The sequence below is a fragment of the Pisolithus orientalis genome, assembly GCF_024613125.1.
Source record: "Pisolithus orientalis strain OTSU chromosome Unknown F5J12scaffold_63, whole genome shotgun sequence".
Classification (NCBI taxonomy): Eukaryota; Fungi; Basidiomycota; class Agaricomycetes; order Boletales; family Pisolithaceae; genus Pisolithus; species Pisolithus orientalis.
Genome location: NW_026260844.1, coordinates 48,758 through 171,336, shown reverse-complemented (window position 1 = coordinate 171,336; position 122,579 = coordinate 48,758). Strand labels below are relative to the sequence as shown.

The window sequence follows — 122,579 nt, the reverse complement described above, 5'->3', positions numbered from 1 at the left end:
ACATAAGTAGCATTTGGAAGCATAGTATCATGACACACGACGTGCGTGTGAGAAGCGCACGTACATTTCCACACCCCGTCACGCCCGAGCGGGGATTGAAGAGTTGTCAGTGGAGGTTACAGAGAAGTTACGATGCGATAAGTGATGTCCCGATAAGACGAGGTCGTCGCACCACTCGAGGGCGGGGATAATGTCTGTATCCCTACAGGGTTAAAAAATAATGAGGGTACTGACGCCAACTGCTGGAATGCGTGCGCCGTATAACACGGAGATTATTGAATGAAGTGCTTGTTCACGATGGTTATGACAATAAACGCCCATCTATTGTTGTTGTGTTATACAATCCACGTGGCGTGGAGCGACTTCATTTTCGGAGGGAAGGCTGGACCCTTGCAACACCTATCACGCTCGGTGCACGTGGGTATTATGCATCTCGTCGTCATCGTGCCAATATCACGGTCTTCGAAGAGGGTGGTCCTCACAGCAAACTGATGTGTGAGCATGCTCGGAAATGAGAGGATCAGACGCCGCATGAACCTGCACACGGACGAAGTTAACTGTCATAGTTTAATCTGACAGCGTACTGAGAGACGTGAGGCGTCGACGGTGCTTTTGCAAGTCCATAGGAAGCTGATTCACCGTTGTCGTTCCTGCATTAATCCGGCTGCGATGGTAGCAGAAAGAAGAGAATTGGTTCTCGGCTGTGTTTAACCGCGAATCCTGTTTCTTTGTTGAGTTTAGGGACGTGCGTCGATGCTAGGTTAGCCTTGATCGTAGCAACCGGTGGAGCCGGCGGATATACGGGCGGCGTGCGACGAGAACACGACGATGACGATGGCCGGGCCGGGGATGTCGAAGAATGCCGGCTTAGAAATCCGTCTGCGCGAGTACGACCTTCCTCTTTTGGTGACCCTACAACTCACGCTTCTCTCGCACACCGGTGAGCTTGGGAGGGACGGGATGTCGCTGTACAAGCCATACACGTCGCGGTCGGACGAGAAACGGACACAAGAGTTTACAGTGACAGAGTTTGATATATTGAAGGCGTCTCACAAGTAATCGTTTCTCTTCTGTCGACGGGTCATAACTCATGAAATCTTGCATGTTATAACACATATGTAGATTCCTCAGAGATGACGCCGGACAACCTGGCAGCAGCAGCACGAATGATGCGTCGTCTTCGTCGTCATGGAACGATCAGCTCGCGAAGAAATACTACGACACGCTCTTTCGCGAGTTTGCACTGTGCAATCTGAAACACTACAAGTCTGGCAACGTAGGTCGCCGTTTCACTTCGGGGACATGTGTATCTCGTTATTGACAACTAATATTCGCATCATTTCAGTTCGCTCTGCGGTGGCGTACAGAAAATGAAGTCCTAGATGGTACAGGCGAGACGACATGTGGAAACATGCGCTGTGAATATCACCGTCCTCATTCGACGTCGAGTCCTCTACCCCGATTGACCACGCTGGAGCTGCCGTTCGCATACGAAGAACACGGGGAATTAAAACAGGCATTGGTCAAGGTCGTACTATGTCCCGGGTGCGTGAAGAAGCTGATGTGGAAGAGGAGCCGCCGGGAGGACTCCGGTGAACGCAAGTCTCGCAGTTCTCGGAAGAGGCTTAGAGAACACGCTGGGGGGAATGACGTCTCGTAGCTTATCTTATCTTTTTCAAAGTCCGAGGGTAGCCAGATATTATTAGGCGCTGGGAAGGAAAGTTGAACTTCGTCGTCAGTCGCGACCGTGCGGCTAACGCGTAGACAGTCTACGCAGGGAGAGGGTAGAAAAGAGGTCCTCGTCTCTTCATCGACCCTCCCCAGATCATTGGTATAACGAACTTCACGAATAATGACGAACATGGCCAACAGCCCAGCCTTGGCTACCGCAAACCTAGCCCCGGCACCGGCAACGCCTGCCATTCACCCTGCTGACCGCAGTGACATACACAAATCCTGTCGCACGATAGAAGTGCTCGTTGCTACGCTCACGGACTATTGTGAGGCTGCGCGGACGTTTGCTACCGTACAAAAGAAGCTCGTGAAGGCTTTGAAAGATGCAGCTGGAATCAAGGCTGGTGTAGAGTATGCTGGTGCGTGGTCTTGTCTTTCTTCCTGTAGATTTCTTTTCTTGGTTCCTTCGTTTTTTTTTTTTTTTGTGGACCCAGGAAAATCCGGGTAAGCTGACCGCGAATTACCCGACAGCCAATGCCTTGAGCTCATCGGCGAGTATCTTTGAGGTCCTTGCAGACGTCGACGCCAAGTTTGCCAAAATCGCAGATAAGGAGTGTGGAAGCGTGAATGCGGAAGTGAAGAAGTGGTTCAAGAAGTTGGCGGTGAGTGTAGTCTGTTTCGTTTCCCTTTAGTTTGTGTCACAAGGGCCTCCCTCCCATGTTCGTCGACCGTTCACGCTAACATCTCACCCTTATGGAACTTGTTTTGCGGTACGTGCTATGCGATGACGACGATTGCGATACCTGCAGAAAGAGGAGAAAGCTCACGATGACCGAATGAATGAGTCTAACGCCAAGATCAAACAAGCTGGTAGGTAGCCCTCATACACCCTTCCATCGCTACGTGTGCTTAGACAAATTCTCTCTTTTTTTTTTTTTTCTTGCCTTGAAGGTCAATCCTACGAGAAGAAATCCAAGAAAGGCACTCGAGACGCAGGCGAAGAACATGCCCGATACATTAACTTACTCAGTGTTATTGGACCAGAGATGTCCCAGGAAAAACAGTGCGTGTCTCATACACCTCTTACCTCGCGTGCGGACTGGTGTTCATAACCTCCTTTTTAAATTTAGTAATCATTCCATGTACGTTGCCCAACAGCACGCGTCGACCATGTTCGGCGTCGCAGCTTGTCTCGCACGCATTGCAGACGCAGAATGGGCCAGAACGTGTGAGAGCATGCGTCGATTTGCACCCACTATCGGTCCACTCGGTGAATGGAGGACGCTCTGTGAAGGCGCTTGGAGTGGACCGTTGCCGGACGATTTACCTGATCCCTCCTCCTATAGATCCCATGCTCAGGTCCCAACTCCACACAACTTGTCGCCTACCCCGACCATGTCGACGACTACCGCAGGGTCCACCGTGTATGGCAACGTAGTATCGGAGTGGGGTTTAACGGCCACATCTGAACGCTCGTTGCCTGTCCCTCCAGGCGGTGGTGGGTTCAGTCTAGGTTCCCCACTCCCAATTGGGAATATACCATTGGAACCTCCCCGCCCTCCCTACGCTTCAAATACCTACAATAGTACCAATACCCGGTCTAGCGCTGACAGCGCGAACAGTCAAGGCTCGGTCAACTCGATCACGACACTTTCCGCGTTCCCATTGCCACCAACGCATATACCTGGTCCCGTCTCTGCGACGCCCATCAGCCAAGTAGCAGAGGCACAGAGGCAGAAACAACTCCAGGCACAACAGGTCGAACAGATGCAGATGCAGAACATTCATGCTGCGCTTTCGCATATGGAAATTCAGAACCATGTTCTGAGTCAAGTGCACTCTGGGTCGTTGGATTCACCTATACCGACTGAGAGTCCACTAGGCGCTGATACCGCCTCTGGAATGCTAGACGCACGTAGGTCTCCGCGTATCCCTCCTCCACTGACTTCGCAGACGCCTTCTGTCTCGCGTCAGAATTCTGGCGGTTCTCCGGAGGAGAGACCGAGCCGCCCGGGCTCGTCCATGGAGCATAAAACCCCATTCGGTTCGAATCCTTCCGTGCTGCTAACGGATGGAGGAGAATTGCCCAGGCCCCGTCGTCGATCCATCGTTGGGCGTCCACCTTTACCTTCACCAGCACCCAAGTCGCCGTTACCACCTATACCGGTGTTACCGTCGCCAACGCTAGCCTTCAGGCCAGACTCACCCTTCAAGAGGTCAGCAGAACAAGGAGAGAGAGAGTTTGGTGTTCAGAGGGATGGTGAAAGGGCCGGTAATGCGGTCAGTATTGACGGCACTAGCAGGGGAAGGAGTGCGTTCAAGAGTCAGAGTATGGATGCTGGCAGAAAGCCACTTCTGAGAAGCGAGAGCGCGGGCAGTAACGTTGCAGCCTTGAAGAATCGGTACAGTCGAATTGTATGTGCTGTCGTGTTTTTTTCTTTTCTGCCTGCACACGTTTATATGATGGCAATTGCAGGTAGAGGCACCTTCGCAAGGACCGAAGGACATACCCCGCTTACCGATGAGCGTGTCGGAGATGGCGTCGAGATACCAACCTGTTGACGAACCGATGTCTCCGCGACGCATGGCTGCCGCCTCTCCTACCACCGATCGGTTCCCGCCACTACAAATACCTTCAGATACGCCCTTAATGCATCAAACAGCACGTGACATGCGTATTGACGAGAACGAGATACGCAAACGGAAGCAGCGCATCGAAGAGTTGGCTGAGCTGGAGCTCAAAGAGAAGGAATATGAGCTTCGGCAACGAGAGCGCGAGCTGAATCAGCGCTCTCGGGAGCTGGAGAGGGATAAGTTCCAGTTCCTTCATTCCCGGCCTGATTTCAACCTTACCACCTCTGCGAACGTGGGTGACGGCCCGAAAGGTCCGAGAAATAACCGCTTTGTGCACAAGCGCGGTTCTCAGAGTGTTTCGCATATAGTCATGCCGCATCCTTCCTCATCCTCCTCATCCTTTATTACAAACAAGATCGCCTCGGCTTCGACGTCGCATCTGCCCCTGCCAATGCCAGTGCCAACGCCCATGCCCCTCCCAAGCCCAGCTAACACAACGTCTTCTCCGTCTCGTTCCCAATCTTCGACGCCGCTGCCTGCGAAGGATCACGCGCCGTTCTGTGGATGCGACACTTGCTCAGTGGCTAAATACCGTTTATCGAATACCTGTCCCTCCCCTCATGATCTCCGTCCACCGGAGCCACCTATCATGTTACGTCCTGAGAAACCCAAAGGATGGATGAGGCGGTTGAGTATGCCGTCCGTGAGCGGAGCGTTCTCGCTCGATGCGGCGAAGAAGAATGCAACTAGCTTGGCAAGTCTGAAACATGGATTGCCTATCCCCGTCGGCGAGAATGGAAGGTTAAGAAAACGAAGTTTCGAGCAGGGTATCGTGGGGAGTGGCGCTGTCGATGCTACTGGTCGAAGGTGATTCAGATGAGTGTCCTTGCCGAGATTTTCTAGGATAGTTTTCTTGGGACTTCGTGGTTCACATACCTTCAACGTTTTTTTTTGCACCTCTGTCTGAGGAATAGACCATCGAGCTTGTTTTTATTTTCACGACTTATGACCCTTACGTTTATGATACCTTCGCTAGCTTTGGTCTGCACATAATAACCCATCCGCTCAGTTTCTGGTTTTCAAGAAATACATCTAATTATCAATCAAGAAACTACATCGTGGGACCAAAGGTAAGTAAAACAAAAACGTAGGGTGCATACAAAAACGCGAGCATAGACGTCTACTAAACAACCACCCGCACGGACTCTGGGAAAGAGGGCAGTATGTTTACCTCTTCTTTTTCTTCTTACCACCGCTGGCCTTCTCGCCACCACCGCCACTACCGCTCCTCGTTGGCTCGATGGGAGTCGGCGGGACGCTGGTATCTTTACCACTTTTCTTTTTCTTCTTCTTGCCGGTCTGCTGTCCCCAATCTTCTTCTCCCTCTTCATTAGCTCCTGCCTGACCTTCTCCGGCACCCTCAGCACCGCCTTCGCCATCTTCAGCACCCTTCTCTTCCGCGTTTTCTTCTTGGGCTTCCCCAGCTTCCCCAGACTCGGTCTGGGCCTGAGGGTCCAACGACAGAGTGGGTTTTTCTTCCAATGTCACAGGTGCAGGTGCAGGTTCACCCGGCGCCTCGGAAGCGTGAGCCCAGCCATCCGCAGTTCCAGTGTCCAGCGAAGCAGTTTGCTCCGGTTCGGTTGTCACAGTAGCAGCCGCAGGAGGTTGTTCAGTGAGTCCGTCCTCTAGCTGAGAAGTGATACCGTCCAACGGAATGTCATCGAGACTGTCCACACGCGTCTCTGATGCCTTCGGTTCACTCTTCCCGTGGTCGCCTGTACCAAGGAAGCTACTAAAACCTCCGAGTGCCCCTGTGAGACCCGAGCCGAACGCTTTCGGAGACGAGAAAGGCCATTTATTGGAGCCGCCCACTCCCCAACTAAGTGATGGCAGCGATGAGGCTCCCGCAGCGGGTCCAGCCTTGTCAGCCTTGCCACCCGACGGCGAGACGAGGTCGGTCCAGCCGTCCCCTCCGCTCTGGCCTCCCGATGTCCAGTCACCGCCGGTGACGTTATTGTCCCAACTATCAAATGCACCAGACACGGCACTTTCCTGGGTTTGGTTCTCCATATTCGATTGGGTCGTGTGGATATCTCCTGCAGGTTCTTGAGAGACTCCACCGGTTGTAAACTGGTCCGGTGGTAGAGAGTCTGCCGGAGTATGTGCAACGCCTTCGGTACTTCCGACATACTGGTGCTGAGGAACCTCTACGGAAAGGTTCTTCGTGGCGTCATCGACGGTCTGTTCTACAATGAGAGATTGTCGAGCTTCACCGAGCGCCGGCGTAGCCGGGGTAGACAACTTGGCCTGCACATTCCGCGGTGTGGCCTTACGCGACTCGGTAGGCAATAGATTCCCTGTCTTGGGCGTAGTGGGCCCAACGGATCTCGGTGCAGGCCAGGGTGAAGCAGCAGGCGTAACCGCTTTGGACTGGGATCCCCAGACAGAGGTAAGTGTTTCACCAAGTCGCCCAGGACTCTTCCCAACAACTGAATCGGCAAGGTCGATGGGAGAATTCTGCTTGCTCGTTCCTCGTGGAGTCTTCGATTTGTCTCTTGCTTGCAGTCGTTCTTTCCGCTCCTTCTCCTCCTTCTCCCTTTGCTCTCGTTCCCGCTCTTGTCTTTCCCATACCTCCCTCCCCCTCTGTTCTCGTTCCCGCTCTTGTCTCTCCCACTCCTCCCTCTCCTTGAGTTCGCGTTCCTTCCTTTCTGCCTCTTCTCGTTCTCGTTGCGCTCTTTCATGTGCCTGCCTTTCCTTCTCCTCATTCTCTTTCCGTTCCCGCTCTCTTTCTCTCTCCAATCTTTCTCTCTCCTTCTCCCTTCTCTCGTGTTCCTGCTTCTCTTTCTCTCTGGCTTTCGCTTTTTCTCTCTCACTCTCCCTGCCACGCTTTTCGTCCACTACGGATGCAGTTGTAGACACTTTCGTTGTCGACGAAGATACCTTACGATCACGTTCGAAATGAGACACTGAGGAAGAGATTCGTGAAGAGGAAACCGTGTGTTCAAATTCGAGCTCTCTCGTGCGCTCCGAGTACACAGATGCAGCAGTTGCGGAGGCTTTAGCAGCCGTTGCAGATTGTGAGATGGAGGTAGTCCGGTGTCGGTTTGGCAGCTCTGCGAAAGTCTGCTCCTGTCTCGGACCCCCTTGTGGCGTCTTCGCACCTGATGTCATTGAGTCTCGCGAATGTGTCCGCGAAGGCGCGACTGAAGGGGCACGAGACACGACACGAGACGCAGGTCGGGATGGACCGAAATCATCTTCTGGGTGGGAGTCTAGCTCGTCCTCGTCTGCACGGTGACCGCCCTCGTTGTATACAATTGAAGCCGGGCCACTAGTACCTCCTGGTAAGTGAATCGTGTGAAAGGTATTCGCATGAACTTACTATTTCGTCCGTCCCTGGAAGCCGCAAATTCACACGTTAGTCAGATGTACAACGGAAATGACACAGAAAGACGAACATTATCATTCCACTTGATGCGGGCCCTGAATTCAGTAAGGCCGAAGTGGATCTCAATACTGAATACGATAGTCCAATATGTCTTGCCGTTCTTGCCCTGCTTGGGCTCGGCGCTGCCACTTAGGGGTGACAAATCCGCGCGAACAACACACAGTGTCGAAAAGTCCTCTGGAACGGTGACTCAGTCGAAAGCTAACTTATGGTCTAAGCTTGACACACCGGCATGCCTGTGTATCCAAAGCGGAACGATGTCACCACCACGGTAGCACCATATTTCGACTTCGAATACGGATAGGGTAGATAGGTTTGTCAGTTCTGTGCAGTACTTGCGCGTGAATACAGTGGACTCTTTGACTTTGACACCCTATGGGAAGCGGATGAGCCCTGGCAAAGATCATTGCTGACACCGCCACCAAGACACTCACCCGCGCAAGAATACAATCGAAAGCATCTGGGAGAAGGCGGGGACCCGAAGGTAATTCACAAAGGCGATCCTTGCGCGCAACGTGGTCGGAATCATTAGGATCATATTCCCGCAGGTACTCCACTCCATACATAAATTTGGAGACCCTGGCCGAGACATGATGGTCGCAGTAAAAGCCGAGGGCTCCATCGGCGACAGCTTTGGATCTGAGAAGAGGATCCCGTAAGTATGATACGTCGCGTCCACCGCACCGATCAAGGGTGACCAGACACGCACGTTTGGCTATCTGGACGACTGACACGGATCTTTAGGGACGCCAAGCGCTCTTGAAGTTGACTGAATAGCCAGGGACTGGCAGCGAATCCTCCCACCAGCCATACAGACTTGTGAGAAAATGAATTCAGGGTTTTCCCTTCTTCTACCAATCAAATTACACCACTTGCCTTGACCATATCCTGAGATGCTTCCACCTGGCTTTTGATTGACGCCACGGCTGCTTGAACCGACGGTTCGAACAACTCCGCCACCTCCGCACTGTTCCGTTTGGGGTTAAATGGAGAAATGCAACAAAACGTGTGCCTACCCGGTCAGCTTTAAAGAGCCACCTCGTATCCCGACAGACAGATCTTTGTCGAGGGGCGAACCGAAGGGGACCCATTGGATCTCGTTCTTATCACGGAAAAGTCGTTTCGTTGTTTCATCAAAACGTTTTGTGATGTGATCGATGGCGTCCGCAGTCCCATATTTCGAGTTCTTCAACTTCTCTGCAAGATCGCTGTTGGCCCTTTCTTTTTCATACTACAATCCTGCTTACCTGCCAGAAACTCTCTCGCCCTTCGGCTGACGAACACCGATCCAGCAAAAATACCTATGTAGGGCAGGTTAAACTCTTTTCGGATGGAAAGAGGGAAAGACACGCCACTCACAGTCTGGCGGCGCTATTTCTTCAATCACAAGGGGTTGCGTGCCCCTTACCGCGTAAGAACTAATGTCTAAGGTACCACCACCGGCATCAGCAACAAGGAAGCCGTGTCTCGAGGGATTCTGTAACAATTCCCATAAATATCGAATGCGATTAGCACGTAAGGGATAGTGTATGCAGAAACTACGTACCGAGAGAACATCTGCGGCAAGACCACTTTGAATACAAGCATGAAGACTGGCTTCACCCTCCGTTACGAAACGGATCCGTGCGCGACCTTCGTCAGTGTCAGGAACCAATCCCCCATATACCGCAGCTCGTCGCATCTTCGTCTGTTGCCCGCCTTCCCACCCATTTGGATGACTCAGCACGAACTCTATACCGTGCTCTACAGCACGCCAAAGTGCTTCGCCGTTGGCGTGAGTGTCAATTATGAAGTTCCGTGTGCAACGGAATAAGTAATTTAGAAAATCTCCAAACACATCAACAGCCATCTTGTTCCGGGGTAGTGAGCTGAGGCGCATCCCGTTCATGTTCAATTTCATAGCTTTCGGTCGCAAACGAAGCTTGAAACTGTGTGGCATAATCATGCCGTGGAGCCTCAAAGACAATGAAAACGTACAGTTCAGCCTTTATCCAGTATTCATCTTCTGCCTGTGAGATAATGGACGCGCCTTCCGCCTCGGCTCCTGCGGCCATGACTGTACCATTCTGGTCGTAATACAAGATGGATGGTATTTTGGAGTTGCCTGCGACATGTTCTTGCCCCGGAAAGCTGGGGCCACTCAGCAAAAGCAAGTGGAACAGCAGCAGCCAGACCATACCGCGTCACCCCATAAATCTTGGGGACTTCGCCGGGTTCTAAGATTGCGTATGATACGCCACTGAAAGTTGTCCCAACATCGAGTGCGATTACAAGTGAACGCGAGGGACCACCGTAGGGCTTCCGCACGTCAGAGGTTTGTTTCATGGTAGCACAAGCGCTCAGATGTGAGTGATACGACGAGCCAGGGAGTTAGTGAGGATGGGTATGATATATAGTGGAGGAATCATATATCCCCCAGGGGTGACGTAGGAACTGGAAGGATCACTGATCCACGCGGACACGTCGCGACAAGCCAGGCAGTGCTGACTGACTGGAAGTGACTATTTGCAGAGGAGCTGCGGATGTCCACTTCGCCCTTTGCAATTGGTCCGGGTCCGGGAGGAGGAGAAGAAAAAAACGACAGAAGCAGGCAAGTACAGCTTCCACGAGGTCGTATCTACATTCTTGTTTCATTTAGCTGCGTAGGTTTTCGGGAACCCATCTGCATCTGGCCATCCAAGGCCGAGTCCGCCACGTTCATCTCGGACACAAACACACGATTGCAACGAGGCAACAAAAACTTGACCTGGGTTGGCAAGTCTGCAACTGCCTCAAGGACAGCTGTGGGAGCGGACGCCCATACGAACACGCAAGCCCCCCCGTTTTCGGGTGGTGGATGGTCCCTCTGCTGCCCTTATATCCCCCCTTCCTCGCTAACAGTAGAGATCAAGCGATTATCGAGCTCCGTGTTCGGTCTTGTCCGTCTTTGTCGCTATGCTCCCTGTCGCTAATTTGCACCTCAAAGACTTGTACGAAACCACCGTTGAATTCTTTACCCTACGCAGTCCTGCCTTCTCCTACCGCTCTGTCCCCAACGACGACCCGGATTCTGAACCCCCCACTCCCTCGGACATATCCCCAGCTTCCGACCCCGTGGCAACACGCCAGAACGAGTCCGCAAATTTACGTGTGAAGCGTACGGCTGCCAAACGTGCTCGTGGCCCCACCGCATGCTCTTGTCGTTCCTTTACCTCAGCTGCCGCCTCAACACTCTATACCATGCGACGAGAACACGACCGCACGAAATCAGAGCTAGCTCGATCTCAGGCGGACTCAGCCAGTTTGGAGGAGAAATGTAAGTCACTCGAGAAGACGCTGAAGGAGACAAAAGATCTGTTGAGAGCGCGAGATCTCGAGATTGAAGCTCTCAAGCAGGACAAGGCAAAACTGATCGCTGACCGCCGCTCTCTCTCGAGGCCACCCTCTAGTCTCGATCGGAGGCGCAGCCACGATGTCATTCATCACAGATCAAACTCTTCGCAGTCTCTGTCGCAACGCATCCGGCTTGGTCCTGAGTTGGCTGAGCACCGTGATGGCGATGCAGCCTCTCAAGCAGGTAGCAGTCGTCACCGAGCTAGTAGCGATGCCGTACGTGACAATATATCGACCATCTCGGAGGAAGAACGCGCACATACGAGAAGTATGGAGGTTTTCCTCACAAAGACGGATCTTTGGTCTGGGGCGCAAGTCATCCAAGCGGTCCAGGATCTCAACTCCGAGATTTTGCAGTTTGCCGCATCCGCAGTGGAGGTCTGTACGTTCACCAAGCAGCGGACCTCTCACTCAAAGATTGGCCAAACTGTGAACGACGTCACAACGAGACTCGGGCCTTCCCTTTCTCGCATGTTATCTACCCATGACCATTCTCAAGATCCAATGCTTGTTCAGCTTGCTCTGCAGGGCTCCATCGCGTTTTGTATTTCACGGGCCCTGTCATCATTTTGCATCGGGTACCAATCCAAGGGGAACATCACACTCACACAAATATATACCCGCATGTTCCAGTCCGGTGAGTGATCTATCTATTACACTATTACAATCGTAGTAATCGGTGGCATTCCACTCTAGAGCCGCAGCCAATGTCTTCGCGCTGGAGAGCTCTCACACACAAACACATCCATGAACTCCATCCCGAGCTTAGCAACTATGCTGTGAACGAAATGACGGATACTATTTTGCGCTGGACCCTAGACGTTTTCCTAATTTGCGGCTGCACTAATCCCCAACCCAACCCAACCTCTCGGGAAGCATTCCGTACCCGCTTCCAATCACAAGTCAAAAGGATCTCGAAGAATGCTTGCGCTTTAGCCCAGATCTCACGCGAAGAGATCATGTCGGCGAACTTTGAGGTTGTTGGGGCGGAAAGTGGTAGAGCGTTTGATACGCAAGAGATGGTGGATGTCTTCGAGGACTACGGTGCTTCTAAGGGTGCAGTGTTATGTACCACTGAACTCGGATTAAGATGCTCGACACGTAAGGCTACAACGGAGACCGCTGCTATACCGGAGGAGAATATCGAACGACGTCTGCTCCTTCGGCCGAAGGTCGTCTTGGACTCGGCGATGGATGTGATAGACCAGCGATGATCAATTTCAATGACCTGTTACTGGACTATTCGTACTCTTCTAATTGCTACAGTATCTTTCTCTTCTTTCTTCTCTCGCAATTGTATTTCCTCACCCAAAGACGTCCAGTCTATCTGTACCACCTCATCTGTTTAGTAGTAGGCTTACATCGAGTACGGTCAAGAGGTCAAATTGCCTTTTTTGTACAGCTATGTACTTTTTATTATGATAGGTCAAAACATTCCTGCGGGAAATTATGAAGTATGAGTGCAGCCAATAATCAGAAACGTGGGTTGAATCTGCCCAAGGCGTTGCGGGATCACATTGAACGCGAGAAAGCGTCGTCTAGTGCGTACTTACCTCAGTCTGCACTTCCGTGGGGCATTCACAGAAATCATAGGTGCACAAGGCGGCCTATGGCGAAGCAAAGGCAAAAGTAACCCGCTTTCACGCAAGGACGTACGAAAGCAAGAAAGACAAGAGCGTAAGAAGCGCAAGGCAGACCACTTTTCGAACCGCACGAACTCTGTCAGGCTTGATACGGAAGAGGACCTCGCTCCGAAGTCCAAGCGACGCAAAACCATACATTTTGTGGAGCATGAACAAGTAAATTATTCAGGTCCAAAGGAGAGCGTGACATCTTCACATCGTACAAACCCACAAGCTGGCGAATCCTCGCAACCATCGAAGAAATCAGAGAAGAAAGCAAAATATGACAAGAGTTCCTCAAAAGTTACACAGCGGTCCCAAGAACAGAAAATCGTGCCTGTTTTACCCAAGTCTCAGGAAGAGGAGGAAGAGGATGCTTGTATTGCATACTACGAGGCGATGTTGGGTTACAAGGGAGGGAAACGCAAGAAGAGCGATGCACTCGACGGGCTTGATGGTACGTCTCCGGTTGTCTAAAACGAATTCGTAATAATGCGTCGATTCCTTCTAGATTTACTTGACTTTACTGATTCCCTTATGACCGGTGGGACGATGGTATGTTGTGCTAATGTCTGTCTCCGTGCTTTTCCTTCTTATGTTCACAGGCCGCAAATGACGCTGAAGGCGATCCAGAAAGTGTAGATGGATCTGATTCGCAGGGGGGATCTGCATCAGAATCAGGAGACGACTCACGGAGGGATTACAAAGATGAAGAAGATGACGAGTGGACAAGCTCTGGCTCGGACGTCATTGATGTCGACGATGATAGCCGTAGTACTCACGAACTTGACGAAGTATCGCCTGAAAAGGAGACAACAAACTCTGCAGGCAAGTACAGTGTCGAACGAAAGACGTCGCATTGTCCATATCATTTTCACAGGACGTTACGTCCCGCCGGCCCTCAGAGTGCAGACGGATAGTCACGAGGACCTTACCAAGCTCACCCGCCAACTGAAAGGCCTACTGAATCGGTATATGCCCCTTGACATGGTTGTTCTCAAGCCGGCGGCTCATTTGTGTCGTCAACAGGATGAGCGAGCAAAACATGGCAACAGTTCTCGATAGTGTCGAAGAACTATATCGCAAGCACCGTCGGAATGGTAAGCTTTCGAACTCGCCTGATTTTTAATAATGTGTCAATACCTCCAGACGTAACGTCTACTTTGACCACCCTGATTACCGATGGCATCTCGTCTCATGCCATGCACATTGAGTCGTTCGTGGTTCTGCATGCGGCATTCATATCCAGCATGCATAGGTTGATAGGCATGGAGTTTGGTGGGTTCATTCCCCTGTTTGTATGGTGGTAAGTAACCTTCCATGCGCGGATAGCTGCTTTTGTTGTCCAGCACGTCGTGACCTCCTATGAACGACACCTGTCTGTTGCGGAGGATGGGCCATCCCGTGATTCCGGTCCCTCTGAGGACGTAGGCAAAGAATGCTCCAACCTCATCGTGTTGTTGGCCGAGTTATACAACTTCCAAGTTATTGCATGTGTCCTTATGTACGACTTGATCCGGGAGCTGCTCAGCAGAGACTTGTCAGAACTCCGGGTTGAGCTACTCCTTAAAATCCTGCGAAGTAAGGATGACTCGTAATACGCGGATGGCCGTGACTGACATCCACCTTTAGGCTCTGGACAACAGCTACGACAAGATGACCCTTCGGCACTGAAGGACATCGTCACCTTGGCGCAGTCTTGCATTGCGAAGCAAGGAGATAACCTAAGGTACGCGAATGACCCTGGTTCTCATTTTTATTTGACCTCATTTCGACAGTTCGCGTACCCGCTTCATGATGGAGACTCTCACAAACCTCAAAAGTAACAAAGTAAAAAAGACCGCAGCCGCTCAGCACCAAGGAGGTGATGGGGTAGAACGCTTGAAGAAGTTTCTCTCGGGGCTCAGTAAAAAGCGTCACGGTTGGTACATGCTCTGTGGTACATTTCATTGAGAGACTAATTTTCCTTTCCAGTACAAGCACACGAACCACTTCGCGTCTCCTTGGAAGATCTCCGCACCGCGGAGACCAAGGGCAAGTGGTGGCTCGTAGGCGCCGCTTGGGCTGGCGATCCTCTCGCTGACCGTCAACAAGTTGCTTCGAAGAGAACTTCAGAAGTCACGGATAGCTCGGAGAACCATTCTCTGCTGAAGCTTGCGCGGAAGCAAGGCATGAACACGGACATTCGACGAAGTATTTTTGTCGTACTGATGAGTAGCGAAGTGAGAAATATGCGAGCCTTTGGATGCATGAACTCTGACTCCGTACACAGGATTACATGGATGCATGCGAGCGGCTATCCCAGCTCAATCTCACTGAAGTGCAACAACGAGAAATCGTTCGGGTGTGCCTGCATTGCTGCAGCAATGTAAATTCATTCTCTCCCTTTGTTTTCCACGCTTACGCACCCGTATTTGAAGGAAAAGTCCTACAATCCATACTATGCCCTCATCTGTCAGCACTTCTGCCAGTTGTCGCACTCCTACAAGGTTACACTGCAATACTGGTTCTGGGACTTCCTCCGTGACCTTGGTGAAACTAACGTCGGCGGCACTGAGGTGATAAAAAACCTCAAGGATGACGAAAGCCGCCTAGAAACTAAGAGTATATCTTCCTCTCGAATGAGGAATGTCGCCAAAGCGTACGGATGGTGGATAGCGAAAGACGCTTGCTCTCTTCTGATTCTGAAGGTGAGACAACCGACGGTCTTTGGCACACGCCACTGATTGGAACTGCCGCGCAGCCTGTCGACTTCACACTTTTGAAGCCTCAGACACAGAAATTCTTCAAGCAGCTCTTCGCACAGATATTTGTCGCAACGCAGGGATCGTCGCCGATGCTTTCAGACCGACTTGACGACATAGAATCACGAAATCGCGGAGTAATTGAAGACACCTTTATCAGAGCGACGAAGATCGAAAATCTTGGCCTTGGCTTGATATTCTTCCTTTCACACGCGTTCAGTGAGGAGAGTGGGTTCTTGCAGTGGGCGGGTTCGGTAGCAAAGGAAACCCTACAAAGCGGAATGGGTTACATTCCACGGATCTAATCCTCAAGTCGCCGCTGGCTTGACGAACGCAACACTAGAGCATATACTTCCGCTTCTGCCGCCAAATGTATATGTCTGATGTTGTATGCGAGAGCTTGACTCACGTCAGCCAGTGTAGCTGTCAGTATTGGTGCCACACTCACTGATAACGCAAGCCTGTGGCAGGCGTCGTGAATTTGTCTTGGAGCTCGGCTTCTGTAAAGTTGCAAGCTGTTAGGAAGCATGAGTTGAGGTATTGGTATGACATTCAGATTGCAATTGACATGTAATGAGGAAGTGTGCACCGGGCTTTAGCAACCTAGCTACCCGTAAAGGATAACCGTCAACGGGTGCCTTGCCATGGTTGTCCTTCTGCATCAAAGCAATCGCATCGAACGTTCCCTTGTCCAGTATGAGATCCCAGGCCGCCCCATCCACCGTACGTATGTTAGTAAGTAGCGGAGGTTCTTCATTAAGGAAGTCACAGCAGTGAAATTGTATCCCTTCACGGTTGCGTGATTTTGCAATGGAAGATGCGAGGGTGATGGCTCCTTCAGAGTAATCGATTCCTAGTAGCGTATCGGCGGTGTATCCGGCTTCCGCGAGAGCGAAGAGGAGAGTACCGTTTCCACTGCCTACTTCGAGAATGGACGGGTCGTTCTCTGGAGGGACATTCTGAACAGCCCAATTGACCATTTTATCCACTGAATCTTCTCCAAACCTTTCGAGGGTTCAATGTACGTAACTGAAGGATCCATGGAACGGCTGGACGCACCATATCTCACCCTCATCACCAAATTCCCCGAAATTCTGCAGCTCTTCGTCGTAGACGTTATCCCAACTAGATCCATCATGGGGCTCTGCACTGGCACAGTATATCAATACAACTCACTGTTCTTTGGTGCCTAATTTTGAAGGCTGTGGATCTGTTGCGCTCATTAGCCTGCAAGCAATCTCCACAGTACAGGAGATATCGCATCTTATCCTACTTTCAAATCACGGATATCAGGCTGCTTAGTCATCCAAACTTCCCATTCGGCCGTTAAATGAGCAGGGTGGTGCATGGACAAAAAGCGAAAGAATGAGTGGTACATGCTAAGATTATGACGTAGTAACATTGGTATGAGTTATACATGGCCGGTGTACATAGTCTGAAATGTCTTCAGCGTGGGACTTCATAGGGTTATGGCCAACGTACATTGAAAGTGCAAAAAAGCCCCAGGGGGTGCGAAAAGTATGAAGGTATTATCGTTTACCGTCGGTTTTTTCGAGTAAATCTTTGGCTTCGTTGATTTTACTGGCCAAATAGGGCGAGCCACCACGGTCGGGATGGTTCGCAAGCATAATTTGTCGGTGAGCGTCCTTGAATCTAGTGCGAAGACTCGGTCCATCCCTATTTTATGTGTTGAGGGGCACAATTGAATTCCAGAAAGCTCACAACAAGATAGAAAAAAACTGGAGACGCACTTGAGACCGAGAATGGCTATAGCCTCTCTGCGATCCATCTTGGCTTTGAAACCGCCTTTGACCCATTCATCTGCGGCTCTTTTCCCAATTACACCACTGCGAACCAAATGTCGTCCAACGAGAGCGGCGGTTATCGCACCCAGGCCAACGATGACTGGCGTCGCCATGCGTGGAAACTGTCTGAGAAGAGTCCTGTAACTATTATTTGGGAGATGAATTACTGGCGGAGGTGAGTTTGGGTTTATTTGGCCATATACTGTTTGAGCGAATACTGGTGACACTAAATGGCTTGTTAATAACTGTAAGTACATATGCAATGGGCCCGCATGCAGCATCATTTGCAGGAAAGGGTGTTTGTACAGAGGTATTACGGAACCGGATAATACAACTAGCTAAACGGGCTGTCGAATTTTCACTGGGCAAATCGAGCATTGTCTGCCCGCGTCGATGAGAATGCCATCCTTGTACCTACTAGTACTAGCAGTGCGCGCTGTCTCTTTCCAAACCAACAGAGAACCTCACGGAAATCAGTGGGTCTCACCCGCCTCCGATTAGAAGGGGAATTGTACAATTGCACAATCACAGGATAGGACGGTAAGCTGACGCAACTTCAAATGATACACACCTACATCAAATTCCGTGTTGAAACCTACAGGGAGATCGGCACAGACACATATTGAGGCCCATCATCCTTCGTTCCTGGAAAAATGACTACACCATTCTTCGTCAACTTCGACCTCAGGGACTGACACAGTACGAAATCTATTCCCCAACACATTGAAATCCTCCTGCATTCACGCAGCGTTATGGTGCTCCAGTGCTAACTCTTACTGTTCCAGAGCCGGAAGTCTCGCTCGCAAGCACAACCGATCTAGGGATTGAGATATTAATAGAACTGAGCGAGATAACCTAGCTGACTGCGGTAACCCGACGCAGGCCGAAGGAAGGAATAGGGCGAGGTGGTATGGGACGGTACTCGTTGCGCTGAATGGTGATTCGAATCGTTATCAAGCGACATGAAATCCAGTTTTCATCGGAAGTTGATGGAAAAGACGACCTTGGTCTGCGCAGGCCTGCCGAGAATCAGGTATTTGGAGTTGGCAACAGCTGTGTACCGACAAAGGCTCCCCGCGGTATACACTGTTTAGTCAAGGTACGAAGAGGTCCCGGAGTCCAGCCTACCGATAGATGATCAACATTCCTGGCTACTGTCACTTCCTCAATCTATACGCTCGTGAATCTCATGCATCGGCTTCGCTCTGCTCGAGTAACAAAGGCCCTGTCAAACCTGGATGTCGATTTGCTTTGCAGGAGAGAAGTGAGGCATAAAGATGCCTAGATGGGAAGAGGGGGAACACGAGGGGCGACACATTCTGAAGCCATAGCTGTTCTACAGCGATCGATATTTGTGGGTGATGAGTTCGAGTGCCAAGCAGTTTGTACTTCATGTCTTGCACGAGTCTACCATTTCAAGGCTCTGGACTTTGAACACGGCCGGCGTGCTGATGATATATATAACTGTGACAACTCCCATGACATCTTGTCCATCAAGTCCTGACCAACGAACCAGGAACGAGTCTTAGAAATTGTGGACATTTACCGGTGCCCACGTTCCCTGGTGACAGTTTACAGAGCGAGGGGAGGTTAGGAAGTCGATACAGAATCGAAGAGTAACCCACCTCAACTTAATGCTCGCCGCCCGTACGGGATCAGATAGCAAACACATCCATTACTCCACCGCAAGACAGCGACGGGCAATGGGAGAGCCTAATGGTCTACCAGGATAGCTGCGCTTCCCCAATTCAGCCTGATCACGACCCGCGATATCTTGGGAATTATAAAACGGTGAGCGTCCATTCGTCCTGTCACAGTCTCAATGGAATGAAAAAACTGCTGTGAAGGAACTTAGAAGGACCTGCATACACACAGCAATCCGGGACTGTTAGTTACCGTCCAGAGACGTCATCTCAAGCTTGACAGCGATTAAAACACGTCCGCAGCATGGAAGGGTCGTGAAAGCTACAACGTGAGATGGAGGCCAAAATTGATGGCAGGCCTACGTACCGTTTGGTTACAACACTAGAACTTGATTTGAACTCCAGTCAGCAATATTAACAACGCGCAGCGTCGAAGAATCGATTCTTTCCGGTTGTGAATAAGCAGGAGAGGTACCACAGCACCATCTATGTTCTCGGATCATTAGGTTCTCATCTAAGCCTATGACATCGAAAGCACCCACCGCGCGTGAATTTCTTTCTAGAACACGGGTGTTGTAACAGTTCGGCATTATAGATCACCCTGAACTCACCTCTCCCATTCATACAAACACGTCTCGTCATTCCAAACTCCTGGTTCCAGGCTAGTTCAATCCCAAATGTGGTGAGCTTCTTATGGAAGAACCATACAGAACAGCGCTGATGCACCTCATGAACAGCCATGATAAGGAGGAACTCACCATCCGTGCGCGCTACAGAATATTAGTTATCCAGTTAATCTTGGCCTCGCGAGCATGTGGTTGTCATCTGTGCTGATCCCCCAACCAGAAAGGCCTGCACGTATCGCAGATCTTCCCTTCCTCTCTAATTATGCAAATTGGCACACGTCTCCTCCTACCCTCAACGGTCGTCAGCAAGGAAACGTATCTCGCCAGTGTCGATGCCGGTCTAACCTGGGTAAATGCATGCGGACTGGCATGAGCCATTCTACATCGTTACACCTTATGACGCTCCATAAATGGCGGTGAAAAGGAGCCAAAGACTGCCAGCTTGCTCGGGTAAGTTCTTCGTTTCAAGGTTCCTCGTTTCTTTCTGACGGAAATGGTAGGTAACGAAGACGACCACGTTGTCGTGTCGGCAGTTAAGCATCGACTTCCTTCTACAAACATGATGCTTACCGTTTCAAACAAAGGTATGTGATCATCTGGGTCACCCCGGTTTTCATCTAGTCATTGGTTTCGGACACATTTCGTCGGTCGGCTTCTAACTTTACATAGACAGAGGGAAGAGATGCCTCGGTTGGTTGACACCAGATACAACACTTGCCTACCAGTGTTGGTTCACCTTTCCATCGATTTTAGCCGCTTGCATAGACAGGACTTAATACCTGCAACGAGGAAGCGCGAGTATTAGCGTGCTAATTTCCAAATATAGTCCATGAGCGGAGGTTGCCTCGTTTGTGGCTGGGCTGGGGTGGGCTGGTGCTCTGCCTTAGCCGCTCACCTTTGCGTTATCGTCTCATTGTTTCTATCAGCCTACTCACCATGAGATCCTCCAGTACTCGTGTTATTCATCAAAATCTGGTCGACTTAGATATGGACGGCCTGGATGTCAAGTTGATCAGCTTATCTGATGTCAACAAGGACCCTAAAGACTTGGATACCATCGTTGGTCGTAACGAAGGCCGTGCGCTTGGCCTTTCTGCCGCATACTCACCCTTCGGTGGTCTCCGCCTACTTGCTGTCGCTGACGCCACAACTGTGGTGATCATCGATTTCGAGTCGGATATCAGCAAGGACAACGGGCGCGTTAGTCCGCCTAGCGATCTCAGTGCGGCGCCGTCCAATTATCTGCGCGACCTCGTTCTCCAACGCTCCACTGGTCACGTATATGCCTTCGATATGGCTCCGTTGGCCCTGTCGCTCTGGCAAAGCCATGGTCTCCGTATCCAGCAGGCAGTCGACGTGCAGTGCGTCGGATCTCCCAATTCCCGCGCCCCCTTCAGTACCATCAAATTTGCTGTCGGTGACACGGCTCGCGTATTCAAAGATAATGTTGTACGAGCTTTCAATGACTACATATTCCATGTACCGGACGACCCGGCGAGCAGCCAAACGACAACACCACTCGCTCAACGGGCATGGGTGACGCACTTCATCTCGCAGCTCAGTTCAATGGAAGGTAGGCTCGCCGATGTGCCTCCGATTAACATGGCAAGGTTCTCAGATACAGTATGTAGTCAGAGCTTGGTTATTATTTAGCTCACTGTACCTGTCGTTCGTTACAGCTCCTTCGATTCCTGGCGAAGAGTACGATAGACGCCTTTCGGCTTGAAGAGCAAAGGCCACGTGAAACTACTCGTACCGTGATGGCAACCTCTTCCAGAGGCCGGGGAGAAGTGACCGCAAGAGTCGATCGATACCAAAATAGAATTCGTGTAGGTAATCAGCAGGTGAGGGTCTCCTCATACTCGCCCTCTTCCAATTTGTAATGGATTGTGTTCTTTTAGCAAATTCGTATTCATGTCCCTCCTACACACACTGTGGGGGGCTATGCAATCTCTGCAAGCATTGCTGCAGCTCGTGGTGAGGGTGCTAGGTTGAGGACTGAGGGGTCCCTTGGTGCTGGTAGGCAGACTGCTGCCATTACCCTTGTTGGCAGGGAGGACCCCACTGCTGCAGAGGTCAAGAGGGCTCAGATTATTCTCTTCATCCTGCAAGGGAAAATTTCTACAGAGGGTGAAAGTCTCAATCCTTGGGTTCATCAGATTTACCTTGACCCCAGTGATGACTTCACATGGCCAGCTGAATGGGCCAGTGCCTTGTCCCCTGTCAAGTTCAACCCAGCCAACACATCATACCCTCTCAATTCTTCCCAGGTAAAGGCAGTGAGGAGGATGCTTGATGAATCCAATGATTATAGGGCTACCATTATTCAGGGTCCTCCAGGCACTGGGAAAACCACAGTTATTGCTGCCTTTGTTCAGGCTGCTGTGAGGGCAGGGAGAAGGGGTATCTGGCTGATAGCCCAGTCCAACATTGCTGTGAAAAATATTGCTGAGAAGTTGGCTAAGTTTGGTCTGGGAAACTGGAAACTTCTAGTGTCAGCTGACTTTTTTGAATTTTGGTGTGTGTTTTGCATATGCTATGTCCACCACACTCATCCATTCTAGGCATGAACACCTTTATGCCAATATTCGTGCCAACATTATTGTCAGTGATGAATTTGCAGATAAGAGTGCTCTTTGTGGACAGTTAGCTGGTTGCCCAGTTGTGCTGTGCACACTGAGCATGCTCTCCAGTAATGCCCTTCACTACTCTGGAGTTTTTAGGGTGGTCCAACTCCAGACTGTTGTGGTTGATGAAGCATCTCAGATTGAGGTTGGCAGCTACATCCCCCTGTTTACAACTACCACCACCATCAGAAAGGTTATCTTCATTGGGGATGACAAACAATGTGAGTTTTTTCAGTGGAGTTCAATATCACACACTGAAGGTCTTTTAGTGCCACCCCATGGCCAGGAGCAAATTACTGCATTGCAGAGTATTTTTGAAGTGGAGCATTTGAAAAAACATAGGATTTTGCTTGATACACAGTGTATGTATTTTTATTCTTTTTCTGATCAGTTATATGACTACTGTACAGATCGCATGCCACCTCAAATTGGAGATTTTATTTCTGAGGCTGTTTATGAAGACCTTCTCAAGTCTAATGGAGTACACCCTCTGGCTGATACTGATCTTCCAACCTGCCATTTTGTAAATGTACCTGGGGAGCAACTGTCTCAAGGAACCAGTTGGAAGGTGAGGAGAAAATTTGGTCACAAGGGTGAATGCTAACATGATTATTAGAATCTCAAAGAATGCCAAGCAATTCTTAAGCTGGCTCAAATCTTTCAGAATCAGGGGAAGAGATTCAAGATCATTACACCTTATGATAGTCAAAGGACATTGATTGAGAATGAACTCAAAAGTGCTGAGATGCAATGGGAGGACAAGTGTTTTAATGTTGATTCCTTCCAAGGTCAGATCATTTTCATTCTCTGCTTGCCATGCTTCCCCCTGACATATCAACAGGAAATGAAGAAGACTATATCATCATTTCCCTTGTTCGTTCTTGGGGGCTAGGGTTCCTTGAAGATCTTCGAAGAACCAATGTAATGCTTACAAGATGCAAAAGAGGAATGGTGATTTTCACAGGCAAGGAGTTTATGAGAAAGTATGGGAAAGAGAGTTTGGTGGGCCAGTTACATGGTTATTATGAGGAAGCCTGGACTGAAATCCAGGAGATGGGGAACACTACCTTCATCTGATAGGTTGAAACAGGTGGGTAATTGGATTTCAAGAAATGTACTTGCTGTCCTTGCTTTGTTATGTTCTATGCTACCCTGCTGTTGACATGTTAGTTGTATGCTTTTCTGTTTGCTATGCTCTGTGCTATCTTGTTGGCTGTCTTCCATGTATCATACTATACTAGAAAAGAAAAAGAAAAAAGCAAAAGGGGTGATAAAGCATTCTTTTTGCAACAATGCAGCAGTGTGATCTTCAGATGTCACAGTTTTACAGCACAGAATATCTATAGCCTTGCATGGGGCCTGGTCTGTACATGTTCCATGGTAGCTTGTACACAATGACTACCAGTGGCAGCAACATTCTGTGATGGTTTTCTAACAGGTATACCGTCACCAGAACAGTCAGCATGATTACCCCTCTTATCCCCTTCTCCACATTTGCTCATACAGATACCCCACATATCTGTTAGAGCATCATGGAGGTGGCCCATAAACATGTGTGTAGAGGTGCTTGAACAGGAATGCTTAGAGTCAATGCAGAATTTGATAGAGGAGGGTCCAATGAGGTCTGTTACACCAGATGTCCACCATCATGAGAAACACAAGTTGCATTGGACAGAATGAAACACGTACAGTTGACACCATACCCATCTGGGAATGGAGCACCAAACCTAGTATACAGAGAAAAATGGACAGTAAGTGACACTGGAGTGGCACATTTCAAATATATGTCCCCCGGCTAGGGGAATCTCAATGCTGTATACAGGGAGAGATGACCCCACAGTATGCCAGCACCACTCCTCGATGCCATTGGCATCATCAAGCAAGAGCCAATACTTCGCAGAATATAGAAAGCACGAAATACACCTACCCAGTCCCACGGAAATACCAGCCCTCACTCAACCCACTGGTGCTTAGCCGCCATGTCTGACTTTCCCTGAAAACAGGATCTTCAAACAACGCAACAGGCTGTTCAGGTCCCCATATGGTTTTCTGGCTGTTGCACGCCCGTGATGTTTCACTGCTTCCGGAAAATGGCATATGTTCAGTTGTCTCTCTACGTCCGTCGAGCCAGTTCCATTCGGTTCCCAAGACGGTCCGTAAACCTAGAAGGTGCCGGTCGATGCCACGGCCTGCGATAGCTGCGCGGGTGAGTAAAGCATGTGCATGAAGCGCAGAGATTAAAAGAACACGGAGTGACGAGGGCCACGCCGGTGGCTGGGAGAGGAACATTGAATATCAGAGGTCGACCGCCGAATCCGAGTAAACAGCAGCGCAACTCACTACCTCGTCGATATCCCTTCTTTCTACACTCTTTTTTACTGGGTATCCTCTCCAAGTCTGATCCTTCCCGGGCCCACACGCTAACACAAATGCGAAGCTCTCACGTGTGAGGCTTCGAATGGTCTCTGTGCGGCCATGGTGAAAAGACCGCGTGAGGGCAGTCTCATACACGGGAGTTGTGCGTCCGTGAATCCGATAGTAAGCTAGTTGCATTGCAAGCTGGACGAAAGCATCCGGAGGGTAACCAGCTGCGTGAACATTAATCTAACATCATACAAAGCGCACCAGGACTCACACACTCGCTGGATCTCATCTCCACCAAACGTTGTAAAGTACAGCACGTCATGGTCTGAGTCTGCGACAAGCACTTCTGCACGACACGTCGCATCTGCAATTGCTGTCTCGATGTGTGAAGATGCAACAAAGTCAAGTCTTTCCCAAAATGCACAACTAGCAAAGTCAACCTCTTTGTGCCCGCGCACTCGCAACTCGGCCGTTTCCTTGCTAGCAAGCGGTGTGGCCGCCATGCCTCCGGACAGGGTCACACCACTAGCCTTCGCTACAGCCCACTCACAAACGACACTGGGGACCAATGCATCCACGGCTGCGTGTTCACCACAGGCACCAGCGCGTGTCGTACGCTCCACAATGAGCTGGAGAGGTTTGTCAAGAAAACGGTTTTGCAATGCAGGAGGGGCACGCGTGCGTTGTTGGTGTTGGCGGAGGTCGTACGGCACCGGATTGGGGGAGACAGGTCCATGCGGGATTGAGGGTACTACTCTGTCCGTCTGCGTGGCCTGGAAGGGAAGCTGGGTCGCTTGCACAGTCGAATTTCCTGTACCGGGACGCGGAACGGCCCTGTCAGTTGGAAAAGTTAACGGAAACGACTGTGAATCGTTCTCTTCAAGTGGCACAGATGGCGCCGACCAGTGATCGAGTGAGAGGACAAAGAGGGATTCCTGGATTGCATCTAAAGAGCGAACGTTGCGCGAAGACAGGGAGCGGAGATGAACGTAGTTCTGTCTAACATCAGCTGGATTTCTTCTCCCCGAGACTGAGTCTTACCTCGGCCCACGTATTCCTTTCGTCAGAGCTCAAGATTCCTACTCTGACTGCTGTCTCTCCCTGTTCTCTCCTCTTGAGTACGTCCTCCACTATTTTCCTGATCCCCCATTCAATGTCGTCTACCCCCAGAGGTGCACCAGTCTTCAGGTCGGCGACCTGCAATGCGTAGAAGAAGTCGTGTGCCATAATGACGATGGCAGATGCCCAGTGAGAAGAGGCAGTGACGCTAAGATAATCGCAGTTACGCTGAGGAACACGACAAATATTGAAGATGGCCGAGGTACAGTGTCGTAGCCAAATGCCTGACATTTGCGTGAATTGAATGCAGATGAGAATATCAGAACACATACCTACACGCGTGGTATCCGGGTATAATTCCTGCCTGTTTCCATTCAGCACGTACTCGATATTGCGATACCATGTCGCACGTACGATTCCATTCTATGTTTGAAATCGAGGATGCCTCGCACTAAGCAAGCCGCCCTCCTGATCTGCCATGGAGTGAATCCCTGCCCTTGGTCCCTTATGACCTCCTCTGGTACTTCAGCGTCGTTTACAAAAGTCAACCACCAATTAGAATTTATGAGAAGCGGCGCTCTCCACTCCAGATACGTTTTTTTTAACCAGAAGTTATCATCTAGCCAATTGTGGGGTGAGACATCGTCGAGAGCACGTAGGCGCGCCTGTGCAACCTTGCCTGGTCCACTGAGGAAGGACTGGACAAGTTTCTGGCGTTCTTCAAAGGCTGCAGCAAATGGCGCGCCCCCATCCAATTCGTCCTGGAGCAGCACTGGTTGGATGGAGTCAAGATATTTTGCCATGGTCTTGTGCAGGTGGGGCAGCGGAAGACGCGGCAATTTCTGTGCCGACATGGCTGACAATGACCTCCTCGACTGGGAGAGCGGTGCCCGACGCGTCGAAGCTTGAACCATCCGGTGTATCCCTGTCATTGCAATATTTTGATTGGCCCTCACCAACTCATTGGCCGGCCGTGGAGGAAAGCAGGGACATGGTCACGTGACCCATGTCCTGTAGTTGGCACTGTGCTCTCGGTTCTCATTGATACACTTGAAGACGGGGCAGAAGTTCAGAAATGCCCCGAGGATGTTATCCCACTGAGAAGCTCATGGCGTCCGTGGGATCTCGCTGATGCATTCGTAGCTTCTTCCGCCGTTGTTTCACCGTGAACGTTCCCGTTTTGGCCAGCCATGACTCACCCACATTGAAGACTGCCGTGATCTGTAACGCCCAGCTGCGCAATCAGGTACTTGAAATCCGTTCGCCACGTTTCTCGGTCGCTCCAGGAGTCACTTCTCACCCCATGTCTCACAGGTTATTTTTCGTCACACCTAACTTGTTCCCAGTCTGCCCTTCCCTCGTCTGTGGGACGACAACGGAAGGTGCTCTTGATGCAAGGCTCCTTCGGCGGTTCCTGGACACAGTGACGACCGAAGGTGCCATCGGCATCTCAGCCTCATATCGCGAGGATTCTCGACTCAGTGCCATTGCATTTTCCTCCCTATCGGCAGCTCTCGTGGTACACGTTACCCTCAGCAGTGATCTGCCTCGAAGGAGTAGCCGTGGAGAGCGAGCTAGAATTACGCAAGCGAGGAACCTCCTCCGAGAGCAAATTCTATGCAATGCGGACTACGGGAAGTACGCATTTAGAATGGATCGTATTGCAATCGCATTGTATTTGGACATGGGGTTGCGCATTGAGCACGCTGTAGATATGTTGTCAGCGTCGCACAGTGACAGGCAGTCCCTTCAGGCGCTTATCGATGTAATGGATGGCGGATCGACTTTGCACAGGTCGAACGTGAAGGCATTATTTTTCAGTGACAAGTTCGGCACTGTATCGGATTCAGACCTTGTCCAGCAAGCATGGGCAGCATGTCAGGCGTCCGCTTTTTCCGACATGGCTACACGCTTCCGCGAGCTGAGAAGAATCAGAACCAATGTGATACCAGAAGAAGTATGTTTCCTGGCCAAAATCAAAGTATTCACTCATGGTCTCTCTGGCACAGCATATGGCCGCTCTTGCCAAGATCTATCGTGATGGAGAGCGTTCAGATTTCTTAAAGCCACAGACTGTTAAGAACGACGTTATGCCAGGTATCACAGCGGCGATGGATAATCTTACGTTGACTTGTGGTCGCTACTCCACTCGTATCAGAAGCTCAACTCAGCAGGTATGTTAATAACGGATATATCGGAGTCGGGTGTGTATGAACACACTCTGCATAGTTCCTCCAGATAGAAACACGGAACGGAGTTCGAGTGTCGGGTCGTGCTATCCGCGTCGAAGGACGCCAGGCGCAAATTTCCCTTTCCGGTTCCCTTCGGGGCGATGAGATAAAGTCCGTCACGACAGTCGGCAAGGCCGACCTCACGTCTGCAGAAGCTTGTCGTGCAAGCGTTATCCTTGCTGTCTTGAAGGGAGAGACTACCCTGTTGTCACAGTCATTCTTCAAGGTCATATGGCTTCCCAAGCATCCACCTTCGTGGCCAGCTATCGATTTTACCAAGCCGCGAATACTGATTTGTTGCCCCAATCTCGATGTCAATACCTCTCAGGAAAGAGCCATCGAGAAAATTTTGTCTGCCTCAGATGAGGACCGAGTCGTTTTGATTCAGGGACCTCCAGGAACCGGCAAGACGACGGTCATTACTGCCGCAGTTACCAGCATCATTTCCTGCCCCGCTGCTCATAGTCGGACCATTTGGATAGCTGCACAATCGAACGTCGCTGTGAAGAACGTCGCCGAGAAGTTTCACAAGATAGGATTCCATGACTTTAAGCTTCTGGTGTCGTTGGAATTCCACTTTGACTGGTGCGTTCCTTCATGACTCAACGATTTTGCGTTAATCAGGTGTTACAGGCACGAACACCTCTATGAGAAGCTTGCACCATGCGTCATTCGCTCTGACTCGTTCAGGAATGGCAGAGTCGGCGCATCGAGGCAACTGTGCGGCGCTAGGGTTATTCTGTGTACACTAAGCATGTTGTCGAATGACCACATCGCGCCCTATGTCCAAGTGAATCCAGTGGATATTCTGATTTTCGATGAGGGCAGTCAGATAGAAGTCGGGAATTACGTTCCCGTTCTCTACCGCTTCGGAGGTACCCTGTCCAAGATTGCTTTCATTGGGGACTGTAAACAACGTAAGTTGGAACGATGCGCTTCGTTCACTTGTTGGACTCCATGCAGTGCCGCCTTACGGTCAAGAGGAGATCTCAACACTGCAAAGCATCTTCGAGGTCAAACATCTTAGCAAAAAAGCGCTCTTATTGGATACGCAATGTGCGCCAACATGCTCCAACTCAACCATGTCGACTGATGTCCTCAGACCGTATGCCAGGTGTCATCGGCGACTTCATATCGCAGAAAGTCTACAATGGGAAATTGAGGACTTGTCATGCAAACGCTGTTAAGTCACCTTGTCGTTTTATCGATGTTGAAAGAGGACAGGAAAAACAATCGGGAAAGAGTTGGATCGTTTGTGGCTTTCTTCATTCCAACGATATGGGCTAACATCAGGGCAGAATCCTTCCGAGGCACTCGTTGTAGCGCAGATTGCCCGTGTATACGAGGCTAAGGGGCTCGACTTTCGTATCATCACACCGTACGACGCCCAGCGCTCTCTCATTGAACGTGAGCTACAGGCGGCGAACATATGCTATGAGGACAAAGTATTTAATGTAGATTCATTTCAAGGTTTGCTGATTCATATGAAATCCACCCTTCGAAGCTCATAAAATGCCAGGCAATGAAGCAGAACATATAATTATCTCCGTCGTTAGGTCAAACAAGCTTGGATTTCTGGCTAACCAACGACGAACCAACGTCATGCTTACCCGTTGTAGCAAGACCATGGTCATATGCACGAGTCGAGCATTCATCCAGGGTAAAGGGGCATCAACGCTTATCGGACACCTTGCCGCCGCTGTCGGACCGCGAGCATGGATAACTGGAGAAGTGCTACTCATGTTCTTGGGACTGCGCCCCACGCCGTTCAATACTGTTGGCTCGTCCGAAGCCTCCGCATCTTAGACTGTCATACGTATGGACTATATAGTGGGGAATACCTACCTGAGGGCCGCATTGGCCCCCCATTTGAACTTCGAGACCGCACTAATATGCGTATTACAGAGCGGTGATAATCTCCAGGTATTGGAGTCAGCCCAAGGTGTCTCAGGGGCCATATCTCGAGATTGAAGAATCAGAATCGCAGTATGTGAAACTTCTACGTAAAAATGAAATATTTGCCCCGCTCCAAAGTGGGATCCATAAGAGGCGTCGCCGATGTGTATCGAAGTCGTCGACCATGATCGAAGCTTGCCTTGTTTTTGAGTCCAAAGGATATCTGCACCGTTGCTGGGATCTTCTGGCCTCCACGACGCTCCATGTGACAGCTAGAGGATAGTGAACTTGTTTTTTCTGATCTAAGTGCATTGAGGAAGTATCCTATGTAGCACTATACACAACTACTTGACCTAATCGGCGTCGGGCCCGCACCCTGCCTTCTCTCCGAGCGTATGGGTGCCCCACCGGCCCGGGCTGTAAGGCCCTCGGGCCAGTGATCCGCCTCGCGTTTCAGTCACCTTGTTCCGGTGCGCCTGATTGACGCTTACTGACAGATAGCGAACCTGCTTGCGGAGAGCGCCAACCCGATAATGGCAATGCGATTGCTCATCTCGTTGGAACACCCAATGCAGGAACGACGAATGTGTCCGATCTTACGGGGCTCGTTTCGTCGGTAGCGGCAAATAAACACACTACCACAACAGAACTGGTCCGTAAGCAGTGTGATACCGTACCGATCGAGTACCGTCCGCTCGTATAATGAGAACTCCTTGCAAGAAGCACTCATAGTTGAGTTGTACCTTTCGTTTGTGGGCATCATCAAACATCAGTACCTTCAATCGGGAGGAACAACCGTACAACAGCCACGTGGGAAGGGGTAATGTCCCAAGAGGTACGGGAAACCTTTGAACACGGACAATAATATCTGATGGTCTTGAGACCGCCGTACTTGCTGGCTGACATCATACAATCAAATTCAGAGTCAAACATACATGCAAGGTGTTCGACGGAGCGTTACATTCCATTCTATCATCCCTCCTTGAGGAAGCAACTACCTCATTCTACATCAACTTCAGCTTCAGGAACTGTCGCGGTGCTAAATTTATTCCCCAACACACTAAGTTCCTCCTCCACTTGCGTGATGTTAACAGGCCCCGGTCCTAGCTCTACCTTTCCAGAGCCAGAAGTTCCGTCCGCGGGTAAAACCGACCCAGGGAATGAGACGGTAAGAGTCCTGGGCTGGAGGATCTGGTTAACTGCGGTGACCCGCCGTGGATCGAAGTAAGGAATGGGGCGGGGCGGGTAGGGCACCGTCCCCTTCACGCTGCATGGTGATTAGGATTGTGATATGGTGACATAATATGCAGTCTGCATCGCAACGTACGTCAGGTTAATGGAAGAGACGACCTTATATCTCGCAGGTGCGCCGAGCACAAAGATACGTTTGGAGGTGCCCACAGTTGTGTAGAACATGCCGACGAAGCCTCCCTATGGTATATATTGTTTAGTCATGGTACTGAGAGGTCCAGGGTCCGACCTACCAATTGATCTTCAGAAGGGATTGGGTTGACTACCGTCTCTCCTTCAATCTGCACATCGGTAGTTCCCAAGGGTCCGGCCTCACTCAGCGCGAGTAACAGCTCTTTGTACTCGTTGCGAGTGAGATTTTTCCCGTTGAGGACGACTTCGAGGTTTTGGGCGAAAGTAGCGTCAAAAATCCTGTTGAACCTGTCTGCGGTCTTGCTTCGCAAGAGAGAGTTAAGGCGTGAAGATGCCCAGACAGGAAGAAGGGGGACTCGGGGGAGGACACGTTCTGAGGCCATTGCTGTTGTTTAGTGATCAGTGTTTGTCGGTGGTGAGTTTGAGTACCAGGTCATTCATGCTTTATATCTTGGACGAGCCTACGATTTCAACGCTCTGGACTTTGAAGATAACCGGTGTGCCGATAGCATGTGACCATGAACCCGCCAGTCCCAACTCCCATGAGTCCGGTCCATCACGCCCTGACCAGCGACCCAGGTATGAGTGTCAAAAAACTGTACCAGTGCCCGCGTTCTCCTGTGATGGTTCACAGAACTGGGGGAGATTAGAGGCTCGATATGGAACAAACGAGTAAACCGCTTCATACCAATGATCGCCGCCCATACAAGATCAGAAAGCATGTACTTCCATAACTCCATCAACATCCAGTGCAAGATGACTGTGAGCGATGCAGAAGCTTAATGAATTACATAAATGGCTTCACTTACCAGATCCAGCGCGATGCCTGGTCCACAGCTCACAATATTGAATCCCATAAACGTACATGATTATAATTAGGACTATTGCCGCATCCGCTGGGCTATGCATGCTTCAGTGCCTGAGAAGTGATAAAACGGTGAGCATACATTCGTCCTGTCAGATTTTGACGGAGTACATATCTTGGGTACAACCGCTGTAGATAAACTTAGATGGGGACGCGTACACATGGTAGCAACCGGGTGTGTCAGTTACCGTCCCGGCATGCACCTCTATCTCAAGCAAAGCGCATTCTGTCAATGAGTGCAAAATTCAAACACGTCTACAGAATGCAAGGGTCACAGAGACAGTAACGTGAGATGGGATCACCGTCCAATAACGTCCGGAAAGATGTACTCGGAGGAGGAAAAACCCCACTGCCGATAAGCGCTCATATCTAACTGAGGTTTCTTATTTCCTAATTTAGTGATACGTCATTGCGTATTACTGCGTACTTAGTTGCAGTTCTCATTAGTTACTCACCTTCTGACAGTAGTCGCCAGCCTCTCAATTTAGAGCCCCCTTTCATCGCTTTGGTGTCGAAAACACCCGTTGGACACGACGTTGATTCTAGAACACAGGTGCTGCGCATTCCGGGTTTATGGATTACCCTGAATCCACTTCCCACCAGTATCCGAAGTAAGGTGATCCTGTCAATCTGAAGCTAGCCAAGTCTCTGCCCACAGCAGCGGGTGAAGCTTTAGAAGATGAAGCAAAAGGTTGAACCGTCTTTCAGAATCAGCTGAAGGACCTGTGAAAATCCCGGCATGAATTGCTGCAATTCCATCCGAAGTTTCAACCTGAGTGTGGGATCTAATTGAACCGCCAGCAATGTCGGGGTTATCCATCACAATTTGTACATCTCCAAAACCTCCAAGCAAACGAGTAGTTCCAAATATAGCTACCTCAATCATCCACCTCAGGAGGGGCGTAGATCATTTGAACATGACGGACACAACGCATACTGTGAGAAGGTCGCACCTGAAAAAGGAGCGGAGCACGCCACGCACGGCCACAGAACTGTCGTTGAAATGCGACCACCAAAGACGCCAAAGTGTGCGAAGGCACGAAAAAGCGGCATTGAGACGTTCGGTTCGATCAAGGTGGGGAGCAAAGGAGGACAATGCTTGCACGATTGTGTGGAGGAACCCGTTGAAGTTGACCGGATGTAGGAGAAGCTGGGAAAAGCGGGGGCAAAACAACTAGTCCTCGAGCCATACTTGCGCGACCCATCAGTGATGTGTGGCTCGCGCACAGTGGACACAGTGCCGGCTCGAAACGCGTCACCGTCGAACGCGTCCGAGGCTTGCCGTCCAACTCGAAGTTCAGCGTCTGCCTCGCATGTCAAGTTTCTCCTCCGAGCGTTGTATCATTCTACCGAAAGTTACACGCTGTCCGCGAGGCTTTCAAGTGCGTTTGTGGTGCCTGCAACCGGCTAGCTATCGTTTACCTGCATTACAGTACACACCTCCATTTTCAATAATTACGAGCATCATATAATTCAAGACCCCTTCGCCACGCCGTAGGGTTTCTGTTTCTTGCTTCCTTCGAATCGAGTTCCACTCTTGTCTCTGTCAATGTTTCCCACATTACCAGCCGTCACACCCAAGTTATTTCCGAAACCGCCGTTTCCCAGTTGCCTTCGACGCTTTGTCAGAGGATTTCATAGATGCCAGGGACCTTTGGTCATTCCTCGATACAGTGACATCCAGGGGTGTCATTGGCGTTTCCGCCTCGTATAGAGACAACTGCCAACTCAGTGCCATCGCATTCTCTTCATTGTCTAGGGCTTTGGTGGTACACTTCACTAGCGGCGGTCTGCCCCAAGGCGGTAATCCCGGGAAACGAAGTAGAATTATGGAAGGAAGGGACCTCCTCGAGGAACACATTCTCTGCAACACGGAATACCAGAAGTATGCATTCAACATGGATCGTATTGCTATCGCCTTGTACTTGGACCTGATGCTGCGCATTGATCGTGCAGTAGATATGCTCTCGGTGTCCTTGGGTGACAGGCGATCCCTGGAGGCCCTTCTGGATGCAATGGGTGGCCAGCCGACTTTGCATCAGTTAAACGTGAATGAATTGTTTTTCACTAATGATTTCCGCTCCGTATCAGATTCAGACCTTGTCCAGCAAGCCTGGGAAGCTTGTCAGGCGGCGATCCTCCCTCACATGGCTGAGCGCTTTCACACGGTGGGAAGAATCAGAACGAATACAATACCAGATGAGGTTTGTGCCGGTGGATTGCGAATCTCAGAATCAGTTTGTTTGCCATTCGCTCACATCGCCTCTGACACAGCATATGACGGTGCTTGCCAAGATCTCCCGTGATGGAGACCTTCTGAATTCCTTGAAGCCGTTTATCATGAAGAACGATGTTATGCCAGGCATCACAATGAACACGGATAATCTCACGTTGACTTGTAGTCGTTATCTAACTCGTATCAGAAATTCAACGCGGCAGGTGTGTTTATAACGATGCACAGGAGTCAGGTGCACATGAACATGCGTTCTACATAGCTCCTCCAGATAGAAACACCGAAGGGTGCTCAACTGTTGGGTCGTGCTATCCGCGTCGAAGGACGGCATGCCCATATCGAAATTTCGGGACCCCTTGAGGGCAATGCGATAAGGTCTGTGATGACGTTCGGCAAGGCATACCTCACGTCTGCAGATGCTTGCCGCGAAAAGGTTATCCTCGCGATCTTGAAAGGGTCCACGCTTTTGTCACATCCGCTTGTTAAGGCCATATGGTTTCCCAACCAGCCAATCTGCTGGATGCCATCCAGCCACCTGAAGCCCAAAATACCGATTTCTTATGCAAACGTTAAAGTCAATCCCTCTCAGGGAAGAGCCATCGGGAAAATCTTGTCTGCCTCAGATATGGATCGAGTGGTCTTGATTCAGGGACCCCCAGGAACCGGCAAGACGACAGTCATTACTGCCGCAGTCACCAGCATTATTTCGTTCCCCGCTGCCAGTAGTCGGGCCATTTGGATAGCTGCACAATCGAATGTCGCTGTGAAGAACATTGCTGAGAAGTTTGCCAAAATAGGCTTCTATGACTTCGCATTGCTAGTGTCAAAGGGATTTCACTTTGACTGGTGCGTCTTCACACGTCTAGGAAATCTTCTGCTTAGTAAATGCCGTAGGCATGAACATCTTTACGAGAAGCTTGAATCGTGCCTTATTCGCTCTGGAACATTCAGTCGCGAAGGCGTTGGCGCGTCCAGGCAACTTCGCGGGGCCAGAGTCATCCTGTGCACAGTAGGGATATTATCAAATAACCATATCGAACCCTTCCGTCGTGTCAATCCAGTGGACATGCTAATCTTCGACGAAGGGAGTCAGATAGAAGTCGGAAATTACCTTGCAGTTTTCGACCGTTTTAAGTTCACCCTCTCGAAGATCGTCTTCATCGGAGACAACAAGCAGCGTAAGTCATAACCATGGCTCTTTGTTCGTTTTTTAAATCTTGGAAGTGCTACCTTATGGGCAAAGGGAGATCCCGACACTACATAGCATTTGCGAAGTCAACCACCTGCGCAAAAAAGCAATATTCTTGGATACGCAATGTGGGTCAACTCCTCCTGGCTTACATATGTTCGCTGACCTCTTCAGATCGCATACCTCGCGTGCTCGGCGACTTCATTTCACAGAGAGTCTATAACGGGAAATTGAAGACCTGTCATGCAAACTCGGTCAGTCTCCCATGCCGCTTCGTCGACGTTGAAAGAGGACATGAAGAACGATCAGGAAAGAGTTGGATCGTGCGTTACTTCTTTGACTCTAATGACTGTGCCTTGATATCGAGGCAGAATTCGTCAGAGGCGCAAGTTGTAGTGCAGATCGCCGCTGCATACCAAGCCAAGGCACTTGACTTTCGTATCATCACACCGTACGATGCCCAACGCTCTCTTATTGAACGTGAGCTGCAGGTGGCGAACGTACGTCATGAAGACAAAGTATTCAACATAGATTCATTTCAAGGTTTGCTCTCTCATCCTGGCTCTGCCCTTCCAAGCTCAACCTAACGACAGGCAACGAGGCGGAACACATCATTATCTCTCTGGTCAGGTCACACAGGCTTGGCTTCCTGGTTCATGAGGGACGAGCCAATGTCATGCTTACTCGTTGCAAAAAGACCATGATTATATGCACGAGCCGAGCATTCATTTGGGGTAGGGGCATCAACACTTGTCGGACAACTTGCAGAGGTTCTGGTCCCCAAGCGTGGGTAAATGGCGAGATTGTTGTCTAATATACTTGGCACCGCATGGTTCGCTCGTTCAGAATTTGTGTTCGCTAGGTTCTGGCGTGGGCTACATATTGCATTCTTGACGAGGAATCATTATTCGGAGGCCGCACTGGCCATCTTTTTATTGTCAAGATCACACTGGAATGCTTCGCGCATCGATAATCTCCAAGCATGCTGAGATCTCAAGGGCAAAGCCTCGACATTGTACAAAGGATTAGACAAAGGAACGCCTGTGTGTGAGGTCCGACCGCATCGCCACCGATATATATCGCTACCAAGGCTTTTCCAGACCTAAACTTGATAGTATCCAGCAACATACATATTGTATGCCTAACTAACACCGAGCGGGTGTCGAAGACAGAGAGAAATGAGCCAGTTAATGATATATTGTGACCAGGCAGTATCCGGCAGCGCCGGAGGCAAGAAGGTGGGATCCGAGGTAGGAGGGATGTTGGAATACACAGGGGGGCGGAGTGACGCTGTGGGGAAGAAACTCACGTGGAGATACGAACCCCTGGCCAGCCAAGCCGGAAATCCGCACAATCATATGAAGTGTGTTACTTAACGCCCCCGGGCACTGAGAAAAATAATATCTGACAGTGCTGAGCCGAGTACTCGTGTGGATGTAACTTCAGATGACACAGATACATACACAGGAAGGTCAGCATGTAGTCATGTATTCCATTCTACCATCTTCTGCATGACCATCTACATATTGGCAGGTGCAAATACTTCATTCCTCATCAATGTCAGCCTCAGGGACTGATGCAGTGCTGAATTTGTTCCCCAAAACACTGAGTTCCTCCAGACCCTTCAGTCAACCTTAGTCCTGAAACTGGGACACCTGAAGTGTACATTTTCCCTGAGAGTGGGACTAACCAACACTGGCCAGTGGGCAGTGAGGGGGGGGGGGGGGGGTAGGCTGACATGTGGGGGTGGAATTGGCTGAACATGCTGGTGGATGGACCCCCTGCCTGGAAGTGGGGCTGGCCTACCTCACTGGAGGATAAAGACAGCCCCTGAAAGTGGGATTGGCCAGCCTCACTAGTGGATGTTCCCACCCCCTGGAAGTGGGATTGGCTGACCTCTGGGGTAGATGTTCCCACCCCCTGGAAGTGGGATCAGCTGACCCCTGGGGTAGATGTTCCCAGCCCCTGGAAGTAGGATTGGCTGACCTCACTGCTGGAGGTTCCCACCCCCTGGAAGTGGGATAGGCCAACCTCACTACTGGAGGTTCCCACCCCCTGGAAGTGGGATAGGCCAACCTCACTACTGGAGGTTCCCACCCCCTGGAAGTGGGATAGGCCAACCTCACTACTGGAGGTTCCCACCCCCTGGAAGTGGGATAGGCCAACCTCACTGCTGGAGGTTCCCACCCCCTGGAAGTGGGATAGGCCAACCTCACTACTGGAGGTTCCCACCCCCTGGAAGTGGGATAGGCCAACCTCACTGCTGGAGGTTCCCACCCCCTGGAAGTGGGATAGGCCAACCTCACTACTGGAGGTTCCCACCCCCTGGAAGTGGGATAGGCCAACCTCACTACTGGAGGTTCCCACCCCCTGGAAGTGGGATAGGCCAACCTCACTACTGGAGGTTCCCACCCCCTGGAAGTGGGATAGGCCAACCTCACTACTGGAGGTTCCCACCCCCTGGAAGTGGGATAGGCCAACCTCACTACTGAAGGTTCCCACCCCCTGGAAGTGGGATAGGCCGACCTCACTACTGAAGGTTCCCACCCCCTGGAAGTGGGATAGGCTGACCTCACTACTGAAGGTTCCCACCCCCTGGAAGTGGGATAGGCTGACCTCACTACTGAAGGTTCCCACCCCCTGGAAGTGGGATAGGCTGACCTCACTACTGAAGGTTCCCACCCCCTGGAAGTGGGATAGGCTGACCTCACTACTGGAGGTTCCCACCCCCTGGAAGTGGGATAGGCTGACCTCACTACTGGAGGTTCCCACCCCCTGGAAGTGGGATTGGCTGACCTCTGGGGTAGATGTTCCCACCCTCTGGAAGTGGGATCAGCTGACCTCACTACTGGAGGTTCCCACCCCCTGGACATGAAATCGACCAACCTCCCCATTGGATGTGGGATTGGCCAGAAATTAGGTTGGCCAGAAGCAACCTTTGAGTTGATGGGGGTGTATGTCCATCAGCAGCAGAGATTAGGTTAGCTTTGATTTCCAGCAAACCCCCTGGAAGTTACAACATCTAAATTGTATCTACAAACCCTGTCCCAGAGCTCTCTTGGTTGGTTGCTGACATCTGCTTGGTCTCTTGCCCTCTTTCTCCTGAGCCCCATCTTCCCTTGAACCCCCCTTTGTCATCTTCTTCCTCTCAACATTCCCACTGCCTCCCCTTTTCCTTTTCCTTTTCTCCTGGGGTATATCCTCTAGTTCCTTTTCCTCACCACCCCTCCCACTGTCACCAGAGTGCTCTGCATCTCCACCAGTTTTTTTCCCAGAGCCTCCCTGTTCCTCTGAGTCACCAGAATTTTGCACCAACCTTGCAATTACCACCCCCACTGCAGCCATAACATCTTTTCCTCTGCTGATATCAAGCTTAGAGTCCAGCAAGAAACCCAGATTAGCAACTTCTGGGTCATCCTCTTCTACTTCCTGTGCCCTCTTACACTCCCTCCACAACATACCAAATCCAAGTACCACAGGAAGACCTTTCACCCTGGAAGTAAACCTCTGGGATTGCAATTGACCCAGTGCCTTCCAGAAGGAACCCCCATTGGCATGGATCTCTTGAGGCAGATACTGGGCACTCCAAGTCCATGATGCCCATTCAGGCAACCCTACCCTGGGTTCCATATCAGGTTCCTGTGTGATATGTTTGTTAGCCTAGTCTTTGATGCAAGATTGGCACTTACTGTCTCTGGTAAGGCATATACAAGATCAATGAGATCCTGGTACCTGGGCATGATGGAAAGGGTCTTTAAAAATTTCATCTGGTCCCCATTGGCATGCCAAGCAGGACTGGAGTCATGAGGGGTATTTTGAGATGAGGAGGCCCCAGAGTCAAGCCTATCTTCCTGGACAACCAGAGTTACCTTGGATGGCCTTTCCCCACCAGTTTCCAACTCTGCCTCTGAGTCTGATGCTCCAGCCACTCCACTGGGCTCCCCCCCGGCTTCATCATCATCATCAGGGCTCACCCACACTCTTTTTTTCCCACTGGTTTTCCAGTTAAAGGGCCTTCCCAAAGGCTTGTTGTCCTTTTTGCAATTGATAAATGAAATGATCACCTTGTCCTCATTCTCTAGGGAATGCCAATGATTCCAAAGCAACCTAAGGTCAGCCTTGGTCCATTTTGAAGGATCCTTCATCACAAATCCATCTGGGATGGATGTTGAATCCAACTGAAAATGCATGGGGGGATCAAGACCATACCATAGGCTGCTTGGAAGACAGCTCTAGCCAAACTCTGCTGGGCCTTCAGCTTCTGCCCAGTAAAAGCTGGCACCTGGGGGTTTCCTTCATCATCCAGGGCTATTTCCACTGCTTGCTTCTTGTCATTCAAATCTTCTTCACCTAAGAATGGGATCAAACTAGGTACATATCTTGATAGACAATGCTCCTTACCAGGTTCAGTCAGAAGATAATCTGTTAACATTTGCTCCCCTTTCAGCACCCAATCCTTGGTGGGCTCCAAAGACACAGAGAAGGCCTTCTTGCCATCTGGGGGTGCTGTCTCCAAAATACATCTCTTTGTGAGCATTGGATAGACCAGGGGAAGGGGGACTTACATAGCCATCTTGATCTGAGCATCTGGGGTCTCATGGGAAGCAAACATTACTACATGCACCCCCATGGTGCTCCAAAGTGTTTCTGTGAACTCTTTAGCCATGCTGTGGAAGTTTTGTCTCCAGTACCTGTGATTTTGAAAGGTTAGGGTAAGGCCTGCAAAGCAGGGGGGCACCTATGATTCATGAGTCCCTTTGGGAGCACCCAACATATTCCACTTCTCAGCAGCCCTCCCAGCTTCAGCTTTTTTATCATTGGAAACAGACTCCCACCACTGTTGGATGATTTTGGTCCTCTGGCCTATGGTATCAGGGTCCTTGGTATCCCTCCTCTCCCTATCATAGGCATCCATGTCCTCCTTGAAGAGCTGCTGACCTGCAGTAAATTCAGTAAAGGGTTTTCTGTAGTCACCTGCCTTCAAAGGTCTCATTCTCTCCTCTCTGGCATCCTCACCCCCACCAGTCTCTTCCTTCCTCTTTTCTGCTACAGCCAGGATGTGCTGGATGATGTTCTCCTCATCATCTTGGTCATTGGGGTCCAGTTCTGGAAGAAACTTCCTTCTGATGGCCTAGATAAGCTTGAGATATGTTAAACTTGATAAAACTATTATCATACCACTCTCAAATTCTGTGGCAATGCCACAGATCCCTCAGATGCATGCTGAAGGATCTTGGACTTCACCTGGGCCAGGATCTCAGCCCTGAGGTCAGAATTTCCTTGGGCATCTTTGAACTTGCCTACATAGGAAGACAGGAGATCAGAGTAGACTTCAGACCAGTCAGCCATTTTGTCAAATCACAGGGAGGTGAATAAGGCAGTAGAGGATTTGTGGAGTGCAGTGGCAAGATGAAAATTTTAGGCCCTTCCTAATTTAGGCAGGAGGTTAAAAATGTTGGCTGTTGCCAGCCATCACTCATTCAGGGAAACTACCATGTTGAGATGTTTGTTTTGACATATTTGCTTTTCACTCCGAACCAGATACCAAGTTCCAAGACAACAGTAGACCAAAATATACCCCTGTTCTAAATACAATCCATTTCTTTACCTTGGAACATCAACCTGGCCTTTTTGGCAAAGTCACCCCACAACCCCATCTGCATATTAGCATAAGCTTCCATCCCTGGCTCAGTGGATTGCCCTGCCCTTTCCTCCCATATGTTTCTCTGGAACTCAAACCATAAGGTGGTCCAAAGCATCTCATGCCTGACCAATGACAATTCTTCTTTCCATCTGTCCCTTCTTGCCCTGGCTTTGAGCCAATTGATCCTATAAACTGCCATGCAATTTATTAGTAATATGTCTCCATACAGTATTCACACTTACACTCTTCCATCAAGCCCCCACTGTCCACATTCCTCTGACCCTGTCACCTTCCATCATCCAAAACCATGCCATTTTACTGGTCCCTTGACCAAACCTGTTCTCCTCTGTCACCTCTTTACTCACTGCAAGGTCCTGAGGAAGAATTTCCTGGTATTTTTCTCTGATGCTAACATTAGGTTCCAGTTGAAGAATGGCCTGCCTAGACCTTTGATAACTTCTGACATGCTTGTTTATTCTGGACACCACATTTTGGATCTCCTTCTTGGTTCTGGTACCCTCCCTGGTGGAATTTGCATTCTGAAAATTCTGCCAATATAACATTGCCTTGTTGCCCAGGTCAGTGTGAAGCCCCTCTAAACAATCATTAGCTTGCCCAATCCTGAGTTCCATTTCTTCTTTGAGAAGGGCATGAATGCCAAGCTCTGTCAGTTTGGCTGCTCCAATGGATGAGGGCATCCATATACTCATGACTTCAGCAGCCAAGTCTCCTTCCTCTTCTGCAGCCTCCCAGTCCTCCTCTCCATCTTCCCAGAACTCCCCTTCATCTTCCACTTCTTCATGCCCAAGGAATGCTGGATCATCCTGGGAAATGAAAACATCATCTACCTCCAAACCTTCAAGAAAGGCTTGTCCCTTGCCATTGAATTTCTCAATTCTGGCAGAAAGTCTCTGTCTCTTCTCAGAGACTTTGACTTCTTGTCTTGTAGACATGAGACTGGGAAGCTGATGGAGCTCAGATCTTAGCTGGTCTCTGCAGGAGGTCTGGTTAGCAAGCTATCACCTCAGGGAACAACAGTCCTTACTGTGCATCCTCTATGCTGATTCCTTCTGCAAGCCAAGCCACAGAACCAAGGTTTCCTGAGGATGAAGGTGGATTTTTCATGAGCTTTAACTGCACTTCACCCATGGTAGGGGCTACAGATCATCAGACAGGCCCATGGTTGGGATAAACTGACTGACCTTTGTCCCCTTTCAACAAATAAATTTCTAGGGCCACCCCTCAATCTGCCTCTGCCTCTACAGCATCTGATTCCCATCCTGTAACCTTACTAGGGTCTAGGACAGCTGTCAACTGCTCATATGCCTGATTCATTTCCTCCAGACACTTGTTTGAAGTCTTGTATTTTTTTAGCAGTGAAGGGACTGAGAAGAACAGTGTAAACTCTCTTCTCTTTGAAGAGGAGATCTCTCACCTATGCCCACAATTTTTTTCCAGTTAGAATCTCTCATATGATCATCATACACCTCTTGTCTGTGGGCTTGAGTCATAGACCTTGCAGTTGGAGAGATCTTATTGAATGGAGCCCACAATGTCTCCAAAATTTTACCATCCAGGTGGCCAGCACCCTTGACAAAGTTGAGGCTATATCTTGGAAAGCGAGAGAGTTTGTGGGCAGCCAGATGAAACTTCCCCACAGCAGGAATGATTTGGAGACCAGGTGGAAGAGTGAGAGAGCAGCTGGACTTTACCTGACTCCAGAAGTTGATACTCCATTGGCACCCTACATCATAAATGACAAGGGCCTTTTGGATGCTTTGGGAATGGTAATCAAGAGCATTGCAGATGGAGTAGTCAGTGTTCATATACCTGGCCCAAAGTGAGCTCCAATGCATCCATTCTGCCTGACAAGCCAACTCACCTTTCCCCTTTTTGAAAATCCACCACAGAATGGGGAAAAAAGCAACCATGTCTTGCACAGGCTGTTGCACCAATGCCAGTGGACCAGAGATTGGACTTGTTGATATTGGCAGCATTGATTGCCCTGTGATTGCTGCAGGTGGATCTCTAACAGTATGGCAGGTCTTTTATATTCCAGGGCCTTCAAGCCTCCAATTACTTACCTCCTTGTTATCCAAAGACTGCTGGAGATGAGTCTGATAGGGTGCCTCAGAAACCATGTAGCCTTTTCCATCTGATAATGACACATCCAGCTCTGGCTTGTTCATTTTCATATGCTGTGCAGTGAAGTTGCCATCCATCACATATTGCCTCATCACAGTGTCACTGAAGGGGGTTAGAAATGGAATGCCTATGGATTAAAGGCCCCTTACCTGCTGTAGCAAGTTCTCCAATCTGGAGGTAAATTAATACCTGGTTGTGGGCAAGCAGGGCAAAAGAGTGCAAGTCCTCCCTGCCCAGGATCTTGCTCAGAATCATGACCAAACCCAAACCATTTCCTATGTTTCAAATCCCTCCACAGTTGGGACACCCACATCAGCTCTTGGTACCGGTCCTGAATGGAGAGGAAAGTATTAATGCAAGCCACTCAATGGGGAATAGCACTCAACTGGTACCCTGTCAGGAAAAGCATTATTGGTGAACCTCTTCAGCTTCTGATAGAAACTCATAGCTGAGGTCTTGCACTCCAAAGCATCAATAAGAAAGTGATTGAGGACATCAAAGGTGAAAGCAGTTCTAGGGCTTTGTTATGCTGGCTGGAAAGAGTCTTTCCCTGAGTAAATGAAGGTGCCAGTCTGTGGAATCAGATCCAGGGCAGCTGCACCAGCAAAACTCATGGGTGAAAATTCCTTCACTGTGCATGATGGTCATTTGTGACTGAGATGACCTCCTGGCACCAAATGTTATCAGAAGACTGCAGGAAATGAATGCCACTGACCTGTAATTGGGCAGCCCTTCCCCAGAAAGGTAGCCCAAATCCTCTGGATCTGTATTGGGCATGGGAATCACCTCATTGCAAGGGCATGGACCACCCCCATGGCCAATGTGCCAAAGGAATCCAAGTTCCATCAAGGAAGCAGTCTGGTAATGGGTACCATTCCACTTTTGTACCTTGTGGAAGGGGAGATTTTGGTGAGCTTCCACAGCACAGGGGCCACACCAGGCATGCATGCCTGAGCAGGACATGCACCAGATACTTCCTTCTGCCTGTCTGCACTGCTCACATATCCCTGCCTTAGCCAGCTGCTCTCCTTCCAGAATGACTTTGATATAATCTGTTCTCCAAGGCAGCCATTCTCTCATAAAGTCATTCTGACTCTGTTGAAATTTTATTTAGCCCATGTACCACTAAGTAAGACTACTTACCTTGGTGACCCTCCTGCTGGTCAGGGCATCATCCCCTTCATTCCAGTCTGAGCCAGGAATCTCAAGGGAGTCTGGGAAGTCAGAAAAATTGACAATTTGGGAGGCTATAGTCCTTGGGGCTTCTTGGAGTCAAAGGTCCACTCTGAGAGGGGAGGTACAGGTGCCTGGCATCAACTTCCTTGTATGTAAGCTTTCCTCTCCTGGTCCTGGTTGGTTCAAGGCACATATAATGAACTTTGGCCAGACCATTTTCCCAGCACCTTGTACTTTCTCCTATGCATGTGAAAAGCAGATGATGGTAGAAAACTAAGAGGAGTTGGGAACTGCTGAAAAACTACACATGGCCTAAAAAATTCATTGGGCAAATAGAACACAACAAGATGCAGAACCACAGGAGGGAGGTTTAGTTGTGGCTAAGAACAGAAGACATAATGTCCCTCTGGACAGCCCAGGTAGGCCTGGTGACCTGGAGTCTGTCATGCACCCTGTCCTTCATGTAGTGGACAATGGCAATCCTTTCACCCCTTCCCCACTTTGGAACTGAATGTGAGAGAATTTTTCCAGCCAAGAAAATCATGGTGCCTGGTAAATACAAAATCTTTGCCCCCAAGTCTGGCACCAAGAAATTAGCATCATGGGAGCCCAAGCTGACCAACAAATCCAAAAGGGTGGGGGCAGAGCCAGCATCTTCATGGAGAGGAGTTTCCTGGTTGACAATGACATTGATGTTGGTATAGACAGATGGCCAGTCCAAGGGATCCTCATTCAGCACACTGCCAGTCTTTGCAGAGACAACTTCTGAGCCAGCCCTGGCAAGGTCAGGCAAAGTGACCATTGTAATGTCACTCCAGAACTTTTCAACATGGGCAATCTGCTGGAGCCATTTTCTTGTAGCTTTCCTCTTGAGGGAAGCACTTTGGTGCAGATTGTCCACAAGCCTCCTCAGGGATCTCAGTGACAGTTTAACAGATGAGAGGGAGTAGCCAACATGGTGAGCCTGCATGAAGGTGGCTGGAGACATGGAGATCCTGCCATGGCCATAGATGGGAGAGTCCACAGGTTGATGTTGATGACCATAACATTTGTTAACCTTGGACAGGTCCTTGGGCTTGTGCTTGGACTTTGACCTGAGGGAGTCCTTGATGGAGAGGTGAAGTTCACTGAGAAGTTGCTGTATGAAAAGAGGTGAAAGAAAGGCCAATAGAGAGGGAAAACACACAATCCTTGCACCATGGATGATTCCTGGCAAATACCATACCAGGAGCCTGCCATGCCTATTGAGAACTGTGGCTGGAGCATCCAGAGAGCCAATGTTGGGGTGTTCAAAATAGATAAACATGTCCTTGGCAGTGGGCAAAGGATCCACAAACTGATCAACATCCCAATCAACCACATCTGCAAGGAGTGAGAGGTGAATTGTTTTGGATGGGAGAGTCACCCTACAGGGATTCAAGATTGCATGTGAAATGACAGCAGCAGCCAATCTGACTTCCAGGGAAGTGATAGCATCATCAAGAAGATCAGGTTGTTGGAGGGTTGCCTGGGCATTGGCCAAGAGGGAGAGGGCTTGGAGTCTATGAAGATGTCACCAGAAGGTTTGGAGATAGGAAGAGGCAGGGAGCTGACCTGGGCTTGGTGAGGTGGTCCCTTGTGAGAACAGTGCCAGATGAGAAGTTGGGGTTGGCCCCAAATGCAGTCTTAAGCATGGAAGCAACAGTAGCAGTCAAAGACATTTGGAGATCCATGAGGGGAACTGGGTTGGATTGAGGAAGGAAGGAAGGTGGAGAATGAAAAAATTGAAGGGTGGGAAAGACATAGAAAGTTCCAGAAAGATTTGAATGAGGGAAGGCATTGTCACTTGAGGCCCCAGGGTATTATCAGTGTCCATCAAATAGTATTTATTATCTGATCCAGAAGTTGCTCAGTCTCCAGGTGTAACCTTCCCTCATGAAGGCACTCCCTGGCACCTGGTTTGTGGTAGTGACCAGGCTCTGGTTCTGCCAATTATGAATAGTCCTGAGGGCTTGAACATAATTGTAGAATTGGATTGGGGTGCTGCAGATATGCAGTGAATGCAATATGAACATAAAACCCCAGTGCCACCAGTGAAATGAAGAATACAATTGTTTCCAGCAACTACACCTCTGTCAGAGAATAAGTAGGGCTTCCAAAAGAAAAAGGTAGATGAACAGACCTGGTAACTAAAATATCTCATTGATACCTGTGGGCCAGCCTCCTGCTTCCCTGAACAAAATGGCCACTGACCTCATTAGAGGACTCCAAATTGTGAAATAATTCACTAGACACATCTTCTGGAATCTGATCAACTCCAGGCAGGTACGCTCCTATGCATGGTGCTCTGCCATGTGTTTAGTAAAATGGTACCTTGAAGCCTTTGTCTCTAGGTCCATAGTACCAGCACCACACTACTGGTACTTGATACCCAATTTTTAATTTAGCAGGGAAAAGGTACTAATACATTACAGGGAGATGTTTACAGTAGACAGTGGGCAAAAAGACTTCACAACTTGGAAAAATGTATGTACTTAAAAGACTCAGAAGACTTGCAAAAAGATCAACAACATAAATTTGTATTAGGGTTAGGGGAAGAAGACTTGCAAAAAAGAAATCAATCCTATACCTCCAATTAGGCAATTTGCATTAGGGTTAGGGTTAGAGCAGTGATGGGTCAAAAAGATTTGACAGAGAACTGACATCCCCATATTTAACGAAAGACAATCAATTCTGATATTCTGCTACTTATGTATCTAAGTTACATTGCACAAAATACACATGCAGAAAAAGTTCCAAGTGGAACTGAGACTTCCCTGCATCCCAGAGGGGGCCCTCCCCTAGGAGTACAGTTACATCTCCAGAGAAAATGTCCTCAAATGCAACCAAAAACCCCCCAAAAGCGCAGTAGCCTTTAAACTAGAGTCAGTTCCTTCAATGACCAACAGTAGACACATACCTGGGGTAAAAGATGCCAAAAGCACAACAGTAGTAAAAAATCTAGTGAAGGTGATCAATTGCAAAGTAAAGGAAATGAAAATGAGCTTAACTTACCTTGTATCACAAACAAAGGCACAACTCATGGAAACTAATAGTAATCCCCCAGTACCCTAAGTAGAGAAGCTGGCCCACATGAGTGGGCACAGATGAAAATCCCCCAGATCCCAAGTTGCTAGCCCACATGAGTGGGCATAGATGAAAACCCCCAGAACCTCATAGATAAAAAAAATCCCCCAGAACCCACAAGGTTCCCCAGTCAGATGTCATGCTGGCCAGGCACAACAGATGACTGAGGGACTTCCCTCCCCTGTCCAGTGCCTGCAGTACACTTTCAAGGGGGAGGGAATCTGCAAAGACAAGGAGGATCAGAAAAAGAAGAAAAAAAGAAGAACCTTGGAAACAAAATTGTGACGAGGGACTTGTGGGTTGACAAGGAGGGTCGAGAGAGGTGGGAGGGAGCATCGAGAGGGAGGGAGCATCGAGGGGGGAGGGAAAGTGACAAAGGTGTGGTGTCAGCATGCATGCCAGGTTTATAAGGGAACATGTTGTTTGTGTTTATTTGCTGTGCCATTGAATGCTATTGGTAAATTCTGTCAGTTGTGAGTGAATTAGCCACCAGCTGTTGTGCCAGATATTCACTCCTGTGCAACAGGTACTGGATATTTGGTCCCATACTACAGGTATTTGGTCCTGTACCTGACATCTGGTACAGGTACTGGATATTTGGTCCTGTACCTGATATTTGGTCCTGCCAGGACTGAATATGTACCCAATATACCAAGATTGCTGACCAACCAATTGCAGGCAGGGCTCTCAGCTGCCCATTGTGATTGTGAAATCATGTGTCATGTGTCACCATTCAGTATTAAGCAGAATGGCTGCTGATCTAGCACAAATCTCCTAATCAACTTATCATTATTATTGACAAGTGATGCCCTAATACATAGCTATTGTATATTGTACTTGGTATGCAAAATTGGTGACTGCACAACCAAATGTCACTTGCCATCTGGATCACTGGAGTTACATACAATTTGTTTGATCACTTGCTGAGGGCCAGTGACATGTGTCACTGCAGAGCAGAATTACTGATGTTAATTTGGATCAATTAATATTGATTACCATATACTGGTTCTGCTACTAATCTGCAAAACTACCTGAGGGGCTGTACTGAAAGAGTGATGTGTCACATTGTGACACAGTCACTGCACAGGGTCCACATTGGGCATTCAGTTCCTTAGTCATGTCACTTATCCCCTGAACTATCCCCATGTGTGTCTGGGCTGCTGGAGTAAAGACTGCATGTAACAGGATCCCCTCAGACGAGATAATAACCATGTTTTGGTAATAATCTGCATAGTTACTATTGCCAGTAGGAATTACATATGAATGAATACAGTTTTTGTGAGCAAAGATTGGTGGATCTGCAATATGGGTACAGGCACAATTTGACTTCAATGAGCCTGAAATACCAGGGCTGCCACCAACATACTCATTTGATGTCAGCTCTACTGTGACATCGGCTATCCCATCAGGCCCAGCATCTGATGCATTCAGTTGCCCAGTGACTCAATCACTTGTCCCCCATGTTCACTGGAGCAAAGACTGCATGTAGCACTAGTAGGACCAGTTAATAACCATTTTTGGTAATAATGTACATAGTTTCTATTGCTAGTAGGAGTTACATATGGATGAACACAGTTTTTTGTGAATGAAGATGATTGGTGGATCAAAATTACTGGTACAGGCACAATGTGATTTGAATGAGCCAAAGTACCAGGCTGCCGCCAATCAGCATTTGACATCAGCCCCACCAGCTGTCCCATCAACCCAGCATCTGACCTTCAGTTCTGCAATCATGTTGCTTATCCCATGACCCCTGTTCACCTGTCATGTGACCTCACCAAACATGCCACAACAGTCTGAGCAGCTGCACCCAAGCTTCATAAATACTGTTTCCCTTTCGACTGTCCCCCTCCCTCTGCTTGCCACCTTTCCATGCCAAAAAAGCTGCATGCTCTCAGTGCTGTGTTCCCCCCCCCTCACCCTCTTCCCCTCCCCCTTCTCCAAACCAAAAAAAAGGTACATGATTTCCTTCTCCACATCCTTTCACTAATCTTTTTTGTTTTCATCTAGCTTCATAATTCTTGGGTGTTGGTGCCTTCCCCCCCCTCTCCTCAGCACTGTCCACCCAAAAACAAAAGTACATGTGATTTTTTAGTTCTTTTTCAGGTGCATCTCCCCCCCTACTCACCACTTTTCTTCCATCTAGCTTCATTGTCTCCCCCCTTCCTCCCACCCACTCTGTCCAAGCCAAAACAAGGTATGTAAGTTCTAAGCTGCCTCTCACATTTATCCTAGCTCACTGACAGGTCTTCTTAGCTGCTCCCTCCCTCTCCCACCACCCTCCATGTCATACACAAAATAAAGTAAGTCATCCTACCTACTTTGCCCCTGTCTTCCTTGTCTAGAAGTGTATGCACTTATGTATCTATATGTATGTAACCACATAATAATCGTTCAATCTAATATACATGTTTATATTGATGATTCTGTTCCTTGTTCCATTATATTCCCAGTCAGCTGGGGTTTACCCATGTTCTGTCGTTGTCTCCCTCCCCTGAGTAATCTGGTTGCGTGGTACTGACCTTGTGCTGCTAGACTACTGTGGCAAGGACAAAGCAAACTTCCAAGAGGAATGTTGGTGACAAGCCTGGCAGAGTCTCTCTGGTCAATTTACAAGCCAAGGAGCAACAAGCTGCCCAGGCTGCCAATGCCAATGCCATCAGGGCTCCACTTCAAGTCAAGAAGAGGAGGATAAGGAATTCTGTGAGTTTACTCTTTCCTCTGATCATGATATTCATATCTTCATTTCAGTTCCTGTCTCATGTGTAGGGATGGGGGCACTTTATGGGAGTGTGATGTCATGGGCTGCTGGAGGGCGGTCTGCAACAAGTGTCTGGTGGTTCCAGAGGATTCCCTTCAACAGATCACCCAGCCTGGTGTCTCCTTTAGGTATGTTCACCCACCACCCTATTTCATCACCTCAAGTCCTTTTGTTTCTCCTCAGGTGTGTCAGTTGTCATTGGAAGAGGACCAGACATGGAACTCCTCAGCCCTACTATGTAGGTCCATCCAAACTTCCCCCATCCAGCCTAACTCCAAATACAGGGCTTCTATCTGGGTGATGAGCAGTGTCCTCAGCAAGCCCCCTGCTGTCATGGGCACATTCCAGCATGCCACCACCTCTGAAGTGGCTACCCTTTCCACAGCCATCATCCACCTTCACCTGGATGGCTTGACCCTGGACCCTGACCCAGTCCATATCATCCAATCCATGATACAAGGGTAATTTCAAACAAGAGGGCACTTACAATTTTGCACAGTTGCCTTATGACTCAGGAACCTCAGGAGTCTAGGGCTGCCTATGAAACTGCAGCTGAAGTGCTCTCTTCCTTCCTGGCCCCTTATGGAAGGGTGGTTCTCTTCTTCACTACCCACAGTGAAGAACAAAGTGGGGATCTCTTTGCCTGGAAGTAGGGATGGGCAGGTATTTGTCTCAAGGGTCTTTGAGGTGAGTCACCATTTCTCAATCTTTACTCTCACCTCACCATCTCCAGGTTTTAGAGGCTCTCCTCACACCCCTCTCCAAGGTTGTTGAGGGAGGTGACCTCATCTTCCTGGTGTGTGGATATCTGGTCAAGCATCAGGAGAGTTTTGCAAGACCTCAAGTCAGCCATGAACCAGTAAGTGTCCTCTCCATCTGAGCACTTATTTATCACTCATCACCATTCCAGCTTCAAGCCAAGGTCAATGCTCCTCTTTGATGCAGACAGGTTACTCCCTGTCAACACCATTCCTTTCCTCATGAGTGTTTTGGACCTTACCATCATCCAAGGCTTTCAACAGATGGATAAGACAGTCAAGGCTGCCCTCAAGGACTGTGGGGTGCTGGGTAGACACTCAAACATCATCCTCATGTTTTGGGGGTCTCAAGGAGGGAGGGTATTGGTGGAAAGGTACATTTGGACTGACAAGTTCATCAAACCTTGGGGTCAGAACTTGCCTGCTCAATGCCCTCAGTGTGGGAGCATACAAGAATGGCTGGCTGCTAGTGCTGATTCAACTTATTCCTATCAGTGCCAGTATCCTGATTGTGGGAAGGACTTGGAGGGGACTGCATTGCCACCCAAAACTTATACCATTTCTATGCCTCAAGGAGCCAAAAAATTACTAGATGGAAAAAAGTCATCTGCATGGTTGGTAGAAATCTTGTAAAATACATATACCTCCACAGTACATAAAAGATGGACTGTTTATAAAGAATGAATCCAATGATATGGCCCATACTGCAAGAATGTCCCATCTTTCCTAAGAAAATATGTTGAAAATTATAGAAGAAACAGATCCTTGTTTATTCTGGAGGTTTCATAGCTGATATGCATATATAATTTTGTATGTCTGCTGCATGCTTTGCTGATGCCAGGTTAGGCTTAAGTGAGGTTAGGGAGCTCACCCATGAAATGGTGATGTTGGCCAACACCCCTTCTAGGGAGCTCCCTCATGCTGAGGCCAGGTCAGCCACTGCCACTTCCAGGGGGCTGGGCCATGCTTAGGTGATGTCAGCTGACACCACTTCTAGGGGGCTCCCCCATGCTGAGGCTGCATTGGCTGATACCACTTCCAGGGGGCTCCCTCATGCTGAGGCTAGGCTGGCCAGCACCCCTCTCAGGGGGCTCACCCATCCAGGGCTGACATTGGTTAGTCCCACTTTCAGGGTGAATGTACACTTCAGGTGTCCCAGTTTCAGGACTTTGGTTGACTGAATTATGTGGTTCCTCCTTCACTTGTGCAGAATTGATGGGTCCTGGTCCCAGCTCTACCTTTCCAGAGCTGGAAGTCTCAGGTACAACCAACCCAGGGAATGAGACAACAAGAGTCTTTGGCTGGAGAACCTGGTTGACTGCAGTGATCCTCCATGGGTTGAAGTAACCAAGGCGGATGACAGACACCACTGGCTTCATGCTGCAATAGTCATCAGCAAAACTACAAGTTGCTTAATCTGACTTGATTACTTGGAATTTTGTTACCAAGTCAAAATAAGGTGTCAAGTCACTTAAGTGAATTAAGTAATTATGACTTGGACTGCTTGGGAGCTTGTGTACATTGAACATTTGAATAAGTACTTAAGCAGATTCCAGTCACCAAGGATTTAAGCATGCAAAGTATTGTCAATTTATTAAAATGGTTCAGGGTACTACACTGGTAGCATATGTAGTAAAGGGGGGGGGGGGGAATAGGACAGCTAAGAATGAGATTATGGAGGCATAGGAAAAACAGTCAAAAATCAGTGAGTCAAGATAAAAAGAATTGATAGCATGAAGCTGGCCAATAAGATCCCAGTGCTTCATAGAGTCGATGCATGAACAATGAAGCCAATAGCAGAGATGCCATATGGGGACTGAGGGTATTGGAGGTAGGGTTCAAGGTTGAGGGAGTTGTAGGTGATGGAGTTTATCACCTTTACCTTAGTTGTGGTTCACTGAGCACAGCATTACATAATCCAAAAGCGGACACTTAGCAGTTTATTTTTCCTTACTGCACCTTAGCTTCAACCAACTTGAAGTCTGAGGTGAGACTCATTCCATTCATTATATTGGAACACTTACTTACCTACCTACAGTATATTCCTTTCTATAGGTAGTTAATTATTACAGCTTCAACCAACTTGAAGTCTGAGTATATTCCTTTCTATAGACTTGACAATCCTGCAGCTCATCATCCTCCAAAAGGTTATGAGCTCTGCCTGTGAGTTCTAATCCTAGGAAAATTGAACACATCAAGTCTGGTACAAAGTGTCTACTATGTCTGGACCATCAGCATCCACTTCCAGCCCCTCAAAGGTTCCAGTCTCCACCTCAACAATAACCTCTACTACACCTTTGGGTAAAGCTACTCAAGCCTCCAGTTGACTCTATGACATACTGTCCCTTGAAGACAATGGTTTGAACTTCCAGATGTGGAAGTACTGAATCATGATGATCCTAGATGTCTGTGGACTTTGGGAGCTTGTAGAAGGAAAGTTGAGGGCACCTGATGCAGCAGCTGATCCAGTTGCATGCACAGACTGGCACTACAAGGATAAAGAAGCAAGGGCTCAAATCATGCTTACTCTAAAGGATGACCCACTTAGTGGTGTTCTGCATGCCATGATGGTGGCAGAAGTCTGGAGAAAGCTATGCAAGTGCTATGAAGGCAAAGGGAAACAAATGATAGCCCACCTTATTGGTGAACCATTTCACAGTACCCTAGCAGATGACATCTCAATGGAGATGCAGCTTAATGCCATGTGGCAGAAGGCAACAATCCTAAAGTCTCTTGGATGGCCCCTTGAAGACTCTCTTGTTACCATAGCCATGGCCATCTCCCTTCCAACCTTGTACTCAACCCTTTGCACTATACTCATGCCATCTGATGAGAAACTAACTCCAGACTCTGTCATTTCCCAAGTCTTGATAGAAGAGAAGTCTCACCACACCTCTTTGGCACAAACTGCCCTCATAACAAAGACACCTAACAAAAATGGAAAGAGGAATGATAGGAAAAAGAAAAAGGCTTGTGGCTATTGCAAGATGACAAACCATGTCAAAGATGACTGCTACAAGAAGAAGGCTGATGAGGCAGCCAAGTCCCCATTGCAGGCTGAAAAGGATCAGCCTAAGGAGGACAAACTTGTTGCTAAAGTCACACACATCTCACCTGTTGAAGACAGCACTCTACATCTCTTCATGGCCACTGAAAATGGTGAGAATCTCCACACATGCTGGGTCATAGACTCTGGTGCCTCTGTGAATATGTGCTGTCAGTGGAAATGGTTCACTTCACTAAAGATGCTCTCACCCCTGCAGCCTGTAGTCATTGGCCATGGGAGCACAATTCCTGCTACTGCCATCAGATGGATTGAACTCCATATGGATCTTCCAAATGGGAAGACCAGTAGAATCCTACTACAGAAGGTCTATTTCATTCCAGATCTCAGTGCAAACCTCCTCTTGGTGGCATACCTTGCCACTAGAAATGTCCAGGTCACCTTCATGGGTGGAACATGCTCAATCACTGATGATACAGACACTGTAGGCATGGGTCATCATCAAGGCTCACTCTACATCCTTGCAGCAAGGACTCACTCTCCAAGTCATGGTGCACTTGTTGTACAAGGACTGTCTCCACTACTTGACCCTACCCTTATTTTCCTGGCACTTGCAGCTGCAGCATCAAAGTTTGTAGCTGCACTTGACTTGTGGCATTGATGTCTTGGGCATGTGAACATAAAATCTGTGCTTAAACTAGTCAAAGTGGGAATGGTTGAAGGCATGGAGCTTACTGGCACTGAGCACTCGAACTCTGTATGCCAACCTTGCCTTGAAGAGAAGCAACACTGTAAGGTGATACCCATCAAGTCAAACATTGAAAGCCCAACAGTACTCTACCAGACATACTCTGATGTATGTGGTCCCATGGAGACTACAGCCTGAACTGGACACTGCTACTTTGTAACCTTCATTGATGCTCACTTGCACCACCTTGTGGTTAAACTAATAAAATCTAAGGATGAAGTCTTCCCCTCAGTGAAAGACTACCTCACTCAAGCTGAAGTTGAAACTGGTGAAAAAGGGAATTATTTTCGAAGTGACAGAGGTGGGGAGTATGGCTCAGATGAGTTCAAGACCTACCTCAAGTTGAAAGGGGTCCACCATGAGAAGACAAATGCCTATACCCCACAGGAGAATGGTGTCGCAGAGCAGATGAACCACACACTTGTTGAAAGTGCATGGGCAATGCTAAAAGACACTGGACTGCCAAATAAATACACATAATGTACCTACATTGTACTGTATGACAGGGCCAGCAGAGGCTGACAATTGGCCATGTCCCACAGGCCAGTGGAGGTTGAACCCTACATTGAGTCATCCCCCTGCTGTATGGACCAGCACAGCTTCTATTATCAAATAACACATGAGTAGGCCACAATCAAATTGTCCCTGTAGTACCTGGAGTAGCCTAGTGTGAGATGTCACCTATCCAGTGGCATGCTGTGGCATGTGTAGATCAGCACTGGAAGTTGGCACAAGACCTCAGCATGCATCAGGATAGCTCAGCAGTGCAGTGTTGTATGTATGGCATATGTAGATTGGCACCATGTGGCAATCTGGGGCACATATGACAGAGCATACCATAGCATTTCAGAGCACTCCAGAGCATGCCATGGCCCTCCAGGGTGAGCTGCAGCATATGTTCTGAAGTGAACTGTGGCATGCCAGCCACTCCAAAGTAAATGCCAGAGCATGCCACAGCCCTCTGGGGTAAGCTTCAGCATATGTTCTGAAGCAAACTGTGGCATGCCAGCCACTCTGGAGCAAATTCCAGAGTAAACTGTGGCACATGTGCTGGAGCATGCCATGGCCCTCCAGGGTAAGCTGTGGCATATGTTCTGAAGCAAACTGCAGAAAGCCAGCCACTCCAGAGCAAATTCTGGAGTAAACTGTGGCACATGTGCTGGAGCATACCATAGCATTTCAGAGCACTCCAGAGCATACCATGGCCCTCTGGGGTGAGCTGTGGCATATGTTCCAAAGTGAACTGTGGCAAGCCAGCCACTCCAGAGCAAATGCTGGAGCATGCCATTGTCCTCCAGGGTAAGCTGTGGCATGCCAGCCACTCTGGAGCAAATTCCAGAGCACACTGCAGCACATGTGCCAGAGCATTCCATAGCATTTCAGAGCACTCCAGAGCAGGCCATGGCCCTCTGGGGTAAGCTTCAGCATATGTTCCAATGCAAACTGCAGCATGCCAGCCACTCCAGAGCAAATTTTGGAGTAAACTGTGGCACATGTGCTGGAGCATGCCATGGCCCTCTGGGATAAGCTGCAGCATGCCAGCCACTCTGGAGCAAATTCCAGAGTAAACTGCAGCACATGTGCCAGAGCATACCATAGCATTCCAGAGCACTCTGGAGCAGGCCATGGCCCTCCAGAATAAGCTGCAGCTTATGTTCTGAACCAAACTGTGTCATGGCAGACACCCTGGAGCAAATTCTGGAGCAAACTGTGGCACATATGCCAGAGCATACCCATAGCATTTTGGAGCACTCTGGAGTAAACTGTGACACCAACCTACATTGGCCACCCTTTGGCAGTGACCTCTATACATTCACCAGCCTTGGCACAGCCCCTATCTCATTGGCCTCCATCAGCCATCCTTCAGCAGTGACCCCTATATACATCAGCCAGGTCTTGACAGTGCCAAGCCATGTCACACCATGCCAAGCTCTAGTGTCAGCTCTGAGTGTCATTCACAGTGCTGCATAGTCATATAGTACTCTGAAATTCTACAGGTTGTCTGCAGAATGGCAGAACAGGATGGACACTTGGTAATAAAACTACAGGCACTGAATGATATAGGAAACAATGCTAGTGGCATGGTGCACTACCAAAATGTTGGTAATCAACTAGTAGACCCTGCTACACTTGTGCAGACACTACTACAGTTGTGGTAATGAAACATGTAGACACCACTAACAGCATACTGCAATACTAGTAAAATAGCAGACACTAATAAATTGTTGGTAATCAACTAGTGGACCCTGCTACACTTTTGGTAATAAAAAGGGTGCACACTGGTAATCAAACTGTGGACAGTGCAGCATGCTCTGACACATGTGCCACAGTTTACTCTGGAATTTGCTCTGGAGAGGCCAGAATGCTGCAGTTTGCTTTGGAACATATGCCAAAGCTTACCCTGGAGGGCCATGGCCTGCTCTGCATCAGTAAACCACTTTGTGAGCTGGTAGTCCTAAGGAATCTGTCCAGTGCTGGACAGCTCTGGACAGCTCTGGCCAGCAAAAGTGATTTACTGATGTGGAGTGCTCCAAAATGCTATGGTTTGCTCTGGCACATATGCCACAGTTTTTTCTGGCATTTGCTCCAGAATTTTCTCTGGAGTGGCTGGCATGCCACAGTTTGCTTTGGTACATATGCTGCAGCTAATTCCAGAGGGCCATGGCCTGCTCTGGAGTGCTCCAGAATGCTATGGTATACTCCAGCACATGTGTTGCAGTGTGCTCCAGAGGGCCATGGCATGCTCCAGCACATGTGCCACAGTTTACTCTGGAATTTGCTTCAGAGTGGCTGGCATGCCACAGCTTATCCCAGAGGGCCATGGCATGCTCCAGCACATGTGCTACAGTTTATTCTGGAATTTGCTCTGGAGTGGCTGGCATGTCCCACTTTGGTTTGGAACATATGCTGCAGCTTACCCTGGAGGGCCATGGCCTGCTCTGGAGTGCTCTCAAATGCCATGGCATGCTCTGGCACATGTGCCACAGTTTACTCCAGAATTTGCTCTGGAGTGGCTGGCATGCCACAGTTTGCTTCAGAACATATGCTGATGCTTACCCTGGAGGGTCATGGCATGCTCCAGCACATGTGCCACAGTTTGCTCTGGCATTTGCTCTGGAGTGGCTGGCATGCCACAGTTTGCTTCAGAACATATGCCACAGCTCACTCTGGAGGGCCATGGCATGCTCTGGAGTGCTCTGAAATGCTATGGTATGCTCTGGCATATGTGCTGCAGTTTGCTCTGGAATTTGCTCCAGAGTGTCTGCCACAGCTTACTCTGGAACTGGACATACTGTGTAGTCATGTTGGGCTGCACTATGTACAGGATGCCAATCTGACCTGGGCTATGCCATATATGTCCCTTGCACATGGTGATATTCTATTTGAAGCCTCTCCATGTGACACCTAAAAATATAATTGCAGCCAATTCATCCATCATGCATGACAATACAATTGTAGCTGATCCTGAATGACACATGACAACATAGTTACAGCTGATCCCTACATTATGCTGACAACTCATAGGTCAGCTTGACCTCTGCTGGCCATGTCACATGGCCTAACTAGGTACATGGGCTCATGAATATTGGGGGGATGCTATCCAGTATGCAGCCTACCTAATTAACTGATCACCAACCCATGCTATCTCTGAGGATATCACACCATATGAATCCTTTACAGGGATTAAGCCATTGCTGGCTCATATCTGAACCTTTGGCTGCACCACACATGTACATATACCTGAGGAAAAAAGGAAGAAGCTGGATGCAAAGTCTCTAGAATGCATTCATCTGGGCTTTGCAGAGAACAAGAAAGCATACCTATGCTTGCACCAGCCCACTGGTTGTGTCTTTGAATCCCAGGGTGTAGTGTTTGATGAGGGAAGCACAGTGGCAGGCTTAGATCACATCCAGTGTGAGTCAAAGTGTGGAAAGGTGGTGAAAACCAACCAAAACCAACACCAAAGACAAATATGAGCAAGTGGTGCTTTACCTCCATGGAACCTGGAGGGCAGAGAAACCTAAAGTGGGGGAAATTTCAATGGCAGGTGCTCCTAGTGCAAGTCAACAATGAGTTATGCAGGAGAAGATGAATGAATGCTGATTGAGAAGGGAATGCTGAACAGAGTGAAGGTGTTCAGCCAAAAGTACTTGGGAGTAATGGACTTTGATAGAATATGCTCCTGGCACAAGTCAATGATGAGTTATGCAGGAGTGGATGGATGACTAAGCAGACTTGCTGACTAAGTGTGGATGAAGCTTCAGATAATGATGGAGGTAGATAGACCCCTTTGTAGAGCCTCAACTACCAATGATATGAATGAAGACAGATAGACTCTTCCAAATGAGCCTCAACTGTTGACAATGAGTTATGCTGAGCTGAGCTGAACTGACTGCTGAGTGAATGGCTTCTGGTTCACTGGGGGTGTAGCTAAGTACATGGGGGTTTATATACTGTGGGGTGAGTGCAGCTTGTGACAAACAAGGCACAAACACTTGGTAAGTAATGAGTAAGGACTGAGTAATCATGATGAGTAAGCAAGAAATGAAAAGTAAGCAAGCAAAGAAGATTGGTAGGTATTGGCAATAAATGAGTCAAGGACAGTCAAAATATCACAGAATGAGTCAAATGGAGTCAGAAACTGAGTAAGTGCACTGATATCACATTAGGGGGTGGCAATGCAAGTCAGATCTTGGTGGAGACATCTCTAGACCCAAAGATGGCATGACAGATGGACAGTGTTTCCAGATAGGGAAGTATTAATTCCAGAATTGAAGGGCATGAGTCAGGCATCAAAGGGGCTAGGGCATTGGGGGTCTGTGGGGCAATGGGAGCATAAGTGATTGCATCTCCCACCCTTTCATCCTCTCAGTGAAGTTAACAAAAGCTTCATGAATGGGGCTCTGATGGAGGAGGAGGAGAAGGGGGGATGTCTTCTGCTGGATCTTGCAGTAAGAAGGCAAGATGCACATCATACTCATCATGAATGTGATCAGGGAGGCTGGAGAACAGTAGACTATGCTGCAGCTGTTGCAATGTGGGAAGAATGATGGACAAGATTGGAATAAAGATGGTGCAGGGAGCAGGGAGGAATGATCCATATGCTTCATCAAGAGGGGAGACCAAAACGACCACATAAGACCTTTCTAACTGAGTGACAGACCTGAGGCAACCAAAGAATGTCCTTCTGGAAGTCATACTGACAAGGAGAACATGCTGACCAAGCTGCATGGGATGAGATGGGGCTGACAATGACAGGATAAACCAGGGGGCTTCAGGACAGAAGTTGGTGGGAATGCCTGGCAGATATATGTAGCCACTGTCTCTGGTAAATGAGACAAGTGAGACAATTGACAAAGAGGCAGCCATGATTGATGGACTTAGCAAAATGAGCATCTGATGGATGGAGTGCTGTAGAAACATGCAGGGTGCAAGGATCCTCTCCAAATTTGGAAGGAAGAACTGCATGGATAAGCACTTTAAGTGAGTGTGAGAACAGAGTCAATATCTTTGGAAATGGTGGAGATACAATGAAAACTGGAATGCCATACACAGGCACTAAAAACCTTTAATGCACACTTAACTCACTTCCTCTTTTCTCTTTGGCACTGATGACTCATTCTTGTGTGAAGGATGACTGTTAACATCCAGCAGTCTTTCTACACATGAGGCCTTTAGTCTTCATCTGCATGGCATGGGCATTGCATGCAACTCATTGATTAGTTAGGCAGAGTCAGCTGTAACCATGTCCACAACACCTTTGGTGTGTGACACTGGATAGAAGAAGATCCTGCAAGCATGGTTAGTAAACCAGCAGACATAAGAGGGAATGCCCAAAAGGGCAATACATTGCACCTGGATACCATCAAGGCTTTGGGCATGGAAGACCATGCTCACATGGAGTCTGATGATGGGGATCTTGAGTCTAGTGAGGGAGAGAATGAAAACATTGTCCATGAGGTCAAAATCAAGTCAAACAATGCACCTGATCACTCAGGATCAATGGTAGATCATTCCCCACAGTGCTTGGAGGGTAACATGCCAGGAAATGGCCAAAGTTCTAAAAAAGCACTTGAAATGGCCTCAAAACCATCAGTAAAGTGAGCTAGGATGATGCCAACACCTACAATGCATAAAGCGACACCCCTGCAGCCCTATCCAACTCCAATTCCACCTTGAGAGACCTGCAGGTCCACCAGAACATAGAAAGCACCACCTAGAGATGATGATTATTGTTTTTTCATCAATTCCTATGACAGGGCAACCTTACCTAGTCAACAGGTTGAGGTGATGGAGGGTTCAGGTGCAGAGAGTGAGGTTGGAAGCCCCATTGATGAGGCCACTCAAGAGTGAGAGCATGCATGTGGCAACAGTGAGGTTGAGGTGGCTGAGGCAAATGAGGAAGTGGCTTACAAAGCAACCACAACACATGACAATGAACCTCACTCATTCAACAATGCAATGTGACACACTGATGCAGATCAGTGGTATGCTGCAATGATTGATGAATTACAGACCCTTAAGTCCATCAGACTGTAGGAGGAGGTCACTCTGACTCCTGGCCATAAGCTGATTGACTCAAAATGGGTCTACAAGATCAAGTGAGGGCCAACTGGTGCAATTGAGAGGTACAAGGCTTGTTTGGTAGCCAAAGGTTTTACACAGGTACATGGGATCAACTACACCAAGATGTTTGTGCCCATCACCAAGTTTGCAACCATCTGCATACTCTTGGTGCTTGCCACTAAGTATAATCTCAAAATTCATCAGACAGATGTTAAATCCACATTCCTAAATGGACTATTAGATGAAGAAATATACCTTTGTCCCCCTCTGGGCTTTCCTCCTGACAGTGACAAAGTCTGGCAGCTGCTATGAGTGCTCTATGGCCTTAAACAGGCCCCCAAGTCATGGTACTCTTATCTTCAAACTGTTTTCAAATCCCTGGCTTTCACTTGAAGCCAGGCCAACCATAGCCTCTTCTTTAAAGTCAAGAATGGCATACTAATTATTGTTGCCATCTATGTAGATGACAAGTTAATACTCTCAAAGTGCCACATGACTATTGAGCATGTCAAGGCTCAGCTCTCACAGGAGTATGAGATGAAAGATTTGGGAAAGGCACATTGGAACTTGGGAATGGAGATACTTTGCAACCATGATAAAGGTATCATACAGCTCTCACAGAAGAGATATGTTGAGAGTATTCTTGAGTGCTTTGGGATGAGTGAGGGTCAAACTGTCATGACCCCCATCAAGCCCAACATCAAGTCATACCAGGGTGCTCTTGGAGCCCTTATGTATGCGATGCTAGCAACAAGGCCTAACCTTGCCTTTACTGTAGGCATGTTGAGCCATCATGCTGCATACCCTGGGCATGAACACACTACTCATCAGTAAATCACTTTTGCTGGCCAGAGCTGTCCAGCACTGGACAGATTCCCTAGGACTTCCAGCTCACAAAGTGGTCTACTGATGCTGTGCTAAAGTGCATCTTTCACTATTTGCAACACACCCCTGATGTCCATCTTACCTATAAGTGAGATGCAAATGCACACACAATTGGGTATGTAGATGCAGATTGGGCAGTGGATATCAATGACTGCCACTCTGTTACTGGCTATACTTTCATCCTTTCAGGTGGAGCTGTTAGCTGGTCATTGAAAAAGCAATCATCTGTTGCTCTGTCAAGTACAGAAGCTGAGTACATGGCTGCATGCACTGCCACAAAGGAAGCTATCTAGATTTGTACCCTAGTCCTCAAACTTGAGACTGTGTCATCACACAAACCCACTCCCCCCCTCATCAACAATCAATCTGCTATCTCACTAGCTTGAAATGTGATGTTCCACAACTGCACAAAACATATTGCAATTCATCATCACTTCATACAAGAGAAGGTGGATTCTGGAGAAGTAGTCATTGACTATGTGTCTACCAATGACCAGGTGGCTGACATACTGACTAAGGGCTTATCTAGGGAGAAGCACATTCATTTCTCTGAAGCTATGGGTGTTATTTTCTTTTAATTCCTTCCTGACTATACTTGTTGAAGGGGCATGTTGGAGTTTATCACCTTTAGTTGTGGTTCACTGAGCACAGCATTACATAATCCAAAAGCGGACACTTAGCAGTTTATTTTTCCTTACTGCACCTCAGCTTCAACCAACTTGAAGTCTGAGTATATTCCTTTCTATAGACTTGACAATCCTGCAGCTCATCATCCTCCAAAATTCCTCTGTGTTATCTGTGCTGCTGATGAGATGGGTGGTGTGGGGAGTACTATTGTGGGGAATGTGGCAAAGAACTCTTTGCCCATGTTTTCTGGGGAGTTTTCTCTAGTCAGAGGAATTCCATGTATTGACATGTACTCATGAGGGGATGAGGACTGGTAGTCTGGCATTTGCTGTCCTGATGAGAATGAGTAGTTGCTTGTGTATGGGGTGCCTATTGGGGACTGCTGCTGTGATATCCAGTGTGCACATGGACATGAAATGGCCCTGTGCATTGCATGGTTGGCTTCTGCAAGGCAGGTTGGCAGTAGTATGGAGTGTGCTCCTGTGGTTTGCTACTTAGCTTCTGCTTTTTTATCCTCCTTTGCACATGTATGCCATGTGGTTGCCTTGTGTATGTCTTGTAGTGTCAGTATGGTGTCTGTGCAGGATTTCAGTACAGCAGTACTTTTTGAAGGATGCTGTAGGTATCCTCAGTAGTGCAACAAGCTACTGATGTATTAGACCAACCTGTAGGTATCTACAGGATATCAGTAAGTATAATACTGGTAGTGAAAGTGAGCTTACCCTCAGTAGTGCAACAAGCTACTGAGGGAACAGTGAATAAACTACTGTAAAATGTGCGCTCTAAGGTGATTATGTAAGCACCCAAACATCGCACCAAAGTGAGCAGAACACAGGGGAGAATATATCTCCAACACACCCCCATAAGCTCCACTGTGTGAACAAGTAGAATAGCAGAAAACAGAACTCAAAAGAATGTGTACCAAATACTCCAATAAAACGAGTTTAATTCGTGTATTGAGCTTCGAGTCCGTAGTGTGAAGTGCGCGTCGTTCCCGTTTTGGTAATACGCCACTCGTGCGCGCGTCGTGACTTTGCCACATCGCTGTGCGAGCGTTGTACGACGTTCGTGAGGGCCGTCGATGGCAAGCATCGATATAGGGCGCACCCCCTGCCGTAGGTAGGCGCTAGCAACGTCCAGAGGAGTCTTGAGAGGTCGCGAGGGCCTCCATAAGGTAACTCGAGTGGTTTCGAAGGTAATACCAGTTGTATGGTGTGCGTTTCCATTCGTGCGAGCTTCGCTGACGCTTCGTAGATCTACTTTGATCCTGCCGCATCGACGTCGAGCCCTGTATGGTATACGGATATGCGCGATTAGGTCCGGAGGGGGTTCGGGTGGTGCAGGTAAGTGGTTCGGCCGTTCTACCTCTCGTTTTCGAACGTTCTGACTTCGGATGTCAGCCAGCAGCTTCTTTGTTGCTCCGTTCGAGCAGACGGCATTGCTGCTTGTTGTGCCGTCCTTCCCGCTACTGTAGCGCTCGTCGTCGGCTTCCTGTGGCCGAAAAAACTACATTTGGTGAGCCATCTCGTATCTCGGCCGTTCGAACGCTGATCGCTCTTATCTTCAGCTTCGTCGACGCTCTCCCACCATCTCGACTATCCTCCCAGTGGGAGGTACCCCCGCCGTGCTCGCCTAGACCCCCGGTCTCATCAATTGAGACATTCCATGTGCACTGACCTTTGCAGGTCTCTTGTCGCACTGCAGGCGCGCGATCTCGTTCGGGGTGGGGTTGCTCGGCCTCTTGCAGATCTTTGAGGCATTTTGGCTCGTTAGTGAGCGCTGCCTGATCCGAAAGGGTCGTTTGGGCTTCGTGAGGATGCGGTATGGTAATTTCTCCATTGCTGACCGTTCGCGCTCGCGCTAACTTCCTTTCTGTGTTCGAAGTACCAAAGACTTCGTCAGATTGTCCAATGAATGGGTTTGGAGCTGCGACGTGAATGCATGGAGGGTCAGGTACGTCGGCGATCAGACCGCTGCACGTTTGGATGTGCTGATCGTGATTGACAGGCGTCTGCGAAGTAGTTTTGATGGCATGAGTGTTCTCGAGATTAGTAGAATTGATTGCGAGATCGAAAGTCTTGCTGCCGGGTTTGAGTAGATGTAAATCCCTTGTCACGTTGGCAACGACGAGTTGACAGCGCGTGCCTGTAGCGCTGGTCTCGTCTGTACGGCCACTTGACGTCTTAGGGCTTGCATCTCGTTCATCCATTGAGCCGCTGCCTGCTTCGCATGGCACTACCTCCAGCTCCAGCTCCGAGTGCCCATTTGGGGCGTGTTCGACCTCTGCTGTAGGTATGTCGATGCTTGACGCTTCGACTTGTCTGCACTGACTGGGCGTGACTTCTACAGTCTCTAGTGACAGCTCTGCGCTGTCCTTTTTGTTGTCATGAGTAGCCGACTGGCCGAGAAGGCTGCCGCTGGTTTGTTCAGCGTTTGTCCTTAGGTCAATGCCACTTTTGTCACCAAGATGAAGCAGTGCATCCAGTTCCTTGTAGTCCGTGTGTTACATTCAATGCTGTCTAGTTATGCTCTCTCGTCCATGTTCCCTTCGTGCTGACTCATCCTCCTGTGGCTGTACTCCTCGCCTCTCCCGTCTCCCCTACTACACCGGTTCTGCCTCTCCAGACTCGCCCTAGTTCCAGGCAACGAAGCGGAACACATCATCATTTATGTGGTTAGATCGGACAAACTGGGCTTCCTGGCTAACCAGCGACGAACCAATGTCATGCTCACCCCCTGCAAAAAAACCATGATTATATGCACGAGCCAAGCATTCATTTGGGGTCCAGCAGCATCTACTCTTATTGGAGAACTTGCAACCGCCCTTGGACCACAAGCGTGGGTACATGGAAACCTTCAACTTATCGTGCCTCCCCTGGATGTAGTACCGCATCGCCCCAACGCTCACTTAACTGCGCACCGCTTCCCTGCTTTCACAAGCATTACAGACATTGCAGATACATGACTGCGGGGCGGTCACCCACCCCCTAGCTCTCTGACATCACCTTCCTATCGACCGCACGGACGAGTATGTGGGGATGCTCCACTCATCGCACTGCCCCGGGACTCCAACACTTACTCGACTGCACACCACCTCCCCACGCTCACAGAAGTTGCAGACAAACGAACCCAGGGCAGTCATACACCGGCTAGTTCTCCGATATCACCTCACAATTGACCACAAGCGTGGGTAAATGTGGATGCTCAACTCATCACGCCGCTGGGACAGGAGATAGTACCGCATCGCTCCAACACTCGCTTAACTGCACACTGCCTTCCTGTGTTCACAACCGCTGCAGGTACACAAACCCAAGGCGGTCACATACCCGCTGGTTCTTCGACATCACCTTCACAATCACTCCTCACCATGTTGATCGCGCCAACGAAACACTTCTGGAGTCCATCCTACGTCAAACAAGGACCATGTATTAAACACGCGCGGCGGGAAATAGGGGACCATCGTGGTCCCTACGTCAGCTAGTCAAGTACCACGACAGCGCGGTTCAACATAATATTCAACGGAAAATTTTGCTGCTCCTGGACTTCAGTAGGCATGTCGGGTAGTAAGGTTGGCTCATTTGAGCTCGTTCTCGATGGGGTCTAGTTACTTGAAGCCCGTTATCCACTGACCTTCGAGATGCTCTGCACGATGTCGATAGAATTTCCAGGTGTGTTGCGATCTGACGTCGGCCAGAGTCGATGCGCACGGCAAACGGCAAACCCTTGTGGTTAAAACAATTCCTGTAATGAAATCCCTATGCCATCGACCACATTGTAGTTTACACTTTCACCTTGTGGTTCAGATGAGGGTTTCATTTGCGCAGCAGCAATTACAGCATATGCCGTTCCACAGAACTGCTTCGCGTTGTCGAAGGCAGAATGGCAGACTGCTCAGCAGAGTTAGATAGATGGCGTCTGTTCCGAAGCTTGCCCCGAACCTAGTGCAAGTGACAGTACCTTTTTCTCCCCGGTTGAGTACCATCCGGCGGGACCCATAAGTGAGAGCAATGGCGGAAAACATCACGTTGCCCCTACGAAGTGCCGGGGTGTACTCACACGCAGTAGATGGAAAAGCCATTGTCCTCACTCACGACTACCCACGTTCACGCCACTCGACGACGTGCTGTTACCCCTTCACCGCAGGACTTTCGCTGCGGTGACAGACACTAAGCTCGGGCATCACTTGGCTTCTGAGCTCACCGTTGCCATCTAAGAGAAGCGGGACATCAACAACTAACACCTTCAGTCCAGCAATACGGATGGGCAGTTGAAAGTCATCAGGGAAGATGCAGCCGCAGAATCTACCGCCCTCGCGTGCGAATATCTGCCAATGTGACACTCCACCGTCGGGCACGTCGGATTCAGGGGGGTTATCACGCCGTCCACCATTAACGTTCACTTCAATTCCCGCAACAGAGGCCTGCTACACCTAACCGCAGCACTTGACACGGCCGATACGTGTCCTCGGTATGAAATTGCTCATTCGAGAGGAAGGGAAGCCGCGAGATGCGTACAAGCCTGTCAGACCGTGGGATAGGCCAGATGACGACCGCATGGCTAGACGACTAGAGCATTCTATAGCGCGCACGACCGGCGAACTCACCCTCATCACAGCAATCCATCGTGACGTGCGATCAGCGATCATACGAATCCTCGCATATTTGGGATGATTAGATGGGATTGTGTGGAAGAGAGAGGTGAGTTCAGGGTAATCCGGATTCCACGATGAAGCCGGGCCCTGCAGTTCTATCGCGCCCAACGAGTGCTTCCGACTCCAGGTACGTCTTGAGGCTACCCTATTATATTATTGTCAATTTAGGAAACAACCTGTGTGTGTTCGATAAAAGTCAGGTCGATTTTTGGAGCTGTAAACAACCAGATGAGAGAACCAGAAGCCCTCCATAAGACTATAGCTGATCCTTACCAGTATGTCTTCGCATGAGTTCCTGAGCCATGATCTAATCTCTTTCTTGCTACTTTTGTGGCCCTTGCCGTGCTGCTGTAGACGTGTTGGGAAAAATGGATTGTCCGTGAGTTTGAAGTGAGGACGCCGGGACGGTAACTGACAGTACCGGGTTGCCGTTGCATGCGGGTCCTTCTAGGTTTGTCCACAGCGCTATCGACATCGAGGCTTTGACGGGATTAATGCACGCTTACCACGTTATGACTCCACAGGCACTGGGAGATGCATAGCCCAGCGGAACGACAATTGTTCTAAAATGATCATCTGAACGTGTATGTGATTCGATACCGTGAGTCGTGACCAAGACATCACATTGGATCTGGTAAGTGCAGCCCTCTATGTCCACCATTAGGCTTCTGCATCGCCCATAGTTGTCTTGCATTTGACGTTGATGGAGTTATGGAAGTATACGCGTTCTGATCTCACATGGGCGGCGATCATCGAGCTAAGGTCATTTACTGGTTCGTCCCATATCGAGCTCCTAATTTACCCCAGTTCTGTAAACCGGCATCGGGAAACGTGAGCACCGGTGCAGTTTTCAGTTTCTGAAACTCTTATCTGAGTCGCTGGTCAGGGCATGATGGACAGGATTCATGGAAGTTGGGGAAAAACAGTGTCATGGCCATACATGCCATTGGCACTCATCGGTTGTCTTCAAAGTCCAGAGCCTTGAAATGGCAATCTCGTTCAAGATATAAAGCACGAATGACCTGGCACTCAGACTCATAACCTACAAACACAGATCATCGAACAACAGCTATGGCATCAGAACGCGTCATCCCCCGAGGCCCCCCTCTTTCTGTCTGGGCATCGTCACGCCTTAATTCTCTCCTGCGAAGCGAGACGACGGACAGGTTCAACAGGATTTTTGACGTTACTTTCGCCCAAGACCTCGAAGTCGTCCTCAATGGGAAGACTCTCACTCGCGACGAGTACAAGAAGGTGTTACTCGGGCAGAGTGGGGCGGGATCCTCGGCAATCAAAGATGTGCAGATTGAGGGAGAGACGGTAGTCAACCCAATCCCTCCTGAAGATCGATTGGTAGGTCGGACCCTGGGACCTCTTCGTACCGCAACTAAACAACGTATACCATAGGGTGGCTTCGTTGGCATGTTCTACACAATTACGAGCACCTCCAAACGTTTCTTTGTGTTCGGCGTACCTGCGAGGCAGAAGGACGTCTCTAGTGTTAACCTGACGTATGTCCCAACGTGACCTGTGTTCGATGTTACTTAAAGATTCTGATCGTTGTTACAGCGTGAAGTCGACCGCGGACACCCGCCTTCGTTACCTCGACCCACGGAGGATCGCTGAAGTCAACCAGATTCTCCAGCCCAGGACCTTTATCGTCTCATTCCCTAGGTCGGTTGTGCCCGCGAACGAGACTTCTGGCTCTGGAAAGGTAGAGCTAGGACCTGTCAATATTATGCAGGTGGAGGAGGAACTCAGTGTTTTGGGGAATAAATTCAGCACTGCGTCAGTCCCTGAGGCCGACATTGACGAGGAATGAAGTCTTTGCTTCCGCCAATATGTAGACGGTCACGCAGAAAGTGATGGGACGGAATGCGTGACCACTGCATGCCGAGCTTCATGTATAATTGAATCCTGAATTTGATTTGTGTATCTGCTATGTCGCCTGAAGTTACATCTGCACGAGTACTCGGCCCAGCACCGTCAGATATTATTCTGCTCAGTGCAGGGCGCTAATAAGCACGACATGAAGGTTCGAGGATGGCTTTTTTCGTTCACATTCGGCGCACGATACAATTGGCCAAGTAAAAGGGACTTGGTTAGATGGACCAGACTAAGTCGATGGGGCTTTCGAGACTCAAAAGCCTCATCAACTGTGGAATTTAGCTTGGTTCATCCAACGGCACAAGTCACAACGCAGTCAGTCCCAAAACGGCATGAAAACTGTGGGCGATTCGGGTCGTTTTCGACGCGGTCGCCTTTGTCGCAAACTTTGGCCACAACTCAAGAATAGGGGAATTCACAGCGCGTTTTCGTGCGTCGTTTTCGATGCCGTTTTCGATTTGTCTTCGTTGACCAGGTAAGGCCGAAAACGGCGGTTTGCTTTGATATCCCCCGTTTTGGCTTCGTTTTGGCTGTTTCCGAGGTTTGAATATGTGTAGATAAGCATGTTGATTATCTTGAACGAGTCATCAGAAACCATATGCCTCACACTACTGACAGGCAGAAAGCTGCAGAAGTCCTTCTTGTGTCTATCTGGCTACTCTACTTGCTGAATCTCACTCATACCTTGATCCCACAACCTATTTTGACTCCAATTCCAGTGGTTCTGAGAGCACAAGCTCTGATTGATCTGATGAACACCTGCATAGTACCTCCTCAGCCAGTGATGCTGGGTTGACTGCGCCCTTCAGCTTAATACTACAAGGCATAGATACAGGAAAAGTCTACTAAAAGCACATGGATGTGTGTGGGGCACAAGAGGGAAATGACATCTCACGGGCTGAGTCAGCGCTTGCACCCGTGAAAACGTCCAAGTGCCGTTTCCACATCGTTTTCAGCGGGCCTGTCCAAAACGAAATTTAAAACTGCACGAAAACGATGCACGAAAACGTGCTGTGAATTCCCCTAATATCCGTTTTCCATCTGATACGATGTCACGGCAAAATGCGCTATGTAGTCAGTCGACATCAAGCCAAATGCAGTTAAGTGGTGTTGGGCGCCTGGTGGTATACATGTACCAGTGGCCACATGCTTTGCTCTTCGCTGGCGACCAACCACGTTGTGGGTGCTTTCACCCTGCGCGCAGCTCCACGGGTCCTTCGTTACACTAATAGACTGCTTCCACAACGCGACACACCTTCAACGCCGCTGGTACGACTTTCACTGTCGATGCCAGATACCAAGCCCTCTCAGGCTGCGGTCGGCATCACCTGGGTTCTGAGCTGACGGTTGCTGTCTGGGACAAAAACCCTGGCGAGAACCGTGTGATCAGGAAGCTCAGCAATGTCAGCTGGCAGGTAAATTCTTTCAGTATGTTATTCATGCTTTGGGTCAACTCTCGTCTGGTCAGCTTGCAGAAGCCAAACGATGCTTGCGCGAAATCAGGTAAAGCATGACGATTTCTCACAGAATCTAGCATGCGAATACCGGTATGGCAATATTCAAGTTTCCGCGTCACTTTAAGGGCCATGACAACGTGAGCAAGCAGCTTGCGCTCTCCTGTTCCAGGTCGCCCACTGAGGTCCCCGGACCGCCCGGCTCCGTGACCTTGAAATACACTTCCACCCAAACGGCGCTTTGACGAAATCTATCTTATGGTAGGTCAGTGCTTTTCGACGATTCTCGTATCTAATCGTTCCATGGATAGCACTCAGGAAGAGTATTGTGAGACGGATCTCCGAAAAATTGTTGGGTTTATCTGCTATCTATTGCACATCGGTAGATCCGTTTGGAGTGCTCACTTTCGGGCATGGAACTTCTAGGTCCAAAGGTTGACCGGCATCTCCGTTGGAGGCAATAGACAGGTGAGAGTTCCCACATCCTGCAATCTTCTTTGACATGCTATCCCGTAGCCTTCGAAACCACGTATGTAGGATCATTGAACTCACGGGATTACCTTCACAACTCACATTATCTACTATTCCTGATGCTGAGGTGAGATGCTCCTCCGTGCCCTCACGGGTCAACGTGCTGAGTCCATATTTAGCTACACAACCATGCCCTCTCACTCGGGTCAGTTACTTGCATCCCACTGGCGGAGCGTGTCCGGAATGTTAACTCTCGATTGCTCGATCTCCTTTCCGAAGTGTTTTCCCTCAATGTCGATTCGACAATCACTTGCAAAGGTGCCCTATCACACAAGTATTTGGACGACGTTCGATGTGATGCAGATGGATTTGTCTGTTTGCCAATGCGTTTTGTGGAGCGACTTTGTTGGGCAAAGGTTGACTTTAGTTTGCGCGCAATACAAGGGAAACCTCGACGACGACGTATTGAACATATCCCAAGACAACTAATCAAAGAACTACGTTCATTCTATGCCTAGCAGCACGACGATACAATGGAAATTTTACCGCCGGTACTAGACCTTGGAACAGGTGTTGCGGCACGCGTCCGTCAGTTTTTGGTTGATAACATTCTAAATCCAATAATGACAGCCTTCGATACCACCTTCGCCTATTCCACACTGAAAGATGTGGGAAACGGTACGCACACTGCCTGCTCGCCATCAGTTGTACCAGCTGCGATGGTATGCTCGCGTTGCCATTGCTTTCATAACGTTTTACGACTCGCTTTTACACTTGTAGCGTTCTGTAGGACACCGTTCACCAACACCACGCTCGCGGGTCGAGACGGAAGCTTTGGAGAAAGCAGGTGGAAGACATCAGTTTTTGTATTCGCGCTAAGTGATCTGTTAGGAGAGGAATAGTAAACTCCCTTCTGGATCACATTTCGAAAGAAAGTTAGGTGGAGGACCCAACAATTACGAACGCCGCACTCCTCGCAATGGATTTCGATGGTAGTCGTCGCCCGCTGGTGGCGGTCCAAAAACCTTCCTGCAACCCGAGATTCGTCGCTGGACAGATCGAAGTCTCCCACCCTCCAGTTAGGGATGCGTGACATAGGGGATGATTTTGGTCAAACAGTGAAAAGCGGCTTTGAGGAACCCGGCGTGCCAATCCAACGGCCCCCACTTTCGAAGCACGCTTCCTCGGTGGCCCAGTTCACTGCACTCCTTGACGTACAAGGCGGACAAGGAAACTGTCACAAAGTGTTGTTGACCTGACCCGGACAATTAAAAAAGACATCTGCATACCGATGCACCGGTGGTGCGTTCGGCGACATATGGAAGTGTTACTGGTTCAGTGACCCCGAAGATGATGGCCCAGAGCTGGTATGTGTACTCCATTATTTAATCATTGCACCATCCAACATCGTCAAGGTTGCTGTGAAGGCGATGAGAACCAATATCATGAATGAAAAGGTGAAGGAGAAAATGGTACGAGTATCTCTGGTCCAGATTCTTTCCTAGATCTTCACGCTCGTCCGCAGAGCGCTTTCATCGGGAACTGGGGGTGTGGAAGCGGTTGGATCACAAAAAACATCACGCCCTTGTATGGAATAGCCTTCGGCTTCAGGTTTTACCCGATGGTATGCCCATGGGCACCCAATGGCGCACTTAGTCAATATTTGCAACTTCACCACTCAACACTTCCTTTGGCTGAAATGTTCCAGATCGTAGGTTAAGGTCCTTGTCCTGTTGCATGTATCTGACCTGTCGTCGACTAAGCTTGACGACGTGGCGAGCGGATTACAATATTGTATGCACCTTCATTCAAGATGCTAGAGCGATCATTCATTACTCTCTGGTAGTACACAGCAACCACGTTACCCACGGTGATCTGACTGGGGTAATGTTCCTGTCTTCTCTGTTGCTACGAAGCTGAATATTCCTCCCTGCAGAACAATATTCTGATGTTTGGCGATGGTGGAGCTCTTAAGGAATTGTGGGGTTCCGATTATTTCACCTGGTCTGCCCGAGGGACTCTCTGGTGGGCTGCGCCTGAACTTTTCCAGTGTGACGAAGAAAGTGGGGTGACGGGATTTGCGGAATCGCCAAGTGACGTATACTCGTTTGGCAGCATCATTCTCCAGGTCCGTCGTTGCCTCATTTGTCTAATTCCCAAGCCCACTGACATTTGTCGACTCAGGGAGTTGTACCTTTCGTTTGTGGGAATCATCAAACATCAGTATCTTCAATCGGGAGGAGAAACCGTACAATAGCCACGCGGGAATGGGTAATGTACCAAGAGGTACGGGAAGCCTCTAGGTGAACACGGACAATAATATCTGATGGTCCTGAGACCGCCGTCCTCGCTGGCTGACATCATACAATCAAATTCAGAGTCAAAACATACATGCAGGGTGTTCGACAGAGAGAGTCACATGCCATTCCATCATCTCTCTTTGAGGAAGCAACTACCTCATTCTACATCAACCTCAGCTTCAGGGACTGTCGCGGTGCTAAATTTATTACCCAACACACTAAGTTCCTCCTCCACTTGCGTGATGTTAACAGGCCCCGGTCCTAGCTCTACCTTTCCAGAGCTGGAAGTTCCGTCCGAGGGTAAAACCGACCCAGGGAATGAGACAGTAAGAGTCCTGGGCTGGAGGATCTGGTTAACTGCGGTGACCCGCCGTGGGTCGAAGTAACGAAAGCGGATGACCGGGTAAGACACCACCGGCTTTACGCTGCAATAGCGATTAGAATCTTCAAGTAACATTGAACACAGGTCACGTTGGGACGTACGTCAGGTTAATACAAGAGACGTCCTTGTGCCTCGCAGGTGCGCCGAGCACAAAGAAACGTTTGGAGATGCTCGTAAGTGTGTAGAACATGCCAACGAAGCCTCCCTATGGTATAGGTTGTTTAGTCGCGGTATGAAGAGGTCCCAGGGTCCGACCTACTACCATTCGATCTTCAGAAGTGATTGGGTTGACTACCGTCTCTCCCTCAATATGCACGTCTGTGATTGCCGAGGGTCCCGCCCCACTCTGCCCGAGTAACACCTTCTTGTACTCGTCGCGAGTGAGAGTCTTCCCATTAAGGACGACTTCGAGGTCTTGGGCGAAAGTAGCGTCAAAAATCCTGTTGAAGCTATCCGTCGTCTCGCTTCGCAGGAGAGAATTGAGGCGTGACGATGTCCAGACAGGAAGAGGGACGACTCGAGGGAGGACGCGTTCTGATGCCATAGCTGTTGTTTGGTGATCTGTGTTTGTAGGTTATGAGTCTGAGTGCCAGGTCATTCGTGCTTTATATCTTGAACGAGATTGCCATTTCAAGGCTCTGGACTTTGAAGACAATCGATGAGTGCCAATGGCACGTATGGCCGTGACACCGGTTTTCCCCTACTTCCATGAATCCTTTCCATCATGCCCTGACCAGCGACTCAGATAGGAGTTATTGCGCAGAGGAACGGGAGAAACGAAGAGCAATAAGGCACGAACACTTGCCTTTGTTAGAACGGTTGTAGCGTTTGAAGATTGAAGACTACCGGAAATATGCATTCAACATGGATTGTATTATGATTGCCTTGTACTTGGACATGGCACTGCGTATTAATAGTGCGGTGGATATGCTCTCGGTGTCGTTGGGTAACAGGCGATCGTTGCAGGAGCTTATGAATGCCATGGGCGACGAGTGGACTTTACACAAGTCAAACGTGAAAGCGTTACTTTTCAGTCACGAATCGTGCCCTACATCAATTTCAGACCTTGTCCAGCAAGCCTTGGCAGCTTGTCAGGCGTCTATCATCCCTGACATGGCCGTGCGCTTCCACGCGCTGGGCAGGATCAGGACGAGTATGATACCAGACGAGGTATGTGCGAATGGTCAAAATTAATCCGTCCACTCACAAAGTCTCGCATTATTTCTCTGGCATAGCATATGTCAGTGCTTGCCAAGATCTCCCGTGATGGAGAGCTTTTAGATTCCTTGAAGCCACTTTCCGTGAAGAATGACGTCGTGCCAGAAATCTCAGTGGGAATGGATAAACTCACGTTGACCTGTAGTCGCTATTCGACTCGTATCAGAAGCTCCACTCAGCAGGTATGCTAACAGCGATGCATCGGAGTCGGGTGCGTATGAACATTCTTTCTGCATAGGTCCTCTAGATAGAAACAAGGAATGGTGCTCAAGTATCGGGTCGGACTATCCATGTCGAAGGGCGCCAGGCACACATCGAATTTTCGGGTTCCATGGCGACGAAATACAGTCGGTGACGACATTCGGCAAGGCGGATCTCACGTCTGCAGAAGCTTATCGCGAAAGCATTGTCCTCGCTATCTTGAAAGGGGAGTCCACTGACATGTCACATCCGTTTTTTAAGGCCATATGGTTCCCGAACAATCCAATTCATTGACTCTCATCTGACCATCTAAATCCCAAGATACCGATTCGTTGCCGAGATCTTCAAGTCAACGCCTCTCAGGAAAGAGCCATCGAGAAAATCTTGTCTGCCGCGGATAAGGATCGAGTAGTGCTGATTCAGGGAGCCCCAGGAACCGGCAAGACGACAGTCATCACTGCTGCTATTACCGGCATTATTAGCCACCGATGCCAGTAGTCGGACTGTTTGAATAGCTGCACAATCAAACGTCGCTGTGAAGAACATTGCCGAGAAGTTTGACAGCAAGGAATTCTGTGATTTCAAACTGCTGGTGTCGAAGGAATTCCACTTTGAGTGGTGCGTCCCCACATCACACCTGATGACTAGAGGGTGGGCAGATTCCGATGGGATGATCCTCAACAGTCTTGAGAAGGTTTCGTTGGTGCATGAGACTTTCTGAGACCCTATTGTCGTGAGGTAATGGGATGGCGATGTTTCCAGATCCGGGGTCGAGCCCGAGGAATATCTCTGGCCAGGGGGCAAGGGGTATTGGTTAGATGGCACGGGGTAGGGACTAGATTAGTTCTGCGCTAGGGCGTTTACAGTCGAATAGGATGTGCTCTAGAGATTCGGGAGTGCTGTAGCGTGCGCGGTATTCGTATGCGGGTATCCCGAAATGGAAGTCTCAAATTCGCCGAGCACCATGGAGAGCTTTGAAAGAGAAGGATTGGACTGGGCGTCTGATGTCTTGATGCTGGCTGTCACTATGTGTCGCTACCTGTAGTGCGCTTCGTGCCTTCTCTGGGTCGGTGTTAACGAACTTATAGCTACATGGATGCTTGCATGGGTGCACTGAGTCAGAGACTGACCAGTGAGAAATTGGCTTAAATGGTAGCTCGTCTACTTCTCTGTTTCACCTGATGCCTTCGTGACCTTAAACGCATTGAAGGCGGGTTGATGTTGCCCTGCACCTGAGGTGATGGGCTACTCATCCGGAGGTTGGGACCCGAGACCTCGGTCTATCCAGTGGTTGCCAGTAAATGAGTCAGAGATCGTATAACGTATGTACTGCGAGCCGGCCATTATTGCTACCAGTAGTTCGGTCGACAAAGACACTGCCGATTTGCGGGGCTACAATTACTGCCACCAGCTCACCACTTTGATTTGTGTTCGTCGCCAGGGACCCTGATCACTCTGTTCATCGGATGGCCTCGAGCAACCCAGATGCCTGCACCGATCACTCGGTCTGTGAATATTTGAATACGATTAGGGAGTTCTCTTGCGGTTCGCAGCGGAGAGCTGGTGTCAACAAGTGGCCGTGAAGACTCGGGGAGGAGGCACGTGAGACGGTGATTGATGGGCTGAAGACCTACCACAAAGTTGTGCCTTCGATGCGAGGAGCGGCTAGTAGAGACCGACAACGGAGAAGGTAACATGCTAAGTGACTGCCATACGATGAACTTGGCCAAGCCGTCTTCTCCCAGATGCCTACGTGGAAGCCGTACTACCTGCCGACACCCTTAGACCACCGATCCAAGGTGCACGCCCATCTGCGTACCTGCGTAGTGGCAGGTGCCAACGTTCTTCGAACCTGCATGGATTGCTGACCTCTGCAACAGTGACCATTTCGATGGGACATTCAGATGCTTGTCTAGTATGCTTCAGGTGCCCAGACGTGACTAACCCATGTTATACACAGCATGCTTCCTTACCTGCAGGCTGCCTGGTGCTGTGGATCGCCCAGCGCCCATTTCATTATGGCCATCAGATATAAAGGCCTGTTCGCCGCGTTTCAGGGTCGCTGCTCCTTGCCTTCGTTAAATCCTCCCCTGTACTCTCTCTCGATGTCTCTCGCATTATCGACCGTCACGCCCAGATTGTTCCGGGACTACTCTTCCCAAATCGTCTTCGAAACTTCATCAGAAGATTCCTTAGATGCAAGGCACCTTCGCTCATTGCTCAGTACGGTGATGTCCGAAGGTGCCATTGGCATCTCTGCTTCGTATGGAGACAGTTGCCAACTTAGTGCAATTGCTTTCTCCTCACCGTCCAGAGCTCTGGTGGTGCACCTCACTAGCGGTGATCTGTCTCTAGGCAGGAACGATAGCAAGCGAAAGAGAATTATCCAAGGAAGGAACCTCCTCCGGCAACAAATTCTCTGCAATGCAAACTACCAGAAGTTCGCATTCAAAATGGATCGTATTGCGATCGCATTGTACTTGGACATGGCACTCTGCATTGATGGTGCAGTCGATATGCTCTCGGTGTCGTTGAGTGGCAGGCGATCCCTGCAGGCACTTATGAACGCCATGGGTGGCGAGTCGACTTTAGAAAAGCCAAACGTGGAAGCGTTGTTTTTTGATAATGAGTGGCCTTCTGTATCAGATTCAGATCTTGCCCAGCAGGCCTGGGCAGCTTGTCAGGCGGCCATCTTCCCTCATATGGCTGCGCGCTTCCACACATTGGGTAGAATCAGAACAAATACGATATCGGATGAGGTATGTACTGGTGGTCAAAATTAATCCATTCGCTCACACTACCTCGCATTGTCTCTCTTGTATAGCATATGGCAGTGCTTGCCAAGATCTCCCGTGATGGGGAGCTTTTAGATTCCTTGAAGCCACTTTCCGTGAAGAATGATGTTATGCCAGGCATTGCAGTGAAAATGGATAAACTCACGTTGATCTGTGGCCGCTATCCGACTCGTATCAGAAGCTCGACTCAGCAGGTGTGTTAATAGAAGTGGATTTGAGTTGGGTGTAAATGAACATTTTCTTTGCACAGTTCCTGCAGATAGAAACACAGGATGGTGTTCAAGTTCCGGGTCGTGCTGTCCACGTCGAAGGACGGGAAGCTCAAATCAAAATGTTAGGTTCCTTTGATGGCGGCGAAATAAAGTCAGTGACGACAATCGGCAAGGCAGACCTCACGTCTGCAGAGGCTTATCGCGAAAGGGTTATCCTCGCCATCTTGAAGGGGGAGTCGACCCTATTGTCGCATCCGTTTTTCAAAGCGGTATGGCTCCCAAAAGATGAAATATGTTGGCCGCAATCCGATGACACGAAGCCCAAGATACCGATTCATTGCCCAGATCTCGAAATCAATCCTTCTCAGGGAAGAGCCATAGAGAAAATCTTGTCTGTCTCAGATGAGGATCGAGTGGTGCTGATTCAGGGAGCCCCAGGAACCGGAAAAACGACAGTGATCACTGCTGCAGTTACCAGCATTATTTCGTTCCCGGCTTCCAGTAGCCGAACTGTTTGGATAGCTGCACAATCAAATGTCGCTGTGAAGAACATTGCCGAGAAGTTTGCCAAAATAGGTTTCTACGACTTTGCATTGCTGGTGTCGATGGAATTTCACTTTGATTGGTGCGTCCCCATATGACTGGAAAACCTTCCTGCCCAACGAATGTCATAGGCATGAACATCTTTACGAGAGGCTTGAACCGTGCCTCATTCGCTCTGATACGTTCAGTGAAGATATCGTTGGCGCGTCCAGGCAACTTCGTGGGGCCAGGGTAATCCTCTGTACCCTAGGCATGTTATCAAACGACCATATCGCACCCTTCCTCCATGTCAATCCAGTAGATTTTCTAATTTTTGACGAAGGGAGTCAGATAGAGGTCGGACATTATCTTGCAGTTTTTGATCGCTTTGCACAGACTCTGACGAAGACCGTCTTTATTGGAGACGATAAGCAGTGTGAGTCATGATCACGACCCTTTGTTCGTGTTTTTGATTGCATTGTAGTGCCACCTTATGGTCAAGAGGACATCTCGACGCTACGGAGCATCTTCGAAGTCAACCACCTTCGTAAAGAAAAACTGTTCTTGGATACACAATGTGAGTCAACTTATTCCGGCTCACATATGTTGACCAACCTCTCCAGACCGCATGCCGAGTGTCATCGGCGACTTCATATCACGAAAAGTCTACAACGGAAAGCTGAAAACCTGTCATGCGAACTCCATTAATCTACCATGTCGCTTCGTCAATGTTGAAAGAGGACAGGAAACACGATCAGGAAAGAGTTGGACAGTGTGTTAACTTCTTGACTCCACTGACAGTACGCTTATATCAAGGTAGAATCCTTCAGAGGCACGAACTGTAGTGCAGATTGCCGGTGCATACCAGGCTAAGGGACTCGACTTTCGTATCATCACACCATACGACGCCCAACGCGCTCTCATTGAACATGAGCTGCAAGTGGCGAACGTATGTCATGAAGACAAAGTATTCAACGTAGACTCATTTCAAGGTTTGCTGCCTCGCTCCGGTTCTTTCCTTGCAGGCTCAACCTAGTTCCAGGCAAAGAGGCAGAACACATCATCATCTCTGTGGTCAGAACGGACAAACTTGGCTTCCTGGCTAACCAGCGACGAACCAATGTCATGCTTACCCGTTGCAAAAAGACTATGGTGATATGCACGAGCAAAGCATTCATATGGGGTCCAGCAGCATCGACTCTTATCGGAGAACTTGCAACCGCTCTTGGACCACAATCATGGGTACATGGGGCTGTTCAGCTTATCACGCCTCCCCGGGATGCAGTACCGCATCGCCCAAATACTCAATTAACTGCGCATTACCTTCCCGCCTTCATCCAAAGCAGTCACACACCCGCCAGTTCTTTGGCATCACCTCGCAGTGTGCTGCAACCGTGGGTATGTGGGAATGCTCAACTTATCACGCCGCTCCGGGACATGGTACCGCATCGCCCCAACACTCACTTGACCGCACACCACCTCCCCACGGTCACAAACGTTTCAGATAAACAAACCCAAGGCAGTCACCCGCCCGCTAGTTCTCTGACATCTCCATTGCGATCGCGCCAACAGGCCGCCTCTAAAGTCCACCCTACACCTGTGAACGTTGCAGGTAAACGAACCCAAGGCGGTCACGCACCCGCCAGCCCTCCGACACCAGCTCATAATCACTCATCGCCATCACGATCGCGCCGACGGAAGACCTCTAAAGCGCACCCCACATCGAAGAAGAACCGTGGTTTAAAAGCGCCCGGCGGGAAATAGGGACCATTGGGGTCCTTACGTTAGCTAGTTACCAGACAGCGTGGTGCGATACAATGAAAAAAAAAAAAAAAAAACTGCTACTCCTGGACTACAGTAGGCACTGGTTGTCGCGCTGTGTACGTAGTAGAGCTGGCTCTATGACGCTATGACGCTGCATCTGTAACATTAAACAAACAAAAATAAAACAGCTGATTGCGCGACTTTTGCAGCACTGCTCCTGCGCAACTTTTTATACTACCCCTGCGTAATTTTTAACACAGCCACCTTGTACCACTTTGCACTAGCTAGGAGGGCAGATAAAATAGATAAACGTAGGCAGGACGTGAACACAGTTCGTCGGCACCCTCCCCAGTCACCCCGCCCAATCCACGAGGCCGTGATGCCCCACAGGGCCCGCTCGATCGCTCGACCCCCTCCCCCGCCGCTCCTGCCTGGTGGCGGGATTGCTCCTTCGGGAAATTCCCACGGCATCACCACCTGCAAATTCATGTGACTGCACTCCGCACCTCAAGTCATCACTGGCCTAGCGAATTTGGGCCCGTTTCTTGGCAAAATACCCATTATTACATGGGTTATGTACAGTAGCATTGAAATGAGTCCCGAGGAATGGGTGAGGAGTGTGTGTAGCCCTGACTCACTCGCTCCCCTGTGCACATGCCCTGCTTAGTCAGTAGCTGTGGGCACAGCCACCTGCAAATTTTCTGCACATTACTGCAAAAGTCATGAGTCAGGGCTACATGCACTCCTCGTCTGTTCCTCAGGACTCATTTCGATGCTACTGTACATAACCCATGTAATAATGGGTGTATTGCCAAGAAATGGGCCCAAATTCACTAGGCCAGTGATGACTTGTGGCATGGAGTGCAGTCACATGAATTTGCAGGTGGTGATGCCGTGGGAATTTCCCGAAGGAGCAATCCCGCCACCAGGTGGGAGTGGCAGGGGAGGGGGTTGAGCGTTTGAGTGGACCCTGTGGGGCATCATGGCCTCGTGGATTGGGTGGGGTGATTGGGGAGGGTGCCAATGAACTGTGTTCACATCCTGCCTATGTTTATCTATTTTATCTGCCCTCCTAGCTAGTGCAAAGTGGTACAAGGTGGCTGTGTTAAAAATTAGTGGCACTCAAGGTGGCTTTGGAAGTGCTCTGGAATCGCACTCTGACAGGCCACTGCTGCTATAAAATTTGACTCTGATGTGCCATGCCCTGTGGCACTGCTTGACTAGCAATACATGGTAGTTACTTATCCTGGAAGATACATGTCAAATAACATATCAAACTCATATTAATGCATTGTACATGATCAATAAACATCTACCCATCATCCAAGAGCTACCAGATGCCCTGGAAATCTGTCTGCCAAGATCTGCTCAAACAGCTGGACGAGACTAGCCTTCATGTTGTGATAGCAAGGCTTGAAAATGCACAACGTGGAGTTGATGGTAGCAGCTCGGAATCTATGTCAATGTCACTGAGTTCAGGCTCCAGCTGCCCCACAACTCTCTTCTTCATCACTCCACCATTGCCAGTCACTCCGATCCTGTCAGATTTCTAATCCAGTGCCTCTGATGACACAGACTCCACAGCTGAGCATGATGGGTGTTATGCTTGGCTGTTAAATGCAATCACAGCTCTCAGAGATGAAGTAGAGCATGCACATATCCTTGAGAGACCTGAGATGCCAATGATGTGAGCATCTCAGCTGTGCCTCCTCGAACATTTTGCAGATCATTGGCCCCACCTGTTTTGAAAGTGCCTTTGTGTAGACCCACCAATTTTTGATTGCATTCTGGATCAGATTAGTGGACATGTGATATTCCAAAGCAATTCTGAAAACTGTCAGCTGGCAGTTGCAGTCCAGTTGGTGATCTTCCTTTTCCGTGCAGGGCATTATGGAAATGTGGCATCACCTGAGGATGTAGCGCAGTGGGCTGGTGTTAGTATTGGCTCAGTTGTCAATTGTACAAACTGTGTGATGGTAGCTATACTGGATGAGCATGATAGATTCATCAATATTCTGTCTGAAGACTTGCAGGAGATGGAAAGAGCATGGGTTTTCACTGAGTCATGCACCTGTTCAGCCTGGAGGAATGGTGTGTTTGCCACTGATGGTTTGAGTATTCCCCTCTTTGAGAAACCACATATCTTTGGGGAAACATTCTATGATAGAAAATCTAGGTACTTGTTGAACTGCCAGGTGTGTACTCAAATGCTGGGTGTGAACAGCAGAAGAAACTTACTGAGATAGCTTATTGTTTTGCTGCACAATCTTCTTGTTGTGGACTATGGACTTGGACATCTGGGAAGCATCCATGATGTGTGGGCCTTCCAGGGGACTTGCATCGCTTCAAACCCTATGCAGTTGATTCCATGTGATCATTGGATGTGGGTGGACAGTGCATACCCATCGGAGACGTGGTGTGTTGTCCCCTTCAAAAAACCTAAAGGTGGGAGATTATCTCGAGATCAGAATGTATATGACAAGTACCTTTCAAAGGTACACACCTAGTTTTGCTGCAGTACATGGGCTGACAGCTTTGGAAGATCCACATACAAGTTGAACATGCATTTGCCACCTTGAAAGGGTGCTTTCAAAGCCTCTGTGAAGTGTGCCTGAAAATCCAGACAGAGAAAGATATGAAAGTCATGATTTACTGGGTGCTTTGTTGCATCATCCTACACAACATAATCATCCAGTTTGAGGAGGAAATGGACAATACAATTGAGCATTCAACTGACTGGGCGGTCAATGAAGGAAGTGGCCTTGATGATGGGGATGGAATTGCTGTGGTGAAGGCTGTGGAGACTATTGGTCAGTGATTTCGAGCAAAGCTATTGGATCAGTTGTTTCAACATCTTGGACAGGAACGAACCCATTAATGGCAGTTGTAGGAGACAGTAGTATTAGCAAGATGAAAGAAATACATTCACCATATGTACATCTTGTGAGAGAATAGCAGAAACATGAATATGATGCAAGTACATAGTGGGAACATGCTGGAGATGGATACAGTGGGGAAGTGTGGGTAAAAACTTGGCCATGACAAGATAAACCTATGCAGCAGGAGGGGTTGCATCTGAATTGGCCTTCATGAGTTTCACAAGCTCAATTTTGAGGCAAAGTGTCTCTGCCTCACTGTTGAAGGTGATTTCCTGGGCCTTTATCAGCTGGATGTTGAGTTTCTTTGCCTCCAACTCCAATTCCATCTTGATCATATAGCATTTAGTCTTCCCAGAAGAAGAAGAAGCCACTAGTGACTCAGCTTTGTGACTCAAGTCAATGACCTGGTCTTGAAGCTGAGACTTGCCATGTTTAGTTAGCATCAAACTTGGCTTCATTGAACTTGTCTTTGATGATGAGTCCCAGAGGGACTGGCTAGGTTTTCAGGAAGAGCTACCAGAGGAGTCAGATGTTGTCATAGAGGAAATACTTGCAGATGAAGGAGGAGGGCAAAGATATGGCAAAGACCAAGAGAAGGCAATTTGGCTATCTGATGAGGGCATATGACCCCTTTGCAGGAGGGAGAACCTAGAGGGGAAATGAGTGTCACTTGGCATTGAAGGCCATTGTAACTAGCAATAACTTATCAGTAAAATTTCATTAACATTGCTCTGAATGAACATGAACATACCTTGTCACCCTGCACAGATGTGGAGTCCATGTTGACATCAGGGTACTCATCACCACCAGTCTGCTCATCCCCAAACCCTGGCATTGCCTCATCAAACCCAGCTCCACCATCTTCTTTGCCCTCATTAGTGACTTCACCACCAGCTTGAGATGGCACATCCTCCTCGGCTTCCTTGAGTTCCCCCACTGTCCCCCACACACCCATGCAATCACCTGCAATCTCAGCCCTGGAACCCGAAATGTTCTTCATACCAAGTGTCTTGTTTTGGATAACTGCTAAGAAGCCCTCTGCATGGCTTTTGTTTGGCTTGGAGTTGAAGGGCTTGGGATCAAACAATGGGTTCTCCTGCCAAATGGAATGTAAGTCATCATACCAAGGAAAACTGTTGAGAACAACATCTGTATGTACACATAAGCCCCTGCATTCTTGTACATTGGTCATGTAACATACCATGAAGGTTGGCAAATTTTGGATGGCCAGGTATGATGCCTTCCCCTGACTGTTTGAATCATGCATGGCACTTTTGATAGCTTGCTTTCAGCCTAGATGATCATTAGTGAATCCTGGGTTTATCAGATGATCAGAGACTCATGTATTGAGACAGTTGCCCACACTGACTTGAAACTTGGCAGCACTTGCTGTGTACATGTCCTTGTAGACACTGTCATCCTTGAAAATGGCTTGGGCAATCATTGCTTGGACCTCCTTCTTGTTGTGGCCCACCAGTCTCTCAGTTGAAGTAGATGATAATGATGGGGGTAAGTTGCCTGAGTTTTTGTTGCTGAAAAGAATCCTGCAGTTAGCAGGATGGCTAAGAAGCCACTGGACAAGTATTTCAGTACAAGGAGTATCCCAATTGATGTTTTTCGGCTGGGTACTTTCCATCGAGGAGTCAGCCACTGGCTGCTTGTTGGATGCTGGGCCCTTCCCTTTACTCCCACTCCCAGGTACTTGTGAGGACAATCCACCACCAGTAGTTGCAGTTACAGAAGGCTTTCCTCAATGAGCTTGTCCACTCAATGAAGCCATGGGTTTTGATAAGAGTGACTGCAGGCAAGCAGACCATCGAGGGTGTCATTGATAGGGAGGCATAATTTTCAAACTCTGTCATGGCATTGCTCTCAAATTTGCCACTTCCAGAGCACTTCCAGAGCACTTCCAAAGCCACCTTGAGCACCACTATTATGCAGGGGTAGTATAAAAAGTTGCACAGGAGCAGTGCTGCAAAAGTTGCACAATCAGCTGTTTTATTTTTGTTTGTTTAATGTTACAGATGCAGCATCATATGGCTCTCGTATAAGCTCGTTCTCGATGAAGTGAAGCCTGTTATCCACTAACGTTCAAGAAGACGTCGATAAAATCTTCAAGTATTGTAGTCCACACTTTCACCTTTCGGCCCGTGTCTAGGGAAGGGTTGCACTTGCGAAGCGACTACCACAGTCCGACACAGTCGACCTATCGAGGACTCGCCGAGCTAATATTATGCCAGCTCCCGAACGTGTCGTTAGGTGGGTCTTGCAAAACTATCCGCGTCCAACCATAGATTCGGTGAGTCCGCACGTTGCGTTCTCTGCCACCCTAACACTCCATTGAAAGGAATGGCTGTCGGATTGTTGTGATTGGATATCGAGTACATACAACATATCGCCGTCCACCCACTTCCACGACTTCATCACGCACGTCGAGGCACAGCTCCTCCAATCCAATCTCGAGGACTCAACAGTTCCTGGTACCGGTTTGGATGCGGAGCTTGTCCGAATTGAAGATCGTCCACTTCCACGTCGACCACGGGGACGGGGTCGTAAGCCCAGCTCACGAGCGACTCGGAAGCCAACGGGACAGCGTCCACAAAGAGAAACTACCGGTTCTGTCCCGTTGTTGGTAGAAATTAGGTCTATCACCGAAATCGCGCATTCTGCATTTAGTCTCCTAAACATTCATCAGACGCGCCTCGATCGTGCCGATCTCGGTTTGGCCGTCGAAACTCGGGATCATCAGGAACATGGACAAGGACGGCAAGATGAAGATCAAGGTCCCATTCCACGTTTCCCCCGTGGCATGCTTCGCTTCGAGTTGTCGGATGGACACACCCTCTTCCAGGCGATAGAATTTAGGTCCATGCCTGAATTGGTGCTCGGAGAGACCCCATTAGGTTTCAAGGTATGTTCTTTGTACTGTTCCTTGGTTATTTTGTATTTCCCGTCACCGTTATTCAGTGACATGCGCCCCTAGATGCTCTTAACCTCCACTCCGATCCGGAATGGGATCGCTTTCCTTGAACCTTCTAATGTAACACTTAAAGGCTACTGCACGGAGGACCATGATGCTCACAGAGTAGAAGTATTTTTGAAGGGACTCAGAAGGAGGTTTGGGTAAGTGACATTCTCTTTGACTGTGGTTGCATGAAATTACACGAAGTGCCCTGTTCCTAGACGTCCAGACCCAGAGCCCGAGGCTCCACGACAAGTTGAATCCCAGCCTCGTCAACCCGTTTCCCCGGTGCCTCCTCCGCAGCCCATTGCTGTCCCGACACGCCAGGTTGAGCCGTTTCGTCCTCCTTCAACGCCGGGAGACCTTGATGACATGTACGAGGACGACGAGATCAACCCAGACATGTTAGATGCGCTGAACCAAATCGAGACTCAGGTGGCCGGCTCAGCTGGACCACCTAAAGTGAACTCGGTTAAAGATGTGCCCAGGCACACAACATCCAGTTCAAGTACTGCTGCACGGTCAGCCAATCTGGAGTCTAACCTTGCCACGATGCAGACAACATCTAGCTTCCCGCAGCAACAAACTTCGCTTCACTTCTCGCCGCCGGCAAAGGCCAAAGTAACATCCACGCTGGTCCCAGATATTGGTCTTTCTCCGGTCCATGTCCAACAACACGATGAATTTAGTTTCACGTGGGAAAGCGACGAATTTGACGCCTTGAGGGCCTTTGATGACGGTCCCAGCAGAGAAGCAGGCATGGCAGCTAAGGCAAGCACTGGATCTCATACCTGGATGTCTTCCTCAAACAGGGAAAATGTACACATTGATCCTTTGCGGGATGCCGGAATGAAGGTTCGTTCGGTTACGAGTACCGGATCATCTCTGGAACCACAAGACTCATTCTCTATGGACATGGATTTTGACGACGATTTTCTGGCACAAGTGGAGGAGGCTGAGAGGCAAGCTTTGGCGCCCACTGAGACATCCTTCATATCGGAAGCACGACACACAAGTAACAAAGGAAAGGAGAAAGCGTCATCGATTCACCCCGGCTCATCCAACAGTGCGACGCGGCCGGTCTCAAACAACATACGAACACGTGGTGCTAGCTACTCTAGAGATTCTTCCGCCCGTAAGGAAGTGACACCTTATCCACCAACGTCGACGCAGCTGCCAAAGCGCGTTGGTGCTTCATCTCAGCCGCCGCCATCGACTCAGCCCAAACCAACGAAACACCACTTGACGTGTGACTCACCTGTCATCGTCATTTCTGAATCAGATTCGGAGGTTGGCGGTGCATGTGGCGAAGACCAATATGAAAGTGAACGGGCCGGTTTGACTGGAATCGACGCAGATGAGGATGCAATTGTTATATCCGACTGACTCCGCTTCTATGAATCATATTTCGTTACTAGTTAGACTGATTTTGTCTGTCCCAAGGTTTGCCCCGAACCCAGTACCTTTTTCGCCCTGGAGTGCCAACCGGGACTTGTGAGTAAGAGGAACTGCTGGTGAGAGAAACATCACCTTCACCTACGAAGTATGTACACCTAACCAACACCTAATAGATGTTGAATACAAAGAAATGAGCCTGTTAGTTGATCAAGGTGAGGGCGTGACGGTGGGATCCAGGGCAGGAGGGATGCTGGAATCAGCCGGAATAGTGACATTTAAAAGCACCCACCGTGACGCAGAGATGCGACCCCCCTGGCCCGAGCGCGGCACCCGCACAATCATCTGAAGGGTACTCCCCGCTCCCCAGTGTGCCAAATATCATTATACATGGAATCTCAGTGCATGACAGTCTATTGTATGTGCGTGTGCTGACGATGTTTGTTGCTAGCCTGCCATTTACTGACCTCGGGACCAGACAGTAGTACTTTTTAGCGGTTCCTACTACCTGAGCATGGGACACTAGATCTGCTGAACTGTCGTGATTTTAGACCTCCCGTCAAACTCCGTTCTTAAGCTTGACTCTTCGCACTTTATTGAACTATTAGGTGGTCCGTGTTGTTCAGAGCACCCCCGCTACTTGCCAGCGCTTCCTCCGGGGACGTTGCAAACACCCGGTCGTTCGTTGATACACCATCCACCTTGGGAGTCTACCCTGATACGGAATTGTTCGTGTCATGTAGCGTTCAAGTCAGGGGTGGCTGAGGTTGCCACACCTTTCCTTCATATGCATTCTGGCAGTTTACTCGCCGAGACTGCGCTGAAACGCGCATGGTGCGTAATAGACGGAGTCGATACCTTTAATTACATAAATCTGGAGTCAGCGCAGGCACCCGTAAATGGGTGGAATTTTGAAAGCTTGAGTTTGAAATTTGAGCATGGATGTTCTCAAGGCCTCACTGGACTGCGCACAGTTGGATCTGATCTTGATGTGATCAAACCTCTACTGACCCACGATCTGGTTGGTCTTCTACATTGCATCTCGGCCTCAAAGCACTCAGGCGTATCCACCTCGATCATCGGACTCACGAAGGACAACAAACCGCCAGTTAAATAGAAGGACAGACGCAACGCGAAGCACGGGAAGATAACACCGGAAAAAAGAGCGAAGCAGAGGAATACAAGTCACGCGGAGTTCGCTGGGATGTGACTAGCCACCTAAATTTAGGCATGGTGTCGAACGTGTACAAGGGCATGAAGAAGCAGTATGGAAACGTCCGACGCAAGATCGCGGAGCGAAGGTGACGGTGAACGATGTTAGCGTGATTGAGTGGAGAAGTCGCGGAAGTTCGCTTAACGACTACTCTGGGAAGTGCCATCGATGCGAGGAGTAACCAGTAAGTAAAGACCAACGTCGGAGAAGGTGACATGTGACTCCCGTGCAATGGACTTCGCTGAACCGTCTTCTCCCACCGATGGGCTACGTGGAGGCCGTACGTACCGGTACCCTTGGACTATTGTTCCGAGGTGCACCTCCATCTGCACACCTGCGTAGTGGCAAATGCAAACGTTCTCCAAACTTACATGGATTTCCGACCGTTCCAAAAGTGACTATCTCCATGGGGCGTTCAGGTGCGTATCTCATATCTTTCGAGTACCTTACACAGGATGTTTCCTTACTTGCATGCTGTGCATCGCCTTGCGCCCACTTTCAATATGGCCATCAGGTGTTAAAGCTTGTTCGCCACGTTTCAAGGTCGCTGTTTCCTGCCTTCGTCAAATCCTCCTCTCTACTCTCTCTCGATGCCTCTCCCATTATCGACTGTCACGCCCAGATTGTTCCGGGACTGTTCTTCCCAAATTGTCTTCGAGACTTCAACAGAGGACTCTTTGGATGCAAGGCACCTTCGCTCATTGCTCAATACAGTGATGTCCAAAGGTGCCATTGGCATCTCTGCTTCGTATAGAAGCAATTGCCAACTTGATGCTATTGCTTTGTCCTCATCGTCTAGGGCTCTGGTGGTGCATCTCACTAGCGGTGATTTGTCCCTAGGCGGGAACCGTAGCAAGCAAAAGAGAGTTATCTATGGAAGGAATCTCCTCCAGCAACAAATTCTCTGCAATGCAAACTACCAGAAGTACGCTTTTAAAATGGATCGCATTGCGATCGCATTGTACTTGGACATGGCACTGTGCATTGATGGCGCAGTAGATATGCTCTCGGTGTCGTTGAGTGACAGGCGATCCCCACAGGCGCTTATGGATGCCATGGGTGGCGAGTTGACCTTACACAAGCCAAGCGTGAAAGCGTTATTTTTCAATAATGAGTCGTGTTCTGTATCAGATTCAGTCCTTGTCCACCAAGCCTGGGCAGCTTGTCAGGCGGCTATTCTTCCTCACATGGCCGCGCGCTTCCAGGCATTGGGAAGCATCAGAACAAATATGATACCAGATGAAGTAGGTGCTGGTGGCCAAAATCAATCTGTTCGCTCACACTACCTCGCATTGTCTCTCTTGTACAGCATATGGAAGCACTTGCCAAGATCTCCCGTGATGGGGAGCTTTTAGATTCCTTGAAGCCACTTTCCGTGAAGAACGATGTCGTTCCAGAAATCTCAGTGAAAATGGATAAACTCACGTTGACCTGTGGTCGCTATCCGACTCGTATTAGAAGCTCGACTCAGCAGGTATGTTAATAAAAATGAATTTGAGTCAGGTGCACATGAACAATTTTTTTGCATAGTTCCTGCAGATAGAAACACAGGATGGTATTCAAGTTCCGGGTCGTGCTGTCCACGTCGAAGGACGGGAAGCTCAGATCGAAATTCTGAGTTCCTTTGATGGCGGCGAAATAAAGTCGGTGACGACAATCGGCAAGGCAGACCTCACGTCTGCAGAGGCTTGTCGCGAAAGGGTTGTCCTTTCTATCTTGAAGGGGGAGTCCGCCCTATTGTCTCATCCGTTTTTTAAGGCCATATGGCTTCCCAAACATCCAATTTGGTGGATGCCATCCGGCCACCTCACGCCCAGGATACCGATTTCTTGTGTAAATCTTAAAGTCAATCTCTCTCAGGCAAGGGCCGTCGAGAAAATCTTGTCTGTTTCAGGTACAGATCGAGTGGTTTTGATTCAGGGACCCCCAGGCACTGGCAAGACGACAGTCATCACTGCTGCAGTTACCAGCATTATTTCGTTCCCAGATGCTAGTAGTCGGACTGTCTGGATAGCTGCACAATCGAATGTCGCTGTGAAGAACGTTGCTGAGAAGCTTGACAAAATAGGCTTCTATGACTTTGCATTACTGGTGTCGAAGGAGTTCCACTTTGATTGGTGGGTGCTCACATGCCTGGAAAATATTCTGCTCAGCAAATGTCATAGGCACGAGCATCTTTACAAGAGGCTTGAACCGCGTCTCATTCGCTCTGAAACGTTCAGTCGCAATGTCATTGGCGCGTCCAGGCAACTCCGCGGCGCCAGGGTCGTCATGTGCACCCTGGGCATGTTATCAAACGACCAAATTGCACCCTTCGTCGACGTCAATCCAGTGGATATTCTAATCTTTGACGAAGGGAGTCAGATAGAAGTCGGAAATTATCTCCCGGTTTTGGACCGTTTTAGGTACACCCTGGCGAAGATTGTTTTTATTGGAGACGACAAACAGTGTAAGTCATGACCGTGGCCCTTAGTTCGTTTTTTGACCGCGTTGCAGTGCCACCTTATGGTCAAGAGGACATTTCGACACTACAGAGCATCTTCGAAGTCGACCACCTCGCCAAAGAAAAACTGTTCTTGGACACACAATGTAAGTCAATTCGTTCCGGCTCACATATGTCGACCGACCTCTCCAGACCGCATGCCAAGCGCTATCGGTGACTTCATATCACAAAATGTCTACGATGGGAAGCTGAAGACCTGTCACGAGAACTCCGTCAGTCTACCATGCCGCTTCGTCAATGTTGAAAGAGGACAAGAAACACGATCAGGAAAGAGTTGGACAGTGTGTTACTTTCTTGATTCCAGTGACTGTACGTTGATATCAAGGTAGAATCCTTCAGAAGCACAAGTTGTAGTGCAGATTGCTGGTGCATACCAGGCTAATGGACTAGACTTTCGTATCATCACACCATACGATGCCCAACGCGCCCTCATTGAACATGAGCTGGAAGAGACAAACTTACATCATGAAGACAAAGTATTCAACGTAGACTCATTTCAAGGTTTGCTCTCTCATCCCGGTTCTGCCTTTCCAGACTCACCCTAGTTCCAGGCAACGAAGCAGAACACATCATCATTTCTGTGGTTAGATCGGATAAACTTGGCTTCCTGGCTAACCAGCGACGAACCAATGTCATGCTTACTCGCTGCAAAAAAACCATGATTATATGCACGAGCCAAGCATTCATTTGGGGTCCAGCGGCGTCTACTCTTATTGGAAAACTTGCAACCGCCCTTGGACCACAAGCGTGGGTACATGGAAACCTTCAACTTATCGTGCCTCCCCTGGATGTAGTACCGCATCACCCCAATGCTCACTTAACTGCGCACCGCTTCCCTGCGTTCACAAGTATTGCAGAAATTGCAGATACACGAATCCGAGGCGGTCACCCACCTCCTAGCTCTCTGACATTACCTTCCTATCGACCACACGCACAAGTATGTTGGGATGCTCCACTCATCGCGCCGCCCCAGGACCCCAACACGTACTCGACTGCACACCACCTCCCCACTTTCACAAAAGTTGCAGACAAACGAACCCAAGGCGGTCATACACCGACTAGTTCTCCGATATCACCTCACAATCGACCACAAGCGTGGGTATATGGGGATACTCAACTCATCACGCCGCTGGGACAGGAGATAGTACCGCATCGCTCCAACACTCGCTTAACTGCACACTGCCTTCCTGTGTTCACAACCGCTGCAGATACACAAACCCAAGGCGGTCACATACCCGCTGGTTCTTCGACATCACCTTCACAATCACTCCTCACCATGTTGATCGCGCCAACGAAACACTTCTGGAGCCCATCCTACGTCAAACAAGAACCATGTATTAAACACGCGCGGCGGGAAATAGGGGACCATCGTGGTCCCTACGTTAGCTAGCTAAGTACCACGACAGCGTGGTTCAACATAATAATAAAAGGAAAATGTTGCTACTCCTGGACTTCAGTAGGCATGTCGAGTAGTAAGGTTGGCTCATTTGAGCTCGTTCTCGATGGGGTCTTGTAGTTTGAAGCCTGTTATCCACTGACCTTCGAAATGCTCTGCACGATGTCGATAGAATATCCAAGTGTGTTGCGACCTGCCGTCGGCCAGAGTCGATGCGCACGGCAAACGGTGAACCCTCACGGTTAAAACAATTTCTGTAATGAGGTCACTCTGCCATCCACCACATTGTAGTTTACACTTTCACCTTGTGGTCCAGAGGAGGGTTTTATTTGCGCAGAAGCAATTACAGCAAATTCCGTTCCACAGAACCGCTTCGCGTTGTCGAAGGAAGAATGGCAGACTGCTCAGCAGAGTTAGATAGATGGCGTCTGTTCCGAAGCTTGCCCCGAACCTAGTGCAAGTAACAGTACCTTTTTCTCCCTGGAGTGTCATCCGGCGGGACCCGTAAGTGAAAGCAATAGCGGAAAACATCACGTTGCCCTACGAAGTGTCGGGGTGCACTCACACGCAGTATATGGAAAAGCCTTCGTCCTCACTCGCGACTACCCACGTACACGCCACTCGACGACGTGCTGTTACCCCTTCACCGCAGGACTTTCGCTGCGGTGACAGACACTAAGCTTGGGCATCACTTGGCTTCTGAGTTCACCGTTGCCATCTAAGAGAAGCGGGACATCAACAACTAACACCTTCAGTCCAGCAATACGGATGGGCAGTTGAAAGTCATCAGGGAAGAAGCAGCCACAGAATCTACCGTCCACGCGTGCGAATATCTGCCAATGTGACACTCCACCATCGGGCACGTCGGATCCAGGGGGGTTATCACGCCGTCCACCATTAATGTTCACTTCAATTCCCGCAACAGGGGTCTGCTGCACCTAACCGCAGCACTTGACACGGCTGATACGTTTCCCCGGTATGAAATTGCTCATTCGAGAGGAAGGGAAGCCGCGAGATGCATACAAGCCTGTCAGACTGTGGGATAGGCCAGATGACGACCGCATGGCCAGACGACTAGAGCATTCTATAGCGCGCACGACCGGCGAACTCACCCTCATCACAGCAATCCATCGTGACGTGCGATCAGCGGGCTGATCGAAGGAGACCTGTATCATACGAATCTTCGCATATCTGGGATGATTAGATGAGATTTTGTGGAAGAGAGAGGTGAGTTCAGGGTAATCCGGATTCCACGATGAAGCCGGGCCCGCAGTTCTATCGCGCCCAACGAGTGCTTCCGACTCCAGGTACGTCTTGAGGCTACCCTATTATATTATTGTCAATTTAGGAAACAACCTGTGTGTATTCGATAAAACTCGAGTCAATTTTTGAAGCTGTAAACAACCAGATGAGAGAACCAGAAGCCCTCCATAAGACTATATCTGATCCTTACCAGTTTGTCTTCGCATGAGTTCCTGAACCATGATTTCATCTCTTTCTTGCTACTTTTGTGGCCCTTGCCGTGCTGCTGTAGACGTGTTGGGAAAAATGGATTGTCCGTGAGTTTGAAGTGAGGATGCCGGGACGGTAACTGACAGTACCGGGTTGCCGTTGCATGCGGGTCCTTCTAAGTCAGGTGTTAAGTTTGTTCACAGCGCTATCGACATCGAGGCTTTGACAGGATTAATGCACGCTCACCACATTATGACTCCACAGGCACTGGGAGATGCATAGCCCAGCGGAACGACAATTGTTCTAAAATGATCATCTGTACGTTTATGTGATTCGATACCGTGAGTCGTGACCAAGACATCACATTGGATCGGGTAAGTGCAGCCCACTATGTCCGCCATTAGGCTTCTGCATCGCCCATAGTTGTCGTGCGTTTGACGTTGACGGAGTTATGGAAGTATGCGCTTTCTGATCTTACATGGGCGGCGATCATCGAGCTGAGGTCATCTACTCGTTAGTGCCATATCGAGCTCCTAACCTTCCCAAGTTCTGTAAACCGGCATCGGGAAACGTGGGCACCGGTGCAGTTTTCAGTTTCTGAAACTCCTATCTGAGTCGCTGGTCAGGGCATGATGGACAGGATTCATGGAAGTCGGTGGAAAACGGTGTCACGGCCATACATGCCATTGGTACCTACTGGTTGTCCTCGAAGTCGAGAGCCTTGAAATGGCAGTCTCGTCCAAGATATAAAGCTCGAATGGCCTGGCACTTAACCTCATAACCTACAAACACAGATAACCGAACAACAGCTATGGCATCAGAACGCGTCCTCCCCCGAGTCGCCCCTCTTTCTGTTTGGGCATCGTCACGCCTCAATTCTCTCCTGCGAAGCGAGACGACAGACAGGTTCAACAGGATTTTTGACGCTACTTTCGCCCAAGACCTCGAAGTCGTCCTCAACGGGAAGACTCTCACTCGCGACGAGTACAAGAAGGTGTTACTCGGGCAGAGTGGGGCGGGACCCTCGGCAATCACAGACGTGCATATTGAGGGAGAGACGGTAGTCAACCCAATCACTTCTGAAGATCGAATGGTAGTAGGTCGGACCCTGGGACCTCTTCGTACCGCGACTAAACAACGTATACCATAGGGAGGCTTCGTTGGCATGTTCTACACACTTACGAGCATCTCCAAACGTTTCTTTGTGCTCGGCGCACCTGCGAGGCACAAAGACGTCTCTACTATTAACCTGACGTATGTCCCAACGTGACCTGTGTTCAATGTTACTCAAAGGTTCTGATCGTTATTACAGCGTGAAGTCGACGGTGCCTTACCCGGCCACCCGCTTTCGTTACCCCGACCCACGGAGGATCACTGCAGTCAACCAGATTCTCCAGCCCAAGACCCTTATCGTCTCATTCCCTGGGTCGGTTCTGCCCGCGAACGAGACTTCTGGCTCTGGAAAGGTAGAGCTAGGACCCGTCAATATTACGCAGGTGGAGGAGGAACTCAGTGTTTTGGGGAATAAATTCAGCACTGCGTCAGTCCCTGAGGCCGACATTGACGAGGAATGAAGTCTTTGCTTCCGCCAGTATGTAGACGGTCACGCAGAAGGTGATGGGACGGAATGCGTGACCACTGCATGCCGAGCTTCCTGTATAATTGAATCCTGAATTTGATTTGTGTATCTGCTATGTTGCCTGAAGTTACATCTGCACGCGAGTACTCGGCCCAGCACCGTCAGATATTATTCTGCTTAGTGCAGGCCTAGGGCGCTAATAAGCACGACACGGAGGTTCGAGGATGGCTTTTTTCGTTCACATCCGGCGCACGATACAATTTGGCCAAGTAAAAGGGACTTGGTTAGATGGACTAGACTAAGTACAGTGTCACTTAGCACACTTTACAATGGATTTTGCACTTTACAACCCATTCCTGATGCAAATTTCCCACTTTTCGTTGGTTAACCCCGCCTGAGGGCGGCCTTTTCTTTTAAGGAAATTCCCACGGCATTGCCACCTGCAAATTTTTCGAAACTAAGTCGATGGGGCTTTCGAGACTCAAAAGCCTCATCAATATCAGTAAAGTGAGCAACTTCTCGCTTATAGTCACTTGGGGTGACAGCAATCAACGGGGTTTACATAGAGCTTACGACAAATAGATCTCGAGCGCTGATTGGTGGATCAGATAGCAAGGGAAAACGAATAAAATAAAATCACAATCAGTAGTTCTGTATTACTTGTTTTCGCACTCGACTTAGTTCACGTACTTAGTTCTTCACAGTATCTGAGCGCCATTAATGAACGGTATACATTGATTTTCACTTCGTCGACTACAAGCTACAAGTCATCATGTATCGTATAATAAAATTCCTTGCTCGAGAGGGAATTGAGGTAGAAGTCGTCATAGAGTTCCAGCGACGTCTCTGATGCGACATTCCGACTGACAGTTTCTCCGTATTTTGGTATGAGCTCGACTGTGTGGATAACATCCAATAACGGAACAATTGTACCAACCCGGGACTTACTACCATTAGCACTGATGTTGAACATACGATGGACAGTGTACATTCCGATCTCAGGTTGGTCAGACGGTGTTGCCACAAAGGCAAAACACTGGACATAGAGCAGTGGATTAGAAAGGTCGGGGGGGAGGGCATTGCCCCTTGTAGAAAGTGCAAACACCGCGCGTACTTGGACAACAAGTGTGGCTGGGAGATAACGACCATTAACACCAGGAAATGCAGTTTTTAATCCACTTACTTGGTGTGCTAAAGGGGGATGTAACACGAGCCAGTACAGTGTCACATTTTCCATAGGGATGTTCGTTCGAAGGTGGCAAGGCTTGAACCTGTTGGCTTGGTAAGATCGTAAGTGGCCGGAGCCGCGACTGCATCTGGATCCGGAACTTCGACCATCCTTGGAGCAGTCGACTACGGAACGTGGAGTTCCAACCAGCTATGTTATCGATGTAGGAAAGGAGTAGTGAAGGGAAGTCGGGAAGGCAGTATGTGGTGGATAAGTAAGATGCTGGCTTGTCGGCGAAGTCGGGCTTCCGAGTGACATGGAATGCAGTCGTGGCATCGTCCGAAACAAAACCTTGTAAGGAGTGATTGCGGGGGTTGCAGACCTAGTAAACGAGTAGATTTCTTCTTGAATGACTGGGGGTGCGTGAGGCATGCTGTCATGCTCTGCAGATAATATGTTGCTGAGTGATGTACCACTGCGGTGCAGAAGAGTGTAGAGGTCAAACGACGTATGGATTCCTCGCGGTCGAGGCGTAGCACGATCTGTTGTGTGAAGCCAGTCTTCCGGTTGGTACGCAGGAACGGATCCTTGCAATGAGTGATCAACAGGCGTTCGCTCACATCTGCTGTGTACTGGATGAGGGAGCCGATATTCCGTATGCTAGAGCCAAACAACTGAAATAATTCGAGTTTCGGTATCTGGAAATGGGGGATGCCACCAGTTTTTCCTCTCCGTGCGCCTGCATCTAGTATGGCCTGCTTGTACAGGTGAAACTCTTCTAAGCATGTTTCCATTTCTCGGATGGAGGAAGTCGTGAACGTTGGAGCCTGGGCACGGTAGATGAAATCGACTATTGCGCGAATAGCGTCAACGAAATCTGGACCCGCCACGCCTGCTATAGTTGCAACGATCGTGCGCTGAATGTCCCGATGCTCACGTCCGGTCATTTGTTTCACACGCGATACCCCAGTGAAATGGCGAGTGCCAATGTACTTGTGGTGACAGCGATAGCGAGCATCCAGTTCGTCATCTCCAAGTACCCATTTGCACCATTTGAGAACGTGGTCAAAGAACCACTTGTGACAGGAGTGAAGGATTTCGCCAACAAGGAAAATCGCAGGATTTGAAAACTGCCAGTCTCGCCAAAAAGGAAGTTGAACACCACTAAGGTGATGCTTCTTGGCCGCCACTTGGAACTCCCGGATCTTCCAAGGGTCTATATGCTCGCCTGTCGCTGAGCATATTTCATGCAGCGTCTTCAGGGTGAGCTGGCCATCGCGAGACGTATGTTTGATCGCATCACCAAACTGGCTCTGTATAGCGGTGGTGACGGGCGAAGCGGACCTGGCGATACGAGTAATGCGTTACATGACTTTGTACAGTAGTAGCGAGTGGTGGGATATACTTGGCAACACAGGCGATCATCAACTGCTCCGGCAGATCAGCAGTATATGCGGCAAGAGGCGTGAAACAATATCGAGTATTATTGTGAGAATCGGCCATAAAAACGCCGTTGTGCGCAGCAACCTTCAGGTTCGCGCAAACCATGTCGATGCATCGGTGCCATACACGAGCCTCTAGGATGGAATGGAATTCGGAGTGCGCGAGAAATTTGGGGATTGGGGTATACGCTATGCACGCCATGCGTGTGCTGTTGCTTTTATACGGACTTCTGAGTTGATGTTGGCAATCGTGAGGAATAACGGGTGCATCTCACGATCTCCGCTCATTCTTGTGACCGGTGCATTGTCCGATGCAAGGATGACAGGGACGATAGTGGCACCGTCTGGAAGCTCATTCTGTGGCATTTTTAGGAAGGTAGCATGCTCGCATGGACAAATCCTCACCTGAATTCGATGTGCCTCGTCACCCGACATCCACTCGCCGCATTCGCGTTCAGCGCCCTCGTAAATGTAGTATGGATCGTACATCATATTTTCGGCGAAGGCCGGATTCCCGAATATGTCCTGCACGACTTCCAAGGCGTCATGCCAGTAGAGATAAATAGGCTCTTTCGTAGCGTAGCCCTCGGCACAGAGTTCTGTGCATTGCCAAGTTGAACCTTTGGGGATCATGTCCAACCACGAAAGAAGCTGCTCGGCGGTTCGAAAGCTAGGCTGGATATTCTTAACCTGTACAAGTGATGTAAGATTTATTGAATTGAAACCAGGCTGTTTCTTACCAATTGGAGCTTCAAAAAGTCGTTGATCTGCGTTTGGGAGAGGTTGCGGTAGAGAAACTTCCCAAAATCCCATTCATCCTTGGAGGAAAAGTGGAAGTAAGGGTTGTCTTTTCATTTGGGCTCATACTCGTCTAGCCTCATACGCTCCAGAGTATTCAACTGACCCATATCGTAGATATAGCCAGACTTCGGGTGATATTGACCGACCCGCGGCGCATGAGATTTTGGTGGCACACGGAAGGCGGAAGGCGTGGGGAGTAAGTGCTGACCGCACCTGAGATCATCCTGCAGATGGAGGCAGACTGCCATAGTTGAGGAGAACACTTTCCCGCAAGCGGGATAATTTGTTAGACGCCTAGACAATTCATTAGCATTAGACTGAGACTCGAGGAAACAAAATGGGACACACTCATATTGCGCAGAGGAACGGGAGCTAGGCGAAGAGCAATAAGCAAGAACACTTGCCTTTTGTTAGAATGGTAGTAGATTTGAGTAAGTAAGTTTTGGGGCTCAGTTGTCTTGTTAGACAGTAGAAAGCAATGTGGAATTGCAATGATGTTAGGGGAAAAATCCCCAGGTTTATATACATGAGTAGATACGCATGGACCAGTAGTGTAAAAGGAAACTACTACTATGTATAGTATGGAACAGTGGAGAATGTCATGGAATATGACATATAATATGACATCATAGTGGAGCTGATTGCTAAGGCATGTCAGATGATCAACAATGTGTTATGACATGTGTGTGTCTAGATGTGTCTAGATGTCGGAACATATAGAATATTTCCAACACTCCCCCTCACTCTAAAATGGGAGTGTAACAAGTCCCATTGACGAGCGATTAAGCTCAAATTTTTGCCATGTCAAAGATTTAGTAAGACCATCTGCTTTTTGTTTATCCGTTTGAATGTATTCAATACCGAATAAACCATCTTGTACACATTCATGAATGAAGTGCCATTGGACATCAATATGTTTGGATCGACTGTCCGATACAGGATTCTCAGCAATAAAGTGAGCTCCCATATTGTCGCAGTATAATATGGTCTTTTCTGTTTTTAACTTTAATTCATCAAACAGCATTGATAGCCATATACTCGGCTTCTGTAGAAGAGAGTGTGATCATCTTTTATTTTCTTGAATGCCAGGAAATAAGGGAATTGCCAAGATACATGGCATAACTGGTGGTTGAATGACGAGTATCTTTATTTGAAGCCCAATCAGAATCCACAAAGCCATAAATCTGAGATTCAAGACCAGAATATTATAAGGCCAACTTTGGTGTAGATGCAATATAGCGAACTATATGCAGGGCCTTATTGCAATGATCCTCAGTGGGATTTGCCATATATTGTGACATGCGAATGACAGCAAATGCAATGTCTGGTCTAGTGCCAAGTGCCATATAGGGTAAAGACCCTATAATAGACTGGTACTGGCTTTGGAGTGATGATGTGGCTTGGTAATCTGATGGTGCTTTTTCTGGTTGATATCCCAAAGGTAATGGAGTGCAAACATTTCAAGCAGTCTCCATGTTGAACCTTTTAATGACCTTTTTGACATATGGTATTTGATCCAGGTATAATTCCTTTTTGGATCAATTTTGGTGAATTTGAATACCAAGGTATTCCTTGACTTCACCAAGGTCACAGGATTCCCATTTCTTCATGAATTCTTGTTTCTTGGCTTTAAGAAGACAAATGTCTGAACCAATAAATAGACCATCATCAACATAGACCAGAAAAATGATTATGCCAGCTTTGGATGAATGGATATAAATCCCAGCATCCACTTTAGAATGTATATAGCCCATTTTGAGTAGAGATTGATGAAGGGCTTTATTCCATGCAAGTGCTGCTTGCTTTAAGCCATATAAGGCTCGAAGCAGCTGATAGACCTTGTGTTCTTGACCCAAAACTTTGAAACCTTCTGGTTGCTCCATATAGATTTCTTCATCAAGATTTCCATAAAGAAAAGCTGTTTTGACATCCAGGGCTTCCATTTCCCAATTTCTTTGGGTAGCAAAAGATAGTAGGATTTGAATGGTTTCAAATCAAGCCACTGGATAGAAGGTATCTTCAAAGTTGGTGCCAAATTCTTGTGTAAAGCCTTTTGCCACAAGATGAGCTTTGTAACGACCATCGCTTTTAATTGTGAATACCCATCGACACTTAACAGGTATCCAATTCTTTGGAGGATCCACTAAAGTCCAAACTTGTCTTTCCTCGATAGACTTTAATTCGTCTTTCATGGCATCAAACCATTTCTTTTGAAGATCAGGAGATAATTTTAGCACATCTTTATAATGTTCCGGTGATTCTTTAACCCAAGCAGCTAATGCAAACTGGAAAGGATGCATTTCTGCTTCTTGATTGGGCATTCCTTTTGGAGAATCAGGAGTGTCTGGAATAGGAGTAAGTGGAGATCTAGGTGATGGAGGTGTAGTTCCTTGTGGATGTTCAGTCCACTGATGAGGAACTTCAGGAGGAATTAATGCAGGAGGGAACCTTGGAGATGGAGGTCTTCTTTCTTCTGCATATCTCCAAAAATCTTCTCTGGAATTATGAGCATGCTGTTCAGCATTTCGAATCCACTGTTGTGCTTGATCCTGATTTTGTTGTATATCTCATTCAATTTGAATAGGAGGTCTATCTCCATAAATGTTTTCAGGATGAGATACTGGTATAAAGCAATGCTTTGGACAAGGTTCTCTGTCATCAGCAGGTGGTTGAGCTCTGCAAACATTGTGCGAGTCACCTTGAATAAATTCTGGTTGATGAGGATGCTGTATATGACAAGGGTCAACTGGTGGTACAGCAGCAGGTGCTCTTCTTGGTTGTTGATGAGCTCTAGGCTGGTCCACAGCTCTCTGCTGTGGGTATGGATTTTGTGGTTGTTGTGGAGTAGGTGGATGACTTAGTGGTTGCTGGTGATGAGGCAGCGGTTGGATCTGATCAGGATCTGGAAGTGAATGAAGGCTTTCAGAATCAGATGAGGAGTCCTGGTCGTCTTTGGAACTAGGGTCAAAGGTCTTGGTCTTTTTGGTATCCAAGCAGAAAGGAAAAGAGTCTTCTACAGATTTTGCAGTGCGAGAAAGAATGATCTTTTGACCATGTAGAAAGTGGTATCCTTTTGTATTTGGTTTGTAACCAAGGAAAACCATTTCAACTGCATGAGGTTCCAGTTTATCTTTTTGTTGTTCTTTTGGAACCCATACAAAGGCTTTGCAGCCAAAGGTGCAGAAGTATGAGATGTCGGGTATTTTTCCTAAGAAAAGTTCGACTGGAGTTTTGAAAAGAATTCTCTTGAGAGGAGTTCTGTTGTATACATGGAGTGCACAATCAAAAGCAAAATTCCAGAATCTTTTTGGAACACAAGCTTGATGTCAAATAGTCCGATTGAAGCATTCTGCACAACCATTCTGTTGTGGTTGGTTGGCAATTGATAGATGATGGGTAATTCCGTGCGAAGAAAGGAGCACTTTGAAGGTAGAACCCATAAATTCTCCCCCTCGATCTGAATGGAGCACAAGTAAATGATGCCCAGTAGTATTTCGCATGGACACCATCCAGTTGGCAAAAGCAGTATAAGTGTCAGATTTATTTCAGAGGTAGAGACAGAAACCATAGGATGAGTAATCATCCAAGAGGGTTAGAATGTATTTGGACCAAAAATAAGACTTGACAGGTAGTTCAAGAAGGTCAGCATGGACCAACTCTAAAGGTTTTGTTGCTTGCTTTCAAGAAGGTTTAAAAGATCTGGAAGACAATTTGCCTTGTGCGCAACCTTTACAAGGAGTAAGTTCCCCCTGTATTTGTATGTTTGGTCCAAATCAGCAAATGTGCCAGAGAACAGCCTGAGCTGGGTGGCACATGCAATTATGCCAGAGAGACTCTTGAGAAATCCTTAGCAGAGGGCAAAGGACCCCATAGGCAGTGGTAGGTGGAAGCGGTACGCCCACAAACCAATGAAGAGGTGAAGTCGGTGAAGCTACTTTGGCTTCAAGGACAGTCTGGCCATCTGGTGCTTGGATTATCTCACTATTGAGTGTCGCTGTGCTCTTGTACCCATTTTTCAAGAGTGCATTTCTTGAGCATAATCTCTTTGAGAAGAGAGGACTATAAACAACATTATGAAGTGGTAGGTTACTGCCATTTTCCAGGTGAATAACCACTGTTCCTTCACCAAGTAATTGAACTCTACTTAACCCAGCAGTTGATGCAAGGGAAGGAGTTGTAAATTCTCGAAAAGTGAGGAAATCAGTTTTAAAGGGAGTCACATGATGTGAGGCTCCACTGTCCAACATCCATATAGACTCACCCTTTGGAAGGTTCTTATAACTGACATGTACACCCAAAAGGTAACAGTCATAAGAATCGAAAGGCATGTCCATCAAATGCAGAAGGGAGATATCCCGATGCAGATTTGTTTGGATCATACTCAATGTCTGGATTATGCTTTATATGAAAAGGTTTACATACAGATTTTTCTGGCACAGATTCATGAAATTGAGATAAGGACATAGGATGGTTTTTCTTTTTGAGATTCTTTACAAGTACGGATTTTCGGAGAGATCCTCCATTGTTACAATCATGTCCTTGAAATCGAGAGGCAGACTGATCATTATTCTGTACTGTCAGCAAAGCCGAACTGCCATTATCCTTAACATTCCTATCCTCCACCATGTTCTCACCAGCCAAAAGGGAATCTCCCACTTCGTATTGAGGGGTTGCTGGTACTACTCAGACATATCCTGTCCAGCTGAGTAGTGGAAAGGGGAATTGCCCTCTGATAAGAGTTTGCATTCTCCCATTCCCAGCATTCCTGTGGGGATGAGACCACTTGCTGGCAAGTGAGGTCTGCTCAGCAACAAATTGAACATGTGCAAGGAGAATTAGATTTGGGAATGTTAACATGAATCTTCACTGACTCAACTTGGTCAAGTTGGTATTCAAATATTTCATTGATATACCAGGGTGTGAGTTGGCCTGTGGATGGAGAGACAGGATTATGGGGAGTATTTCCCACAACTTCCATTGCCATAGCAAGGTCCTGTCGAGACAAGTCTGGATCATATGATTCAGTCTCAGTGATGACATGAGATCTGAGATAAGTGTCAAGATCATTAGAATAGACTCGTTCAACCAGAGTAGGATCCGGGAGAGAATATTCTGGAGAGTCTTCATGGATAGGAATATCAAGAGCAGTAATATTGAATTCCTCAGCAGCATTCTCAAATTGTTCCTGATCAGGGTATACATCCCATGATCTGGAATTAGGATCATAAGAACTCTCAGGGAGTTCTTCGATGTAAGCAGAGTTTAAAGTTTCTGCTCCTTCAACTTTGAGATTATTGGCTTGGGCTTTGCCCTTGCCTTGGTGACGGTTGTGGCCTTGACCTCGAGAGCCAGAACCTTGCTGCTGTTGTGGGTAAGGAGGTTGGTAACCTCCATGTCCATGACCGCATCCTCCTCAACCTCAGCCTTGGAAAGATCCAGAGCCAGATCCACCAACATGATCTTGCATATTATGACCACCTCTGCATATGTTACGGAGAGGAGGTTTATTCATACATGCCAGAAGCAAATTTGATTCTTGTTTTACTTGGGTCTGAGACAAAGACCCAGCCTTTTCAGTTTGTGGAAGCATAGATTTGCCCGATTTGTGGGCCCAGACTTCTTTCATGTGTGGTATAACAGTATTGGGAGAGAGTTGATCAGCAGGAATTGAAGAAAGAATATTGATGGGTGCTTGTTCCCAAGCTTGAGACATAGCATGAACCAGGATGAGAGCTTTCATTTTATTATTCAGGGTAATACCCTGAGCTGTAATGGCAGTAAGGAGCATAGTGATCTCCAATATTTTGGCCATTATGTCATCCTTTGGTTTTATTTGAATGTGAATGAGATGTTGGAACTCCATGAATGTAGTCATTGTGGATGGAGCACCATAACTGGCTTGTAAGGCAAGCCATTTCGCATTTGAGGTAGCAAGGCCATCAATAGACATAGCAATCATTGGATCGCAGTAGAGAGTTAGAATTCCTTGAGTGTGGGTATCAGAGGTCGTCCATGCATCAATTGCTGGTTGTCCAGCACCAGCTGCAGGTTGAGCAACTGTGCCATCAACGATTCCCATAATACCAAGTGTTTGCATGTAAGCCTTCATAAGAACCGACCAAGAGGCATAATTGACTCCATTTAATTTTGGAATCTGTTTCAAAAGACCTTTGGACATCTTTAAAAGTCCATGAGAAGGTGTTCATAGAGGAATGAGTGAGTCGGATGAATTTTAATGGATGGAGGATTCAATGTGTGGAATCCGATTTGTTTTGGTCTGCAAGCAGATGCTCTAGCAGATTGAGATGGACGGCGATAGTGAGGTTTGGGAATATGAGGACAAGGATTTCGCCAAATCTTTTTGATGCCTGTACCTTTCTCAGCGAATCTCTTAGCAGAGATGTGAGAATTATTGCACTCTAGACTTAAAAAGTCTAGCGGAGGGAAATAATGGTAGCTCAAAATGCTCCAGTTGCAGTCATGCAACGGTATCCCATCTGAACGAAATCCAAGATATGGATCAGCACAAGAATATGGTACATTAACAGTGAAAGAATGATGAAAATGAATATCTTTTACAAATACTTCAAGTGTATTGTAAGATTTGTCAATGATACAACTGTTAGTTCCCAAATGGTATCACCCTCCTGATACATATGGTACATCCATCAAGCTTGGAAGAGGATAATTTTTGGTGTATGGCTCGAGCTGCACGAGCTCAGCTAAGAGCTGTAGTCTGAATTCCACGAGGTCAGGGTTCTGCAAGATAATCGAATGTATCTTTCTCCATGGCACATTCGAGATCATAATTAATCTCTGTTGTGCTGGGCCAGTAAGTGAAGTCAGAGTGAGCAGAGTTGGAAGACCAGAAAAGATGCCTGTTAGCAGGCGTATATCGCAGCTCACTTCCCATATCAGCAGACTCCTTGAATCATTGTATAAACCCATATAGGTTGCTATCAAACCAGTCTCGTCCTTGTCAGTGTTCCTGGAACCACCTTGGGACACACTGGATGTCAGTGCTTCTGTCAGCCCAAACTCCTCTGAAATTCCACTCCAAATGTTGGTTCCAAACTTGTAAAGGAGGGATGAGGCTGTTGAAACATGGGTCATAGAGTGGATGGGTGTTGAAGTAAATGTAGATGAAAGTGTCGTGCATGATGGAGAAGGCCAGAACAGTGAGGAGGGAAGGATCTTCATAAGTAACACTAGGAAGATCACAACTGTTGAAGTTAGCAATAGTGTGAGGAGTTGAAGTATGGGTTAATTTGGGAAAGAAGTCACTTAGATAGCTGTGGAAGGCTAAATGGAGGCCAGGATAAAAGTACGGAGAGTCAAAACTGGGAAAGTGGGGCATGTTCTGCCACACTGTTTCCACAGTATTGAGCAGAACAAGGTACATGGTGGGATTTGGCTTTTTGAAGTATGCCATAGACAAGGGAACCACCTCTCTCCAAGATGAACAGTCACGTATGTACAACATCTCAACAAATTCTATAATCTCCTTAACTGCATATTTCCTCCACTTTACTTCATGCATTCCATCGTGGTGCTCAGCAGCGAGCAATTCAGTTTTCTTTGCAATGATGAGAGACATACTTTGAAAAGACCATAGATTAGTTCCCATAATGACAGTGAAGTGCCACAAACAAAGTTAAATTAAGTTGAACTCAGCATTGTTGTCAGGAATGACAGTGAGAATGAGTTCTGGATTAAGTAATTCATTCAAGGCAATGACATCCTCAGGAAGAGGAGTCAGAGCATGATGCAGGGGTGGTGCATCAGCAGCCTCAAAAGCATCATAAGGGGGTACAGGATTGAGGTCAGCATCAAAGTCAATGTCAGGAAGATGGAAATGCAAATAATGTGGAGGTGGAGTCAGAGGTCGATGAACAAGTCTCTGAAGAAGAGCTCTGCAAACAACTAAGTCTTGTAACAATAGTTGTCGCTGTCGCCACCAAGTGGAGAGACCTAGAAATGAGAGCCAAAATGCGGTAGAGCATATAAAAAGCTCCCGCAAGTGAATCGGATCGAGACCACCATAATGAAGTAAAAGAACTGCCTGGTTTAACCCAGCAGCTAGCGACACAGCAAAGATAACTACTACCATCCCTAGTGCATCTAGGCCTACGATATCCATAGTGATATGCCCGTCAGCAGTGATCACTCTATGCAGATATGTAAATAGCACACATGCCTAGAAGGTGGGGCTCATAACCTATTGCACAGAGGAACAGGAGCTAGGCAAAGAGCAATAAGCAAGAACACTTGCCTTTTGTTAGAACGGTAGTAGATTTGAGTAAGTAAGTTTTGGGGCTCAGTTGTCTTGTTAGACAGTAGAAAGCAATGTGGAATTGCAATGATGTTAGGGGAAAAATCCCCAGGTTTATATACATGAGTAGATATGCACGGACCAGTAGCATAAAAGGAAACTACTACTATGTATAGTATGGAACAGCAGAGAATGTCATGGAATATGATGTATAATATGACATCATAGTGGAGCTGATTGCTAAGGCATGTCAGATGATCAACAACATGTTATGACACATGTGTGTCTAGATGTGTCTAGATGTCGGAACATATAGAATATTTCCAACAACTCATTGTTCGACAGGGACACATAACTACCATCCCCACTTTCTCCTGGGCCAGTAGACTCAAGTTCTGTGCTCATTGTGGTTAGATGATTATCAGTTCTGTCGAGCGAAATTTCCAAGTCTTTCAAACTCCGCCACTCTTCACAGGACAATCACTGAGCAGAGGACAGTTATGGAGAGATATGAAGGTAAGTCTACCCAGTCGTTATGGTCCAACAGTCTATCATGACAGCCACACTATCAGATACGCCACCTGCAAGGGGTAGCACAAAAAATAAACTAAGAGCCCCCAGTTCTTCGTTCACGGGCAGGTCTGCTCGTCAGCAGTCGTCTCCATATCGCAAGCGCTACCAACATTCATTGCCCCAGGTCCCCTTTATGAGGAGGGCGTTTTCAGGTGTCGTGCACTCCCCTCAAAGCGCAGACGGTGGAGCTGGAAAGGTATTCCTGGTTGTAATCCTCATGAGATTTGACTTAAGCTCTACCAGGTCGAAGAGGCTAGGAGAAAGACAGCCAGAACAGAACTAGAACAGTTTCAATTTCCAAGCGATGTTCTGTGGGAGGCCGTAATGGCTCAATATGCCGACTGCGAAGCAACCCGTTACCGTATAATCACTGCAACATGGGAGATCGAACGACTTGAGAGGTGGAAGTGCTTCTTCGACCGTTCTCTGAACTATCTCCAAGAGAAGAATACTACTTCAGTGTCTAGATTTGAATTTTTCAAGAAGTGCTGTCTAGATCTTGGTGGGGTTGAGGGTCGCCCAGAGGAGAGGGATATCTTGATAGAAGCATTGCAGAGAGACGCTGCAGCACTGGGCGCCATGCAGAAGGATCTCAAGGACACTGAGGAAGTTGCTATTTCTCTGGGTGTCCTCGACGAGTCGGAGGAGTCTCAGAGCTTCTACTTTGGGGTTACAGATTCCGGTGATACAGAGGATTCTAACCCAAGTGACACTGAGATTCCGTTATATCCAAGCGACCCTGCCACGAGTGACCCAGAGGCCCCCCCCACAAGCGATCCACCAGCCCCGCCCACAAGTGACCCAGAGGTTCCGTACACGAGCGATCCCGAGAGGATTCTTTTTCCGACGGAAGACTCTGAATGGTATGTGGTCTTAACCTTGAGCCCTTACGAGCTAATGACGGTAATTACTTCACAGATAAGCCTTATGACTCGTAATGTGTAGTGACTGTATCACCGCATTGTACACCACATCGAACGCTATGTAATATCTTTGCATGCTGTCTATGCGTCTTTATCACTCTGGCGATGTTCTAAATGAGGAAAGAAGTCTGCCAAATCGCGCATTCTCGCTGACCTGCCTAATTTGCATTCATTAATATTGTCCCTGTATTTGCTGAGAGAAATATACGTTTGAACTAACTAGGTTGCATTGTATAACGATGGGGGGAATCGGGGACGAAAGGTGCGCCGGCCATACTCCTTACCAATCCAGCATGACATCTGACAATACTGACAGGAGATGAAGAAGCCCACAAAGGGCAGCGGTCTTAACCCGTGCTTACAGCCTGATGGGTCTCAGCTCGGCATTCCCAATGAATTCACTGAAGACCCCAGCGGAGCCTCTCAGCCCATTATGCTGGCAATGAAGAGCCGCTTGATGAGACATATGCAACCTCATCGTCGACAGCTGCTCGCATGGCATACAACTATACGCTTCCCTCATCGTTGGTGGCCGACGGCACATCATACGACTATCCACTTCCTTCATCATCGATGGCTCACCCGACGTCATACTCAACAGCCTTCGCCCATATGACAGCGCCATGGGCAGTTGAGACGCCAGCCCCGCCAAGCACAACTTTGATGCGCGATCGCCTCTCAGAAACCCCGATGTCACATCACCCGGCTGGTGACGCCCTCCCATTCTGTGGGGCACCGGACTTGGCTACGACAATACGGCCGATGTGTCTTCCGACGCCATCGATTTTGCAATACCCCCAGGAGTTGTCGTTCGAGGGCTCCCAGCGAATTTCCCAAATTGCACGACCCAGCCCTTACCCTATTGTTTCAAGTGGCATCCGGCGTGTCTTTGCATATGGCCCACGACGTCCCTCTGAAACAGAGCGCGGTTCATTTGTCATCATCGGCGTCATCAAAGTAAGTCATTTATGAGTTAAGTATGATGGTATTGTAGCTAATCTCAAGCCAGGCAGGAGCCAATCACACGATCACGTCCCGGCGCCAAACTCGTCGCACGCTTCTGCCAACTTCTACACTACTACCGCCACCAACTCCCGAAGCTCCAACGAACGAAACCGACGAAACCCCAATTCAGAATATAACGCAACTCCCACCAGATCAACTAAGCAAGGTAATTCAGGAAGCAAAAAATGGCATGCGCCGCCGACTCGTTTGTACAAACATTTTCCCCACCCAAGTCGAAGCAAACTCGTTCGCAGAGGATGCAATCACTGACGCGCTTAGAACTCTAATAACAGGTACGCGTTATTCACATTCATTCCGCAACGCTTCGTGACTGCCATGCCAGATCCCCACTGCTGGGTCCTTGACAGAGCCAAAGATGGCAAAGCGATCTCTCAGGTTCTCCAAATACCTAATAGCATCCGAACACTCTTCAAGAACGTTGCGTGTGCGCAGGTCCTAATCGGCTATGGTATCCATGTGTGCGACGATGACCTCTTGCTCGACCAAACGCAAATCCGAGAATCTGTCTGTGGTCGCATCCAACACCTACTTCGAGATTATAACTTCTTATACACGGAGGAATGTACTTTGTTTGCTGAACTACACTCCCTGCTAACAACCAACATAGGATCCTCCCCGACGATTTGGGCATCATGCCCTCACCCATCTATTGATATCCGCCACCTGGACAATGCCGGGAGCACTCTTCAAGTCGTTGGACGTCGACGATGCGGCTACTATCGATGGTCTCGTTGCACTAGCCGGTGCTGCCCTGAGCAGCGCATTGCACGAGGACCGTGAGGGGGCAGTTTGTGTCGTCGAATTCTCAAATCTCCTTGCCGGTGAACGTTACAGGGAAATTATTCAAATCATTCGTGGTATGTCGACTGATGAAGAACTCTGCACTCAGTACAAAAAATATTGTTGAAATGTAGTACTGCTAGGCCGTAGTTATCAAGGTAGTGTTGGAAATATTACTATATGTTCCGACGTCTAGATTGATCCAGACTTACACGTGTATCAACACATTGTTCATCACATGACATTCCTTAGTAAACAGCTCCACAATGATGTCATTCTGACATCATACTATATGTCATATTCCATGACCTTCTGCACTATTCCTTACTATACTGAGTAGTAGTTTCCTTTTACGCTACTGGTCCGTGCGTACCTACTCATGTATATAAACTCAGGGATTTCTTCCTCAATCCCCATCGAATCAAGTATTCGTTCTTCACTTGTCTACTTGACAACTGAGCCCCTCAACGCTTTACAAGCTTACTTCAAATCTACTACCGTTCTGATATAAAGGCAAGTGTTCGTGCCTAGCTCTTCATTACTTCCTGTTCCTCTGCGCAATAGGTTATGAGCCCCGCCTATAACTAGGTGGCAAGCTATTTGCAGTATTTGCATAGAGCGATCACTGCCAACGGGCATATCACTATGGATATCGTAGGCCTAGATGCGCTAGGGACAGTAGTAGTAGTTTTCGCTGTCACTGTTGTAGCCGGCCTTAACCAAGCTGTGCTTTTACTTCATTATGGTGGACATGACCCGGTTTTTCTACGGGAGCTTGCTGCTCGCTCCGTAGCCTTTTGGTTTACATTCTTAGGTCTCTCCGCTTGGTGGCGAAGGCAACAATTCATGCTTCAAGAGCAGATTGTTCGCAGAGCGCTGCTTCAGTGTCTCATTCTTCGACCACCGACTCCGCCTCCTCATTACCTTCATTTCCATCTTCCCAATATCGACCACGACGCAGATCTTGACCCTGTTCTGCCATACGACGAGCTTGAAGTGCGTGATCCGCCTTCTCCTCGACGTGCACTGACTCCTCTTCCTGAGGAAGTTGCGGCTGTCAACGAGTTAATTAATCCTGCAGTCGTTCTCGCTGTCGAAGACATCGCTGAGTTCGATTTGCTTTAATCTCGTTTGCTTTGTCGCAGAACAAGGGCTAATTATTTAAAAGATGTCTCTCGTCGTTGCTAAAAAACTCGAACTCGCTATCGCTGAACAATGGGATGGAATGTACAATGTAAAGTGGCGGAAGTATGCAGTCAAGGAGATTATAGAATATACAGAGATGTTATATGTATGGGAGTGTTCTAACTGGCGAGAGGCGGTGCCTTCCTCGGTCGCTTTCTTCAAAAAGCCAAATCCTGCAACGTACCTTGTTCCTATCGATACCGTGGAAACAGCGTGGCAGGAGATGCCCCACTTTCCTGGTTTCGAATCGCCGTACTTTTATCCAGGGCTCCACTTAGCCTTCCATGGCTATCTTACCGATTTCTTCCCTAAACTTTCCCATACATCGACTCCTCACGCTATAGCTAATTTCAACGGTTGCGATCTTCCTTCAGCTTACTATGAAGATCCTGCCCTTGAGTCTGTTCCTGCGTTCACTGTCACCCACGACACCTTTGTCTACGTCTATTATAACATCCACCCCCTCTACGATCCGTGCTTCAACAGCTTCATCCCTTCTCTCCACATTTGGAACCAGCATCTTGAGTTCCATTTCCGAGGAACTTGGGTTGATGGATCAACAGATGTCCGATGTATCCCAAGGTGGTTCCATGAACGAAGACGCGGAGGAGACCGCTTTGATAGCGACCTCTTTAGGTTTATACGACGGTTTAGGGATACGGCAGATGTGGGAAGTTCCCTGCGATATAACTCTTCTAACTGGCATCTTTCATGGGGTCTCGCCCCCTCTGACACAGACTTCGCTTACTGGCCCGGATCAGAAGAGGTTTTACGCAATTTCGAACGTTGCATGGCCAACACTACTTTTGATTATCTCTCGGCTCCCTGACCTTGAGGAATTTGCACCACAGCTCTTAGCAGAGCTCGTGAGGCTCGCACCATACGCCATAAATTATCCTCTTCCAAACTCGCTGGACGCACCGTACATATCAGGCAGCCGAAACCATTGGGCAACTAATACTTGCAATCTTTACGAGTCATACAATTGTATCGAAGTATTAGTTAAGGACCGTCATCCTCGCTATTCCGACTGCTTAAATGTACCATATTCTTGCGCTGATCCCTGTCTTGGGTTTCGATCAGAGGGAATTCCATTGCATGATTGCAATTGGAGTTTTATGGCATACCATTATTTCCCTCCACTAGACTTTCTAAGTCTAGAGCGCAATAATTCTCACATCTCTTCTTGGAGATTCGCTGAGAAAGGTACAAAGGCACCAGAAACCAAAATGCAAAAGCGAAGGAATCCTTGTCCTTATTTTAAAGCCCATGGCACTCACAAGCATTGTCCATCTCAAGCTGCTAGAGCATCTGCTCGCAGACCCAAAAGGAATCGAGTTCATGAACTGAATCCTCCATCCTTTTTAATCCATCCAACTCACTCGTTCTTGTATGAACACCTGCTTATGGACTTTTGACACTAGATGTCCGAAGGTCTTTCTAAGCAAATCCCCAAGCTTAATGGCTTGAACTATGCCTCTTGGTCGGTTCTTATGAAGGCTTATATGCAAACTCTTGGAATCATGGGAATAGTTGATGGCACAATAGCTCAACCAGCAGCTGGTGCTGGACAGGCTGCCATTGATGCTTGGCATGTCTCTGATAACCGAGCACAAGGCATTCTCATGCTTTATTGCGATCCGATGATCGCAATGTCAATTGATGGACAAGCGTCTGCTCATTTGAAATGGCAGGCACTTAACCAATCATATGGAACTCCTTCGGCGATGACGACCTTTATGGAATTCCAACGCCTTATCCGTATTCAAATTAAACCAAAGGATGATATAATGGCCAAAATTGCTGAGATCAATATGCTTCTCGCTGCCATTACTGCTCAGGGCATCACCCTGAATAATAAAATGAAAGCACTCATCCTTGTCCATTCAATGACTCAAGCCTGGGAACAGGCACCTGTTAATATTCTTTCCTCTATTGCTGCCAATCAACTTTCTCCTGATACAGTCATACCTCGCATGAAAGAAGTCTGGGCCCATTGTTCGGGCAAAACTATGCTTCCTCAACAGGATAAAGCTGGGTCTTCTTCGACCCAGGTTAAACAAGAAACAAATTCACTTCTGGCATGCATGAATAAACCCCCTCTTTGCCAAATTTGCAGAGGTGGTCATAATACTTCCGATCATCAATCTGGATCAGGATCAGGATCCTTTCGCGGTTACTGTGGAGGTCGTGGAAGAGGTCGCGGAACTCATGGACGTGGACGTGGAGGTTACACTCCCTATAATCCACAACAGCAGCAAGGTTCTGGTTCTTGTGGCCAAGGCCAAAACCGTTGCCAAGGCAAGGGTAAAGCCCGTGCCAATAATTTAGAAGTCGAAGGTGCTGAACCTATCAATGCGGCTTATATAGAGGAACTTCCCGAAGATTCCTACTATGGTCAAAATTCCTATGAACCAGAGTATACTGCTCAGGGTCAGGAATTTTATGAAAATGCTGCTGCTGCTTTTGATGCTAGTGAAATTGATATCACAGCATTAAATGTCCCACCTCGTAACAACTCTCCCGAGTATTCTCTCCCAGATACTACTCCGGTTGAACGAGTTTATTCTTCTGACCTTAATACCTATCTCGGACAACATGTCATAACTGACACTGAGATGTATGATCCTGATTTATCCCGCCAAGATATTACTATGGCAATGGAAGCAATTGGGGAATCCCTCAATTATCCAGTTGATGTCACAACCGGAAATCTCGCTCCTTGGTATCTGGAGGAAATTCAGAATTTCCAACCGGATCAAGTTGAGTCAGTACTGATTCGTGTCAACATTCCAAGTTCTAATACCTGCCAATGCTCTATTTGTCGCCGAATAGCCAAACCTTGCGACCGACTGGGTCTATCCCTTTCGGAATCACAACAATGGAGCAACTCGGACTCTCATCCGAGGAAGATTTCCCTTCCCCCTGCTAAGCAGGACGGGTCATGTACGAGTGGTTCCCTCAAACCCTCAGTACGAGTGGGAAATTCCATTTTGGTTGGCGAGAGTGTGGTGGCGAACTGGAATGCAAAGGATCATGGCTATGCGTCTGAGACACAACAACGGACTGTTAATCTCTCTTCCCCTCGATTTCGAGGACAGAATAGTAGAGACAGAGGATCTCTCCAAAAATCTGTATTAAAAGCCGCTAAAAAGTGTGCTAAGCCTATGTCCTTATCTCAATTTCACGAATCTGTGCCAGAATTACCTGTTGTGGAAAGTCTCCGTATAAAGCATAATCCAGACATCGAGTATGATCCCAACGAATCTGCTTCTGGGTACTTACCCTCGCAGTTTGATGCTCATGCCTTCGATTCTTATGACTGTTACCCTTTGGGTGTGTCATATGCTAATCTTAAAAAGAACCTTCCCAAGGGTGAGTCATTATGGATGTTGGATTCGGGAGCATCACATCATGTGACTCCATTTAAAACTGATTTCTTGACTTATCGAGAATTCAACAATCCACCTTTGGCCTCTACTGCTGGCCTTAAAAAGGTTCAACTTCTCGGTCAAGGAACAGTGGTTATTCGCCTAGAAAATGGCAGTAACCTTCCACTACATAATGTTGTTTACAGTCCTTTGTTCTCAAAGTGACTATGTTCACAAAATGCGCTCCTTAATAACGGGTATAGGAGCACAGCGACTCTTACTAGCGAAACTATCAGAGCACCGGATGGCCGGATTGTCCTTGAAGCCAAAGTCGCTTCACCGACTTCACCTCTTCATTGGTTTGTGGGCATACCGCTTCCACCTACCACTGCCTATGGGGTCCTTTGCCCTCTGGTCAAGGAATCTCAAGAGTCTCTTTGGCATAATTGCATGTGTCACCCTGCAAATGCAGTTCTCAGACATATTCGCCGCTTAGGTTTAAAACAAGAAATACAAATACAGGGGGAGTCTACCTCTTGTAAAGGTTGCACTCAAGGCAAACTTTCTTCCGAAGCCTTTAAACCTTCCTGGAAATGAGCAACTAAACCTCTCGAGTTGGTCCATGTGGACTTACTTGAATTACCTGTCAAATCTTATTTTCGGTCCAAATATATCTTAACCCTCTTGGATGATTATTCATCTTATGGTTTCTGTCTCTACCTTCGCAACAAATCCGATACTTATTCTGCTTTTGCCAATTGGGTGGTGTCTATGCAAAATACTACTGGGCATTATCTACTTGCGCTCTGTTCGGATCGAGGGGGAGAATTTATGGGTACCACTTTCAAGGCGCTCCTTTCTTCGCGCGGAATTACCCATTATCTTTCTATTGCCGATCAACCTCAGCAAAATGGTCGTGCAGAACGCTTTAATCAGACCATTTCCGAAAAAGCTGGGACCATTCGACACCATGCTTGTGTTCCAAAACGCTTCTGGAACTTTGCTTTCGACTGTGCACTTCATGTGTACAATCGGACTCCTCTTAAAAGGATTGTCTTCAAGACTCCGGTTGAACTATTCTTAGGAAAAGTCCCGGATATTACCTATTTTCGCACCTTTGGCTGCAAAGCCTTTGTATGGGTTCCTAAAGAACAAAGAAAAGATAAATTGGAACCTCATGCAGTCAAAATGGTATTTTTGGGCTATGAGCCCAATACCAAAGGATATTGGTTCTTGCATGGACAAAAGATTATTCTTTCTCGTACTGCAAAATTCGTAGAAGACTCTTTTCCTTTTTGCTCTGGTCAAAACAAATCTGAAACCTTTGACCCCGATACCGAAGATGACCATGATTCAGATACTTCCGACTCTGAAAGCCTACATTCACTTCCAGATCCTGATCAGATCCAACCGCTGACTCATCACCAGCAACCACCTCGTCCTAATACTCCTCCACAACCAAACCCACAGCAGAGAGCTGCAGACCAGCCTAGAGCTCAACAACAACAGAGAAGAGCACCTGCTGCTGCACCACCAGTCGACCCTCGTCATCTTAGGCATCCTCATCAACCTCAATTTATTCAAGGAGACTCGCGCAATGTTCATAGAGCTCATCCTCCTGCCGATGACAGAGAACCTCGTCCAAAGCGTCGTTTTATACCAGTATCTCGTCCTGGGAATCTCTATGGAGACAGACCCCCAGTAGACATCGAAAGAGATATTCAAAGAAATCGAGATCAAGCACAACAGTGGATTCGTAATGCTGAGCAACATGCTCGCAATTCCAGAGAAGATATTTGGAGATATGCAGAAGAAAGAAGACCTCCTTCTCCGAGGTTACCTCCTACACTTATTCCTCCTGAGGTTCCTCGTCAGTGGACTGAACATCCACAAGGAACAACTCCTACATCTCCTGGTTCTCCACTTACTCCATTACCGGATACTCCTTCTTCGCCTAAAGGCATGCCAGACCAACATGCTCAAATGCCTGGTCCTGAAATGCATCCTTTTGAGTTTGCATTGGCTGCCAGAATAAAAGAATCTCCGGAACATTTTAAAGATGTGCTAAAATTATCTCCCAATTTGCAAAAGAAATGGTTTGACACTATGAAAGATGAACTAAAGTCTATCGAGGAAAGACAAGTATGGACTTTGGTGGATCCTCCTAGAGATCGGAAACCAGTCAAATGTCGATGGGTTTTCGCTATCAAAAGCGATGGTTGTTATAAAGCTCGTCTTGTGGCTAAAGGCTTTACACAAGAATTTGGTACCGACTTTGAAGATACCTTCTCTCCAGTGGCTCGCTTCGAAACTGTTCGCATTTTACTCGCGTTCGCTGCCCAAAGGAATTGGGATACAGAAGCCCTGGATGTCAAAACTGCCTTTTTATATGGCAACCTTGATGAAGAAATTTATATGGAGCAACCAGAAGGTTTCAAAGTTTCGGGTCAAGAACACAAGGTTTATCGGTTGCTTAGAGCCTTATATGGCTTAAAGCAAGCTGCACTGGCATGGAATAAAGCCCTCCATCAATCTTTACTCGCAATGGGCTATATTCGTTCTAAAGTGGATGCTGGAATCTATATTCACACTTCCAAAGCTGGAATCGTCATCTTTCTCATCTATGTTGACGATGGACTCTTTCTAGGATTGGACAAACGTCTTCTTAAAGCCAAGAAGGAACAATTTATGAAGAAATGGGAATCTCGAGATCTTGGTGAAGTCAAGGAATATCTTGGCATTCAAATTCACCATGATCGATCCAAAAAGGAATTATATCTCGATCAAATACCTTATGTCAAAAAGGTCATCAAAAGGTTTAATATGGAGACTGCTCGAAATGTTCGCACTCCATTACCTTCGGGATATCAACCGGAAAAAGCACCATCAGATTATCAAGCCACATCTTCTCTTTGGTCACAGTACCAATCTATTATAGGGTCATTACTCTATATGGCTCTCGGTACTCGTCCTGATATTGCCTTTGCGGTTATTCACATGTCACAATATATGGCGAATCCTACCGAAGATCATCGAAATAAAGCCTTGCATATAGTTCACTATATTGCATCTACTCCAAAGTTGGCTTTATATTATTTGGGACTTGAATCTCGAATTTATGGCTTCGCGGATTCTGATTGGGCTGCAAATAAAGATACTCGTCATTCAACCACCAGTTATGCTATGTTCCTTGGATCATCCCTTATTTCTTGGTGCTCTCGTAAACAGAAGACGATTGCGCTCTCTTCTATGGAAGCTGAATATATGGCTCTCTGTGACGCTGCCAGACAAATCAAATGGCTTTTTATGCTATTTGATGAACTTAAGATCAAGACCGAAAAGACTATTCTTTACTGCGACAATATGGGAGCTCGCTTTATTGCTGAGAATCCTGTATCAGACGGTCATTCTAAACATATTGACGTCCAATGGCACTTCATTCGCGAATGTGTTCAAGACAATTTGTTCAGTATTGAATACGTTCAAACTGACAAACAGAAAGCCGACGGTCTTACGAAATCTTTAATGTGGCAGAAGTTCGAAACTAATCGCTCGTCAATGGGTCTTGTGACTCTACCATTTTAGAGCAAGGGGGAGTGTTGGAAATATTACTATATGTTCCGACGTCTAGATTGATCCAGACTTACACGTGTATCAACACGTTGTTCATCACATGACATTCCTTAGTAAACAGCTCCACAATGATGTCATTCTGACATCATACTATATGTCATATTCCATGACCTTCTGCACTATTCCTTACTATACTGAGTAGTAGTTTCCTTTTACGCTACTGGTCCGTGTTATGCCCAAGCGTGGTGACTTTTTCAAATGGAATAGGCACGAAGCGCGCGAGGTGGGAGACTACGGGCCGAACGTATCATAACCCCTATGGCTGAGTTATCGCGAGAATCCGACAGAGGTTCCTTCTGCTGGCGAGTCCCTAAGGTTGTTCGTGCGGAGAGAGAACAAGGATTAAAGCGAAGTTATTAGCTCAGTTGCAAGCTATTGAAAAACTGAGGATACACGACGAAGTACGTAGGCTTAAATACTCTAAAGTAAGAGTACCCTTCCAGTCACGACAGGTGCGTCGTGACGTGTATCCGCAGTAATCAACAAACTACGCTTTGAAATAGAAACGAGTCATGCGGTGTCAAAAGATGGGAGTAAGGCGTAAGTGAAGGCTATACCGACTGCGCAATCAATGCGCAGTAAGGAGCCTGACACCGGAACTATAGTACAGCATAGACGAGTCAGAAAGAGTCATAAAGATAAAAAGGGGGCACCCGATCGATCACAAGAGTGGTGAACGTCACGGACGGATCACAGGTGATGGAGTCTCGACAGGTATTGGAAATACCTGGACAGCAGGTGATCTGAACTCTCCCCTCAGCATCCTAACCCCTAGGACGAGGACCAAGACCAGCGACGCGAGGAGGCACGTGACGCACGTGACCGTTAGAAAGTAAAAAGGGGAAACGCCATAAAAGAACCGTAACATTACCCCCCCTCTAAAGTCCTCAGCCCCTTGAGGACGAAGGGGTCGGCGCGTTGCTAGGACAGGTGGATAAGGGTCTGCGAGTAGTATAGATGCGGGAGCGCGTTCGAGCAGCGATGGGCAACGATGGCGATGGAGAAGACAGCTCCTCGAGGGCCGGAGTAAAGCAGGAACCCCGTCCGTTGCGGCATGACCAATGTCCCAGGTAACGACACTGGTAGCACGCATGTTGATAAAGGGGGTGTCCGGCGGGGACTGGGGATTGGCCTCCGAGGTAAAACCGAAGCTGATCTGAAGGGACGGGGATGAAGGGAGTGTTAGGGAGAGGATCGGTGGCGTGGACGGCGTTGAAGTATTGCTTATGCATGCCGGCCCACGACGCATCCTGTAGAAGCACCTCCCAAGCGGAGTTGTGAGTCCCTGTCCCTAGTCGCGCACCAACCTCTTTAAAGAGTTCCCCAGAGTCAACGAAACCCAGCTCGACGGCGCGCCACTCCTTCTCCTTTTCCTGATCCATCTTGTCTTCTTTCATTTCCACCTTTCGGGGGAACGCTTCTTTCGGGACGATCCGATCCAAGATCCGAGAAGCCAGAGGCGTGAGGAACTCGTTAAACTGTTGTTGACGTAAGTGGTGATAAGCTCCTCCGGTGATGGCTTCTGTAATCGTGGCCGAAGCCCATTCTAGCATCCCAATCATTATTACCTCCGATAAGGGGGCCACCCCTGTCAGTTTCCAAGTCCGGACTCTCGAGACAAGCCCATTAATCACGTCTGATGCTCGGTAGATTTCAGACAGCAACCCAAAATACTGATCTTGTTCTGATGAGCACCTGTCAATGTGGTCCCCGTCATTGAAGAGGTCAAGCGCCCTAACAACGTCCACGTATTCACTTGCTGGGACTGGTAGTCTTTGCTCGTCAGACCCGGCAGCGGCGGCAACGGAGGCGAGGACATCGAGGGCTGCCCTATCGCTTCTGTTCGTGTAGGTGGTGAAGGCGCTGCGTAACTGGGGAGGTTCGGTAACATTGGGGGCAGGTGCTGGGGTTGCTCCACTATCGGGGTCATTGCTAACCCGCGCCTTACCCTTTCCCTTCCGGCTACTGTCCCCACTATCGGAGACTCTGACCTTAGGGGCAGGGACGCGTTTGACCGAGATCCCCTGGAGTGGGCGCGGCCTGCTAGCTCGGGTGGTAACGGACGATATCGAACGGGGCTGGGACACGGGCGAGGAGTACCCGGAGACATAAAAGCCGGTGGGGGAGGACGGGGGAGAGGTTGGGGCATATGCAGCGACGGGGGGTAGGAGCACGTCGTCGTCAGCATCATAAACGGATTCTGGGGCGGCAAGGAGGTCGGGGTAGTCATTTTCTGTGTTAACCGATCTCGGGGAGTCCATTTAATTCTTGAGATGGCGGGCGAGTTTGTATTGATCCAACGCTTCCTGCGCATGTTCTTTTAAGTGTTCCTTGGGTTCCCACGTATTGGACGAATGAGGGAACCCTTTCCACTTCACCAGGTAGCGTCACTTTCCTCGCCTTCCATCAACCTTGTGATTAACTACTGACTCCACCTCCCATTCCAGTTCATCATCCACCAACTCCGGTAACGGTGCTGCGGGCGCAGCCCCATATGTTTCATTTTCAACAAACGGATAGATCCGGGACCCGTGGAACACCGGATGGACTTTCCAAGTCTTGGGAAGGTCCAATCGGAAGGCGACAGGTGACACGACTTGAGTCACTTCGAAGGGTCCGAGATGTCGGGGCGCAAGTTTATCGCACTGGTTTTTGATGTGCAGGTTGGCAGTATCCAAGAGGACCCGATCACCAACTTTGGGCGCAACATAATCCCCTTTTGAGCGGGATTTCATTAACTCCTGTGCTTTCTTGTGGGCGAGAACTGCCACGTCTCGGCTGGCCGCAAGTCGTTCCAGCCTTTCGTCGACAGAGGGGACCGGGGTTATCCGAACCTCTGGATAGGGGGAGGGGTCATATCCAAGCAGGAGCGAAAAGGGGGTCATCTGGTGAACGGAGTGAACACGGGAATTATGGGCGAATTCTGCGGAGGGAAGTTTACTGCTCCACGAGTTAGGGAACTCGGAGCAATATAACCGCAAATACCCTTCCACTTCCTGGTTCACCCTTTCGCTTTCGCCGTTAGTTTGCGGATGATACCCTGTTGAGAGCTTGGTTTTGATTCCCACGGCCTTGTAGAGTTCCTTAGTGAAGGAGGAGGTGAACTGTGGCCCGTGATCCGAGATAACCGATTCCGGTAACCCAAACCGGGCATATATGAAACGGTGGAACAGCCTTGCCAACCCTTCGGAGTTAATTGTCTTGTGACAGGGGACGAATAGTGCTGCTTTGGACAGCCCTTGATCTACGACCGTAAGAATCGCGTCATACTTCTCTTCTCCCAAGATCGGGAGATCCGTGATGAAGTCCATCGAGATTTGTTGAAAAGGGAGTATCGCTTTGGTCGTCTGATGCGGGGTAACAGGGGGCCTAGGGGGGTGAGTTACCACCTTGC

At 48.5% G+C, this 122,579-nt stretch overlaps 33 protein-coding genes across 33 annotated transcripts; 19 read left to right on the top strand and 14 right to left on the bottom strand.

Moving 5' to 3' along the window:
* The first annotated feature begins 931 nt into the window (after positions 1-931).
* On the top strand, positions 932-2,029 carry F5J12DRAFT_505755 (folate-sensitive fragile site protein Fra10Ac1-domain-containing protein). Its single transcript, XM_051739768.1, has 3 exons — positions 932-1,055; positions 1,123-1,276; positions 1,346-2,029. Exons 1-3 carry the CDS (start codon positions 961-963, stop codon positions 1,658-1,660), a joined length of 564 nt encoding a protein of 187 aa, XP_051595037.1. The 5' UTR covers positions 932-960; the 3' UTR covers positions 1,661-2,029.
* On the top strand, positions 1,757-5,297 carry F5J12DRAFT_505692 (uncharacterized protein). The gene is made up of 6 exons (XM_051739765.1): positions 1,757-2,093; positions 2,206-2,336; positions 2,484-2,544; positions 2,626-2,737; positions 2,805-4,089; positions 4,151-5,297. The coding sequence occupies exons 1-6, from the start codon at positions 1,853-1,855 to the stop codon at positions 5,117-5,119; spliced, it is 2,799 nt and encodes a 932-aa protein (XP_051595036.1). The 5' UTR covers positions 1,757-1,852; the 3' UTR covers positions 5,120-5,297.
* Positions 5,298-7,646, bottom strand: F5J12DRAFT_505693 (uncharacterized protein). Its single transcript, XM_051739766.1, has one exon. The coding sequence runs from the start codon at positions 7,417-7,419 to the stop codon at positions 5,476-5,478; it is 1,944 nt and encodes a 647-aa protein (XP_051595035.1). The 5' UTR covers positions 7,420-7,646; the 3' UTR covers positions 5,298-5,475.
* Positions 7,647-7,670: 24 nt separating this feature from the next.
* On the bottom strand, positions 7,671-10,021 carry F5J12DRAFT_727940 (uncharacterized protein; the record flags this gene model as incomplete). The annotated part of the gene is made up of 11 exons (XM_051741838.1): positions 7,671-7,873; positions 7,925-8,069; positions 8,131-8,335; positions 8,406-8,512; positions 8,564-8,663; positions 8,713-8,893; positions 8,944-8,997; positions 9,056-9,173; positions 9,252-9,624; positions 9,674-9,826; positions 9,876-10,021. The coding sequence occupies 11 exons, from the start codon at positions 10,019-10,021 to the stop codon at positions 7,671-7,673; spliced, it is 1,785 nt and encodes a 594-aa protein (XP_051595034.1).
* A 459-nt stretch (positions 10,022-10,480) lies between these two features.
* F5J12DRAFT_505697 (uncharacterized protein) lies at positions 10,481-12,514 on the top strand. Its single transcript, XM_051739767.1, has 2 exons — positions 10,481-11,705; positions 11,765-12,514. The coding sequence occupies exons 1-2, from the start codon at positions 10,631-10,633 to the stop codon at positions 12,280-12,282; spliced, it is 1,593 nt and encodes a 530-aa protein (XP_051595033.1). The 5' UTR covers positions 10,481-10,630; the 3' UTR covers positions 12,283-12,514.
* Positions 12,515-13,452: 938 nt separating this feature from the next.
* F5J12DRAFT_727917 (armadillo-type protein) lies at positions 13,453-15,739 on the top strand (the record flags this gene model as incomplete). Its single annotated transcript, XM_051741835.1, has 10 exons — positions 13,453-13,661; positions 13,720-13,790; positions 13,840-13,968; positions 14,023-14,271; positions 14,323-14,419; positions 14,469-14,611; positions 14,665-14,912; positions 14,963-15,058; positions 15,111-15,380; positions 15,434-15,739. The coding sequence occupies 10 exons, from the start codon at positions 13,453-13,455 to the stop codon at positions 15,737-15,739; spliced, it is 1,818 nt and encodes a 605-aa protein (XP_051595032.1).
* Positions 15,408-16,696, bottom strand: F5J12DRAFT_505682 (S-adenosyl-L-methionine-dependent methyltransferase). The gene is made up of 5 exons (XM_051739764.1): positions 16,611-16,696; positions 16,494-16,559; positions 16,003-16,439; positions 15,883-15,949; positions 15,408-15,833 (listed from the first exon to the last, which is right to left on the bottom strand). The coding sequence occupies exons 1-5, from the start codon at positions 16,655-16,657 to the stop codon at positions 15,743-15,745; spliced, it is 708 nt and encodes a 235-aa protein (XP_051595031.1). The 5' UTR covers positions 16,658-16,696; the 3' UTR covers positions 15,408-15,742.
* F5J12DRAFT_774474 (uncharacterized protein) lies at positions 16,683-17,425 on the bottom strand. The gene is made up of 3 exons (XM_051742297.1): positions 17,186-17,425; positions 16,917-17,111; positions 16,683-16,869 (listed from the first exon to the last, which is right to left on the bottom strand). The coding sequence occupies exons 1-2, from the start codon at positions 17,350-17,352 to the stop codon at positions 16,964-16,966; spliced, it is 315 nt and encodes a 104-aa protein (XP_051595030.1). The 5' UTR covers positions 17,353-17,425; the 3' UTR covers positions 16,683-16,869; positions 16,917-16,963.
* A 2,949-nt stretch (positions 17,426-20,374) lies between these two features.
* F5J12DRAFT_864458 (P-loop containing nucleoside triphosphate hydrolase protein) lies at positions 20,375-23,405 on the top strand. The gene is made up of 7 exons (XM_051747007.1): positions 20,375-21,131; positions 21,188-21,352; positions 21,410-22,026; positions 22,073-22,356; positions 22,405-22,703; positions 22,752-22,923; positions 22,977-23,405. The coding sequence occupies exons 1-7, from the start codon at positions 20,445-20,447 to the stop codon at positions 23,210-23,212; spliced, it is 2,460 nt and encodes an 819-aa protein (XP_051595029.1). The 5' UTR covers positions 20,375-20,444; the 3' UTR covers positions 23,213-23,405.
* A 75-nt stretch (positions 23,406-23,480) lies between these two features.
* On the bottom strand, positions 23,481-26,603 carry F5J12DRAFT_929989 (acyltransferase ChoActase/COT/CPT; the record flags this gene model as incomplete). Its single annotated transcript, XM_051749518.1, has 8 exons — positions 25,973-26,603; positions 25,891-25,922; positions 25,541-25,842; positions 24,771-25,494; positions 24,476-24,723; positions 24,063-24,409; positions 23,825-23,862; positions 23,481-23,759 (listed from the first exon to the last, which is right to left on the bottom strand). Coding segments are annotated over exons 1-8 (2,487 nt in total), but the record flags the coding sequence as incomplete, so codon positions are not given.
* A 73-nt stretch (positions 26,604-26,676) lies between these two features.
* On the top strand, positions 26,677-29,402 carry F5J12DRAFT_505582 (P-loop containing nucleoside triphosphate hydrolase protein). Its single transcript, XM_051739763.1, has 7 exons — positions 26,677-27,515; positions 27,568-27,732; positions 27,788-28,374; positions 28,423-28,706; positions 28,753-28,845; positions 28,904-29,040; positions 29,088-29,402. Exons 1-7 carry the CDS (start codon positions 26,862-26,864, stop codon positions 29,298-29,300), a joined length of 2,133 nt encoding a protein of 710 aa, XP_051595027.1. The 5' UTR covers positions 26,677-26,861; the 3' UTR covers positions 29,301-29,402.
* A 1,282-nt stretch (positions 29,403-30,684) lies between these two features.
* Positions 30,685-31,451, bottom strand: F5J12DRAFT_897959 (uncharacterized protein; the record flags this gene model as incomplete). The annotated part of the gene is made up of 3 exons (XM_051748074.1): positions 30,685-30,952; positions 31,013-31,116; positions 31,170-31,451. 3 exons carry the CDS (start codon positions 31,449-31,451, stop codon positions 30,685-30,687), a joined length of 654 nt encoding a protein of 217 aa, XP_051595026.1.
* Positions 31,452-33,762: 2,311 nt separating this feature from the next.
* F5J12DRAFT_897958 (P-loop containing nucleoside triphosphate hydrolase protein) lies at positions 33,763-35,942 on the top strand (the record flags this gene model as incomplete). Its single annotated transcript, XM_051748073.1, has 7 exons — positions 33,763-34,137; positions 34,208-34,372; positions 34,429-35,012; positions 35,061-35,344; positions 35,391-35,483; positions 35,530-35,678; positions 35,727-35,942. 7 exons carry the CDS (start codon positions 33,763-33,765, stop codon positions 35,940-35,942), a joined length of 1,866 nt encoding a protein of 621 aa, XP_051595025.1.
* Positions 35,943-38,388: 2,446 nt separating this feature from the next.
* On the bottom strand, positions 38,389-39,892 carry F5J12DRAFT_897957 (uncharacterized protein; the record flags this gene model as incomplete). Its single annotated transcript, XM_051748072.1, has 4 exons — positions 38,389-38,994; positions 39,045-39,511; positions 39,565-39,705; positions 39,757-39,892. The coding sequence occupies 4 exons, from the start codon at positions 39,890-39,892 to the stop codon at positions 38,389-38,391; spliced, it is 1,350 nt and encodes a 449-aa protein (XP_051595024.1).
* Positions 39,893-40,093: 201 nt separating this feature from the next.
* On the bottom strand, positions 40,094-43,590 carry F5J12DRAFT_897956 (uncharacterized protein; the record flags this gene model as incomplete). Its single annotated transcript, XM_051748071.1, has 13 exons — positions 40,094-40,486; positions 40,534-40,655; positions 40,964-41,191; positions 41,242-41,281; positions 41,365-41,992; positions 42,045-42,156; positions 42,202-42,228; positions 42,292-42,384; positions 42,435-42,829; positions 42,882-43,027; positions 43,084-43,246; positions 43,294-43,475; positions 43,537-43,590. 13 exons carry the CDS (start codon positions 43,588-43,590, stop codon positions 40,094-40,096), a joined length of 2,583 nt encoding a protein of 860 aa, XP_051595023.1.
* A 349-nt stretch (positions 43,591-43,939) lies between these two features.
* F5J12DRAFT_680170 (uncharacterized protein) lies at positions 43,940-44,110 on the bottom strand (the record flags this gene model as incomplete). Its single annotated transcript, XM_051740234.1, has 1 exon — positions 43,940-44,110. A coding segment is annotated over one exon (171 nt), but the record flags the coding sequence as incomplete, so codon positions are not given.
* Positions 44,111-44,690: 580 nt separating this feature from the next.
* Positions 44,691-46,032, bottom strand: F5J12DRAFT_897955 (uncharacterized protein; the record flags this gene model as incomplete). The annotated part of the gene is made up of 4 exons (XM_051748070.1): positions 44,691-45,458; positions 45,507-45,682; positions 45,731-45,861; positions 45,914-46,032. 4 exons carry the CDS (start codon positions 46,030-46,032, stop codon positions 44,691-44,693), a joined length of 1,194 nt encoding a protein of 397 aa, XP_051595021.1.
* Positions 46,033-49,297: 3,265 nt separating this feature from the next.
* On the top strand, positions 49,298-51,577 carry F5J12DRAFT_786684 (uncharacterized protein; the record flags this gene model as incomplete). Its single annotated transcript, XM_051743498.1, has 11 exons — positions 49,298-49,381; positions 49,436-49,502; positions 49,572-49,622; positions 49,682-49,728; positions 49,961-50,132; positions 50,177-50,314; positions 50,370-50,424; positions 50,471-50,647; positions 50,711-50,873; positions 50,920-51,045; positions 51,104-51,577. The coding sequence occupies 11 exons, from the start codon at positions 49,298-49,300 to the stop codon at positions 51,575-51,577; spliced, it is 1,554 nt and encodes a 517-aa protein (XP_051595020.1).
* Positions 51,578-51,921: 344 nt separating this feature from the next.
* Positions 51,922-52,323, bottom strand: F5J12DRAFT_786683 (uncharacterized protein; the record flags this gene model as incomplete). The annotated part of the gene is made up of 1 exon (XM_051743497.1): positions 51,922-52,323. One exon carries the CDS (start codon positions 52,321-52,323, stop codon positions 51,922-51,924), a length of 402 nt encoding a protein of 133 aa, XP_051595019.1.
* A 13,093-nt stretch (positions 52,324-65,416) lies between these two features.
* Positions 65,417-65,617, top strand: F5J12DRAFT_704986 (uncharacterized protein; the record flags this gene model as incomplete). Its single annotated transcript, XM_051740557.1, has 1 exon — positions 65,417-65,617. A coding segment is annotated over one exon (201 nt), but the record flags the coding sequence as incomplete, so codon positions are not given.
* Positions 65,618-68,231: 2,614 nt separating this feature from the next.
* On the top strand, positions 68,232-69,520 carry F5J12DRAFT_915843 (uncharacterized protein). Its single transcript, XM_051749169.1, has 4 exons — positions 68,232-68,257; positions 68,313-68,779; positions 68,834-68,937; positions 68,996-69,520. Exons 2-4 carry the CDS (start codon positions 68,498-68,500, stop codon positions 69,246-69,248), a joined length of 639 nt encoding a protein of 212 aa, XP_051595017.1. The 5' UTR covers positions 68,232-68,257; positions 68,313-68,497; the 3' UTR covers positions 69,249-69,520.
* A 2,957-nt stretch (positions 69,521-72,477) lies between these two features.
* Positions 72,478-73,651, top strand: F5J12DRAFT_505355 (kinase-like domain-containing protein). The gene is made up of 7 exons (XM_051739762.1): positions 72,478-72,605; positions 72,654-72,710; positions 72,764-72,949; positions 73,002-73,032; positions 73,085-73,122; positions 73,175-73,366; positions 73,423-73,651. Exons 2-7 carry the CDS (start codon positions 72,669-72,671, stop codon positions 73,543-73,545), a joined length of 612 nt encoding a protein of 203 aa, XP_051595016.1. The 5' UTR covers positions 72,478-72,605; positions 72,654-72,668; the 3' UTR covers positions 73,546-73,651.
* A 1-nt stretch (position 73,652) lies between these two features.
* On the bottom strand, positions 73,653-74,624 carry F5J12DRAFT_505134 (uncharacterized protein). The gene is made up of 3 exons (XM_051739761.1): positions 74,183-74,624; positions 74,022-74,125; positions 73,653-73,963 (listed from the first exon to the last, which is right to left on the bottom strand). The coding sequence occupies exons 1-3, from the start codon at positions 74,462-74,464 to the stop codon at positions 73,696-73,698; spliced, it is 654 nt and encodes a 217-aa protein (XP_051595015.1). The 5' UTR covers positions 74,465-74,624; the 3' UTR covers positions 73,653-73,695.
* Positions 74,625-74,650: 26 nt separating this feature from the next.
* On the top strand, positions 74,651-75,396 carry F5J12DRAFT_864389 (uncharacterized protein). Its single transcript, XM_051747006.1, has 3 exons — positions 74,651-75,090; positions 75,156-75,320; positions 75,377-75,396. Exons 1-3 carry the CDS (start codon positions 74,785-74,787, stop codon positions 75,383-75,385), a joined length of 480 nt encoding a protein of 159 aa, XP_051595014.1. The 5' UTR covers positions 74,651-74,784; the 3' UTR covers positions 75,386-75,396.
* A 2,381-nt stretch (positions 75,397-77,777) lies between these two features.
* Positions 77,778-78,011, top strand: F5J12DRAFT_686164 (uncharacterized protein; the record flags this gene model as incomplete). The annotated part of the gene is made up of 1 exon (XM_051740313.1): positions 77,778-78,011. A coding segment is annotated over one exon (234 nt), but the record flags the coding sequence as incomplete, so codon positions are not given.
* An 811-nt stretch (positions 78,012-78,822) lies between these two features.
* Positions 78,823-80,116, top strand: F5J12DRAFT_684412 (AAA domain-containing protein; the record flags this gene model as incomplete). Its single annotated transcript, XM_051740287.1, has 5 exons — positions 78,823-78,971; positions 79,021-79,304; positions 79,492-79,640; positions 79,689-79,860; positions 79,911-80,116. Coding segments are annotated over 5 exons (960 nt in total), but the record flags the coding sequence as incomplete, so codon positions are not given.
* Positions 80,117-80,776: 660 nt separating this feature from the next.
* F5J12DRAFT_929980 (uncharacterized protein) lies at positions 80,777-81,562 on the bottom strand. The gene is made up of 3 exons (XM_051749517.1): positions 81,417-81,562; positions 81,271-81,322; positions 80,777-81,109 (listed from the first exon to the last, which is right to left on the bottom strand). Exons 1-3 carry the CDS (start codon positions 81,488-81,490, stop codon positions 80,867-80,869), a joined length of 369 nt encoding a protein of 122 aa, XP_051595011.1. The 5' UTR covers positions 81,491-81,562; the 3' UTR covers positions 80,777-80,866.
* Positions 81,563-85,744: 4,182 nt separating this feature from the next.
* On the top strand, positions 85,745-86,494 carry F5J12DRAFT_727939 (uncharacterized protein; the record flags this gene model as incomplete). The annotated part of the gene is made up of 3 exons (XM_051741837.1): positions 85,745-85,810; positions 85,859-86,030; positions 86,118-86,494. The coding sequence occupies 3 exons, from the start codon at positions 85,745-85,747 to the stop codon at positions 86,492-86,494; spliced, it is 615 nt and encodes a 204-aa protein (XP_051595010.1).
* A 4,378-nt stretch (positions 86,495-90,872) lies between these two features.
* On the top strand, positions 90,873-92,341 carry F5J12DRAFT_727921 (P-loop containing nucleoside triphosphate hydrolase protein; the record flags this gene model as incomplete). Its single annotated transcript, XM_051741836.1, has 5 exons — positions 90,873-91,198; positions 91,247-91,530; positions 91,717-91,865; positions 91,914-92,085; positions 92,136-92,341. Coding segments are annotated over 5 exons (1,137 nt in total), but the record flags the coding sequence as incomplete, so codon positions are not given.
* A 2,902-nt stretch (positions 92,342-95,243) lies between these two features.
* Positions 95,244-96,006, top strand: F5J12DRAFT_727950 (uncharacterized protein; the record flags this gene model as incomplete). Its single annotated transcript, XM_051741840.1, has 3 exons — positions 95,244-95,525; positions 95,583-95,698; positions 95,745-96,006. The coding sequence occupies 3 exons, from the start codon at positions 95,244-95,246 to the stop codon at positions 96,004-96,006; spliced, it is 660 nt and encodes a 219-aa protein (XP_051595008.1).
* Positions 96,007-96,724: 718 nt separating this feature from the next.
* F5J12DRAFT_864341 (uncharacterized protein) lies at positions 96,725-99,716 on the bottom strand. The gene is made up of 6 exons (XM_051747005.1): positions 99,027-99,716; positions 98,819-98,978; positions 98,585-98,756; positions 97,688-98,523; positions 97,594-97,622; positions 96,725-97,561 (listed from the first exon to the last, which is right to left on the bottom strand). The coding sequence occupies exons 1-6, from the start codon at positions 99,432-99,434 to the stop codon at positions 97,160-97,162; spliced, it is 2,007 nt and encodes a 668-aa protein (XP_051595007.1). The 5' UTR covers positions 99,435-99,716; the 3' UTR covers positions 96,725-97,159.
* An 8,280-nt stretch (positions 99,717-107,996) lies between these two features.
* F5J12DRAFT_504732 (uncharacterized protein) lies at positions 107,997-109,280 on the top strand. The gene is made up of 4 exons (XM_051739759.1): positions 107,997-108,210; positions 108,267-108,463; positions 108,511-109,130; positions 109,186-109,280. Coding segments are annotated over exons 1-4 (834 nt in total). The 5' UTR covers positions 107,997-108,194; the 3' UTR covers positions 109,187-109,280.
* A 133-nt stretch (positions 109,281-109,413) lies between these two features.
* F5J12DRAFT_864333 (uncharacterized protein) lies at positions 109,414-111,192 on the top strand (the record flags this gene model as incomplete). Its single annotated transcript, XM_051747004.1, has 7 exons — positions 109,414-109,452; positions 109,507-109,562; positions 109,610-110,147; positions 110,200-110,488; positions 110,539-110,720; positions 110,824-111,073; positions 111,131-111,192. Coding segments are annotated over 7 exons (1,416 nt in total), but the record flags the coding sequence as incomplete, so codon positions are not given.
* Positions 111,193-122,579: the final 11,387 nt, after the last annotated feature.

Bases quoted from the DNA above. Each gene is read 5' to 3' on its own strand.
- F5J12DRAFT_864458 (XM_051747007.1), top strand. From the start codon at position 20,445: ATGAGATCCTCCAGTACTCGTGTTATTCATCAAAATCTGGTCGACTTA. The intron at 22,704-22,751 runs GTGAGGAGAAAA...CATGATTATTAG, and splicing joins CTCAAGGAACCAGTTGGAAG to AATCTCAAAGAATGCCAAGC. The intron at 22,924-22,976 runs GTCAGATCATTT...ACATATCAACAG, and splicing joins TAATGTTGATTCCTTCCAAG to GAAATGAAGAAGACTATATC.
- F5J12DRAFT_929980 (XM_051749517.1), bottom strand. From the start codon at position 81,490: ATGCCACAAGTCATCACTGGCCTAGTGAATTTGGGCCCATTTCTTGGC. The intron at 81,323-81,416 runs GTACAGTAGCAT...GAAAATTTGCAG, and splicing joins CCCATTATTACATGGGTTAT to GTGGCTGTGCCCACAGCTAC. The intron at 81,110-81,270 runs GTGAGTCAGGGC...ATGAATTTGCAG, and splicing joins GCATGTGCACAGGGGAGCGA to GTGGTGATGCCGTGGGAATT.
- F5J12DRAFT_774474 (XM_051742297.1), bottom strand. From the start codon at position 17,352: ATGGCGACGCCAGTCATCGTTGGCCTGGGTGCGATAACCGCCGCTCTC. The intron at 17,112-17,185 runs GTGCGTCTCCAG...CACATAAAATAG, and splicing joins ATAGCCATTCTCGGTCTCAA to GGATGGACCGAGTCTTCGCA.
- F5J12DRAFT_864341 (XM_051747005.1), bottom strand. From the start codon at position 99,434: ATGGGATTTTGGGAAGTTTCTCTACCGCAACCTCTCCCAAACGCAGAT. The intron at 98,757-98,818 runs GTGCATAGCGTA...ATTCCATCCTAG, and splicing joins AGCAACAGCACACGCATGGC to AGGCTCGTGTATGGCACCGA. The intron at 98,524-98,584 runs GTATATCCCACC...TCGTATCGCCAG, and splicing joins ATGATCGCCTGTGTTGCCAA to GTCCGCTTCGCCCGTCACCA.
- F5J12DRAFT_864389 (XM_051747006.1), top strand. From the start codon at position 74,785: ATGGATTGTATTATGATTGCCTTGTACTTGGACATGGCACTGCGTATT. The intron at 75,091-75,155 runs GTATGTGCGAAT...TCTCTGGCATAG, and splicing joins CGAGTATGATACCAGACGAG to CATATGTCAGTGCTTGCCAA.
- F5J12DRAFT_504732 (XM_051739759.1), top strand. The intron at 108,464-108,510 runs GTATTCCTGGTT...AAGCTCTACCAG, and splicing joins CAGACGGTGGAGCTGGAAAG to GTCGAAGAGGCTAGGAGAAA.
- F5J12DRAFT_505682 (XM_051739764.1), bottom strand. From the start codon at position 16,657: ATGAGCGCAACAGATCCACAGCCTTCAAAATTAGGCACCAAAGAACA. The intron at 16,560-16,610 runs GTGAGTTGTATT...TGATGGATCTAG, and splicing joins AAATTAGGCACCAAAGAACA to TTGGGATAACGTCTACGACG. The intron at 15,950-16,002 runs GTCAATTGCAAT...GCTTCCTAACAG, and splicing joins TGCACACTTCCTCATTACAT to CTTGCAACTTTACAGAAGCC.
- F5J12DRAFT_505755 (XM_051739768.1), top strand. From the start codon at position 961: ATGTCGCTGTACAAGCCATACACGTCGCGGTCGGACGAGAAACGGACA. The intron at 1,056-1,122 runs GTAATCGTTTCT...ACACATATGTAG, and splicing joins ATATTGAAGGCGTCTCACAA to ATTCCTCAGAGATGACGCCG. The intron at 1,277-1,345 runs GTAGGTCGCCGT...GCATCATTTCAG, and splicing joins AACACTACAAGTCTGGCAAC to TTCGCTCTGCGGTGGCGTAC.
- F5J12DRAFT_505697 (XM_051739767.1), top strand. From the start codon at position 10,631: ATGCTCCCTGTCGCTAATTTGCACCTCAAAGACTTGTACGAAACCACC. The intron at 11,706-11,764 runs GTGAGTGATCTA...ATTCCACTCTAG, and splicing joins TACCCGCATGTTCCAGTCCG to AGCCGCAGCCAATGTCTTCG.
- F5J12DRAFT_505693 (XM_051739766.1), bottom strand. From the start codon at position 7,419: ATGACATCAGGTGCGAAGACGCCACAAGGGGGTCCGAGACAGGAGCAG.
- F5J12DRAFT_505355 (XM_051739762.1), top strand. From the start codon at position 72,669: ATGAGAACCAATATCATGAATGAAAAGGTGAAGGAGAAAATG. The intron at 72,711-72,763 runs GTACGAGTATCT...GCTCGTCCGCAG, and splicing joins AAAAGGTGAAGGAGAAAATG to AGCGCTTTCATCGGGAACTG. The intron at 73,033-73,084 runs GTATGCACCTTC...ACTCTCTGGTAG, and splicing joins GGCGAGCGGATTACAATATT to TACACAGCAACCACGTTACC.
- F5J12DRAFT_505582 (XM_051739763.1), top strand. From the start codon at position 26,862: ATGTCTCACAGGTTATTTTTCGTCACACCTAACTTGTTCCCAGTCTGC. The intron at 27,516-27,567 runs GTATGTTTCCTG...TCTCTGGCACAG, and splicing joins CCAATGTGATACCAGAAGAA to CATATGGCCGCTCTTGCCAA. The intron at 29,041-29,087 runs GTTTGTGGCTTT...ACATCAGGGCAG, and splicing joins AATCGGGAAAGAGTTGGATC to AATCCTTCCGAGGCACTCGT.
- F5J12DRAFT_915843 (XM_051749169.1), top strand. From the start codon at position 68,498: ATGGCATCAGAACGCGTCATCCCCCGAGGCCCCCCTCTTTCTGTCTGG. The intron at 68,780-68,833 runs GTAGGTCGGACC...CGTATACCATAG, and splicing joins TCCCTCCTGAAGATCGATTG to GGTGGCTTCGTTGGCATGTT. The intron at 68,938-68,995 runs GTATGTCCCAAC...TCGTTGTTACAG, and splicing joins GTCTCTAGTGTTAACCTGAC to CGTGAAGTCGACCGCGGACA.
- F5J12DRAFT_505134 (XM_051739761.1), bottom strand. From the start codon at position 74,464: ATGGCATCAGAACGCGTCCTCCCTCGAGTCGTCCCTCTTCCTGTCTGG. The intron at 74,126-74,182 runs GTAGTAGGTCGG...CCTATACCATAG, and splicing joins TCACTTCTGAAGATCGAATG to GGAGGCTTCGTTGGCATGTT. The intron at 73,964-74,021 runs GTACGTCCCAAC...TCGCTATTGCAG, and splicing joins GTCTCTTGTATTAACCTGAC to CGTAAAGCCGGTGGTGTCTT.
- F5J12DRAFT_505692 (XM_051739765.1), top strand. From the start codon at position 1,853: ATGACGAACATGGCCAACAGCCCAGCCTTGGCTACCGCAAACCTAGCC. The intron at 2,094-2,205 runs GTGCGTGGTCTT...ATTACCCGACAG, and splicing joins GGCTGGTGTAGAGTATGCTG to CCAATGCCTTGAGCTCATCG. The intron at 2,337-2,483 runs GTGAGTGTAGTC...CGATACCTGCAG, and splicing joins AGTGGTTCAAGAAGTTGGCG to AAAGAGGAGAAAGCTCACGA.